At 44.1% G+C, this 144,179-nt stretch overlaps 2 protein-coding genes across 5 annotated transcripts; both read right to left on the bottom strand.

Moving 5' to 3' along the window:
* Positions 1 to 61,096: 61,096 nt before the first annotated feature.
* CDC5L (cell division cycle 5 like) lies at positions 61,097 to 108,118 on the bottom strand. 2 transcript variants are annotated; one of them, XM_043591568.1, is made up of 16 exons: positions 107,781 to 108,118; positions 105,383 to 105,486; positions 103,729 to 103,890; positions 103,008 to 103,135; positions 101,530 to 101,629; positions 93,268 to 93,486; positions 91,746 to 91,890; positions 89,955 to 90,143; positions 85,298 to 85,446; positions 83,120 to 83,282; positions 81,163 to 81,327; positions 78,302 to 78,382; positions 77,770 to 78,012; positions 74,541 to 74,738; positions 62,286 to 62,498; positions 61,097 to 61,524 (listed from the first exon to the last, which is right to left on the bottom strand). In XM_043591568.1, exons 1-16 carry the CDS (start codon positions 107,823 to 107,825, stop codon positions 61,420 to 61,422), a joined length of 2,409 nt encoding a protein of 802 aa, XP_043447503.1. In that variant the 5' UTR covers positions 107,826 to 108,118; the 3' UTR covers positions 61,097 to 61,419. The 2 variants fall into 2 exon arrangements, 1 of the variants encoding a protein (XP_043447503.1); XR_006298942.1 differs by lacking the exon at positions 61,097 to 61,524 and adding an exon at positions 72,130 to 72,277 and having other exon boundaries at positions 62,446 to 62,498; positions 107,781 to 108,109.
* A 6,934-nt stretch (positions 108,119 to 115,052) lies between these two features.
* Positions 115,053 to 143,396, bottom strand: SPATS1 (spermatogenesis associated serine rich 1). Of its 3 annotated transcripts, XM_043591567.1 has the most exons (9): positions 143,105 to 143,396; positions 142,642 to 142,776; positions 134,368 to 134,503; positions 131,419 to 131,543; positions 129,152 to 129,313; positions 123,048 to 123,168; positions 122,160 to 122,222; positions 115,659 to 115,774; positions 115,053 to 115,408 (listed from the first exon to the last, which is right to left on the bottom strand). In XM_043591567.1, the coding sequence occupies exons 2-9, from the start codon at positions 142,766 to 142,768 to the stop codon at positions 115,380 to 115,382; spliced, it is 879 nt and encodes a 292-aa protein (XP_043447502.1). In that variant the 5' UTR covers positions 142,769 to 142,776; positions 143,105 to 143,396; the 3' UTR covers positions 115,053 to 115,379. The 3 variants fall into 3 exon arrangements, with proteins under 3 accessions (XP_043447502.1, XP_043447501.1, XP_043447500.1); XM_043591566.1 differs by lacking the exon at positions 129,152 to 129,313; XM_043591565.1 differs by lacking the exon at positions 129,152 to 129,313 and having other exon boundaries at positions 115,053 to 115,774.
* Positions 143,397 to 144,179: the final 783 nt, after the last annotated feature.

Genomic DNA, 144,179 nt, shown 5'->3' with positions numbered 1-144,179 from the left:
CCCACAGCCCCTACCCCAAACCCACTTACCTCTTCCCATCCCCCATTTATTGCTGCAATCCCTATCAGTCAAACCCTTGAAGAAATTCTAATTCCAGTTCTTGCCTAAATTACACGAACAATTATAGATTGTAAGCAGAGACACAGAGCCCTTGAATTTCTTGCTAGGAAAATGTACCAATTCATCCAGATGATTTTGCCTTATCACGTGATCAGCTCGGTCCAGAGCTGGTACATTCTCATTAAGAGAATATGCGCCAGTGTATTTCAGAAAATACCTGACTACACAGGTGTAGGTGACACCCTTTTAGAGACAGAATTCACACACATGGATTGGTACCTATTCACCTGCGCAGCGTGAGGCCCAGCCAGGAAATCTTCAACAGCAGGGCAGGAGAAGAGGGGCTACTGAACTGCACAGCCATCAGGTTATATTAGAACTTGAAGGGACTGAGGTGAATCCAGGTGGCTCAGTCGGGTAAGCATCCGACTTCGACCCAGGTCATGATCTCACAGTTCGTGGGTTTGAACCCCACATCAGGCTCTGTGCTGACAGCTCAGAGCCTGGAGCCTGCTTCAGATTCTGAGTCTCCTTCCTGTCCCTCCCCCACTCACGTTCTCCCTCTGTCTCAAAAATAAATAAATAAATAAATAAATAAATAAATGTTAAAAAATTAATTTAAGAACTTAAAGGCACAAACCCCTCACTACACAGATGTAAAACTAAATCCCAAGAAGGAAAGGGTATTGGCTTGAGTCCCAAAGCTCCAAGCTAAAGTAAAAAACAAGTGAATTAATAGTGGTGTTAAAATGGGTGGTTTCCTACAGAGCAAAGTGGTAAGAATGACTTTGTCCACTATTCAAGGTTAAGCCCTGCTGGTGTGGTGGAATTTTGCAGAGTACCACAGACCCCTCTTGGGTAGCCCCCAGGGACTCCCCCCTCGGTGGTGGACACAGCCAGGCATTTCCACGTGGGCCCCAAAGGCCATGTCTATGCTACCTGATCCTGGCCACTGGCCACAGCCGACTGATCATCGGAGGATATATAACCCCAGGGTGGGAGGCAGTCAGAGACCTTCTGCTTCCCAGGACTTTGACATCCATATCAGCACACGTGGACTGGAAATCACTGGGGCTGGATTGTGTTGATGGGAAACCACCAAGAAGAGGATCTGGGAACTCTTGCTGCTGAGCCATCAGGGGCAGCCCCGCTTTGTTCCAAATCTTAAGTTGTTCAAGCCTTCCTTTGATTTGTCAGGTACCCCATAGTCCCTCTAACACATTGCCTTTGCTAGTCAGTGTGTTTTCTGTTGCATGCAACTAAAAAACAAAACAAACAAAAAAGCTTAACAGAACCACAAATCTGCTGTTCCATGGGTATCCAAATTTGCTGCTTCATGGACAGCATGTCTGAGAGGTCCATGAAGCTAACTAAATAGTTACATGGCTTTAAATTCCCCAACACTGTTCACTGGGGCAAAAGAAATTAAATGAATAAGGCTATACAAAGCATCACCAACCCAACGTGTTTAAAGAGCCTGTTGAGTTTTATTGAGAATATTTAACACTGTCCGTAAACATTGTCCCAAAAGGATGACATTTTTGTTTAGACAATGATCAAGCTTGGGGAGCAGAGGCTAGGCAAGGGGTCACCCATGCTGAGACCTTGGGAGAGACGTCTGGACCCCAAATCTAAGGTTCTTTCATTGCCTCAAGCACTGCAGATCCATGAGTTAAGAGACTGGCTCTTTAATCTTCACCCAGCCACAAACTCACCTCATTTTGTCTCTCTGGAAATGATTTCCTCCTCTGTAAAATGGGAGGGTAGAAATACATAACTTCTAAGTTCCCTCATAACTACAAAATCGCCCAATTCTATCTGGCCAATCATCAGAAATCTTTGTTGATTCATATTTAGGCAGTGATTCCAAAACCGGTCCTTCTAGAGATCATTGAATAGATTACGTCTGAAAGAGAGCCTTGGAATGAACTTAGCTTAGGCCCCTGTGGTCACCAGCCTCCAAGATGGCACACAGTGGTCTTTGCCTCCTACTGTGCATGCCCTTCTGTAATCCCGCTCCTTCACTGAACCAGGGTGACACGTGAGTACAGCATACTGTTGGAGGTGATGGTGTGTGACTTCTGAAGCTAGGTTATAAAGGCACTGTGGTTTTCTCCTTGGCCTCTTGGATCGCTCACTCTGAAGAAAGCCAACTGCCATCTTGTAAAGGTACTGAAGCCTCCCTGTGGAAAGGCTTGTGTGAAAAACCAAGACCTACACCAACAGCTAGCGCAGCTCGTCAACTATGTGAGCGAACCATCTAGAAGCAGGACGGTAGTCCTGATCAGCATCTGAAATACCCTTATGAGACACTCAAAGTCAGAAACCATGAGAGACGATAAATGTTTATTGTCGATTTAAGCCGCTTAGCTCTGAGGTAATTTGTCACACAGCAAAGACAGCTGATTCCGCCTTTAAAATTTTATATCTGATTCATTTGATATAAAAATTGGAAGTTCTGATAAAGGTAGCGATAATGATAGGATCATTATGGTATTTTTTTTGTCTTCGAAAGGTCCACAATGCCTTCAAACATCTGTCAGAATTTTCCCTGAGAGATCGTGTGAGGTAAGTAGGAGACTGTGAGGGACTCACCCCTCTTCTTGGCACCTGAGAAATTGGTATACTGTTTTTCAATTAGGATAGGTTTGGCCAAACATTGATTGATAAGCTGATGGGTACCTGGGGGTTCATTAGGTGATTCTCTTCACTTTTGTCTACACTGGGAGAATGCGATGTTCAAAAAGATCACAATTGTGAAACCTTCACTAAAGTGAGCAGGGGAGGGAAAACACGCTGGCAGCAGGCTTTGCCTGCCTTTCCATCTTTATCTGCTACCCCGTCTCCTCGAACCTCACTACTCCAGTCACTTGGGCTTCCCCACTCTTCCTTGAACACACCACACTCACTCCCTGATCTGAGCCTTTGCACTTGCTGTATCCCCTGCCTCTGGCAGAGAGCACTGCCTGTCTCCCCAAATCCATCTTCTCCTTGTTCCTGGCCACGTGGCTGGACTACATTTCCCAGGCTCCCTTGCACTAGGGGCTGATCACGTGACCAAATTTGCTCCAGGGGTACACGAGCAAAAGTAACGCCCGTCACATTCAGACTGACCCATCGAAAACTCCCAACACACTTCCCCAAGCTCTTTGACCTTCCATCCAAATGGGATGGTGATGCCAGGAAGACCTTGGCAGTCAAAATTTGAAGACAATAGAGCAGCCATCACCCTGAGTCCCCAAATGGCTACAGAGAGGAAAGCCATCCCTTCGGCCTGAATTCCAACAGTGAAGGATTCTGTGAGAAATAACGGTCTCACTCTTTAAATTGTTTGATTTTGAGACCCTGTTTGCTACGTCAGCTCAGCTTATAACTAACATTATATAATTATGCTTATATAGTTGTCATTATAACATTATATAAGTAACATGATACCTATCCAGAGTGCTCACGCCTTCACATCATTCAGACCTGCTCAAATGGCACTTGCTTAGAGAAGCCTTCACTCTTAGCTTATCTAAATTGGCTCCTCCCTGCCCTCTACCACATTACCCTGTTTTCTTCTGCTTCCTAGCAGATACCCCTACTTGAATATATACTTGTGTGTGTTTAGCTGTCTCCCATACGAGGAGGTGAACAAAATGATAGTGCCCAGCATATAATAGGAATTTGCTCTGTAAATACTTGCTGAATAAATACAGTGGGCCAGGCCATGTTGGGAACTCAGGCTAGGAGGTCCGGAAGCATAAATAAACCTAATCAGTCGGTTTTCAAATCTTCCAAATCAAAAGCACGGTTTCTGGATCTCATGCCCCAAATTTCTGACCTGTCAGGTGTGGGCATGGGATAGGAACCGAACCTCTGTGTGTTCATGCGTGACCAGATTTGAGAGTCACTGCTCTGGATCTGCCTAGGATCTGGATGTGCCTCTCAGATACAAACTCAGAGTGTCCACACAGTGGAGAGGAGGAAGCCTTCATCTAAGGGAGAATTGAAGAAGACCGGCTCCCAGGGAAAAACACTGCTCCTCTGGACAAGTGGGCATACCATTTAGGATGTAGACTTAGAGATTTCACCTGGCCGTGAAAGCCTAAACTTCAAGCTAGATGTCTATTTCTCTCTGAAGGAGAAGTCTGAGTTGGGATGGCAGCTGTGCTCACCAAGGCCCTGCCCCTCGCATCCATTGTTCTGCCGTCCGTAGAGTGTGGCCAGCACTCACATGGCCAAGAAGGCTCCCCGTCATGTCCATGATGCAGCCAGCGTGGAGGAGGAGGGGCATGCCCTCCATTCCCTCTAGGAAATGACATTAAAGAGCCCAGAGGGTGCACAAATCCTCACCAAAAATTGCCACTGAGTGCCAGCTCCAGCACTTTCCAGAAAGACCTCCAGCTTGCTCCAGGGTGGGCAAGGGCGCAGCCCCCTGAATGACTCATAACCACCCTGTTGCACTCCATTACCAAGTTTTATGGAGAGCCAGGGAACAGGCCTTCCACGTGTATGCTCTCCCCAGTGAGCAGTAAAAAAACGCCCAAACACGAGAGTCAGATGTGCTGTATGTTAAGAGTTTTCTGTCCTCCCTCAGCCTCTGAGTGTCTGCCAAGTCCCATAAATTAGGCAAACGTCTCCAGGCTCTAGAGCTGCAGAAGTTAGAACCACCAGCAGCCAGAGCAGCAAATCCAGAGGAGGAAAGATCAGGACACAGGACAAACAGATCAACACGAGCCTGGCCTTGGGGAAGGAAGTTCCTCATCCCTGAATTTCCCGAGCAGCCTTTAAGAGAGTTTTGTGCCACTTTGCAATTCCCTAGGGTAGGGATTCTCAAAGTGTGGTCCCTGAACCAGCAGCATCGGTATCACCTGGGAACTTGCTAGAAATGCAGATTCTGAGGCCTCACGACAGACCTTCTGCATCAGTAACTCTGGGGCTTGGACTGGTGATTTATGCTTTAACAAAGCCCTTTTAACCAGCCCTCCAGGTGGCTTGAGGGCTCACTGAAGTTTGAGCACCCTGGCATGAGAGGCTTTCTTGTCTAACCCAAATCAGCCCCACGTTGGCTGGACAGGCCAGGCGGAGGGTGAGGCCGGAGGGACACAGAGTGTAAGGAGGTGGTCCTTTCTCAGGCTGTGCATTTGCATGACCCCGAGAGCGAGCACCTCACAGTCCCAACTGTGCGTGGCAATGATATATGGAGGGTGGGGGTGGTAGGGGGTGGTAGCTGGAACCATGTTGGGGTGTTTGGAGCCTAGGAGAAGTGGTGGTCTACAGGAACCAAACCCCACAGAGGCCACCCTCGGGAGGGCAGCGACCCGGCAGGGTGTGGACTCATCACTGGTGAGTGCCCGTGGGCCAGTACACCTGGGCCAGACACATTGTGCCCACTCTTGGCTCCATTTAGCCAAGAAGGACCCTCAGGCCCTCAGAGCCCATCATTTACTCAAACTCATCCAGTGAGTGAGCCCTGGTGGCTTGGGCGAAGGGGAGTGGGCTCAGTGCCAGTGAAGGGGTAAGAGGAGGTGAAGGAAAAGAGAGAGCTTCCTCGCTTGTCACTTGGCAAAAACTCCACTCAGGACCCCCCTTGAGGATTTTCAAGAGCTTTCAATTATCTCCACAAAACCCAGCCAGCAAATCTCTGGCTATGGCTTTTGCAATTATTATTTTGGAAGTCAACAGCCTGAACATCAACGCTTTCCTTCCCTTCGCTTCCTGCTCAATCAGGTTTCATCCCCATGAGGGAACATGGACCCCAATGACTCACAAGGAGAAGGTCCAGAGCCAGTTATGGGGAGGAAGCACAGACCAAGATGTCAGGAGAGCGAGTCACTCGATCTGTTCTAAAATACAGAATTTTAGGGGCGCCTGGGTGGCTCAGTTGGCTAAGCGACCGACTTCGGCTCAGGTCATGATCTCGCAGTTTGTGGGTTCAAGCCCCGCATCAGGCTCTGTGCTGACAGCTCAGAGCTGGAGCCTGCTTCTGTTCTGTGTTTCCCCCCCTCTCTCTACCCCTCCCCTGTTCACGTTCCGTGCCTCTCCGTCTCTCAATAATAAACAAACGTTAAAAAAATTTTTTTCATAATAAAAGACAGAATTTTAGAGCTGGAAAGAACCTCAGAGGTGATCTAACCCCATCACTTTATACACAAGGCACAGAGAGGGAAAGTGACTTGTAGGGGTCACTGAGCAGATTAGTGGTTGAGCTAAGGCTACAGTCCGGACAGAGCATAGTCCTGCTCATGAGAAACACATCTGACCTGGCCTTGCCGCCCAGGTCTGCTCCGTGGAGTGGGTGGGACCCATCACTCCTGCCTTGGTGTTCCCATTATTCTATTGCCCCATAATTCAACCGCATTATCAGAAACATCTCCCTCTCTTCTTCCAAAACATGGGCTGTGTATTCGTCGATGTGGCTTATTCCGTGGTACCCGCAGCCCCACAATCTCAGCTTGAACATATACAAGCTTGCTCCTCCCTTCTAGATCCCTCCTCGGTGAGAAGTGAGTCTTCCACGAGCCCAGAAGGAGAAGAGAACCAGATACGTTTGGGTACTGGCACTGTCACCACAATCTGTGACTGGGCCGGTGTGTGACCCACAGCAATGACCCACTAACTCCTAGAGAGTGTGAAGGAACAAACAAGTGAGTCAAAACAAGGGAGGAACACAGATAACGAGGGAACGAGGGGCCTGCCTGCCCTCTGCCTATCTGATGGCATTTAATCCCTAGGCAACAGGGGAACGTAGCAAGAGAAACGGACACGGGGTCGGGGGGGCTGCGGTAAAGCCCTAGCTCTGCCACCAGGCTGTGTCACTTTGCACAGGTGTGAAATAATAGCCCAAATGGAATCAGTCTCCCCCCCAGTCCCCGGCACAGAGCTCCTAAAACCCTTGGAACTCCCTGAGTGATGGGAACGTCTTTGGTTCTTGGCGGGCCCCTGGGTGGCGGCTGGTCACCAGAGACACCAAACCACGATCAGAAGGTTGACGCTTTCAGAGCTGCCCCTCACTCTCTAGGGTGCAGAGAGGAGCTAGAAACGGAGTGAATCATCAGTCGGGCCTACGTGATGAAGCCTCCATAAAAATCCCAAAAGAACAGGGTCCAGAATGCTTCCAGGTCGCTGCACGCATGTGGTGCTGGGAGGATGGAGGACCTGGAGGGAGCATGGAAACTCTGGGCCCCCTCGCCAGACCTCTCACACTTTGTATCTCTTCATCTGGCTGTTCGTCCGGATCCTTTATCGTATCCTTTATGATATAACAAAGTGACAAACGTAAGTGTTTCCCTGAGTTCCATGAGCTGTTGTGGCAAATTATTTTTTTTCTAATGTTTACTTTATTATTTTTGAGAGAGAGAGAGAGAGAGACAGAATCTGAAACAGGCTCCAGGCTCTGAGCTGGCAGCACAGAGCACGACATGGGGCTCGAACTCGGGAACGGCGAGATCATGACCTGAGCCAAAGTCGGACGCTGAACCGACCGAGCCACCCAGGCGCCCCTGCTGTGGCAAATTAATGACGCCAAGGAGGGGAGCACGGGATCCCTGATCTAGAGCCAGTCGGTCAGAGGCACAGGTGACAGCCTGGGACTTGCGAGGGGGCATGTGAGGGGGGGGGGGGCAGTCTTGTGGGACGCAGCCCTTGTGGGATCCGATGCTAACGCCGAGTAGGCAGTGTCAGAACTGAATGGGATCATAGCACACCCGGCGGGTGGCAGAGAGTCGATGGGCGTGGGGGAGACATCCACACACCTGGTGACCGGCAACGTGAGTGTGGTTGTAGCAGGTTTTCCTGACCACGGGTCGCCTTCCTTCTCTGGGCTCCGGTTTTCTTACCAGGAGAACGATACAGTTGGACTACCAAGAAATCCGTTCTAAGACCTCTGCCAGCAACAACATTCCATCAGCCCACATTCCGCAGAAGGGGTCCTGCTAACTGAGTGGGTAGCTGGAGTTCTAGCGGAGCAAGTGTAAGGATACGCTTAGGGGAAAATGACCCGCATTCTATGCTTTGTAGATTGAATTAATCATCAGTTACGACTCAAGGATTCCTAAAGATAATAGCAAATGTGTTCCTAGTCCCAAAGGGTGGACATGATCTGAAAGGAGTACTGAAGACTGTATCTCTCCTGACCCAGACCCCTGGGCAGTCAGGCCTGCAACACTGGGTACAGGGCAGGACTTGTGCTTGGAGAGAGCTGGAGAAAGTGCAGAGGGAAGTGGCCGGGCCTCCCTTTACCAACCACTTTCCACCCTTCGCCTTGCTCTAGGCCCCGGGGAACCAACCCTGGGCTACCTCCATGACCCACTTGTCCCCTGGCTCCAACCGATGAGAGGCCCTGGCAGGAGCCAGAGGATGGGAGAGAATGAGGCCTGGGCGCCCGGGCACCTCTTTCCCTCCCTGCATCCCCCCCCCCCCCCCCCCCGCCGCTCCCACTCAGGCTGGCTGTGTCCCTCTGCTTCCCTAGATGGCTCCCCTTCCAGGTGCCAGTAACCACCCCTCCCTCTTCCCTTGGGCCTAAGAGTGGTAACAGCTCGGTTATATCAGCCCCAGCCGGGCACAATCCCTTATGGCTCCCCTACACCCCCACCTTTGTCCACAAGCTCTCCTCTAAATGCTCTGTCATTAGTGAGGCGCCAGTCTCCAGTAGGAATATAGGGCAAGGCCACGGATGGGAAAGGCAGACCAAAGAGATGAGCCTCCCAGACTTGGCGGGGAAAGGGTAGGGAGACAGCATGTGGTCTACAAAGGGCAGATCTTGGGGGACACAGACTCACTCCCATACCCTCGAATATGAGACCCGGGTGGGGCACCTGGGTGGCTCAGTCAGTTTAGCGTCAACTTCTCACAGTTATGATCGCACAGTTCATGAGTTCGAGCCCCGCATCAAGTTCTGCACTGACAGCACGGAGCCTGTTCAGATCCTCTGTCTCCCTCTCTCTCTCTCAGAAATAAACACACACACACACACACACACACACAAAAGAATACGAGATCAGAGGAAATGCCTCCACCAGCAGAGCACAGGCCTATGACAACTATGGGCAAGTGTTGTGTAGGTAACACATCATAAGGTCTCTGCCCCACCTAGGCCCCCTTCTCTGGTCATTGCCTGTGCCCATAACATCTGCTGAAGATGGGCCTGAGTGGGAACATCTGTGTGTGAGTCCTGGTTTCCCACCCCCTCCCAATGCCCCAGTTGGACCAGCCGCAGACAACTGACACAAGCTGGACCAATCATGTTTTCGCCATCTAGAACCACAAACAAGAGACCCAGGCCAAAAACATAATGCAAGACAAGACAAGTGAAATATACCCATGGGCCATTTACTATAAATGGATTTGGATTTTGTTCATGTCTTTTTAGATATATAATATGTATCTTAAATATATTTTAATATATTAACATTTTATAAATTAATATATTTTTATTCATGTATATAATTTTACACATATAGCATTTCTTCCCAGCCTTTTTAGAATAGATTCTCTTTTTTTATTTTTATTTTATTTTATTTTTTTAATTTTTTTTCAACGTTTTTATTTATTTTTGGGACAGAGAGAGACAGAGCATGAACGGGGGAGGGGCAGAGAGAGAGGGAGACACAGAATCGGAAACAGGCTCCAGGCTCTGAGCCATCACCCCAGAGCCCGACGCGGGGCTCGAACTCACGGACCGCGAGATCGTGACCTGGCTGAAGTCGGACGCTTAACCGACTGCGCCACCCAGGCGCCCCTAGATTCTCTTTTTTTAATGTGTATTCATTTATTTTGAGAAAGAGAGAGAGAGAGAGAGAGCAATTGGGGGAGGGGCAGAGAGATCGGGGGAGAGAATCCCAAGCAGGCTCCACGTTCAGTGTGGAGCCTGACACGGGGCTCAGTATCACAACAGTGAGATCGTGACCTGAGCCGAAACCAAGAATCAGACGTTTAACCGACTGAGCCACCCAGGCGCCCCTAGAATAGATTCTTAGAGCAGCTGGTTATGGGGAATAAGTAGGAATGTAGGAAAAAGACCTAAGGTTTACTGAGCACTGTTCTGTACCAGGCTCAATGCCATACGCTCTACATAAACCTTACTTGTCCTCACAACCCCCTCATTTTGTAGTTAAGAAACTCAGGTTCAGAAAAGTTAGGCTCATGTATTGGGCAAATGGCTTTTGAGCACCTGCTATGTGCGCAGCCTGGTTCTAGGCTCTAGGGAAGCATGTCTGTGAACAAAACGGACCAAAGATCTGCCCCCGTGGAGCGACACCTGACACCCCATAGAGAAGAGAGACAAGAACTAAATATCTAGAGTGTGCGGCCATCAGATGACCAAATGCCATAGAGAAAAGAGCAGCAGGGAAGGGGCAGGGAGTGTACGGGGAGGAATGGGGGGGACAGAGAAGGGCATTCACTAAGTGGCAGCTGGTGCAGGCTTTACAGAGGTGACAGCGTGTGCCGCACAGCCATCTCGGCAAGACTGTTCCAGTAGAAAGGAGTAGCGAATGCAGGCTTGAGGCTGGCGGAGAAGCAACCGGGAAACCAGTGTTCCTGGAACAGAGTGAGCAACGGGGAAGGAAACAGGAAATGATGTTACAGAGGTAGCAGGGGGCCGGGGGGGAGGGGGCAGCACCTGAGTGCAGCGGGAGCCTTTGGAGGATCCTGAGCAGAGGAGCGATGTGGTCTAACTCGGGTCTTACAGGCTCTGTCCAGGTTGCAAGAGAGGAGACTGAAGAGGGTGTTAGGAGGCTGCCCGTGACTTTGTGGGTCAGGACTAGGCTGGCTGGGTAGTTTGTTTCTGCTCCGTGCGGCCGCAGCTGGGGAGGCCCGGGTAGCACATCGACCTCCAAGGTGGCTTCTCCACTCATGCTTAGTGCTCAGTGTCCCTTAGCATCTCTCTCTTCTCACAGCATGGTGGTCCCCGGACAGGTGCACTTCTTACATGGCGGCTGCCTTCCAAGAGGCAGGAAGTGGAGGCTGCCAGGCTACTGAAGGGCTATGCCCCAAACTGGCCCAGCATCATTTCTACCATATTCTATTATTATTCAAAACAGTCCAAGGGTGGCTGGGTGGCTCAGCCAGTTGAGCATCCGACTCTCGGTTTCATCTCAAGTCACGGTTTCACAGTTTCATGAGTTCAAGCCCCACATTGGGTTTCATGCTGATAGTGCAGAGCCTGCTTGGGATCCTCTCTCCCTCTCTCGCTCTCTGCCCCTCCTCCACTCTGTCTCTCTCAAAATAAGTAAACTTAAAAAAAAAAAAAAAAAACAGTCCAGAACCTAGCTTATTTCTTTTTCTTTCTTCTTTCTTTCTTTTTTTTTTTTTTTTTTTGAAAAAGAGAGAGAGAAGGACTGAGAGCAAGTAGGGGAGAGGGACAGAGTGAGAGAGGGAGAGAGAGAAAGGGAGAGAGAATCTTAAGGACGCTCCACACTCAGAGTGCAGCCCAATGCAGGTCTCGATCGCATGACCCTGAGATCATGACCTGAGCTGAAATCAAGAGTTGGACGCTCAACCGACTGAGCTACCCAGCCACCCCCAGAACCTGGCCTATTTCAAGGGGGTGGAAAAATTAACTCTACCTCTTGATGAAGGAGTAGCCTGTCACATTGCAGAAGAGCATGGCGGGGACACCGGGGATATTTGCAAAGCCATCTTTGGAAAACATGATCTGGCCCGGAGGAAGTTCACATTTCCTAAGATGGAGAAGACAGCAGGGGTTGGAGGGCGATCAGCGTTCCATTTGAAGCATGTTAAGTTTGAGCTCTTCATTGATTGTCTAGGCAGAGGTGGAGAATAAGGCCCCAAATCTGCCTTCAGCCATCCAGTCACCCACCTATCCATCTGCCGGGCCTTTACGGAGTAAGAAGGAGCTCTCTGGTTGGCTTTTTGGTGTCTGAACCGTTTCAGGGAACTTTTATAGCTTTCTGTTGGGGAGGATAGGAAAGTGGAGATAAGAAGAGAGATCAACACAGCCTCCTCCCAGGCAACATCAGGCCATTTGTAGTTATAATAAACCCTTCTGCTGGCTCCATCCAAGGCCCCAGCACCAAGGTGTTGTAAAAAAAAAAAAAAAGGCTCTGAGTCAATGAGAGGCAGCTGGTTGAAGCATTTCCCAGTTTTTCATATGACTCATAAATTTGTTACATGGTGAGGAAATTCCCTGAAAGCTTTTTGGCAGTCTCATCCAGTCTGACCAGTAGCTAAGAAACACATAACCTTCCAGTTAAGAAAAGGAAAGAAAACACACAGGCTTTGACTCAGGGCTTAAACGAAGGGTCACTTTAAAAGCTTTCCTTACACTGAGCTCACAACAGCTTTCCGGGAGAGATCAGAAATTTATCTGGAAGGTTTGCCGTTGCAAGCAGACTCTAAGCTGCAGATAGGTCACAGGGAAGTGTGTGCGTGCACACACGTGTGTGTGTGTGCACACGCACACGCACGTGCCTCAAAGACAAGCCCCTGGTTGGGGTAGATAAAAAGAGGTCGCTCCCTTGACGGGTCTTTCTCTGTTGAGAAATGCATGGCCTTCTCTCCAGATACACAGACGCCTGTACCTACATGTAGCAAAGTCAAGGCCAGGACAGAGCAGAGCCATGAGTCAAGCCTAGGTCTCCTGTCACTGCCCTCACAGGAATGCCATGCACTTTGGGGGCTCATGTTATAGGCAGTAGAAAGACACTGGTCCCTTTCCTCAGGGAGGAACTTCAAGCAAACTCCCTCACCTATTTGTTAGAAGTCAGATGATGGTTATCTTTGGGAAGGAGAGAAAGGGGGGGGGGGTATTGCTGGGGCACTGGTGGCATTCTATGCCTTGTTCTGAGCAGTGGTCAATGGATGTGTTCACTTTGTGCTAATCTATCAAGGTTTCAATCACCAGACCGAATTATTTTTTTAGGCAACTTACCTGATACTTGACATCTTGGCAACATATGATTCTTCAACCATTCTCTTCTCTCAGCTTCTATGACACGGCTTTCTCTGTATAGGATGTGGGTACTTCCTACGGAAATATATCTATTTCCATTAAAAGTTTATTTTCAAAAATTACCTTGTCAAATCATTATACTGTACACGTTAAATTTATACAGTGCTGTTTGTCAATATATCTCAGTAAAATGGAGGGGGGGGATTACCTTTTCCATCTGAGCCTCAACTTCTTCATCTGTAAGATGGTAATAGGAATTAACACCTCATGCCTCAGGGAGAGTGTAGTAAGGTTAGAGATATTGACACAAAGTGCTCAGCAAGATACCATCACATAGTAGACATTCGGCACCTGCTGACGCTACACATGACAAAATGTATTTGTATGTTGACCTCTTATGATAGGACATGATTGTCACGATAAACCATGACTTATTTTTCCCTTCTTTCTCACTGACTCCCAACCGTCAACCCCAAGGCATCTGTTAGTTGTTTGGTACTGGCATTATTTTCATAGGTTAAATTTTCAGAATTAAAATTCTAGATAAGGGGCACCTGTTGTGGCTCAGTTGGTTGAGCATCCAACTCTTGATTTCAGTTCAAGTCACGATCTCACTCATGAGATTGAGTGCTGTGTCAGGATTCTCTCTCCTCTCTCTCTGCCTCTCCCGCCCCCCTATCTTTCTCAAAATAAATAAATAAATAATAATTTTAAAAAAATAAAATACTAGGGGCACCTGGGTGGCTCAGTCAGTTAAGCATCTGACTCTTGATTTCGGCTCAGGTCATGATCTCACAGTTCGTGGGTTTGAGCCCCACGTTGGGCTCTGTGCTGATAGCTCGAAGCCTGAATCCTGCTTCAGATTCTGTCTCTCCCTCTCTCTGCTCTTCCCCAGCTCATGCTCACTTGCTCTCTCTCAAAAATAAATTTAATTAATTAAAAAATATATTAACAAAAAAACAGGACACTTCAAAGACCCAAAGGATGTTGTTAATGTTGAATAAAAACCACTGAGGTCATGCTAGTGGATGGAATTTCTTGAGGAAAGCTTGGAGGTATAGAGGCAAGGAAAGTCCTGGAACAAACCCAGACAGTAGGAGGATGTTAATGAGAGCAGAAGTTAATGGACATGAGGGCAGACAGGGAACCTTACATTTCCTGGTGCAGGTTTGGATTTTACCCTGAAGGCAGAGGGGGAGACTGAGTTTTAAAGTGTCAGGGGCACCTGGGTGGCTCAGTCAGCTAAGCATCTGACTTTGGCTCAGGTCATGATCTCACCGTTCGTGAGTTTGAGTCCCGCATAAGGGTGAGCTCGATCCCCGCTTCAGGTGAACATGAGCCCCACTTAGGTGAGCTCCATTTCTATCTCTCTCTCCTCTCTCTCTCTCTCTCTCTCTCTCTCCTCCTTGTGGGATTCCTTTCCTCTCTGCCCCTTGCTAACTTGCTCCCTTTCTGAAAGAAAAGAAAAGAAAAGAAAAGAAAAGAAAAGAAAAGAAAAGAAAACTATCAGGACTGGAGCCACATCTCAGGAAGAAAGCAGCATGGAGGGTGGAGATTGAGAAGAGGGGCAGACCAGAAGATGCTTAAATCACTTTTTAAAATTGCAGTAAAACACACACAAAAAGTTTACTAGCTTTTTAAGTGTATAGTTACACTTACTGTTAAAAGTAACACTTTTAAATGTACAGTTCAAAAGGAGTAAGTATATTCACATAGTTCTGCAAGCCACCTCTAAAACTTGTTCATCTTGCAAAACTGAAACTCTGTGCCCATTGAACAACAACTCCCACCCCCACTCCAGCTCGCTTTCATACAGCTTACTAACAAACTGGATGTGGAATCGAGGAAGACGGAGGTGACTGGGTAACTCTCAGGTTTTGAGGTTAGAAGGCTGGTTAGGTGGCCGTGCCACTAACCAACTTAAGGGATGTAGGATATTTCAGTTATCTGTTGCTCACAACAAACACTCCAAAACTTAGGGACTTGAAATGACAGATAATTACGATTGCTCATGATTTAGGGGTTAGCTGGATGCTTCCTCTGCTGGCTTCATCTGGGCTCACTCATTCAGCTGTAATGAGCTGGAAGATGCACTGGGCTGGAAGGTCAAAACTGGCCTCACACACCAGTCTGGTGGTTGGCACTGGCTGTCAGCTGGGACACTTCCATTCTCCCCCACCCCTCACCCTCCAACAGGCTAGACTGGCTTCCTTACATGGCAGCTGGCTTCTCCCAGGCCTAGGCTTCAGACTCTCGCAAAGTTACAAGACCATCCCAGAGTCAAGAGGAGGAGAAATAGATTCCACTTCTGGACAGGAGGACAGGAGGAAGAAGGTGCGGCCATATTTAATCTGCCACATGAGAGGTGGACCGGGTTTAGCAGGGAAAATGAGTTCACAGTCATAGACATAGAAGACGACATTGAAATCAACTCAAAGGAAGAGACTTCCCAACTCAAAGGGAACATAACACTAAAAAGAATGTAAAAAAGAGGGGAAAGATGGGCCCAGAGAGACAGAGATGAGGTGGAGGTGACCAGAGACTGGAAAGAACCAGGAGAAAACTCAGTCTAGAAGCTGAGAGAAGAGAGGTTGACAGAATCATATGTTGCCAGCATGCAATTTGCCTTTGAAAAAGAAAAAAGATGGGGCGTCTGGGTGGCTCAGTCAGTTGACTGTCCGACTTCAGTTTCAGGTCATGATTTCATGGTTCGTGGGTTCAAGCCCCATGTCGGGCTCTGTGCTGGCAGCCCAGAGCCTGGAGCCTGCTTCAGATTCTGTGTCTCCCTCTCTCTCTGCCCCTCCCTCACTTGCGCTCTGTCTCTGTCTCTCTCAAAAATAAACATTAAAAAAGCCTTTAAATTAAAAAAAAAAAAGAAAAAAGAATCACTACCTGTGACAACTAAAAAGACTCTAACGATCATGGTGAGGGAATTTGGGAAGAATGCCAAGAATAGACACAAAACTACTCTAGATACTATGCCCGAGGGTACTGAATTTTTCCTGGCATACCCAGGAAGATGCTTGTGCTGGCACTCCCTGGTGAAAGGATTCTTCCTTCCCATCCCACTGACTTCAGGCGTGGTCAAGTGGCCTGCTTTGGCCAATAGGAGGTAAACAGAAGTCAGGTGTGCCGCATGCGAGCGTAAGTTTTAAGATCCATACGTGGTTCCATCGTTGCTGTCTTATTCCCTCTCGGTGCTGCTCCTTCAACCTGGATCCTAGAATGAATCACTGAGAAGTTGTGGTGTTGGTTAACACAGTATAACCCCGCAAAAGCTAACTCATACAGTACTCGGTAAATACTCATTGAGTTCTATCAACTAACGACAAAACAATGAGAGCCCAGAATTAGGAGTGCTCCATTGTGACTGAGGTGACAGTCAGAGAGGGACTCCAGAGAACAGAACACTTGTGCCAGACGTTGAAATCTGGCCAGGATTTAAAGAGGAGGCAACTGGGGAAGTGGTATGCTAATGTCCTAATAACCAAGACCACATATGCTCTTGGGAGAATTTTTTATGTTATAAACTCTGCATAAAAACTTTCTAGTTCCTATGAATACTTATTTAATAGTATGCTTTGGTTCCCTTTTGAAATATGCTTCGAAAACCTGTAACAGCAAACGGGGGCTGCATGTTAATGGCTTGGCCCAGCTTATGCATAGGAAGGAGGTCCAAATAAAATTGGAGTTTCAGAGGAGAGAAAATAAAGAGGGATTTGAAAAGAGCCCCAGATTCTTGCCTGAAGAAAATTATTCTCTTTTTAAGAGACAGACATCTGACACCCAGGAGACGCTCACCCACAGAAACTGACCCCCTTCAGAATGTGGGCAACTGGGGCCTTGCAGCAATATGGCCCCACCAATGCTCCCCTTTCCCTCCCCAGGACCTAGCTGTCTTCAAAATGTAGCAGGAGAAGGCAGGCTGTGAATAGGCTGGGAGTGGAAACTCTCTGGAATTCAGAGACTGTACCTACCCCTCCAGACGGTGCCTTCCAAGGCTTTGGGTGAACAGATCTGACAGGGGTGACTCTGTGTGTGTGTGTGTGTGTGTGTGTGCACTCATGCACGTTCAATTTAGCAGAGGAAGTCAAGGCAAATAGTTTAATCACGACCATCCCTTGAGGCAATTTGGAATAATTTTCTCATTAGAGAATGTAACGTGCAGCATGACTAATGTTCAATCAGACGGTAGCTCTCGCAGTCCCCCTGCTCACCGCCATTACGCGGGCTTCAGCTCTGATTAATGGGGGTGGGCTTCCGTCCTTCCTTTTTGGGCCTGGGATGGTGGCTGGAGAAAGGGAGGGGGGGCAAAATCTTTTTCCAAACATAAACAAGAGGAATAAAGTAATGGGACCCCTCGGGGCTTGAAGCTGCAGTGATTAGAGCTGGAGGTGTCTTCACCCCCTGGGAGACCAGGAAGTTGGGGAAGCACACTCCGGCCCTGGAGGGGGCAGAGCCGGGGGCCTCTACTTCTCCCCATGCCCCCACAATTCCCTCCACTCTCCACCTGTACTCTCCCCGGCTGCTTTCCTCCTTCTGTGTGTTTCTCTGCCTCTCTCTCAGGGCACAAACCTCTCCTCCTGTGTTCGTACTATTCTCTGCATCCCTCACTGTACCTGCTCCCTGCCACATGGCACCCACTGCCTTTTTTCCCCATTCTTCTTCTGCCTCTGTCTTTCCCCCTGTGAAGTGTGTGTGTGTGTGTGTGTGTGTGTGTGTGTGATCTCTGGGTCCAGAGCTGTGTGCTTGAGAAATCCCTGGAATGTGAGAACCCCAGCTCTGCTTGCCCACTTCAAAACCATAGTTCAGCTCTGAGTTCACATTGAAAGGACTCTTGGCGATTTTCTAGAGCCTTCCCAGTCCAAGCACAGCCAGTGGACCAGCAGCCTTGGCTTTTCCTGGCACTGGTTAGAAAAGCTCTCAAGCCCCTCCTCAGATCTACTGAATCAGAGCCTGCCTTTTATCAAGATCCCCAGGGGGTTGATGCTCATGGTAAAATCTGGGTTGCCCCAGCTTCACTGCCTCATTTCAGAGGATGTGCCCCAGCCCCAAGGCCCAGAGTGACAGCACTCACCCTAAGTTAAAGATTGTCACAACCCCCAACCCAGGACGCCTGCCTCACCATAGTCCACGCCCCACCCCTAATGATAAGAAGCCCTGTTATTGTCAAGACACCTCTCATTTTAAGATGTCTGGTTTCCAGGTGTTTCCTTCAGGGATCACTTTAGAGAAAGTTTACCCCTCAATACAAAAAAAGATCCTTCTCTTCACAGGGGTAGCAGCCCCATCCCTTCTCTCCAAGTGCACTAGGTTATGGGTATTCAGAAAACTAATAATACACAGGTGCTTTAGACGCACCTGTGAGGTATGGCAAATGCACCCATTTTGGGGCCATGACGGGAGCCATAGACAACTCAGAGCTCAGTTCTTGCCCCCAAGAAACATTCACTCCCAAGATTTCCCACCTGTTCCAAGATACATCAATAGCTCAAGTCAGGGTGGCTGATTCCCCAGGTGCCATAGACACTTGTATGCTAATTACACCCATGTCAACACACACACACACACACACACACACACACACACACACACAGGTTAAATAAATCAACTAACTGAGCCAGCGTGGAATGATCGGGGCCAGAAACACAGTTTACCAAGCCAGACTCCCCTGGAGTTAGAACTTCTCAAAACTCTCCCAAAAGTTGCTTTGGGGCAAACCACCCCCACCCATGCCCCGGTTTTCCCAGTGTAATCAAGCAACAGCACCCGAGCTGCAGGAAAGAGTCGCCCATGGTGGTGTCCTCTTTTCTCACTCTCAGAAGCCTGAGGCTCAGTGGAGAGACAGGAGGGGATGCAGAGCCAGACGACCCCAAATTCCCATTTCCCTTCCCCCATCCCCGCCCCAGAGACAGTGAGTTAACGGGTCATGGAATCCCAATTTACACCAAACAGTACGTTGCCAAGGCCAGCACGTACCAGGCACATCACAGTGAGGACATTCTCCTGCCGTCTAACCTAAATGCTAGAAGCCCCATCAAAATGGAAGAGGCGTGGCCTGTGGGCTCAGGCAGACCTGCAGAATCCCCAGCTGCCTCTTCCGGTCCTACGGACCGACTGTGACCCGTGGCCTCCCTCCGCTTCGCCTTCCTCTTCTGTGAAATAGGGAGCATCCAACGAGGGGAGGTACGCGAATGCCTTAGCACGTGCACGTGTGCACGGCCAGCAGACAATGCTCCCAGGGGTTGTCGGCAAAATGTAAATATTTCAGAGACCCTCCAGCAACTCCAGACCCCCGAGGCGCGAGGACAGAGGCACGGGGTAAACACCGGGATCTGCTGAGTGGTGGTTTTCATTACACGGTGCGTGAATACTCAAAGATCCGCCGGGCCTCCCCTGACCCCGAGCCCCACCTGGCAGCCCACAGAGTCAGGGGCACCGGAGCACAGCTGGAACCCATCGGCACCACACGTGGGGGCCCCTTTCAGCACCACAACCCGCCCAGCCCCCACAGGTCAGAGTGGGAGGTGGGGTGTCAACACCGACAGACACACTTCACCCCCTCCTGACTCCCACTGAGGCGGCTGGACGGGCCCCCCACCCCACCCCGTACAAGCCTGAATGCAAAGGTTGTGGGGAGCACCCGTGAGGAGAGCAAGATTTGCTGTGGTGCTCCCCACTCTCTTCACCACCCCCACGTCTTTGCAGCAAGCACCCCTCGCTGCCAGCACCTCACGCCCACCGTTGAAGCAGCTGCCTTCCCCTCAACATCCCCATCCGGCATCTTCAAGACCCCCAACTGCCCAGACCCCACGTGGATGTTAATGGGGCATTCAGTAGCCATCCCCCTCCCCCTACACACACACACACACACACACACACACACACAAAAGCCCCTCTGTGACTTTACTGGAATAGCTACCGGCTTAGTGAGGGACTGGCTGATCTTGGACCTGACTCATTCAAGATTATTAACCCAAAGTCATGGCTTTTAAAAAAGCAATTTGGGGGCGCCTGGGTGGCTCGGTCGGTTAAGCATCCGCCTTCGGCTCAGGTCGTGATCTCGCGGGTGGTGATTTCCAGCCCCGCATAGGGCTCTGGGCTGTCAGCTCAGAGCCCGCTTCGGATCCTCTGTCTCCCTCTCTCTCTGCCCCTCCCCTGCTCACGTTCTCTCTCTCTCTCTCTCTCTCTCTCTCTCTCTCTCTCTCTCAAAAATAAATAAGCACTTAAAAACTAAATAAAAATAAAAAGGCAATTTAGCCATAAACGGAGAGGGGGAGGTGCAGGAGGACACCAGCCAGGAGAGGCAGGCAGAGGTACCAGAGTCTAGCAGGGACCCTCCGGCTCCACGGCTGGAGGAACTGGACAGAGACAGGGGCAGGAAAAAAGCCCTGGGGGAGAAATGGGTCTGCAGCCTGACCGAGGGCAAATGTCTTCCCCGATCCTACTCGCCCAGGGAGGGAGAAACAGAGCGCCGCGTTCCTGGAATCCTGAATCACCTAGGCTGCGAGCCTCTTCCCATGTTGAGCCTGAAGCGCTCCACAGGAGTTCTGACATCAACTGCCATTGTCCCATCATCCTTCCTCCCTCTGAGGTCCCTGATCACTCAGTGCCTTCAGCACCTCCCCGCCCAGAACCAACTCCCAGGAGGTGATGGGGGGGGGGGGGGGGGTGACCTCCATCCTTCCTGAGGGCCCAATCTCTGATTTTAAAGACTAAATGAACTGAGAGTGTGAGTATGACTTGGAAACTGGGCCAGTTAGAACAATGTTCTTAGTGTTATTTGTGTCTCTCCCTCCCTTGAGGGCAAGGACCTGACTCATTCATCTTTGAATCCCACCTACAGCACCCCCTACACCCCCTACAGCACTCAGGATAGGAGAGCAAAAGACATTTTGTGTTTTTTTTTTTTTTGACATTTTTGTCAACTTTATTTCACCTCTCCTATTTCTAACTTTCCCCAACACTATTATAAAATTTTCTTTTTTTTTTTTTATGAAATTTATTGACAACTTGGTTTCCATACAACACCCAGTGCTCATCCCAAAAGGTGCCCTCCTCAGTACCCATCACCCACCCTCCCCTCCCTCCCACCCTCCATCAACCCTCAGTTCTCGGTTTTTAACAGTCTCTTATGCTTTGGCTGTCTCCCACTCTAACCTCTTTTTTTTTTTTTCCTTCCCCTCCCCCATGGGTTCCTGGTAAGTTTCTCAGGATCCACATAAGAGTGAAACCATATGGTATCTGTCTTTCTCTGTATGGCTTATTTCACTTAGCATCACACTCTCCAGTTCCATCCACGTTGCTACAAAAGGCCATATTTCATTTTTTCTCATTGCCACGTAATATTCCATTGTGTATATAAACCACAGTTTCTTTATCCATTCATCAGTTGATGGACATTTAGGCTCTTTCCATAATTTGGCTATTGTTGAGAGTGCTGCTATGAACATTGGGGTACAAGTGGCCCTATGCATCAGTACTCCTGTATCCCTTGGATAAATTCCTAGCAGTGCTATTGCTGGGTCATAGGGTAGGTCTATTTTTAATTTTCTGAGGAACCTCCACACTGCTTTCCAGAGCGGCTGCACCAATTTGCATTCCCACCAACAGTGCAAGAGGGTTCCCGTTTCTCCACATCCTCTCCAGCATCTATAGTCTCCTGATTTGTTCATTTTGGCCACTCTGACTGGCGTGAGGTGATACCTGAGTGTGGTTTTGATTTGTATTTCCCTGATAAGGAGCGACGCTGAACATCTTTTCATGTGCCTGTTGGCCATCCGGATGTCTTCTTTAGAGAAGTGTCTATTCATGTTTTCTGCCCATTTCTTCACTGGGTTATTTGTTTTTCGGGTGTGGAGTTTGGTGAGCTCTTTATAGATTTTGGATACTAGCCCTTTGTCCGATATGTCATTTGCGAATATCTTTTCCCATTCCGTTGGTTGCCTTTTAGTTTTGTTGGTTGTTTCCTTTGCTGTGCAGAAGCTTTTTATCTTCATAAGGTCCCAGTAATTCACTTTTGCTTTTAATTCCCTTGCCTTTGGGGATGTGTCGAGTAAGAGATTGCTACGGCTGAGGTCAGAGAGGTCTTTTCCTGCTTTCTCCTCTAAGGTTTTGATGGTTTCTTGTCTCACATTTAGGTCCTTTATCCATTTTGAGTTTATTTTTGTGAATGGTGTGAGAAAGTGGTCTAGTTTCAACCTTCTGCATGTTGCTGTCCAATTCTCCCAGCACCATTTGTTAAAGAGGCTGTCTTTTTTCCATTGGATGTTCTTTCCTGCTTTGTCAAAGATGAGTTGGCCATACGTTTGTGGGTCTAGTTCTGGGGTTTCTATTCTATTCCATTGGTCTATGTGTCTGTTTTGGTGCCAATACCATGCTGTCTTGATGATGACAGCTTTGTAGTAGAGGCAAAAGACATTTTGGATAGACGGATGGATGGATAGATGGGTGGTTCAGTGGCTGGGAGGGTACAGCAAGCATCCTGGCAGACAGAAGACGAAGTAGCATTGACTGCCAAACCCAGTGAGTGGCCAGCCCTCCTGTAGACAAGGCCTGGAAGTTGGGCCCAATTAAAGGCACCAGACAGCATTCTTGTGTTCAGCAGTCAATACGGAATATTTGTCAATCTTTAAAAATTCAAATCGGGGCGCCTGGGTGGCGCAATCGGCTAAGCGTCCAACTTCAGCTCAGGTCACGATCTCGCGGTCCGTGAGTTCGAGCCCCGCGTCGGGCTCTGGGCTGATGGCTCAGAGCCTGGAGCCTGTTTCCGATTCTGTGTCTCCCTCTCTCTCTCTCTCTGCCCCTCCCCCGTTCATGCTCTGTCTCTCTCTGTCCCCAAAATAAATAAAAAACGTTGAAAAAAAAATTAAAAATTCAAATCAATCTTTAAAAAAAACAAAGGCCCAGTAGAGACCTCTGCACTTAGAAGGGGAATGCCCAACACCTTCAGTGTCTAAGGCTCAAACCACCTTCCCTCATCACCTCTTCAAACCAAGCTATGCCACGTGGTGAGACATAGGAAGAAGGAGCTTGGACAGGAGACGGGGACCCGGATCCAGCAGCCGCCAGCCTCCTGTGGTAGCCAGTCCCCGGCATCCCGTGTGGAAAAGACCCAAGTGATCCAGAGTTGTGGCATCTGGCTCAGCCCTGGCTCCCTGACCTGAGCCTCAGTCAGGACAAGCCAGTCTCCTTCCCGCACTGACACTGTGTGTGCGGTGGGGACTTCTGATCTTTGGCACTTACCGTGACGGTGGTCAAAGTGCCCACCAGACTGGAGGCCAGTGAAAGCCCACACCCCGCAAATGTCTTCTGAATCTAGTGATGCCACATACGCTAAAGCCTAGTTGCTCAAAGCATGGTCTAGACCGATGGCGTGAGCACCACCTGGGAGCTTATTAGAAAGGTGCCCACCCCAGGAGGCACCTGGGTGGCTCAGTCAGTTAAGCATCTGACTTTGGCTCAGTCATAGTCTCACAGTTCATGGGCTGGAGCCCCGCATCGGGCTCTGTGCTGACAGCTTAGAGCCTGGAGCCTGCTTCGGATTCTGTGTCTCCCTCTCTCTCTGTCCCTCCTCTGCTTGTGCTCTGTCTCTCTCAAAAAAGAAAGAAAGAAGAAAGAAAGAAAGAAAGAAAGAAAGAAAGAAAGAAAGAAAAAGAAAAAAGAAAAGAAAAGAAAAAGAAAAAGAATAAACGTTAAAAAAAATTTTTTTTATGTTTATTTATTTTTGAAGGAGAGAGGGGCAAAGCATGAGCAGGGAAGGGACAGAGAGAGAGAGAGGGAGACACAGAATTGGAAGCAGGCTCCAGGCTCTGAACTGTCAGCACAGAGCCTGATGCAGGGCTCGAACTCCCAAGTCTTGAAATCATGACCTGAGCCAAAGTCAGAGCTCAACAGATTGAGCCACCCAGGCGCCCCCATTAAAAGTAATTTTTTTTTAATTTTTTTTTCAACGTTTATTTCTTTATTTTTGGGACAGAGAGAGACAGAGCATGAACGGGGGAGGGGCAGAGAGAGAGGGAGACACAGAATCAGAAACAGGCTCCAGGCTCCAAGCCATCAGCCCAGAGCCTGACGCGGGGCTCGAACTCCCGGACCGCGAGATCTTGACCTGGCTGAAGTCGGACGCTTAACCGACTGCGCCACCCAGGCGCCCCTAAAAGTAATTTTTAAAAGAAAGGTGCCCATCCCAGACCAAGTGGGTCAGAATCCGCATTTTAGCACCAGTCCTAGGGCGTGCGTGTGCACGCTAAAGTGTGAGAAGCGGGTTCTGAAGCACTCTGAGCCTCGGAGGAGACAGCCTTGAGGCCTGGGGCAGGGACTCAAAAGCCAGCTGGCTCTGCACCTTACTAACCGCGTGGCCACAGGACTTTGGCCCATCTCTATGCTCCGGGTTTGCATTTGTAAAGAAGAGGGGATACTGTTTGGCCTACACACATCAAATAGCAGGTGGGAATGCACTTCTGTAAGTCGGTTAGGTGCCCGGCTAACACAGGGGTGTTTGCGGCGGCTTCATGAGAGCCGCCGAACTCGGCACAGTGTAAATGTCAGTCACAAGGGACCTGCGGCAAGAACTGAAGTAGGACCATACGATGCGGGACGGCACAGCGAAGAAGGATAAACAAGGACTGTGTGTCCTTGATCTACTTGCTAAGTGAAAAAAGTAGCATTACAATATGTGTAGTGTGCTACCAGCCATGTGAAACACACACACACTCACATACATGTTTATGTACAGATGGAAAAGTCTAGAAGATTATAACCCAAACTGTTAATAGTGGACACATGAGAAATAGAGGGACCTGAATCAGGGGCAGAGAAGAGGCTTTTGCTGTCTCGCTGTTGTTTCAAATATTCAAATTGACCAGAAAAAAATACCACGTTGTATAAATCTGGGGCGCCTGGGTGGCTCGGTCGGTTAAGCGTCCGACTTGGGCTCGGGTCATGATCTCGCGGTCCGTGAGTTCGAGCCCCGCGTCGGGCTCTGTGCTGACAGCTCAGAGCCTGGAGCCTGTTTCAGATTCTGTGTCTCCCTCTCTCTCTGCCCCTCCCCTGTTCATGCTCTCTCTCTGTCTCAAAAATAAATAAACGTTAAAAAAAAATAAAATAAAATAAATCTGAGATATCATTACCATCATTACTGATGGGACGGAAATAACGTAGTGACTTTATCCAGGAGAGAGAACACATCCAAAAAGTTGTGCTTCTCTCATTGGCATTACTACCCTCCGCGGGATGGAGACACAGGGGCCATGGGGACAGTTGTGAGGCTCCAGGAGGTCCTCAGTCTCAGCTCCTGCGATTAAGTGCGTTGCTGCTTTAGTGAAATAACTCTCAGAGGGTAACGTTTCCAAGATAAGTGCTCCCCTCCCTGTATGTTTGTTCCTCCTAAAATACCTATTGTTTATAATAGAATACAGGTTAAAATGGCATCCAATTTAGAGCAGAGTTATATCGCACTCAGTCATTTTGACTTGAATATGTCTGTATCTCATGGGGTTCCACAAAGTCCTGTGTTCCACAGCTGTAGATAGCAGGTGGGGGAGGTCTGTGGGGTGTTCAGGGGATGCCAGGAAGGCTACTGAGGGGTCAGAAGACACTGAATGAGAGCACCATGCCCATGCAGCCCGGAGGTGGCCTCAGGAGAAGGGCACCCTGACAGACCACCACCTCTGCCCAGAGGTGCGGGAAAGTCAGCTGTAAGGGATTCACCCAAGAAGGGGAGATAGCAAAGCAAAGGAAACAATCAACAAAACTAAAAGGCAACCAACAGAATGGGAGAAGTTATTTGCAAACAACATATCAGATAAAGGGTTAGTATCCAACATCTATAAAGAACTTATCAAACTCAACACCCAAAAAACAAATAATTCCGTGAAGAAATGGGCAAAAGACACGAATAGACACTTCTCCAAAGAAGACATCCAGAGGGCCAACTGACACATGAAAAAATGCTCAACATCACTCATCATCAGGGAAATACAAATCAAACCACAATGAGATACCACCTCACACCTGTCAGAGTGGCAAACGTTAACAATTCAGGAAACAAGAGATGTTGACGAGGATGCGGAGAAAGAGGAACCCTGCTTCCTTGTTGGTGGGAATGCAAACTGGTGCAGCCACTCTGGAGAACAGTATGGAGGTTCCTCAAAAAATTACAAATAGAACTACCCTTCGACCCAGCAACTGCACTCCTAGGTATTTATCCAAGGGACACAGGTGTGCTGTTTCGAAGGGACACATGCACCCCAATGTTTATAGAAGCACTATCAACAATAGCCAAAGTATGGAAAGAGCCCAAATGTCCACTGATGGGTGAATGGATAAAGAAGATGTGGTATATATATACAATGGAGTATTACTCGGCAATCAAAAAGAATGACATCTTGCCATATGCAACTACGTGGATGGAACTGGAGGGTATTATGCTAAGTGACATTAGTCAGTCAAAGACAAATATCATATGACTTCACTCATATGAGAAATTTAAGATACAAAACAGATGGACACAAGGGAAGGGAAGCAAAAATAATATAAAAAAAGGGAAGGGGCCAAAACATAAGAGACTCTTAAGTATAGAGAACAGAGGGTTGCTGGAGAGGTTGTGGGGGGGGGGAGTGGGCTAAATGGGTAAGGGCCTTAATGAATCTACTCCTGAAATCATTGTTGAACTATATGCTAACTAACTTGGAGGTAAATTTAAAAATTAATTTATTGATTAATTAATTTTTAAAAATAGGGGTGCCTGGGTGGCTCAGTTGGTTAAGCATCCGATTTCAGCTCAGGTCATGATCTCGCGGTCCATGAGTTCCAGCCCCATGTCTGTCTCTGTGTTGACAGCTCGGAGCCTAGAGCCTGCTTCAGATTCTGTGTCTTCCTCTTTCTCTGCCCTCCCCCGTCTCACACTCTACCTCTCTCTCTCTCTCAAAACTAAATAAACATTTAAAAAAATTAAAAATAGAACTACTCTATGACCCAGCAATAGCACTACTAGGAATTTATCCAAAGGATACAGGAGCGCTGATTCAAAGGGGCACATTCACCCCAATGTTTATAGCAGCACAATCAACAACAGCCAAATTATGGAAAGAGCCCACATGTCCATCAACTGATGAATGAAGAAGATGTGGTATATGTATACAACGGAATACTGCTCGGCAGTGAAAAAGAATGAAATCTTGCCATTCGCAACGTGGATGGAACTGGAGGGTATTACGCTAAGCAAAGTAAATCAGTCAGAGAAAAACAGATACCATATGATTTCTCTCATGTGGAACTTGAGAAACCTAATGATGAACATAGGGGAAAGGAAGGGAAAATGAGATCAAAACAGAGAGCGAGGCAAGCCATAAGTGACTCTTAAATACAGAGAACAGGGGTGCCTGGGTGGCTCAGTTGGTTGAGAGACCGACTTCGGCTCAGGTCATGATCTCATGGTTTGTGAGTTTGAGCCCCGCGTCGGGCTCTGTGCCGACGGCTCAGAGCCTGGAGCCTGCTTCTGATTCTGCGTCTCCCTCTCTCTCTGCCCCTCCTTCACTCATGCTCTGTCTCTCTCTGTCTCAGAAATAAATAAACATTAAAAAAAAAATTTAAATACAGAGAACAACTGAGGGTTGCTGGAGGGGGGTGAGGTGGGGTGCGTTAAATGGGTGATGGGCATCAAGGAAGGCATTTTTCGGGATGAGCACTGGGTGTCATATGTTAAGAGATGAATCACTGGGTTCTCCTCCTGAAGCCAAGTCTACACCGTATGTTAACTAACTTGAAAACTGATTAATTAAAGGAGATAAAGAAAGAGGCCCAGGAGATTCTCGAATAGCTGCCTCAATGCCATCCATTCACACCTGCATAAAAGATTGGGATCCAAGGAGACCGAGGGGAGACCAGAGAGGTAGGATCTTTGGGGGAAATCTCTCCTGACCCAGCACCTACCTGGAGACATGTATAGAAAGCCAAGGGCTGAAGCCCCAGAATTATTTCCAAATACACTGCCTGACAAGGCAGGAATCGGGCCTGGGTGCAGAGAAGTGAGGTGAGGTCTGGGAGGGCAAGGGAGTCAGGAAGAGGGTTAGCGCTTACGAGTAGGGGGTAAACATGGACACTGGAGTGTTTACCAACTGCCTGGCACACAGTAGGTGCTCAGTAAATAGCAGTGCACTGTCCTCCTCACCCCTGCTGCTCCAGGGCCTTAGCCCTCCTGCACTTGTCAGTGCTTGAGGAGCTGTCTCAAGTCCAAGGACGGAGGAGCCCTAACCTCCCCTAGAGAAAAGAGCCCTCCCTCCAAAGGGACAAGACCAGCTGGGGTCCTGGGGAGTCATCTTGCCAGGTCCCATCTCCCAATCACTTCCCCGTGTTTCATCTCATGTAGGGTTGCCAAGTAAAATACAAATGAAATATGCCATGGGACATATTTATACTAAATAATTACCCTTGGTTTATTTGATTTTTTAAATGTATTTGTTTATTTTGAGAGACAGGGTGTGTGTGCGTGCACCCAAACAGGGGAAGGACAGAGAGAGAAGGAGAGAGAGAATCCCAAGCAGCCTCCACGCTGTCAGCACAGAGCCCAAAGTAGGGCTCGATCCCATGAAGGTCAATCTCACAAACCTGAGGCATAATCAAGAGTTGGATGCTCAACCAACTGAGATCCCCCACCCCCACCGGCCCCGGGCGCCCCCCCCCCAAGATGTATTTGAAATTCAAATTTAAGTAGGCATCTTGTTTGGTCTTACATTGTTGTATTGTTTTGTTTGTTTGCTTGCTTGCTAAATCTAATCCCAGAACAATCTACAGGCAGACAGGCATCAAGGATGTCATTGTCCCTACACTGCAAAGAAGAAAGTAAGGTCCAGAATGTCTTACAATGCTCACATTCCCAGTGCCGGTGAGTGGGGGAGCTGGGACAAGACCTCAGATTTCCAGTTCCCGGCCTACGCTGCCCCCCACAACAACAGTTCCCCATCTTCTCATGCGGCAAAAGCAGCTGAGAAACTTAGTACAAATAAAAATGAGACTAAAGAGGTACGTCCCTAACCAATGGGTCCTCAGGGTGGTGGGGGTGGGAGGGTGGGGGTGGGAAGTGCTTGGCTGGAGAAACCCAAGGACTGTGTGTTTTGTTTCACACACCTTCACGTCGCTTGACTGGCCTCCTCGAGCATGTGCTGCTTTTGTGATTTTTTTTTAAGTTTATTTACCTGTTTTGAGAGAGAGAGAAAGCATGCACATGAGCATGAGTGGGGTAGAGACAGAGAGAAAGGGAGAGAGAATCCCAAGCAGGCTCCATGATGTCAGCACGGAGCCCAACACAGGGTTCGGACTCATGAACCGTGAGATCATGACCTGAACCGAAATCAAGAGTAGGATGCTTAACCAATGGAGCCACCTGGGCACCCCTGCTTTTATGATTTTAAAAGTAAGACCATAGGGGCGCCTGGGTGGCTCAGTCGGTTGGGCAGCCGACTCCGGCTCAGGTCACGATCTCACGGTCCGTGAGTTCGAGCCCCGCGTCGGGCTCTGTGCTGACAGCTCGGAGCCTGGAGCCTGTTTCCGATTCTGTGTCTCCCTCTCTCTCTGACCCTCCCCCGTTCATGCTCTGTCTCTCTCTGTCTCAAAAATAAATAAACGTTAAAAAAAAATTTTTTTTAATAAATAAATAAAACTAAGACCATAAATGAGGCTCCACATTGGAAGGGAGCAAAAGCTGGGTGTATCAGGGGAGTGGAACCCAGCACAAGGGAATGAACAAAGCTAAGTATTTCAAAGTCTACTCTAGAGCTTTCTCACACACCCAAGAACCCAGCTCGCGGAAGTAATCGGACAAAGATTCCCTTATGTGCGACCCGTACAAAACATGCTTTCAGAAAATATCGAATGTCACGGGAAAATACTCATGATGCTCAAAGGAAAAGGACACCAAAGTGAGTGTGTAGTACTTCTCCAGATATAAATGTCTGTACAATAATAAAGACCGGAAAGAAGTTTGCAAAAACGCTCAGTGTGACTGTTGGAGGGCAGAAAACATTATGGTTCATATTTTCTTAATTCTCAGAAGGTTTCAAACGAACACGCATGCTTAAATACTCTCTTTAAATAAAAATAAAGATGCTTGAGTCCTGCATCAGACAGACTGCACCTGAATCTCTAAAGGCCATGAATTCTAGAAATCTGTACTTGTGAAGCGTTTGGGACTCCTCTGTGCCTTCGCCAATTCCTTACAACTTGCCACCAAGAATCAAAGGCCAGGAGAGGGTTTGCTAGCACAAGTCTCTGCCCACCTGATTCATTCTGCCCCACCAGGTGGTTCTAGGGGAAGAATGGCTGCAGGGGAGAGGGGGCCCTGCGGGGGAGGAAGGGCGCCTCCCAGGCAAATGCTCCCCAACATGTGACCTCCTCGAACTTGAAGGAAACAGAGCTCTGCGGCTCTATGGAAATGGCTTTGCAAACCAAATGGAAAGCAGGGCCTTTGAGACAGCCAGCCCCACAGCACACACCCAGAGTCCCTCCCGCGGACACACAGTTATAGTCAAACAGGTGGCACCACCCAGTGTAATCCAATCAGAGTCTTATCTATGAGTTGACATCACTCTGCCAAGGGGCTGCCATCTTGGACTCTGGAGCCCAGGAGGCCCATGTGCTTCGCGAGAAGAAATCTGTGCGCGATCAAACCACAGCAATAAGTGGTCTGTAATCACCTTAGCCAGGGGTCTGGTGGCGTCGGGACAGAACAGGAGACAGAACACGTCAGCTTGGATACAGCTGAGAGTGGGTGGACCGGTGGACCCTTGAGGTCTCCCCCCACCCTTGGCATGTCTTCCTCCCCAAAACACCAAAGTGCCCAACATGTCCTCCTACAGGTGCCACGGCCTGAGCGCCCATAAAGGAGCTCAGCTGTTTAGCTGAGATTCCCTCTCTCTCAATCCATTCTTTCTCCCAAACTTTCAGCCCCTCGAGGGGCAGGGCTTGACTACATATTAAGCAGAAAGAAAATGACCGAATTAATGCACAAGAAGGTGTGATGGACCCATAAACTGACCCCTGTGAGCCACAGGAAATGGGCAGGCCATGAAGAACATCTTGGTTCCTGCCCCCCTTCTGGGCTTGGGGCTCCCGCCTCCCCCTGAGAGGTTCGGAAGAGAGGGTCTCTTGGATAACTGCCACCATCTAGAAAGGAGGCTTCTTCCTGGGCTGCCTCGGTGCCCATCAGCAGGCCTGGAGCCCCGAGGAGAGACTCACGGGGCAATTACATCAGCACAGGACGCCTTTGTTTTGAGCTGAGGCTGGTTTTCCCACAAGCGACTGAAATAAATTAGAGCATTTTCAACGAGGGCGGTTGAAAGCAGCACTCTTGGAAAAATCACAGCAGCTGCTCTTTATTGGATTATAACTAGGAGCAAAACACCCCAAACCACACAATCGCCTGCAAAGGGGGGAAAAAATCAAATCAAATGCAACATTGTTGTAGGCTCTGGAAAATGTTTCCCCAGGAAAACCAGCCTGGGAACCTGGTCAATGTTCTCTAGCTCGACTGCTCCGGGAGACAGACACTGCTCCTCGGGGGTCAGATACAGTTTGTCTACACACGGGCGGCCAGAGACACCGACAGACAGCCACACACAGGCAGGCTGGAGACAGGGAACAGGCACCCCAGTGCAGGCTGCCGCCACGGGGGTCTGTGGGGGCCCCACGAGAAGGTCCTATCTGCAAGGCGGCCCAGCCCAGGACCGAGCCACGCCGGGCCCTCTTTGCAAGAGATCTTTAAAAGTCGGTGGAACCACCCTGTTTGTGGGGCAAGCAATCCCCACCGCGCCCTGAAAGCCAGAGGTGGGACACCTTCCCTAGGGAGCCCAAGGAGGCATTAAATCCACTGTTCAGTTCAGCAGCTGGCTTGAAATGGAGAGAACACTTGGCTGGCAGACCAGAAACCTGGGTCATTCTAACCCTGCCACCACCGAGCTCTGTGAGCATAAGCAAGCTACTTGTACTCCTTTGAGCCTCATCCTTCTTATCCATAAAATGGGTATTATCTTGTTTTCCCTCTTTCCAGGGTGGTGTGGGAGGTGGGGGACAGTTGTTCATTAGCCTCCAATGAGAAGCAAAAGGAGACAGAAATGAGAACAGTGGTTGTTTGCTGGGGGTGGAATGGACCTGGAAGGGGCAGAGGGATCTCTCTGGGTGGATGCAGATGTTCTAGATCTTGACCCGGGGGCCAGGTCCTCGAGTATGTGCGTCTGTCAGAATCGATCGAACTACGCATTTAAGATCTATGCATCGCACTGTGTTTAAAGATGAGAAATAAAGTGGGCTGCCTGGGTGGCTCAGTTGGTTAAGCATCTGATTCTTTATTTTGGCTCAGGTCATGATCCCAGGGTTGTAGGATCGAGCCCCCAGTAGGGCTCTGCACTGAGCATGGAATCTGCTGAAGATTCTCTCTCTCTCTCTCTCTCTCTCTCTCTCTCTCTCTCTCCCGGGGCACCTGTGTGGCTCAGTCAGTTAAGCACCCAACTTTTAATTTCGGCTCAAGTCATGATCTCACAGTTCGTGAGATCAAGCCCCGCATCAGGTGGGGAGCCTGCTTGGGATTCTCTCTCTCTCTCTCTCTCTCTCTCTCTCTCTCTCCTCCCATGCTCATGCTCTCTTTCTCTCTCTCAAAATAAACAAATAAACTTAAAAAAAACCTCTCTCTCTACCCCTCCCCTGCTCACGTGCACACACTCTGTCTCTTTAAAAAAATTAAAATTTAAAAAAAGATGAGAAATAAAGTTACAGTGCCGAACAAATGAAATAAAGGAAACTCGGCTGGCCTGCTGGGAACAGGACACTCTGAAGCAAATAAAGTCTCACTTCGCCCTCGGATAGGAGATTATTTTGAAGTTCAGGTTCAATAGTTTCAGAAAACACATATGTTTGTGTCTAGTTCAAACTGGCTTGGTAGGTATTTAAGAAAAAAACAGTTCAATTCAGAGTTCGGTTGAAAAATAATAATATTTGGATTCGGTTTTGGGTTCAGTGAATTGGGGCAGTGTTTTCCAATGTGGGGGTCATGGTGGCTTACCCGGTGCCCTTGTCAGGGGTGAAGACTGTGCCCACGGCCAGGTCTACACAGGCAGTGGGCAGGTCTGAGAAGCCCTTGCCGACCACCCCAAGCACAGGACGGATTCCTTCGCCCCGCACTCTCTGTGCCCGGTCGGTCCCAGCAGGCACACGTGTGGTATCCGAACTCTCTTCTACAGACTTGTCATTTCTGTTGAGAGTAAGGTTCCCAACTTTTATTTCTAAGACTCCCAGCAGGATCAGGCCCGATGGGAGAAGACAGAGCTCCGAACTACCAATGGAGGTTTCTGGACGTAGCATTTATACGGTATGGGAATAAAAATCAGGGGAGCCTACAAAAAGAAGTGTTACCTCCCCGCTCTTCCCTCCTTGCAGCCCCCTTCTCTCCAAGTCCGATTCCTCCCATCCTCAACCACAGAACAACGCACAGAAGCCCAGACCTCTACCCTCTGGCCCCTGCCCACCTCGTCCCCCACTGTCCCCTCCTTGCACCCCACCCTCCAAGCAGCCTGGAGATTTTAGGCCTCTGCGCATCTGCACATGTTATTCCTTTGCCCACGAGGCCCCTCCTCCTCCTTGTCTTCCTGAATAACTCCTTGTGGGTACTTCCCAGGCAGAGGCGGCCACTCCAAGCACACTCCGGCCTCACTCCTGAACCCATTCATGCATGCCTGGCACTCCTCCTTCCTGACAAAGTCCCTCCCAAAGGGTTCCTCGGCCCCTGACACAAACAGGCTTCTGTCGGCAGGACCACCATGTGCAGTCGCACAGTTTACGCACTGCACAAAGGCACCCAGCTGAGGGGGTTAGTGGGACCTGAACTTGCAAAGCTGTGCTGCCAAGAGCCGTACACATCCAGAGGGGGCACTTGTCCTTAACTCTCGCCTGTGAAGGCAGCAGCCCTGCTCGGCAGACACACGCAGATCCCAGGAGTGGACAGGTGACACCCTGAGCTCTGTCTCAATGAGCTCGTCACTCGTCCTGGTTGCAGTGACTTGCTGAGGAGTCTCTCTGCTGGGGGCCCAGGAGCTCTCACAGGCAGAGACGGGAAAGCTGGGGCTTCTCTCTGTAACACTGGCCCTGAGCTCGGCAACCAGCCTGGGGGGACAAGAGTTGCTTTTACCGGGTGGATCAAGGACCATGTGGATCATTTCCTTGGGTTTTCACACTCGTTTTGAGTGTTTCCCCAGCTCCCCTGTCAGAACCCAACACCACTCCATGACAAGCTGTGGAGGTAGCTGATGCTGTCCCTGCCCGCCCCACAAGGGGGATGACCGTGAACTTCCTTCAGGATCTGCTTCTTCCTGCTCACCCGGTCCTGCTCGGCTCAGCAAGACAAACCCACAAGTCCTGAGCTCACCAGGCGTTTGTTCTTGTACCAAAAGACATTTAAAAGAAAGACAATTTTTTTAATGTTTATTTATTTTTGAGACAGAGAGAGACAGAGCATGGACGGGGGAGGGTCAGAGAGAGAGGGAGACACAGAATCCGAAGCAGGCGCCGGGCTCGGAACTGTCAGCACAGAGCCCGACGCGGGGGTCGAACTCACGGACCGCGAGATCGTGACCTGAGCCGGAGTCGGACGCTTAACCGACTGAGCCACCCAGGTGCCCCAAAAGATACTTTTCTTTAAATGTCTGGGCTATCGAGGGGGTACATGAAATTGTCAGCGCCTCCTTGGTGGTGTGGTCTGTCCCCCCTCCGGCTGACGTAACCTGTGTTGTCCCCCCGCAAGCCCTGTCGGCCCCAGCAGTGCCCCCTTGGCCTGGCCCGTTGCACATCTTCCTTCTGCCTGTGCCCTCGCCGACATGTCCTCATCTCCCCCCAGTTCCCAACACGCTGCTTCCCTCAGAACTGCAAGCTCTTGAGGGGCTCCCGGGCCGCTGCCCCAGTTCAGGCAGCGGCCGCAGCACACGTTATAATTATCTATGCCCACGACCCACAGCTGCCTACTGTTTGGGCCTCCCAGATTTGCCTCCGAAAGTCACTTCTCAACCCCCAACTTCGGAGGAATCCAGGAGGCTGTGGAGTGTAATGGAAAGAACACCGGCGAAATGGACTTTCATTCCAATGTCAGCTCTTTCCTCCCCATTCTGAGACCTCCGGCAGCCCCTTTAAGCTCTCTGGCCCTCAGTTTCTTCTTCGGAACAACGGAGGTGACAATGCTACCGCCGGGGTGGATTACATGAAACAGTGCCCGAAACGTGGCGGCTACCCAGTTAGGATGACCAGGGTGTTCCCAGCTTCCCTGGGCTTTCCGGGGTGTAGCACCAAAGTCTTGTATCCTGGCAACCCCTCAGCCCCTAGCCACCCGTCGCTGGGCAAATGGGACCACTGGTCACCCTCTAAACCCATTCAGGTGAGCTACTTCCTTTTCTCCTATGGTGCAGAGGAATCACTCAAAACCTTAGAACAGGACCCCTCAAGAAAGAAAAACCAGGCTGGGGACTCAGCTTGCCAGACCCAGGCTGGGCCCCTCTTTGTTACACTTACACATTCCCCTTCAAGTTGTCCCATCCCCCCTGCCGGATTATGAAGTCCAAAACGCCTCTTCATCGGAGCACCCCGACAGCTCCGGGGAGAGCCTGGCAGGCAGTGGTGCCCTGGAGCCCCACGTGACCAGGAGGCCAGGGAGGACGCTGCGCAGCCAACCTGCATGGAGTTCTCTTCCGCCCCCAGCCTCCCGGCCTCTTTGGGGGAAGGAGGAAGGGGGGGTGTCACCCCTTGTCTTAGGCAGAAGTGGGGACGTGGGGGAGAACAGGCTTCTAACCCTGTTATGGCCCAGGGTAAACCCTGCCGGGCGGGCGGGAACAGAGCTGTTTGGTCCGTGCGCGGGGCCGTCTGCTGGGGTAGCAGCGACACCTGCTGGTCCGGGCCGCCACCGCCACGCTCGGGATGGGCCGGGACCTGTTTGCCGCCGCGCGGGAGCCTCTCTGCGCGCTCGGGGGGCCGCCTGCTCGAGACCCTGCTCCCGCCTCCCGCAGCCCAGAAGGAGCACCTGGGGTCTGGACGGAGCTGCGAGGGCGTGTAGCCGCCCACACCATGTCCCCGATTTCCCCATCTCCCCTCGTAGTTCCCCAGATGCCCAAGAACACATCGTTTCTCCTGTAAAACTATTTTCAACGTGTATTTATTTTGAGAGAGAGAGAGAGTGCAAGCGAGCAGGGGTGGGGCAGAGAGAGAGGGAGAGAGAAAATCCCAAACAGGCTCCCCACTTGTCAGTTCAGAGCCGGACATGGGGCTCGATCCCTCTAACGTCAGGTCATAACTTGAGCCAAAATCAAGAACTGGAGGCTTCGTTGACTGAGCCACCCAGGCGCCCCTCTCCCATAACACTTCTTAGTTGTAAGAATCGTCCGTCTCTCTGAAACTTCTAGCCCTCATAGCTGGTTTTCGCTTCAGGGCTTTTTCCAGAAGTTAGCGTTTTCGCAATGAGTGAGCATGACGAGGAATTGCCTCTGCCTGCACTCCAGCCTCACAACAGCAGCTTCGGGAAGATGAGGGCTCAGCAAAGTCACAGGCCATCACGTGCCTCTGGGGCCAATGATCTATACATTATACATCTAATTTTTTTTTTCAACGTTTATTTATTTTTGGGACAGAGAGAGACAGAGCATGAACGGGGGAGGGGCAGAGAGAGAGGGAGACACAGAATCGGAAACAGGCTCCAGGCTCTGAGCCATCAGCCAGCCCAGAGCCTGACGCGGGGCTCGAACTCCCGGACCGCGAGATCGTGACCTGGCTGAAGTCGGACGCTTAACCGACTGAGCCACCCAGGCGCCCCTATACATTATACATCTATACATATCTATGCTAACTCCCATCGGACAGATGGGGAAACTGAGGCTCAGAGAGGTGGAGTGCCTTGCCCAGGCTCTCACAGGTACCTTCCACCGCCGTAGGCCACGCGTTCGGCTCCCGGAAGAAGCCATATACATATTTGGGAAGGTCATGATACCAACAGGAAGAACTGAACACAGCCTTAAATGTTTAGCAGTAGGGGGACTGATATAAACAATGCCTACCCACTCAATGGAATACTATGGAATACTACGCTCACCTTAAAAAGTAGGCGATAGATACACACATATAGAACTATATGAATGCATTGCTACTTTTGGTACACACACACACACACACACACACACATCTGCATACGCAGAGTACAAAACAATGTATGTGCTCACCATCAGTCAAGGTCCTACAAAACCTGAGGTGGGGTGATTTGGGGAGAGTTTAATAAAAAGGCTTCAGAAAGGAAGGTGGGAAGGAGGGAAGAGGGTGCCTGGATGGCTCAGTTGGCTACACTCCAACTCTTGATTTCGACTCAGGTCATGAGCTCACCATTCATGGGATTGAGCCCACATTGGGCTCCGAGCTGGGTGTTGAGCCTGCTTAGGATTCTCTCTCTCCCTCTGCCCCTCCCACCCTGCTCATGCACACATGCTCGCTCTGACTCTCTCCTAAAAAAATAAAATAAAACAAACAAACAAAAACACCTAAAAATAAATAAGAAATAAATTTTTTAAAAGGGTTCTTTACAGGGGTAAGGGAATGGGCAAGGCGTGATGAAGGACCCAGGGGCCAGCAGCACCCCCTCCCCAGCCCCCCACGCGCTAGAGTAAAGGGAGGAGGTGGCTGTGGGGATGGGCAGGAGGGAAGGAATGCACTTGACAGATGCTCTGACCCAGAACAGACACACCTGGCAGAGAGGAAGGAAAAAAACACCACGACACTGTCCCTGCAGGGGCAGAGAGAGGCAGAGCAGGCTGGAGGAGTGAGAATGGGCCTGGAGGTGTGTCCAGGGAGGAAACCACGCAGGTTGTACACAGATGAAAATGTCCAAAGGGACACACGCCAACATGCGAACGTGTGCGGACTGTTAATCTTGGGGGCGGGGGGCCAGAACTGCAGGCAGTAGGGGAAATGACATGTGACCTTTCACTGTCTGTGCCTCTGCCTTTGAGCTGATGACAAGTAGCATATATGAAACGTACCATGGCCACTAAGAATGAAATACTCAATCCTGGGCACCGTACCTGGACTTCAGGGAGCTGTGATGGCAAGAGCCCTGTGGGGGAGGGAGGGTGGCCTCCTTCACAAGGTCCTGCCAGTCTCCCTACTCCGACCACCCTCAGCCCTCCCTTCTCAGAGCGCCACGTGGGCTCCAGCTCACCTCGGGCTGTTCTGGACTGTTCCACTTAAACAAGGCGTGTGTCTCCACGGCTAGACAGCAGCCACCTCAACGTCCTTGCCAGCAGCCCAGCGTGGGGCACAAAGGAGGTGGCTGCGGCAAATACGCGGTCACGACAGACGGACGGAATGCACAGGGCGACCCGCGCTGTGAGTCAGTAACGTGGTGTCCTCGTCTCTCAGGTGCACGGATCAATGGGGGCCCTGCTCGCTGCCCGGGGTTGCTGTGAATGGGGAGCCTTCTGAGAAGGCAAAAGCACACGCAAACCCAACGTGTCAGGAGTAACACGCTTGGATTCATGCACCTTTGCGAACAATTTTCTTTTCGTTGCACATTTTTTTTTTTTTAAGTGTGTTTAAGAAGAGTGATCATTTCTCTTCATTTCCTGCCCTCTCCCCTTCTCGGGGGCATGAGACGTTTCATTCAGGGTCGCAGATTCTGTTTCCGTCTGGGGGAGGCGGGCCTCGGGGGAATGGCCCCCTTTAGGAATTTATACCGGCTGGGAAATATAATCCAGTGTTTTCCAGCCATCATTTAGCAGAGAGTTGTCATCAGAGTGGTTTCCTCCCGCCCGACTTTGCCTCCCACCGCACCCCCTCCCAGCCCCCGATGGACCGACTTGGTGACTCTCTTCGTAGTTATGAACAAATCTGCGAAAACTCAGGAGGCCTCGGCTGAACCAAAACGTTTTTCAAAGAAACACTTTCCAGCCCAAGAAAGGTAATATCCTGGAGGGCTGCCCGCCTTCCTGCAATTAACTAGAATACCACCCAACGGCGCTTTTGTTGGCTACCATTTCCCGTGGAAATACCTCAAATGCTTTTCCTCCTGGTGGTTCAGCAACTAGAGACATGGAAACAGACAGCAGCCCTAAAATGGGACCTTTGTCTCTTTCCTGTTCAAGCCGCAGATGGGCAGCCGGGACCAGCGAGCCCTTCCTCTGCCACCCACCGCAGCCCAGGCGCCGTGGGCAAGGGACAAGGGGCCTGGCTCCCAGGTGGGCTCTGGGGGCCAGGGGCCCGAGGGAGGGAGAGGAGGGGAGAGGAAGGGGCACTGTCTTGAAGACGGGCCAGGGGTTGGGATTGTACCAAATGTGCGTGTAAGTGCGGCCCCGCCAGAGAGCCGCCAGCTCTGTGACCTTAACCGAGTAACTGTACCTTCTCAAGCCTCCAAACCTCCACTTCCCTATCTGTTGAATAGGAAAGTAAACCCATCTGTTGTGGGGATGAAATGAGATGATGCTTTGTGCAAAGCTCCTGGCATCCAGTGGGTGCTCATGACACCCAAGTCTTTTCTTAACTTTTTTTTTTCTTTTGAGAGAGAGAGAGAAAGAGAGAGTGCACGCATGCGTGCCTGAACTGAAATGGGGGAAGGGCAGAGGGAGGGAGAGAGAGAGAGAGAGAGACAGAGTCCTAAGCAGGCTCCATGCTTAGCAAGGAACCCGACTTGGGGCTCAATCCCACGACTCTGAGATCCAGACCTGAGTTGAAATCAAGAGGCAGACGCTCAACCGACTGAGCCACCCAGGTGCCCCTCCACCCTAGTCTTCATTGTGTTCTTTGAGTTGGAGCATTGCCCTCTCTGGTTGCCCCACTGTCTCCTTTTATAATATAAAAAGGGAGGGAGACCCTTAGAGGGTTTCCAGGAGCCTATCAGGAAGAGAAAAGGAGGCAGGTGATGGTGTCAGGCGGAGGGGCCCAGAGCAGGCACGTCGGACAAACCGAGCCGCAAGGCAGCCATTCTACCAAATTGGGGCCGGTAGCAGAGAGGTCCCCCCAGGCAAGCATCGGGGTACCTGAGTCCCAGGGACACCGAGAAAATGCCCATCAGACGCAAGGACTACAAGAGCCACCTCCTGTCCCCCCCCCCCCAACACCACCAGAGTTTCACCGCTGGCAGGGTGCCCAGGGGAGCTGGCACGCAGGCCACCCCTCCAGTTTCCCGCCTGCCCTGCACCCAACTCCAGGGCCCGCTCTCCGGGTCCGCCGTCTCCCTCCTCCACCCCGTGCAGCCTGCCTAGCCTCGGGAGGATCTCCTACCCCAAGCGACCTGTCCCAGCTGCAGTGTCTGTACCTGAAATCACACCGCTGGCTGTCGACCTGTTCCAACCGGAAATGTCCAGATCTTGAACACGTTCAGACCATGGGGGAGGAGGGGAAGGGGGGAAAAAAAAGTTAGAGAGGGAGGGAGGCAGACCCTAAGAGACTCTTAAAACCTGAGAACAGGGGCGCCTGGGTGGCTCAGTCGGTTAAGCGTCTGACTTCGGCTCAGGTCATGATCTCACGGTCCGTGAGTGAGTTCGAGCCCCGTGTCGGGCTCTGTGCTGACAGCTCAGAGCCTGGGGCCTGCTTCAGATTCTGTGTCTCCCTCTCTCTGACCCTCCCCCGTTCATGCTCTGTCTCTCTCTGTCTCAAAAATAAATAAACATTAAAAAAAAATTTTTTTTAAAACCTGAGAACAAACTGAGGGCTGATGGGGGGCGGGGGAGGGGCATGGAGGAGGGCACCTGTTGGGATGAGCACTGGGTGTTGTATGGAAACCAATTGGACAATAAATTTCATATTTCAAATAAAATAAAATCAGGAAAAAAATAAAGAAATAAACAAACAAACATTAAAAAAAATTTTTTTTAACTACTTAAGCACCAGCCCCTCATTGGGATGAATAATCTCAATAGCAATGAGAGCTGACACTTACAAAGGGCTTGTTCAATGCCACACACCTTTTTAAATGTATTAAAATGTATAAATGCCACACACCTTTTTAAATGTATTATGTATTAAAATGTATTAAATGTATTTTAAAGGAGGCACCTGGGTGGCTCCGTTGGTCAAGCATCTGACTCGATTTCAGCTCAGGTCGTGATCTCATGGTTTTTAGGTTCAAGCGCTCACAGCTCAAAGCCTGCTTGGGATTTTTTTCCCTCTCCTCTGTCTTCCTCTCCCCCTTCCCTGCGCACGGTCATACATTTGCGCTGGCTCGCTCTCTCTCCCTCCCTCTCTCTCTCTCAAAATAAATAAACATTAAAAAAAAGTAAATGTACTATATACCTCACTAAGTACTATCATCACCACCATTCCCATTTTTACAGGTGAGGAATCAGAGGGCAGAGATATTTAAAACTTCAATGGCAGAGTGAGTCCAGGCTTCAAAACAGGCCATCTGGCAACGGAGAGCCCACCCACTCAGCCAAGTAGGCTGCCCTCCCTCCAACCGCCTGAAACTTTGCACTTGACCCAACTACACATGACATTTCAAAGAACGATTCCCGGTGATTTTGTCAATAATTAGAGCTATGGAATATAGAAAGCTCAGCTAAGTTTATAAGGCCTAGAAAATGTTTAATTTAATTGCTGTTAGTTTAGCAGAATCGAAGATAAGCATCATTTATAGTATCACTGACATTCAGAATAATTTTCCACTTACGGAGGCTACACGTTACCCAATGACTATAATTTAAGTAGGGAAATTGCCAGAAGAGCTTGGTGCCATGTCCTGCATCAAATCATCGCCCAGACAGGTTGCATCACTTCAGAAGGGTCAGCCACAGCAACCAGGAGCCCACACCAACGGTTGTTAAACGTGAACAAGTAATGTGGAAATTATCAGATGTGTTTGATGAACCATTTGTGCTATGACTTGGAGACTAAAAGAGAATATGTTTTTTTAATTTATTCTGTCATGCTGAAGAAAGACAGACTTAAAGTCACTCAAGTTCTGTTTGTCTTTATTAATCACTGCACTGTCATTGTCCATTTCAAATCCGTTGTTTAAACCCAGAAGTACTCACCCGGGGGCTGGAGACACGGGCTGCTCACCAAGCCTGAATGCTTTTGAATAGCTGTGAACTTCTTCTCCAAGTGAATGTACACACAGTGAGTTCCCATGGGTCAGGGGCCACCTGTAGAACTGAGTATTCTCCAAATGTACTTCCAGGTAAAATAGTAACCTTCCTTCCTTCCTTTCTTTCTTTTTTTTTAAGTAGGCTTCACGCCCAGCGTGAAGCCCAACACGGGGCTTGAACCCACGACCCCAAGATCAAGACCTGAACTGAGATCAAGAGTTGGGCGTTCAACCGGCTGAGCCACCCAGGTGCCCCAAATATTTATTGCTTAAAAGATAAAGGAGGCGCCTGGGTGGCTCAGTCGGTTAAGCGTCCGACTTCAGCTCAGGTCACGATCTCGCGGTCCGTGAGTTCGAGCCCCGCGTCGGGCTCTGTGCTGAGAGCTCAGAGCCTGGAGCCCGCTTCGGATTCTGTGTCTCCCTCTCTCTCTGCCCCTCCCCTGCTCGTGCTCTGTCTCTGTCTCAAAACCACATAACAAAACCATTAAAAAAAATTATTTTAAAGATAGATTAAAACAAGCTAATTTAAAGCTTATGTATATGTTACAACAATTGTTTATGACTTAAGCCAACAAAACATTTTTTCAAGGAGTCATGTTATCACTGCCATGGTTCAGAACTGCTGGCTTTATTGCTGATGCACGGTGATCGTGAAAAGCCGGTTTTTGTTGCTGTTGTTGCTTTCATTCTTCAGTCAATGTGCCCCCTTGCCAACTGCTCCCCCCATTCACACCACTGCCATGCTCAGAAGTGTTCCAGTTTAGATGATACATTATTTGGTTAATAATTTATTGGCATCTTTGTTTTTGCTTACATAGGGACCGGAGGGGGAATGGGGAGACAATGGCCATTGGACACAAGTGGGAGAGGAGAGAAACAGCCAGAAGCACAGAAGCTTTGAGACACAGCCCTGCACCTTCTTACCAGGCTGTCCTCCGTCTCTGTGGAACTGCCCCCCGCCCCCAGCCCTGCCTCTCTCCCTTGAGGTCCTGTAGAAGAAAATTAAGCCTCTTTCCCAGGGCAACCCTCCAAGTATTAGAAGAGGGCTTGTTATGGCTTGAATGGTCTTCCCTCCAAAAAGGTGCTGAAGCCCTAAGCCCCCAGTACCTGTCAATATCTTATTTGGGAACAGGGTCTTAGCTGATAAGTACAATGAGGTCATTATAGAATAAGCCTAACTTAATATGACTGTGTTTGGACACAGAGACATGCACACAGTGAGAAAACCCCGTGAAGATAAAGAGATAGGGCTCACGGGTCTACAAGCCAGGGAATGCCGAAGATTGACGGGAAATCACCAGAAGCTAGGAGAGAGGCACAGAAGAAGGAACCAACCCTACCAACGCCTTGATCTTGGCTTTCTAGCCTCCAGAACCATGAGACCACACATTTCTATCGTGTTGGAACTTGGTTTGGGCAGCCCAAGGAAACTAAAGGGGCTCTTACCTCATTTCACCCCATCCCACCAGCTCTTTCCTCAACCGGATCTCCCATAACACATGTCTGAGTCTCTTCACACTGATGGCCAGTTGCCCCCAAATTCAGAGCTCGACACAATTCCCGCAGTGGGAATTCTACTGAGGCTTCTTGGTGTGTGGTTCCCACATCAGGCAGATTCTTCCATTCAGCCTCATCTCGTGGACCATATTGTTACATTCAGCTCATAAGGCTGTTGGATCAAAGTATGCTTTGCATCTTTCTAATATTTTTCAAAATAGCAGCTCTCCCAGCTCGTTTCAAATCATCGCCAAATGTTCTAAGTATGCTCTTTAGGGCTTCAGCCAAGTTACTGCGTTATCTATAGGGTCAAGGTCAGAGCCTGGGGAACACCACCAGGTACCACCCTTGGGAGCAGCACTATTCCCGGCACTGGCCGGGGTATTTCCTCTTCCCGTTTCTCTCGCTTACCCACAGCTGAGCTAAGCTCACCAGGCACCACCGCAAGCCTGCTTACTCCTGCTGAAATTTTAAGTAGTGCATTGGGAGAGATAATCAGCTTCTTTAGGTATATCTTTGCATGTTCAGAAGTCCAGAGATGGTCCAACTGGGGCTAGTGTGTCCCTCCCTGGTGTCGGGGACCTAAGCACCTTTTATGTTCTTCTCTCCTAAGCCCGGTTTCCCTTCTCAGCATGTCCCTGTGGGACGGTCCGTGGCTACTGTGTCCTATCCCCAGTTCCTGGCACAGGGCTCCTAATCTGTTTGGAATGTCCTTGAGTGGTAGGGGTGGGGGGAATGTCTTTTGTTATTCGTAACAAGTCCTTTTAGACCATAAGGTGACTCTAATCCAATAAGGTGACTCTTGGTGGTCCCCTAGATGGTGGTAAGGAGGGAGGCTGGTCGCCAGAGGAACGGACCATGTGACTGATTAGAGGGTTGGAACTTTCAGCCCATCCCCCACGCCCCAGGGAGGGGAAGGGACTGGAGGTTGAGTGCAGTCACTAGTTGATTATGACTTTTTTAATGTTTATTTTTGAGAAAGGGGGGGGGCGAGTAGCAGAGAGAAGGGGGACAGAAGAGGCTCTGCACTGACAGCAGTGAACCTGACACGGGGCTCGAACTCATGAACCATCTGATCATGACCTCCGCCGAAGTTGGACGCTCAACCAACTGAGCCATCCAGGTGCCCCATGATTTAGTCAACCGTGCCAACATAATGGAACCTCCATAAAAACCTGCAAACGACAGGATTCAGAGAGCTTCCAGATGGCAAATGCATCCGTCTGCTGGGAGGGTGGTGCACCCCAACTCCATGGGGCCAGAAGTACCTGTGCTTGGGACCCATCCAGACCTCATCATACATGTCTCTTCTTATGGCTGTTCACTAGTACTCTTTATCATATCCTTTATATCCCCAACCAGTAATAGTTGGGGCACCTGGGTGGCTCAGTCAGTTGAGCATCCGACTTCTGCTCGGCTCGTGGTCTCACGGTTCGTGGGTTCGAGCCCCGCGTCGGGCTCTGTGCCGACAGCTCAGAGCCTGGAGCCTGCTTCAAATCCTGTGTCTCCCTCTCTCTCTGCCTCTCCCCCACTTGTGCTCTCTCTCTCTCTCAAAAATAAATAACATGTAAAAAAAAATTTTTTTTTAAATAAACCAGTAATAGTTAAGTCGAGTGCTTTCTTGTGTTCTGTGAGCCATTCTAGCAAATTGTCAAAACTGAAGGGGTCATAGGAACCCCCGATTTGTAGCCGGTTGGTCAGAAGTGCAGGCACCGGGGTGCCTGGGTGGCTCAGTCGGTAAGCGTCTGACTCTTGATCTTGGCTCTGGTCGTGATCTCAGGATTCTTGAGTTTGAGCCCTGCGTGGGGCTCTCTGCACGATTAGCACAGAGCCTGCTTGGCATTCTCTCTCTCACTCTCTCTCTTCCCCCTACCTCAAAATAAACAAACAAACAAACAAACTTAAAAAAAAAAAAAACAGGAAGTGCAGGTGACAGCCCAGGACTTGTGATTGGACATCTGAAGCGGGGCAGTCTTGTGGGACGGAGCCCTTAACCTGTGGGATCTGACACTGACTCCAGGTCAGTAGTGTTGGAACTGAACTGAATCATAGGACCCCCGCGTGGTGTGCAGAGAACTGGGAGAATTGGTTGGTGTGGGAAACAAAACCCACACGGTTGGTGTCATAAGTGTTGGGCGTAAACGTGCAGAAAGAGGGACGAAGGGCACCCGGCCTCTTTTTAAGAACACATCTCTCACCTACATTTCTGCTTCCGTCTCACTGGCCAAACCTTAGACACATAGGTCTTTCTTTTCTTTTTTTTAACGTTTATTTTTTATGTTTGAGACAGAGAGAGACAGAGCATGAGCAGGGGAGGGGCAGAGAGAGAGGGAGACACAGAATCGGAAGCAGGCTCCAGGCTCTGAGCCATCAGCCCAGAGCCCGAGCGGGGCTCGAACTCACGGACCGCGAGATTGTGACCTGAGCCGAAGTCAGATGCTTAACCGACTGAGCCACCCAGGCTCCCCAGACACATAGGTCTTTTATATGGCCTTGAAAACTTACCGCCAAGCCGTGCCGAGAATGTTAACTGAGAAAGTAGTAGTTATTTTAGAAAAATACAAAACAGGCTTAAAGGCTAGGCCGTGTGTAGGAAGTCTGGGGCTCGTAACTTTGGGTTCCTCTCCTAAGAGACGTGCGGAGTTTATTTGTAAAGTGAGTGTATTAGTCAGGATTAAGTTCAGCTGTAACACAAAACCCCAAAGTAACAATGGTTTGGTTCCGTTTCCCGCTTCTGGGCGTTTTAAGTGACGGTAATACCTACAATTGACTGGAGGCCTGCTGCGTGCTGGGCACAGTCCGAGGCACTTTACATTTCATCATCACAAGAGCCTGGAAAGGAGGATCTGCTTTACAGGTGAAGAAACAAGAAACCAAAGCTCAGAGTAGGTAGGTCACTCGCCCAAGGTCACACAGCTCCTTCGTGGTAGAGGCTGCATGAATCCAAAGCTCTTTCCACTCTCCTGTCTGGCCTTCTGGGGACAAATGCCCCCCCCACCCCGCCCACTTCTCCCCCATCAGCCTAAGGGAGGAAGGACATCACCCAGCTCACCGTACAGTTGACAGAAGCATGTTTTTCCAGACCGGCTTTCAGAACATGTGTGTTAATGGTTGAAAAGGCAAACCGAAATGTGCTTCCACACTCATCACCCCCACACTGCTCTTCCTGTTAATTTGTTTAAATCCCACAAAGGAACATATTTGGGTTGTGCTTCTGGTTCACCAAGTACAACTAATCAGCACATCCACTCACTCAGATACAAACCAATGCCAAGGACTTCTGAGTCAGGACACTGTGGAATGAGGAGTCTGCAGGCACTCCCAGCCTTCCTGGCCAAGTCCCCTTTTCCTCCGCAGTCCCGTGTTTGGGCTCGGAACCTGATAGGGGGCTCGCGCTAGTATCTTTCTCCATGAACGATGGGTCAGGAAGTCGTGAAGAGCTTGGGTGGTAAGGAAGCTTTGCAGGCGTGAGCGCTCGGCAGCTCACAAACCCACCCTAACCGGACTCTCGGGACAATCCACGAGAGCAGAACAGCCGCATCGCGCACAGAGAAGTTCAGAGACATCAAGTAACCTGCCCCAAGTCACACAGCCTGAAAATAAACAGAGGCAAGACTCACACCCAGGACTTGAGACTCTGAGAACAGTGGTTTCTCCTTCCCGGGACATTTCTCCTCGACGACTCCCTCTTCCCTTTCCCTTCTGTCCAGCCAGCAAAAGTAATTGTTATTTTCCAGATTGAAGGAGCATCTGCTGGCATGGGGGTCAGGGGTGGGGACTGACAAGGGGATCTGTTTATGGGCCAGAAGTGCCAGGACACAAGAGGTAGACGGGGAAGAGACACAAAGAGACAGAGACAGAGACAGAGAATGAGCAAGATACTTAGATACCCAAGTATCTTTCTGAGGGGATGCTTGGAAGACATGGTTCGAAGAAGCTCTGGTCCAGCTAAGGAGTCAAGAGGAGACACAGGAAGAAATGAAGCCTAAAATACATGAGGCCAAGGAGCACCTGTGCGGCGCAGTCGGTTAAGCATCCAACTCTCGATTTTGGCTCAGGTCATGATCCCACAGTTTGGGAGATTGAGCCCCGAGTCCGGCTCGGCACTGACAGTGCAGAGCCTGCTTAGGATTCTCTCTCGCTCCCTCTCTTTCAAAACAAACAAACATTTTTTAAACAAATAATAATAATAAAATTCCTTTTTTTATTCACATTTATTCGTATGGGGGCGCCTGGGGTGGCTCAGTCGGTTGAGCGTCCGGCTTCGGCTCAGGTCATGATCTTGCGGTTTGTGAGTTCGAGCCCCACGTCGGGCTCTGTGCTGACAGTGCAGAGCCTGTCTCAGATCCTCTGCTTCCATCTCTCTCTCTCGGCCCTTCCTCCTCTCTCTCTCTCTCTCTCTCAAAAATAAATAAAACATAAAAGAATTTAATAAAACAAAATGTGTGAGACCAGATATGCGTCAGCACCACAGGTGACAGAGGAGGGCTGAGTGGGGGAGGGTGGGCTGGGGCTGGCCTTGCTGGACTTGAACAGGGCCGAGAGGGAAGACAAAGACAAGACTGGCCTGAAGCAGGGGTGAGCAGGGGCGGGGGGTGCCCCAGCCCCAGGGCACAGGACTGCATAGCGTTCCATGGCGCAGGTGTTGCCGTGAAGAATTGGATCCGTTTACGGGCATCTGGGCTGTTCCCAGTACTCAGTGCTGCAACAGAGTACCCTTTCGTCGCCTCGGTCTCTGCAGGTGGCTATTCCCAGACGGGCCACTGTGCTAAGACGGCCCCAGAACCGCCCTCCTGCTTCTTTCCAGCTCAGTGACATGGAAATCGGTGCTCCGATCGTGCATTGGAAGAAATGTAGAGAAATGAAGGTTTACAGGCTTATTCTGACCTCTTCAAATGTCCGAGGGGGCTAGGCAGGTCTGTAAACCCCACCCCGACTCCCACCTACAGCGACCACCCTCTCTTTTATGTGCTGTGCGAAAATGTGTGGGGAGGACACCGTCCTCTGGCAGTGACCTCCGTAACCCCAGGCCCGAGAGGGCCACGCCGGACATGAGACGGAGAACTGGGCTGAACCGCGAATGCCTCCCGACCTTCGCCCTCATCCCAACCTTATCTGAAGCCGGGGATCCTGACTTGGGCATTCCCTCCCTCGCGCCCACTTCCGTGCTGCTGAGTAAGCAAGCTTCCCCCTGTGATCACCCCGTGTCCACGGGATCTCAACGGAGTGCGAAATATTTTGAAATAGGCTTCAAAGACCAAGGCACAGAGAGGAAAGCCTTCGAGACACCGTTTTCCTTGTGTATGAGGAGAACCAATCACCAGGGCTAATAACTAAACGCGCCGAAAGAAAAGAACCTTCTTATTCACAGAGGAAACAACTGCTAGGACAAGGTGCTTTGAGCTTGAGGCCGGAAATGTACAGACACATTTCATACGTGCAAACCCTCACGCTTAACCGTTAGCCGTAGGAGAACGCGAACCCGCGAACACCTTTGTGTTTGAAAAGTACCATTCTGAGGAGCTGCCCACCGAGGTTTTGTTCTGTAAAACAGCCTGCATCGGGGTTAGTTTCGAACCCGTTCAAATCAAATCTCTCAAGCAACACGAAACTGGTACAGCTTCCTTGTCTAATACAGTTTCAAGAGCTCCCTTCTGCCATGTTCGCCGTGCCTGGTTTCCTTCCAGAGAGAATAATACGCACATTGCTGGAAGTGCAGGGAGCCAGGAGTGTCTTTTTTGTTATTGTTGTCACTTGCTTTTATTGTGGCCGTTTTACTTAACTGAATGAGGATCCGTGAGTTGTTGTTTTGGGGGGGGGGGGGTGTTTTTATTTAGAGACAGAGCATGAGCAGGGGAGGGGCAGAGAGAGAGAGGGAGACACAGAATCCAAAACAGGCTCCAGGTTCTGAGCTGTCAGCGCAGAGCCCAATGCGGGGTTCGAACTCATGAACCGTGAGATCGTGACCTGAGCTGAAGTCGGACCCCCAACCGACTGAGCCACCCAAGGCGCCCCATCCAGGAGTTTTCTTCTGATAAGCCTTGTGGGCAATTCAGAACGACGCCATCTCTCTCCTCTCACCCCGCGCCCCACCCCCCACCCCGTCTGTCTCTCTCTCTCTCTCTCTGGCACCCAAGCACACTTCCCAGTTAGTGACACACACTATCCTTAGAGACCACTACTGTCCCCTAGTGTCCAGTGTGACACAAGGCAATGAAACATGGCCCACAGTTCCTTATCACCTGGGCAAAATGAGGACGGGTGCCCTGTTTTACTTGGTCTTCAAAGCATTACGGAACTGAAAGGCACACTTATCCCACCACGCCTAGGGAAGACCAGGCAGATCTTCGGGTCCCCTCTTGTAAATTTACTCTTGTGAGTTAATACTGCATGCCCGCAACCGACATGTCAACCCTCTACGGCTTTCCCAAATAGCAATGCCCAACAGAACTTTCTTGGTGGAAATGTGGCCGTTGAGCACCCGAAATGTAGCTGAGATCACTGAACGTAACTTTATTACACTTAATTAAAATGTTCATTTCAATAGCTACATGTAGCTAACGTCCATATTGGACGGCGTAGTTCTAGAACCCGCGCTTTTTTTTTTTTTTAATTTTTTAATGTTTTATTTTTTTATGAATAGAACTTGTCAAATTGGCTTCCATACAACACCCAGTGCTCATCGCAACAAGTGCCCTCCTCAATGCCCATCACGCATTTTCCCCTCTCCCCCACCCCCCTCCATCCACCCTCGGTTTGTTCTCTGTATTTAAGGGTCTCTTGTGGTTTGCCTCCCTCCCTCTCTGTAACTTGTGTCCCCCCATCCTCTCCCCCATGGTCTTCTGTTAAGTTTCTCAAGATCCACAAACGAGTGAAAACATGTACCTGTCCTTCTCGGACTGACTTATTTCACTCAGCATACCTTCCAGTTCCATCCACGTTGCTGCAAATGGCCAGATCATATTCTTTCTCATTGCCAAGTAGTATTCCATTGTATATATAAACCACAGCTTCTTTATCCATTCGTCGGTCGATGGACATTTGGGCTCTGTCCATAATTTGGCTGCTGTTGAGAGCGCTGCCCTAAACATTGGGGTACACGTGCCCCTACACATCAGCACTCCTGTATCCCTTGAACCAGCACCTTTTTGAACTTTTTTCCTTGGATTTCCCGGCCTCTTTGTCAAAGTACAAAAATGGGAATTTACGGATACAGCACGAGTCCTTGTTCTCCCCATCCTCACCCCCTAACCGCCCCTGCCCTTTCTACCTTCCCCCCTTCCACCCAAGTTCTCTAGAGCTTTCTAGGACCAAATATTATTTCTAATAACAGAGCTTTCTCACTCCAGTTATAATCACAAATCCCTCTGGGGAAAAAGTCTTATAGAGAAACAAATGGCCTATCCAAAGGTTTCCGAAAATTGCTTTTTAAAAACTCTTTGGAGTAGACTATGCAGGGAAATGAAATAAGTATCAGGTTGGTTTGAGTAAGTTATCACATAAGCCCCACGAGCTCCAGGGCATGTTTTGAGAAGGCTTTTTTCATGGCTCCCAAATAACGGACAAATTGTTGATATAATGAGTGATCGAAGGAAGGGCTGGTCGGCAGCCTTCAGAGCAGAAAGGCCTCTGCAGGGAGGAGAATATTAATGCAGGCTTCCCGAGAGCAGGGGCAACCGGGAGAGAAACAAGCTTCTCCTTCACGCACAAGGCCGCTCCTGGGTATGTTTCCAGCAGTGTTTCCCGAACTTTAACGTGCATGCACACCAGTTGGGAATAGCATTAAAATGCAGATTCCCATCCAGTGGGACCGGTGCTCTGAGGCCGCTGGTGCAGAAACCACACTTTGTGTAGTGAGGCTTAAGGTCTCAGTGCTGCTGGCGTCCACGGAGAGAGCGCACTGACGACAGCCGGCAGCTGGTTCCAGCGCCCTGACTCCCGGCCCACTCCTGCCTGCCGAGGGCTAGGTTCTCTTGCAAGGATCACCTCGAAGCCTGTCTCGCAGAAAATCGGCCCCGCTTTGTAAACTCACCTGCTGCCATCAGCAATCAACAGAACTCTGCGAAGTTGCCAGAACCCATCCGAACACAGAGGACCGACGCCCCGAGAGCCCAGGGTCTCTGGGAGAGCCAGCAGTCTGAGTGAACACATCTGCGCCACAAACTCACCGGCTCACAAGGGGGCTGTGCTGAGGCTTGGGAGTGGGGGAAAGACTCCGGAAGCCACTGTCAGCACAAATCTCAGCCCCACCTTCCAGCCTTGTTCCATCGGTAATAATGTTGATATTTTCGCTGATTTCTTCTCGGTTCCTACTCCCTCACACTTAATTCCGTCTAAACTGGGGGGTGAAACACTTGGCCCGTTCAAACCACTTTACCTCCATCTGGAAAAGGAGGGTATGAGAGCACCTACGCTTCTCGGTTTTGTGAGGATTAAATTAGTGCACAGGGGTCTAGCACTGTCCGTCGTATGACAGGGACTTACTACACGCAAGCCATTACTATAGGCACTTTACAATGTTCGTTCCATGAATAAATACAGATCAGTCTGCAGTAACAACTGCCCTCTGGGCCTCTACAGCCAATGCCTGCTCGGTATTTCGCTAGAAGCAAACATTTCACCTTTTCTCCAAAATCTGGTCCCCTCAGCATCTTCTGTCAGAAATGACTAACCCGTAGCTTTGTTTGTTTGTTTGTTTGTTTGTTTGTTTGTTTTGCCTCCATATCCAAATGCCAACACTTTTCAATCCTGCCTTCACCTCTTGAATTCTTCTGCCTTCACTGCCCCCCGCCCTTGTCACCTCGGGCTCTTTGGGCAACTTCTCACCAGCACTCCTGCCTCCACCTCTCCTTCCCAACCCCATTACAGAAACAGCCTCCAGGTCAGTCTTTCCCGAGCACCGCTGAAGAAATTCCAAACAATTCCAATAAGCAGTTCCAAAGATTTTTATTTTTAAGCAGTGGAGGCACTGTTGAAGTAAGCGCATGGCTTCCTAGGGGACTGCTTGGGAAAAGGCCACACAAATACACCCTGGCGCTTACAAAATTAGTCCACAATCAGTCATGGTACTTTAGAGCCACATCGCAGGTACTGTGTGACAGAGACGCAGACAGACCTTCGCTGCCTCTCGTCCACACTCAGGGAGCCCCCGCTGCCTCGTCCACACTCAGGGAGCCCCCGCTAGGGCTAGACGGTGAGGCATTAACAGCTCAGTCTAGTGAAGGACAGACGTAAGTCTCGGGTTGGAGGAACCCGTTTCTCAGACAGCACTGGTTTTGTTTAGGTTTTTTCCCTTACATATTGGCTGTGATTTTGTCATCAAGAAATCACTGCTTCTATTTCTTCATTACCTGCTAGGGATGTTAGGGCCTAGAATTATTTTGGAATTCACCTGGTTCAAAAATCAGGATTTCCAAAGAAGCAAGTTCCCTTGAAAATAGCAGTGACACTGGAGAATGAACATGTTCTGTTTCTCAGATTTGAAGGTCAAAAAGTCTTAACCCAGTTGTTGGTTCCTTGGTTGAAAAACAATTCCTCCACTTAACCACTAGATGGCACTTGAGCCGTGGTTCGCGGAGACAGCTGGGTGGAGTTTAGGGCCAAACCCCGAGGGGGCTGACAAGAGACTTGGAATTCTTGGAATTCGGAAGGTATGCCGTTACTTCCTTAACCCAAACATAACAAGCATGTCGCTCAGAACTGATTCTTATTAAAGGCAAGAACAAAATATTTGACCATCAGCAAAGAAATAGCAGAAAAGCAAAGAGATGACTTGGAAAATAATTCCACATAGGAGTCTAGGTCATGATTCTTCCTATCCCCACCCTCTAGTTTCAGCTCCTCACCCGGTGAAAACGACAGCTTTTGCAGGTTAACTACTTCCAAATCCCTCTGGCTTAGCACCAGGTCCCTATCTGCAGGCTCATCGCGGCTAAGATCCCCACCTTCCCTCTGAGCCCAATTCTCCAAGATGCTATCCTGTAAGTATTCAGAAACCATTCGTTCACACGGGCTCTTAACTCATCAACCAGAAAAGTGGCTCATTGCCAAGCCTCAGTTCCCTTAGCCAAATACCAAATTAAAACATGGCTGTCATCCTCTTTCTTCTTCCATTACTAGATTTTATGAACCCATTCTGAACTTTGAGGGCAGACACTGGACACTTCCACGGTTGTCAAAAACTTCTACATTTCTCAAGCAAGCAAATCCTGAATCTGGGCAGGTTTTCCGGACATCTCCTTCCTCCAGTAAAGAATTTTAAACACAAAACTAATTGTTGGCAGACCTGATGCTTTTTGTTGGGGAGTAGGGAGTTCTCCTTGGCAGAAATCAAGTAACCATCACCTACATATTTTGAACAGCTCTCTTCTCCATCAGATACTAAATTTCCCTGCAAGGGCTCTTCTGGAAGCAGAGAGTAAATTACACATTTGATCTTCCAATTAATCCATAACATACCTCCTCGAGGCAAGCCATATGCATCACTTCTAAAATCTGGTCCAGCTTCTGTCTTTTGGCTACCTCACTATACCAGGACAATCTTCAAGTACATTCTGTCAGAAACTCTTGGCAAGAAGGGGCACAGGGACAGAACATCAAGTGATGCTCGGTGGGAAAGGGTGACAATTGCTCTTCCCTGAATCAGTTTCAAGGGTAATCAGTACAAGATAATACTCCTAAGATATAGAAGGAAAGTCCGTAATTATTCATTATTCATTAAAGAGGGATTATTCAAAAAGGTGGGTTTCTTTAAACTGAAAGGTGGGGCGCCTGGGTGGCTCAGTCGGTTAAGCGTCCAACTTTGACTCAGGTCATGATCTCACAGTCGTGGGTTCGAGCCCTGTGTCGGGCTCTGTGCTGACAGCTAAGTGCCTGGAGCCTGCTTTGGATTCTGCGTCTCCCTCTTTCTCTGCCCCTTCCCTGCTCATGCTCTCTGTCTCAAAAATAAATAAAACATCTTAAAAAAATTAAAAAATAACCTGAAGGGTGATGAGTCAGTCCCAAGTTTATTAGATTATAGGAACGTACAGTGTTATTTCATTTAAAAACAAGTGTCCCTGGATGCATCTTCTTTGAGATTTCACATCCCATGGTGCCTGCCTACAGTAGAAAAACCAGGCCTACACTCTGGACGTGGCTTGAACATCAATTTCACTATTTAGGCAAATCCCTTCCCCTCATGAGATTTCAGTCACCCCATCTGCAAAGGAAATTATACTGCATTAACCACTTCAGGTTTCCTCATGACTATATTTTGCACACCTAATATCAAGAAAGAAAAAATAACAATAAAAACAACAAAATCTAACTAGTCACTTCTGCTACTTAAGTTGAAAAGCCCCAGAATCCAAGAATGAGTGTAAGGACAGGACAGTGACACAGTGCACACACAGGACACAGCCACCACCAGCCTCTCTCAGGCACATATATGTGGGGTGAGAGGCCCAGGAGGGCAGGGCACACCACATTTGTTTTGTTTTGTTTTTTAATTTTTTTATTTATTTTTGAAGGAGAGAGAGACAGAGCATGAGCAGGTGAGGAACAGAGGAAGAGGGAAATAGAATCTGAAGCAGACTCCAGGCTCTGAGCTATTAGCACAGAGCCCAACCCAAGGATCAAACCCATGGACCATGAGATCATGACCTAAGTTGAAGTCGGATGCTTAATGGACTGAGGCAGCCAGGCGCCCCATCTGCATTTTTTTTGTGTAATTTTTTTTTTGACATTTATTTTTGAGAAACAGAACAAGACAGAGCATGAGTGGGGGAGGGGCAGAGAGAGGCAGAGACACAGAACCTAAAGCAGGCTCCACGCTCTGAACTGTCAGCACAGAGCCCGATGCAGGGCTCGAACTCATGGACCATAAGATCATGACATCAGTCGAAGTCAGACACTAAACCGACTAAGCCACCCAGGCGCCCCACCCCATCTGCACTTGTGATCAAAGAGCAGAGAAAGCTGTGGATTCTCTGAGTAGATGTTCCTTATTTCCAGCCAGCTTAATTTAAATTAGCAGTTATCAACTGGGGGGGGGGGGGGGTCTCAGGATCCCTTTATAAAACTTTTTAAAAAATTGAGGACCCCATCTTTTTTGTGAGTCACATCTGTTGATATTTACTGAAAACATCACACTTCCTGATTTCTAACTATATTACAAAGCTACAGTAAGTAACACAGTATGGTGTTGGCATAAAAACAGACACACAGATCAATGGAACAGATTATAGAGCCTAGAAATAAACCCATGCATATATGGAAAATTAATTTACAACAAAGGAGCCAAAAACATACACTGGGGAAAGAACAGTCTCTTCAATAAATGGTGCTGGGCAATGGGACAGCCACATGCAAAAGAATGAAAGTGGACCCCTGTCTTATACCATACATAAAAATTAACTCAAAATGGATTAAAGACTTAAATGTAAGCCCTGAAACCATACACCCTCTACAAGAAACATAGGCAGTAAACTCCCTGCCTTGGTAATGATTTTTTGAACCTGCCAAAAGCAACAAAAGGAAAAATAAACAAGTGGGGCTACATCAGACTTAAAGCCTTCTGCACAGCAAAGGAAACCATCAACAAAATTAAAAGGCAAGCTATTGGGTGGGAGAAAATATTTGCAAATCATGTATCTGGTGAGGGACTAATATCCAAAATATATAAAGAATTCATACAACTCAATAACCAAAAAAACAATCAATTAAAACATGGGCAGACATTTTTCCAAAGACATACAGATGGCCGATGAGTACATGAAAAGATGCTCATCATCATTAACCATCAGAGAAATGCAAGTCAAAACTACAATGACACATTACCTCACACCTGTCAGAATGACTAGTGTCAGAATGACTAGTATCAAAATGACAAGAAATAATAAGAGTTGGCAAGGATGTAGAGAAAAGGGAGCCCTCGTGTACTGTGCTCAGGAATGCAAACTGGTGCAGCAACTATAAAAAACAGTATGGAGCTTCCTCAAAAAAATTAAAAACAGAACTACCCTATGATTCAGCTGTTCCACTTCTGGGTATTTATCCAAAGAAAATGAAAACACTAACTCCAAAAGATATCTGCACCCCCGTGTTCATTGAACCCTTTACAATAGCCGAGATGTGGAAACAACACAGGTATCCATCAGTGGGTGAATAGGTAACAAAAACATCATACACACACACACACACACACACACACACACACACACACAAGAATATTATTCAGCCCTAAAAAAGAATGTTCCCTACTTAGGTACTCTCTGTCTACAAGTAGTAGTTCCTCTCTACATCTGCTAGTCCTACATTCTTTAAGGTTGCCTTTGTCCCTCTTAGTGATTGATCTCCTGTTACTAGCAAATAATTCTTCGTATTAAATTTCCCTGTTCAAATTACTGGTATGGTTTCTTTGTCCTGAATGGATCCTGAACCCTAAATGATACCATCATCATCTGTAAAACTTAAAAGAGAATGCGTATTTCCTAAATCACTAAGAAAATTAAAGCCCAGGGCATTATAGCCCATTTAGGAAATGAGAGGAATCAGTGAGAAAGCATAAAACATGATCACAAAGACCAAAGTCAGTAATTAACATAAAAGCAAATGGATTAGTCTCCCCTATTAAATTGCAAAACCTCTCCAAATGGGTTGAAGTATAAAATCCAACAAGACATGCTCTTTAGAGAAAACAAAAAATTATATAAAAGTTAAAAAAAAAAATAGACAACTTATCAAGCAAGTATAAACAAACAAACAAAAAGAATATTCCAATCTCAAAGAGATAACACATAAAGGACAAAAAGAACAACTTTATAGATTGCTTGTCTTATGAATGATCCCCAATAGACACAAGTATTTACATACTAAACAACCGTATCAAAATATACAAAGAAAAAGCTCCAAACAAGATAAAACTGAGAGAAAGAACGATCTAGAAGCCTTTAAGACAACACTACTAGTCTATGGTAGTTTACACCCAAAAATAAGAAGATAAAATTTCAATCATATAATTAAAGTGGTTCAGTACATGTTCAGCTGTCCCACATACACTGAATAAACCTTCATTTATCCATAGCATGCTTTTTTAAAATGCTGGGCCCCAAAACCTCAATCAATTCTAAAAAGCAGAAACTACATAAGCCATTTTTCCTTGCTACAAGTAACAATTATTTAAAACAAACAAAAAAAAGCCAACCACACAGAAAATTTTAAATATTCTTAATTATTTAACCAAAAGTTTAAACACAATGATAAACTACTTAGAAAAAAAAGACACATCAATGTAGCTGGGATAGGAACATATTTGAAATTAAAGATAACTAAAACCCTTCATTTGTATACATATAAAAACAAAAAATAAACATCAGACTCAAAAAGTTACAGGGAAAAATTCTACAGAAAACAAAAGAAATACACATGAGAAATTAAAATATTTTAAAATAAATCACACGTGATAAATCCAAACAGCAGGGATTTTTTTTTAAGGGAAAAAAGATTACCTTTATCAAGTCTAATCAAGGAAAAAAAGGAATGGTCAAACTAAGAAAAGGTCATTTCTTATAACTTAAAAGTAACAAACTTAATATAGAAAATTTCTTACCCTATTCAAATTCTCTGCTAATAAATGTGTTAAATTTCAACAAAATTCAGTTTTCTGGAAAAACATAAATCACTTAAATTTAACAAATAACAAACACAGAAGGAGAAATACATTTGAAGCAAAATTTTAAAATCAGGTATGAAAATACTTAAGTTTAAAAATAGGTAACAGTCACAGAAGAAACTTGACAGTTATCAAGAAATGACTTCCAAACAGGGCTCTCAATTCAAAAGTTTTATAAGCACAATCCTTCCACGTTTAGTGGAACAAGTCACCCCAACGATATACGTGCTTGATGCAAATACCCATATTTATCCTATTCACCTCATACAGCTAGCAAAATCTCTACGCCAAAAATTGGACATGAGCCCAAAAGACTAAATTCACTCACATAAAAGTGCCATTTTCCTAAATATTAGCAAATCAAATTGTGTAAGACCAATAGGGCGGCCACATTTGAGGAGAAATGCACTGCATGACATCACAAATTGCACAACGGATTTTCCCAGAAAAATAAATGTAAAAATCAGGAGAATAAAACGGTTGGACAGCAGAAGTCTACAATTGATGGTAGCAGAGACGCGGCATCATTTCTAATATTTCAGAGAGGAGATCCCACTCATGCTGGCGGGTTTGAGGGCTCTTTATCACATTTAATGTCTGTCCCAAAGTTACTGCCACTTGAACGTGATTTTCAACACTAATGTTACCACGACCATTCAATGAATGCCTGTTAAGAGAATACGATAAATGTGAAAGTGAAAACAGTCACCAAAATCACTCTCAGAGTGGTACTGGTGAAGAACCCTGGGCTTTACAGGATGCTCACAGAGGAGGATGGCAGAACTCTTTACCAGTTAAAGCTTCACTGCTACAAAGCAAAAGCATGAGCCATCCACGATGCAGACTGCCAGTTATGAAATTACACAAACCGTGGTCATTCTTTAGGCTGGAAGTATGTGTGTACTACTTCAGATTTTGAAAACAAAGGGAGTCTTGAATATGAGAGCAACTATTTTAAATCCATATAATTCAAGTCTACACAAGACGCAAGTAAAATGTAAATCTTAAAAAAAAATTTTTTTTTTTTAATTATCTACCTGATTCCAGGAGTTCAAAGATTGGTTTAATGTTGGAAAAAAATCGACTGATGATGTCATCACCAAACTAAATGGAAAAAACCCATATGACTATCTTACAAGATACCCAAAAAGTGTATGTGACAAAATTCCAGAGCCAATCCTAATTCAGATTCTTTAAAAACTAAAAATAGACGGGTATTTCCTTTCTAGATAAAGAAGAACTCAAAACAGCCAACCTCAAACGAAAGTATTACGGACATTCCCATGAAAATCAAAAACAAGAATGTCTGCCATCATCGTCATTTAAAACTGTTCTAAACATTTGTGCCAACAAAATATGCAACAAAAATGAAACTACTAGAAGAAACATTACTGCCATTCACAGATGATAAAGTGTTTCCTAGAAAACCCATGTGAAATTATTGAAAAAAGTTCTAGCATTAAAGTGACTAGGTAACTAGAAAAATATATAGTCTGAGGAGACCGCATACTGATTACTGCTCAAGTCCCTGCACCTGCCCCACCAGGACTGCCTCTATCCTGGTTGGAGTCAGTATTATTGTTCGTCTGCCATTACCTTCATGCTCAACTAAGTGGCTTCCCCACCCCCCGTCAGCCTGGTGAGACGTTATGCACTATGACCTCAGGATGTTTCTAAACCAAATCTGATGCCATTCCTTTGCTCAGAATCTTCTCACAGCTTCCCATAATAGAATAAAAACCAAATTTCTTACCAAGGCCTTCTACATATGCCCCTATACGCCCAGGCCTTACTCAAATGCCATTCTTGACACCCTAGCCACCTTGTCTTCCTTCCTCTTCCTCAAATACCCCAAAGGCGCTTTGCCGGCATTGCTCTTCCCCACATCCTATCTTAAATGTTACCCCTTCAAAGACCTCTTCTGATCACCCAAAGTCGCCATCCAGTCACTGTCTCCCATCACCCGATTTTAATTCCCTCCATAGAATCAAAGCTCATGATCTGATACTTTTCCCTGTATGTTGAGTATCTCCTCCCACTAATGTCACCTCCATGAGAGCAAGAAGTTTGTCTTAACTCTTTATCTCCAGCACTTAAATAAGTGTCTGGCACTTAAGAAGAGTCACTCAAAAAACATCTGAATTTCAGTCGCCTATCATCATTCCCAATGGACTGCAAGCTCCACAAACTAGGAGTCATACCTACTTTACTCACTGTTCTATCTCCATGACTCTGACACTGGGCGGTTAATAAATTACCCGATAACTGAATAAATCCTTCCTTCCCTCCTTTTAATCCCTAGGATTAAGATGGGGAAATATTCCTGGTATGTCCAACATACTGTTGGTCTATACTGAACTTGTAGCCAACTAATAACTATCCCAAACGATTTCATGTGAATTATAAAGTCTGGTCTTCCCACTTCTACCAATTCCCAAAATTCTACACTTGTGTAATTAGGATAAACACAAAGCTTTAATAAAGTGTGATAGCCTTACTGAAATTAATCTTCAACACACCTTTGCAGAAAAGACATTTAAAAGAACCTAACAGGTCAATAAAAATGAAATCTTTTGAGTCCTAATCCATAAACTGTGTGAGTAGCTGGGCAAAGAAGAGAACTTCTTAAAATTATACTTGAAAAAAATCCAAAAAACAAAAAAACAAACCCTGAGGTATTAAAATGTTAATCCATCTTGTCAGTGTATAGAGAAATGAGTGCCCTGTGCTAAAACTAGCGAGGCCACAAAAGGACTGCCTCTGAAGGAATTAAGATACCGGATCACCATTCTGATCACCCAAGAGTTACTCATTAAATATGACACAGAGTACACGCTTGCTGGTTTGTGGGCACTCTAAGTATCTAATTACTTCAAACAAAAGGCTACACTCACAATTCTTTTATTTTGTTTTTATTCAAGAGTTTACTCACAGGCAGCACTTTAAAACCAGGCTTTTAAAATTAAAGGCCAAAACTAAAAAAATTTTTGCAAATATGACACTGCTAAAAGAATGATCATCTTAATAATTTAAACCCTAAAACATTTTGTGGAGTTAAAGTCTTTATACATAGACTATGTAAGATCAATATCATTTAAAGTAAACAACTGAAAAACCACAGATCGTGGGCAAATTTGTCAACGAAGATAATCATCAGTTTCAGCCTTCCAGAGTATGAAAACCAGCAATTAATTCATCCTGTGACAGAGTATAAACTATGCTTCAGAATTTGGACTTTAAAGTCTCTTTCTCCAGCAGCAGATCAGCATATCTATGCTGAAGTTCTTTTTCTCTTTCCTGTTGTCGCTGAACATCTTCTTTTAGACACTTGAAGAGACAAAAATATTAAATCATTATTTCGTATGTAAGCACGCAATGAAAATTAAAAATATCTTATGGCACTTTATCATCTTACGAACAGAAGGGTTAAGTCATGACTCTTAAGAGAGACGTATTCCCCAGAGAAACAAGGAAGAACAACTACTTATGCTCTAAAGCCAGTACTACAACCGTTCTTTGGTCATACGACTACCACCTTGTTGGGAAAATCTCTGCTAGCTCAAATACACAAGCCACTGCTGCCCTATCAGTACCCACAAATGCACCTCGATAAGCCCTCACGGCCCTTTATCTGCGAAGGGACTATCATGCACACTTTGGAAATAAAAGTCAAACCAGATCTGGCCAGAGGAATTTCATGCTGTACAATGACCAGCTATATTCCCAGCATTCTAAATTACAAAACAGACAACGGTTTAATGTACCTCAGAGAGCTGTAAAAATGGGATGCAATTAGGTTGCAGGGGGACAAATCACAAGGGTTACTTATTCTATTTCACCGTGTATCTATATGCAAACCAGAAAACCAGTAAAGGAAAAGCCATTGTATCCACCACTGGCCTGGTCTATCCACCTATACACAGACAATTCTAGATAAGAAAGTCAAAAACTTCAGGCTCTCACTGAAAAAAGCCAGACAGTATCAACTCCAGAGATAAATCTGCACAGGAGAAAGAAAAAAAACAGGAAAGCCCTGGTAATTTTTTGCAGTTCTCTTTTTAAGCAATGCTGCAAGGCAATGATGTTACCTCTAGCCTCCGGGGAATAGCAGAATCTTCGTGTTTCTTGAGTTCTTCAAAAGTGCGTAACTCCAAGTAAGCCTGCTCGATTTGGTCCCATAAGTCATTCAACTGTTTCATAAGCCCCATAGCACGAGACTGGTAACCCCCAAGCAAAATTTTCATCTTCTTTTCCATCTTTGCAGCTCTCTTGGCTTCCGTTGTCATGTGACCCCTGTTTATCTGGGGGAGCAGGGGAAGATCACATCAGCAGACATGAGAAAAGCAGGCTAAATAACAGAAAAGGCCCTTGTTGGTTCATCTACCTCCTCAAAGCCAAGACGCATTAGAATTCCTCATACTTGAGCTACCATAACACAAAATGTGGCCTAAGAAGGATTTGTCTTGCACTGGAAGGGTTGTACAGTGTAGTCCCAAATAATCGATTTGTAATAATCTCACCCATAATTCAATTTCAAAGCAGGCTTGAATTTCACAGTGTAAGAAAAACTAACCTGCGCTTCTGAAAATAACTTCTGCTATCATTAATCTGCATGGATTTGGGGACTGGCAGAGACCCGTCTTCACCAGCTTCATCCCCAAAACGCGTTGCTATACAATATGACAACTACAGCTAAGACTCCTGTATGACGTACCGGGAAGTTGTTACAAGAGTAAATCTGAAGATCACAAGAGAAAATGTTTTTCTTTCTCTGTTTTCTTCTTCCTTTTCTTTACATTTTATCTATGTGAGATGACAGATTTTTAACTGAGACGAGACTGTGATAATCATTTCACAATATATGTAAGTCAAACCATCATGCTGAATGTCCTAAGTTTATACAAGGATGGATGCCAATTATTTCTCAGTAAAAGTGGAGAAAATGCACTTCTATATTATACATCCAGTACATTTTTAATAACTGAATAACAACCAATTACTGCACCACAGTTGTAATCAAAATGTAACCCCCTCAAACGATAAAACTACTGGTTATTTTTATAATGTTATAATTCTAAATTTGGCATAAAACCCATAAAGGAAAAACAATGCCACATTTGGCAAAGAAAAAAATACTTAGTTTTGGTACAGTGAAAAGACACCATAAAATTGAGAGATGGCAGTTTTCCTATTAAATATGTATACTGGGCACCGATGGGCTGCCTCCTCGGCTCACTCTAAAATTAGGGGAAAAGAGTTCAAAATATACAAACTCACAAAAGAACAGGAGAAGGACAATGAACAGGAGCAAGATATCAACAAAATTCTAGAGCTGAAGCAGGACAGAGAAGGCCCCAGTTGAGAGAGAACGAGAGTCCAAGGAGAGATGGATGAGAAGGGTTTGAAAAGGTATGTAATGCAGAATCCCATCCACATGGCACCTACGCCAGGTATCTAGTCTACGTCCCACAGTATAACCACATCATATTTTAAAGTGATCTGCAAATGCACATACGACACTTACAACTGTGAGGTCAAAGCCTTAAGAGTAACTATTAAATCTGTTAGCTTCTTATATTCAATCTGTGTTAATTTATTATCTATGTCTGTCCGTTCCTTTCCTCTCTCCCTCCCTCCCCTTACTTCACCTCTCTCCACTCTCTTCCACTCCCCCTCAAACTGATTTCATCAAGTGACTCCAAAACTAAGTAGTTTCAAGGTAACATACACCCAAATGATAACCCATAATTCATAACAATGTAACTATAAACAAGGAAGACCATGTGACAATGTAAATACTCTTTTTTTTCTAAGATACCAAATGTGGAATAAATAGGATAGGGATAAGTAAACAGAAATGGTACCACGGATAAATGTCAAATGCAAAATAACTGATAGGAAAAACTATACAGAGGATGTTTTATTAAAATATTTAGAAACCATATAATCACCAAAACAAATATATAGCTTTCCAAAATAACAACTTTGAAACATCCACTTCAATGCCTAATATCCGATTTAAAAATAAACACATCAATTACAATGCTTTATGGTTAGAATATATAAGAACACCAAAAAATTAAAATGTTCCTCAAGGGCACCTGGGTGGCTCAGTCAGGTAAGCATCCAACTCTTGGTTTCGGCTCAGGTCATGATCTCATGGTTCCATGAGTTCAAGCCCCCTCATCGATCTCTGCACTGACAGTGCAAAGCCTGCTTGGGACTCTCTCGCTCTCCCTCTCTCTCTGCCGCTCGCTCCCTCCCCCCCCCTCGCTCTCGCTCTCAAAATAAATAAATAGATAATAAATAAAGTAAAATAAAACATAATAAAATATTCCTCAAAATACAAAGTATAGTTGAGCCTTGAACAACATAGGTTTGAACTGCACAGGTCCTCTCACATGGACTTTTTATAATACTGTAAATGTATTTTCTCTTATAATTTTAATAACATATTCTTTTCTCTAGCTTACTTCACTACAGGAACACAGGGCATAATACATACACAATAGAAAATATGCGTAAATTGACTTTATGTTATCAGTAAGGTGCCCCAGTCAACAGCAGGCTGTAAGTTTTGGGGGAGCCAAGCCATGCATGAATTTTGAACTGGGGGGCAGGGGGCGGTCAGCGGCCATAAACCCCGTGTTGTTCAAGGGTCAAGTGTATACTTTTACCGGAAAAGTAACACTTCATACCTATCCACCTCCAGCTTCGTTTATTAAAAGTCAAAGTCAAATAAGCCTGTGGGGTGGAAAGAACGAACATGTTGCATGTCCACGCCTTGCCTTAAAAATGTGAGATGGATCTAAAATTAAAATACAGCTTTTTAACAACCATTTATATCTTCGGCATTTTATACAAGTTAATAAGCTTTTATTCCTCTGCAATTCACTTGAAGAATAAATCCAAGAACAAACAATGTCCTTTATAAAGGGGCCACTTTCCTCTAATAGATAGCAAATCAAAGTAAGTTCCATGGCAGCTGTATGTCTTCTAAGGAAATACTGTGTGAAGTCAAGGCAGCACAGTATAGTGGGAGAGTGAGCCGTTCTTTCCTCGCAGCACAGCCACCCAACTGTTGTGAATCGATACAAGTTATTTAACCTGTCTCCATTTCTCCATCAGTAAAATGGCAGTCACTACTAAGTTATTATGAAGCTTAAATAAGATAATGTACGTAAAAGCTCTTAGCCACCCAGTGACTGGCACAGAGTATGCAGTTAACAAATGTCAGCTCTGATTACAATTATTTCATATATACTAAGAGTTTAACCATTTTGATCTCCTCTCTAATGGACCAAGGGACTAATGATGAGGCTTTCAAACGACTTCTTTAAAATTCCAACCTTAATTAAAAAATGACCTGGAATCCTTGCTGGAAATAAAACAAGGAAAAATAGCTGTTCCTTCTTTAAGAGAGCAGTTTGCCTCATGAGGACAACCATACCAAGTAACACGTACTCAAACACATTTCTCAAGCCAGTGGTTTTCAATCCCAGCTAAACTTTAGAATTACCTGTAGAGAAACCCAGAGATGCTTATTTAAATGGTCTCAGACTTTGGTATTTTTAAAGCCCCCAAATGATTCTCCTGGACAATCAGGATAGAGAATCTGTTTCAACCACTGTCATTACAGAAGCTGGACATCAATCAGCTGTTTTCTCTGAACTAGACCCACCAAAAAGCTCTCACTCCCAATAATAAGTGAACTAAATCAATGAGTTGCATGCAGTTCCTTAAATATAATACAGAATGTTCTAAGATACTCTAATCACATGTGGATTCAAATAAGCATTCCAAAAACCTTACCAGTACAGAATTTCAAATACACATAGCACATTTTTTAAAAAATAGACATACAAATTTTCATTTTCATTGGTCAAGATAATCCAGTTAACTGTACGCTGCACTCCATGGATATTCAATTTCCAATTTGGTGCAATAGCTTAATACTTATGTTCCAAAAGTGTTTAATTAGTCATCAAGGCACATTTACTATGACTGGTACCTTGAATCCGGGGAATACCTTGCCTCCTACAGTTGAGTCATTTATGCTTCCCAAACTATCAAGGATTTTAAAACTACTAAGCTGCTAGGTTCCACTTCACGCCAACAATTTAATTTAGCTCAAGTTTTACATAAAATCTTCTGGCTCGAACGCTGTGCTAAGATTTCAAGCAAATATGGAAATAAATGATACCCCAAAAAATTAAGTACAGGAAAAAATTTAGTCGAGTAACTATATAAATTTAATCACTAAAAGTATAAGAAGAAATTAAATGCAGCTTTTAATATTCAATTTAAGCTCAGTTACTTTAACACTTATCATCTTATCATCTGATCATTAAAATGTGAAGGAAGAGATCTGTACACTTTGTAAAATGTTCTATGACTGCTCAATGTGCTTTAGGAGGGAAAAAACTAACCTATAAGGCTGGCATTTTTCTAGCAACAAGAAATCACAAGCATGAAATAAATGCATATGCAAATTAGTCCACCCCCCCCCCCCCATACACTACAGAAACATTAAAGTCCAACAGGATATAAGACCTTATTGTTTAAAATACAAAAAATCAGGGATGCCTGCTTGGCTCAGTCAGTTGACCACCCAACTTTTGATTTAGGCTCAGGTCATGATCCAAAAGTTGTGGGATCAAGCCCTGCATCTGGCTCCACTGCTTAATATTCTCTCTCCCCCTCTGCCCCTCTCCCACACTTGCTCACTCTTTCTAAAATAAAGAAAATTTTTAAAGATTTTAAAATACAAAAAAAACAAAACAAAAAAAACAGGGAAAAAAAAAGACTCTGATTTAATCATATTCGTGTTTCTAAACCTTTTTTTTAAAAATTAAGTATTCACAGGGCGCCTGGAGGGCTCAGTTGGTTGAGCATCTGACTTTAGCTCAGACCATGATCTCACAGTTTGTGGATTCAAGCCCTGCATTGGGCTCTGTGCTGACAGCTCAGAGCCTGGAGCCTGCTTTGGATTCTGTGTCTCCCTCTCTCTCGGCTCTTCCCCCACTCGCTGTGTCTCCCTCTCAAAAATAAATAAATGTAAAAAAAAAAATTTTTAATAAAAAAATATATATTAAGTATTAGCAACTGCCCTTCCTGAAGGACAACTTATTTTAAATTTTTTTTTTTTAATTTTTTTTTTCAACGTTTATTTTTATTTTGGGGACAGAGAGAGACAGAGCATGAACAGGGGAGGGGAAGAGAGAGAGGGAGACACAGAATCAGAAACAGGCTCCAGGCTCTGAGCCATCAGCCCAGAGCCCGATGCGGGGCTCGAACTCACGGACCGCGAGATCGTGACCTGGCTGAAGTCGGACGCTTAACCGACTGCGCCACCCAGGCGCCCCAAGGACAACTTATTTTAAACAAAACGATATTGGCTTAAGGAGCTTGGATGGTACATTAGAGCTGACTTACAAAAAGTTCTCAAAATTTTTTTTCAAATCCTTATCTGCACTATAGATATGCACTTCAAATTCCTCTTCAAACATCTAACAGAGGGGTACAGAGGGGTAGCTGGGTGGCTCAGTCACTTGAGCATCCAGCTGGCGCAGGTCCTGATCTCACAGTTGGTGAGTTTGTGCCCCACATGGGGCTCGCTCCTGTCAGCACAGAGCCCACTCCAGATCCTCTGTCCCCCCCTCCATCTGCCCCTCTCCCACTCGTGCGCGAGCTCTCTTTCTCTCTCACAAATACTAACAGAGACGATAGTGGAGACAGGATTAAATATTTTGTTAACTTGTCACTAGACAAACCTACCAAATATGGTTATAATGGAAGTCTATGCTTTAAATACATATCTATATTTCTAACATCTATGAGGAAATTAAAGTAGGCAACACTTGATATAATTAAAGCTGACTACGCCCAAAATAAAAGAGTAAAATTCAATCCAAGAGATGAATGAGAATATATCTACATATAAGTGTGTAGGGACACCAAGACGACAAATTTCATGTACCATAACTGTTTTACAATACAATGTCTGGAATTTGGTTCAAAATAGTGGGGAAGGGAGAATGCCATATGAAAACAAAAGTGGCGGTGAGTTGATACAGCTGGATGATAACACTGGAGGACTCATTAAACTAATCCACTTCGGGATGTATTTGAAAACTCCCATAATAAAAGGTTTTATAAAATTCAAATTCAAGATCTACTGCAGAGGCTATTTAAGACTGTACACCACAAACCATGAAACACCAATACAATGAAATATAAGAGACATCAAAATTTACATGTCAACGATTTTAGCACACCAGATGTATATATGAAATGTTAAATTAAAATCCACAATTACGTTAAGATCCATTTATACTAACCAAGATCTGAGCCTTCAGTTCTTACTCAATCTCTGCGAAAATCAACCCATATCTCCAATTTCAGACAGTCATCAAAACTTCTAGAATAAAAACTCAGCCACCCTGCTGTTCAAGGTAACAAGGTTACTTCATGACACCTAAAAGTATCAAACCAAGTTTAATCCAATTTAGACAACACTAACGGTGGTTAACAGACCTGAAGAGACATGGGAATTCCCATTTGCTAAAACTTGCTATTTGCTAGGCACACAGTATCTCACTTAATCTTACATTATCTCAAACTCTCACTTCCGTGAGATAAGAACTACTACCCACCCTAATTTTACAGGTAAGTATGAGGAAATACGAGGCTCAGAGACGGTAAGTAACTTGCCCTAGGCCACATGGCCACTAAGTGATGAAGCTATGAAGTATGTCCTACTTGAAAGTTCAACACACCACTACTAATAAACCGAATGTCCCCTCTGCCTCAGCCCGTGAAATGCAAACATGCCTGAAGAAATTCAAGCTGTGGGACTGAATGGCTTAATGCCATCAGACAGTTCCCTGAAAAAACAAGTTATTCTAGACACATGTAAACAAGATCTTAATTAATGGATCTGCCCATCACTCTTTCCCTGATTGAGACATTAACCTACAAGAGTTTTATTTGCCACTTGAGAAAAGCTTTGACTTTCCTCAGCTTATCCTTTTAAATTCCTAACTCTTCTATTCTTAACAAGCTATAAAATTATAAGAACACAAACATTTCTCAGAAAAAATTTACAGGGAAAAAAAATGTTATTTAACAACTTCTCAAGAAGTTGGGCAGAATATAGCATAATTGGGGATTTCACCAAACCAGATCTTTGCCACAACTCTATAAATGAGAGCAAGTGATCAGGTCTTTTTAAAATGGTATTTGTAATATGTTATTAAATCTACAAAGTAGTATATGATGATTCCAATTCAGTTTTAAACATCTTCCTCCTTTCATCCACACACAGATGCATACAGTAATTTTTTTCTACATTTAATTATACACACACACATATATATTAATAGATATACACACACATACATATCCCTCAAAATGTATAAGGCGATTATGTTTGGATGGTAGGCTTCTTTTCAAATTGTTTTTTAATTTCTTTTTAAATTTTCTACAAAGTACAGGTATTATTTTTAGAAAAACGTCCACAAATGTTATTTTTTAAATGCATAGAAGAGAAACTGTCTAAAAAAGGCTGGCCAGAGACCAATGGAAAACTGATGGTCCCCAGGAGATGAATCAGTGGAACCATAAGTGTTTCCTCGGGTCATTACAAAAGGGGGCTGTATGGGACTTATAAAAGTGTAATTGTTACTCTCAAACTCACTAAGTTTGTTAAGGTTACTAAGCTTAAGTAATTCCAAAATAAACACATTATCCTTGGGTCTCCAATACTGTCTTCAGTTAAAGTCTGTTACAGTGAGGTTCAGAAACATTAAGAGCATCCCTCAGTGAAACTCTTGCTTGGAGGCCCAGAATATAACTTTACACCACTGGAAAAACAGGTTTAAGGATACCCAAAATAAATACATAGTTGATGGCAGCTCCACTTCCTAGTCCATCGTTTAGCAATATGATCCTATGGTAGTAACGATGTGGTTCAACCACCAAAATGTTTGCAAACAACAAGAGCCCAGCAGTGCCTTTCCTTTCATCTCTATACTACTCGCTAGCATTAAATCGTATCAGTGAACCTTCTCCACACTGACGAGATGCAGGTCCAAGCATGTGATTATTGCTTGCATCTACCAGAGTTAGCATCCACCAGACTGCATCCCGGCAAAGCAAGCTAAACAGTAAGGCAAAAAACCTTACCAAAAACCTTTCCGAGAACAGTAATGTACCAACAAAGCAATACCAAGAGCACCTGACATCTGCATGAGCTAGGAAATGAAACACATAAACTGCATGAAAGAAATTCAACTCAACGTTGAGGCATAACAGAAGCAACACGACTGTACCAAGGAGATCTCTGGTCCAGCTCTTCTTGATAGAAAAAGCAAGAAATCTGCCAGTGCCCTTAAGGGTCAAAGCACAGAGCAGAATTTGAGAAAGGGAGCATTCCAGAGTACCAGAAACTTCTCTCCTGTGCCCCATGTCACCCCTCCCCCACACGCACAAGAGAACATAAACCTGCCGAGTTACTTCAACATACAGTCCTCCATCCAGATTTGCCCAACAACTTGATCCTTACCCTAAATTTTCACTCTTTAAAGTATTAAGGGAATTTTTTCCTATGTAAAAATATCTGACTTTATAAATAAAGTCACTGAGAAAATATGATCCATTGTACAGCCAATTTTGCTGAAATATAACCATTCAGTAAAGTCAGGGGTGCTGCTAAGAGTTCTACAAGTACACTGAGAAAGACGTGTTATCTGTGTTTTTCAAGTTACTTTATTTCCAAGAAGTCGATGTTACATAATATTTCTTGACTAAGTTGACTGTGCCAGTAAAATACAGAGAGAAGTATTACTTCTGGACCTAGTTTCCACCTCTAAGGAAAGCCTTTCCATTTTTATAGCTAACATGACAAAATCTACTTTTCAGCCAAACTTCCTCAACGCAGTTTAGATACTATTTCAAATACTATTAAATTTAATAGCAGGCCTAAATTCAGACTTCTCTTTTCACTTTTGCACCTCCTGGAAATTATTTCACTCAAAATAATTATGTCTTCAGACGATTTCCTATTTCCACTTAAAGTGGAAACAAATTAGAACACTTCAAATTCTATTTGCACTTCCCAAATACAGTAATGACTCATTTATCTGGCATCATCAGAAAATGAGGTTCTCCTCCACATGAAGCATTTTCCAGATAACTGATGCCCACAAGAGCATAGAGCTTGTCCGCGTTGTTCCTGCTACGCTCCCAGGTGCTAGAACAACGGCTGGCACATATTAGATGCTCAGTAATAGTCACTGAACATACGATCACATCAAGGACTATAAAGTCCCTTCATTTTTTACCATTTGATACAAAATTTTCCTACTATTTTAGGCATCCTTCTTTAAAAATATACATATAACAGTGAGCAGAAATTAACCATTTTTTTTAAATATCTGGGGCATCACTACAGATAGCGATCACTCTGCTCTCCCACCACACACCCATAATGCCCTCAGAAGCTAATAAAATACTGTATCTAAATGGCCTCGACATGCTATGCTTTCTAACTTTTCCTTTTCTGATATTAGTTATCATTTCTGTTTGCTGCTGCTGCTGCCTTGTTTGACACACAAATGTATGGCACAGTTCTAAAATTAATTCTGCCTCCAAAGCAGAATAAAACACATGAACTTGGTTACAACTCAGAAGTCTTTCCCACTTACTTCTGACCTGTGACTACTTTCTGATTCCATTTATTTAACAGACTCCTTACACCACCCACCACATTCTACATAAAATCTGAGATGGTTCCATTAGTTTTAAGTGAGTATCCTAAGGATTTTCATTTAAATTCTGCATTTCAAATACTAATCATGAGTAATGGCTCAAAGACCCAGCTCCAATATAAACCTCAGGGCATATTTTTTAATCCATTTAGGAGACACCAACCACGACAAAGCTGGATTTCATCTTGCTTGATACACTGTGATAGGGCCATAATTTAGATTCGCTGTTCCAAAGTTCATGACAGCAAAAATCAAACACACTGGCAGCCATGGTGTATTGTGCTTGCACAGAAAGGCATATCTCCCTGAACCTAAGAGTGGAAAGAATAATTTAAGTATAGCATTTAGTTTATATAATACAACTGGAGTTCCTTCCCCACAACAAACTTTGAATAGTGTTTATAATTTAGCAATCAACTGAAATGATGAAAGAATTACCACAATTGAAATAAAATATTTATGTATTTCAAACCAGGAGAATTGTGTCTTCAAAAACTAAAATAAGCTAACACAAGCCTAGTTCTGAATTAGGGACGGATACAAATAAAATGGGGGAGTTGTTTATTTGGGTTTTTGAGTCTCTTTTCTTCTTTTTAAAGATTTAATGAACTTTCATTTGAAATAAGTGTAGTTTACTAAATTAAAGGATTTGATTACATATTCTTTAAAAGTAACTAGCTGGGTAAACAATAAAGTAAGTTATCCAGAAGTCAAGAAAAGAAAAATTACTTCAGACTGTTTTATGAATATTCTTCCAAAATCACCAATCCTTCAACAAAAATAGTTCAACGGAAGATTTCAGTTCCTGGTACTGAACTGAACAAAGAGAGCCACATGTTTTTAATGGTTGCTCATAAACGACCCAAATAAATCTCCAAAAGAACGGCAGTGGTTCTTTCTGTATTTTTCCCTTCAAAACTCACAAGACCAATTCAACATAAAAATAAAAATTACTGTACTTTATGGCACCACTCACTTCGTGACACATTTATTTGCTGTCACGAAAGTTAGTGCCTCAGCAAAGTAAATGAGATTTAGGGAAAAACTCTTTTTATATTTTAAAGAGCACAAAATGTCCTTACCACGTGGGGCAGAAAACGTTTACCCACCTCAAATGAGAAGATTTTCAAACTAAGTGAGAGACCAAAGTATTTATATATAAAGGTTACAAGAAAGCTTTCCAAATAGCTTTCTAATCAATTACAATGCTGACCTTAGATCAGGATTACACTGCTAACTACCACTTATAAATAAACGAAGCCAACACAACAGAAAATGTAACTCAAAATGTGCCCACTGATGTTCTACTTTCCCTGACTTTAAAGCCCAAATTAAAACACAGAACAACAGCACACCCTGCTGGAAGTTAGCGGTACAACGGAATAACAAGCAGCAACTGGGCTGCAAAGATTTCACCCACGATGAGAATTACTTCAAAGAGAAACTAATTTCCCACTAAGAGATAAAAGAGGCTCAAAGGCATTAACCACCAGATGCCTGTATGTGTAGTCTTCAAAGTAAAATTAAGACTTAGAATAATTTCATATTACAAGAACTCTTTTTCCTGTTCATTTCCCTAGCCCCACATGATACCAACCACTCCAAGTGGTACTACTATTTTTAACTCTAAATAAAAATATTTTCCAATTTGCTTTCTGTAAAGAGAAATTAGTAATCACAAAGGAGGAAATTGAGGCCATTTCTGCATGTGACTGCCTGAAGCACCCTTTTCTCCCCACCCTACCCTAGCCTCAGAAACATCCCTGAAGACCACCTTGAAAAATCCACAAGACAGCCCAGTGGTCCATGAACCACAATTTACATGCCATTGGCCAAATCCCTACACAGATTCTGGAATTCAAAACCTGCAGACTATATTAAGAAACCATGTGCCATGAAACTCCCATCTAGTACATTTCAACATTTCCTCAGATGTGAAAAAAATCACAGAAGCCATTATCTAAGATAATCCAGCTCGGTGCTCTCTCTCTAACAAACCCAAAGGAATCAGAGAATGAACAGAAAGGAACCAAAGTTACATGAATGTGCTCTCTTGGCTCCAGAAAAAAAAGCTCCTTGGTACCACTGAGATCCTTCTTTACAGAAAACAAGCTATTCTAGCATTGATGGACATTGTTCTGGGTGACCAGTGCTAACTTCTTGTCTTCCTTGCTCCCACATTTAAAAGGTCCTGTTTGACCTGTGATCAACCTGGAGGGCACCATTCTTTATCATAAAGGCCAGCAATTCTGAAAAATTAATGAAAGCCAAACAAGACCAAACACTTTAGTACAGTTTTCCCTCCAGAGCTGCAAAAGCAAGGGGCACTCGGCTGGCTCAGTCAGAAGAGCATGCAACTGTTGATCATGGGGTCATGAGTTTGAGCCCCATACTGAGTGTAGACATCACTAAACAAAAGAAATAGGCTTTAAAAAAAAAAAAAAAAAAAGGCAAGAATTGCAAAACCAGTAACTACCTCAGGTCTATTTTTCTGTAATTGTCTCCAGTGGTTATTACTTGGTCCATTGTCTCAATCAGGGCACATTTAAATTAGAATTTTAAAAGGATACCAACCTCAAGCCTCTTTTCAAGTGACTCGATTCTGTCCTTTTTGCTAGCTAAGTTGGCCCGTGTGTAGCGGCTCTGCCCAGGAAGATACAAAACTTGACTGTAGCATTCTTCCCACACCTGGTTATAAGCTTCACTTGAGAGTTCTCCGTGGCTCATACCTTGTTTCACCACTTCCATCTCCTGTACCAAAACATCCTGGGCCTGTGTACAGTAATAATTTCAGTAAGCTTGGGTACCAGAATTACTTGCTATCAAGAGAGAACTTTAAAAAACTAATTTTTCCTCTTTCTTTGGGTAAAGGCAAGGTGTTGTGGTTGACTGTTTTTTTTTTTGTTTTTCGTTTTGGAAGGGGGGGAACAATATCTAAACAAAATGAATTAAGAAGCCAGTAAGTTGACGCAGACTGATTTGAAAGTCAAGCTTCCATATATTACCAATAAACATCTTTGCCTTCACTCTATTATTAACAGTAGCTACCATTTCTTGGACATCTACTCTATGCCGAGAACTCAATTTAAAAATTTTATCTACATTACCTCCAAACACCATTAACACATTACAAAGTAGCTGGTATTACTCTCTTATTAAAGATGATGAAACTAAGGCTCAGAAAGATTAAGCAATTTTTCAAAAACACATCACACTAGTAAAGGCAAGACAGGATCATGCCCCAAGCTGAATGGTACCTTCGCTTGGGTGTGCTCCTTCCACTCTACCAATTCCTCCATACACTTCAGACTTCACAGAATTATGAAGGGGAGCCAGGCATTTATTGCTTCTGATACATGCCTTTTTTCTCATCTGAAGAGATGCCCCTGACATTGCCAAAGAATGAGATGGGGGCACAGATCAAATAATAATGGCTCACACACCAGCTTTTACTTTACTAAAGAGAGTTTAAGATGACAGAATGAGGAGAGATAAAGTTGGACAGGCCTGGGTACATATCATACCTTTACCATTTAAGTAGCTGTCTGAACTTGCTTAACATCCCTGAGCCCATTTCTCATCTGTAAAATGAGGGTAATACCCACCTGACATGTTTGTTATCAGAATTAAATGATAAAACATACACACAGAGTGTGGCCCAACTCGAGACCCAAGGACTCCACAAGCATACCACATCAACTTTTTCCAGCCCTTTGCATCCTGGCTCAAAACTGACAGCTATCGTTTTGTGCCTTAAAGAAAGCTTTCGATCATTCCAGTACATCAAAGACCAAAATATATAATAAAATCAAATACAAAAACTTAAAACAACGGAAAATCATGTCTATAGAAGATAAAGAACGGATACTTTTAAACAACATCTCTGAGAAAATAACAAAAACAAACCAATTTTAACACACTTAATGAAAACCCAACATTTCATAGTAACAGAAATGGTGTTTCACTCCAAAACTGTACACAGTAAAAATTTACAAATTCAGCTCTTATGATTATTAGAAGACAGTAGTACTAAGTTATCTTTAAATTTTTTTTTTATGTTTATTTATTTTTGATAGAGAGACAGAACACGAACAGAGGGACGGGCAGAGAGAGAGGGAAACACAGAATCTGAAACAGGCTCCAGGCTCTGAGCTGTCAGCACAGAGCCCGACGCGGGGCTCGAACTCACAGACGCAAAATCATGACCTGAGGTGAAGTCGGACGCTCAACCAACTGAGCCACCCAGGCGCCCTACTAATTTATCTTTAAACTGCCCATAGAGAATCTGCTCGCTAAGTAAATGCTGTTTCAAATTCATTTTGGAACAGAGAAGAATATAAATACATACAATAAAATATGAAAGAATATTTAAACTAAAAAAAAAAAAAAAAAAAAAAAACAAACTAGGGCTGCACGGGTGGCTCAGTCAGTTAAGCACCCAACTCTTGATTTCAGCTCAGGTCATGATCTCACTCATGGTTCATGGGTTTGAGCCCTGCATAGGGCTGCACACTGACAGCAGAGGCTGCCTGGGATTCTCTCTCTCTTTCTCTCCTCTCTGCCCCTCCCCTACTCACCCTCTCTCTCAAAATAAACTTAAAAAGAAAAAATTCAAACTACTTTGTAATGGTTTCCAATAATTCTAAAGCACTACCTACAACTATTATTTTTAAAAGTTTTATTAGAATCGATTCCCCACAGAACCTTCTGTCACGTAACAATGTGATCCTTATTTCAGGTGTCCATACACACAGTAAATTTCTCAAATCCCATCTTCCCCTATTTTCACTTTAAAAAGAGGAGACTGTTCAAGTATGGAGTTCAGGGTGTAATTCTCAACCCCAGTCCAATGGTAAAATGTGCCTGCCACAAGCATAAGCATTCAACAGATGTCAGTTTCCTATCATACTTACTAAGAGTAATTCAAGGTTACTCAGAAATCAGGGGCAAACTGTCCTTCCTTTCTCTAATTTCTAAAAATCCTTCAATAAACACGTATTACTTTTGCAAAAAGGAAAATAGAAAGCAAGAAAAAAATACAGGTAAAGAGCAGGAGAGAAGACAGAAAAAAAAATATATATATATTGTAGGGATTCTCTCCCCAAGTATTCAATAACCCATTCCAATCAACAAGTCTATAACTGCCCCTCAGGGCTAAGGACTAAAGAAATAAGACTAAAGCTAATGACCACTCTGCTTCCAACCATGACACCAACTGTATTCTCATACCATGGAACAGATTTCTATTTGCAATCACAGCTGTTTGCTCTGTCAGAACAGAAAAATCAATGCATACGGAGGAGGAGGCAGGACAGACTTTATACAAGAAAATGTTCCTGCATTTCCTTATCTTTTTAAAAGATAGTGGGAAATGATTTAAGGGAAAAAGATTCAGTAAACCGTATTTCTTTTCTTTGAATAGGTGAAAAAAACGTTTTTTACGCATGCCTGCTTTTTCATATTAATCTAAATAAATGAGGTTTAGGTATTAAAGGTATTCAATTCAACTCAGAAGTAGCAGAGTTAAACACAGAAAATAGCAATTTGCAGCAACTGTCCATGAGGCATACACCCATGAAACAAAACACCTTGCCACCTAAGCCAGTGTTTACCTGGAAAAGGTCTGTCACTGAATGAAAGGGGGGGGGGGGGGGGGTGATTAAGTAGGTCTTCTTCATAACACTTACTATGAACATTTATCTCCTAATCATGAAATTCACTTGTTTATAAATATCAGAATGAGAAAAGACAGCATTTGTCCATGATACACAGTATTTAATGAATACTTTATAATCAATGATACCTTTTTCAGCTCTTCTTTGGAGAATTTTTCGTAAGGGTTATGCTCCAGATAGGCAATGTGCTCTGAATTATTAGTACCAAATCCTACAGTTTTTCCTTTTTTATTTCCAGATGGTTCATAAGGGTGATGTAGAAGGTCATAATGAAGCATTGTGATCATTTCTTTTTTGATTAGTTCTTCACTTTTTTGTAAATCTGTTAGAGGTGGTTCTACATTTAAGGGTCTTAGAATAGTTTCATTTACCTAAAATTTTAAGACAAGTACAATTACCAAACATTATCACTCCAATGCTGATGTTATTACTTGTTCTAGCATGAATTAAATAGTAGTTTTACATTTTCAAAAGAATTTTGCTTTCCTTCTAAGGTCTTATTTGTACCAGCAAAACATTTTACATTATATCTGGGAAGTGCTTTACTATATTCCAGAAAGAATATAATATTTTGTTTCACAAACTTTATGAATGATATAAAAGCATCAATCACATAAGAAGAAACTCAAAACTTCCTAAGCCAGAAATTCTAATACTTACTTCTGATGGTCTTGGCAGATCTTTCTGGACAGCTTTGTGCATTCGCTTCATTTCCTTTACACGCTCTGCCTCTCGGATAGCCTAAAAAAATTATTTTTATATCCATTATTACAGCTATATGGTATTTGCCACATTTCAATAAAGTTGAAAACATGTATAAGAACATGTATGTTCAAGAGTTAAAGCTGTCGAAGTCTGTGTAAGTTTGTAGAAAGGTAATATAAGGCAACAGAAATCAGTCTATTCTCTCATTACAATACAAACTAAGAACTGCCAACAGCTACTAGAGCATTCTCCAAGTTTATGTGGCTCCATCCATCAGATAATCATTCTTTTCTTGTTTAATTTGGAATTCTAATAAAAATCCTAGAAGAGAGCATAGGCAGGAATGTCCCTGACACCAGCTGTAGCAACATTTTTCTAGATATGTCTCCAGAGGCAAGGGATATAAAAGCAAAAATAAACTATGGGAATTACATCAAAATAAAAAGCACAATGAAGAAAATAATCAACAAAAGACAACCTGTTGAATGAGAAAAGATATTTGTATACAACATATCCAAGAAAAGGTTAGTATCCCAAATATATAAAGAACTTATACATCCCAACACGAGAAAACAAATACTCAGTTACAAAGTGGGCAAAAGACATGAACAGACACTCTCCAAGAAGACATCAAGATGGCTACTGGACACATGAAAAGATGCTCAACATCTCTCATCATCAGGGAAATACGAATCAAAACTACAATGAGATATCACTTCATACCTGTCAGAATGGCTAAAATCAAAAACACAAGAAAGAACAAGTATTGGCGAGGATGTGAAGAAAAAGGAACCCTTGAGCACCGGTGGTAGGCATGCAAACTGATACAGTCACTGAGAAAAACAGTATGGAGGTTCCTCAAAAAGTTAAAAATAGAACTACCCTACAATCCAGAATCACACTATGGGGCATTTACCCAAAAAATACAAAAACACTAATTCAAAGGGACATGCACCTTTATGTTTAGAGCAACATGATTTATAAGAGCCAAACTACAGAAGCAGCCCAAATGTCAATGGATTGATGAATAGATAAAGAAGTTGTGGTGTGTATATGTGCGTATATGTATATACCTATAAAGATAATGAAGATGTAATACATACACACACACACACACACACACACACACACACACACACACACACACACACACACACACATATATATACATGGAATATTACTCCACCATGAAAAGGAATGAAATCTTGCCATTTGCAACGACATGGACGGAGCTAGAGAGTGCAATGCTAAGTGAAATAGTCAGAGAAAGACAAATACCATAAAATTTCACTCATATGTAGAATGTAAGAAACAAAACAAACCAGCAAAAGAAAAAAAAAAAGAGAGACAAACCAAGAAACAGACTCTTAACTATAGAGAACTGATGGTTACCACAGAGGAGGTGGGTGGGGGGGGATGGGTGAAATAGGTGATGGGGATTAAAGAATGTACTAGTCGTGATGAGCACTGGGTGAAGTATGGAATTGTTGAAACGCTATACTGTACACCTGAAACTAATATCACATTGTATATTAACTAAATTGGAATTAAAATAAAATTTAAAAATTTAAATAATCAATTGGAATCCTAAACTTAGAAGGGACTCTTATTTGTTCCTCCTGCAACACAACCCTCACTTCCACCCCCAAAGCTACTGATTTTTAATTTAAAAAACTAGCCAATCTGTTGTTTCCTGATTCTTAAATCACGAATAATGTAAGTTAACATATTAGAATTTCAAGGCATTTCTGAGAGTAAATGTAAGGCAAAGTAACTAAGAAAACTAAACATAAAAAGTAATATCCTGGGGGCACGTGGGTGGTTCAGTGTGTTAAGTATCCAACTCTTGATTTCACTTCAGGTCATGATCTCATGGTTCATGAGTTCAAGCCCTGCACTGGGCTCTGTGCTCACAGTGCAGAGCTTCCTTTGAGGTTCTCTCTCCCCATCTCTCTCTCTCTGTCTCAAAATAAATTAACTTAAAAAATAAAGTATTATCCTGTACTACCAACTAAAAAGCACATTCAGGGGCACCTGGGTGGCTCAGTCAGTTAAGCGTCCGACTTCAGCTCAGGTCATAATCTCATGGTCCGTGAGTTCAAGCCCCGCGTCGGGCTCTGTGCTGACAGCTCAGAGCCTGGAGCCTGCTTCGGATTCTGTGTCTCCCTCTCTCTCTGACCCTCCCCTGTTCATGCTCTGTCTCTCTGTCTCAAAAATAAATAAACATTAAAAAAAATTAAAAAATAAATAAAAAATAAAAAGCACATTCATGTTGACTTCTCTCTGAAATACGTTTACATTGATGCTATTCACACCCGAGTCCCATGAAATTCCATTTCTAAAATTATCCTAGGCGTGCCTGGGTAGCTCAATTAAGCATCCGACTCCTGATTTTGGCTCAGGTCACGATCTCACAGTTCACGAGACTGAATCCTAATTTGGGCTCTGTGCACTGAACATGCACTTGTTTTTAAGACTGATCAATAACACCTTTTCCTGGCTAGAGTGAAAAGCAATGTCTAAAAGAACATTTATGTGTATTTTAAAGAAGCATAATAAATTTGACCGGAAGTATTTAAATTATGTACATACACATATACATACACACATTTTAAGACTGCCTATCAAGATATTCTTGTATATTATTAATTACATGAGTACATATTATTAACTATGTTAAGCAATTTAGGGTAATTTCCTTTTTCAGATATTGAAAAAACTTTTAAATATGGACACATTTAATGACCATTCTTCATTCTTTCAGCCTACTGACACAGTCAGCGACTTCACACTTCTTTTCTAGCACAATTACCCACCTGCTTTCGTGCATCCACATCAGCAGCATCTTCAATGTAAGTATCATCTATTTCACGGTCTTCCAGCTCCTTCTCAGCATTTTCTGGCAGAACAATCTCAAAGTCATTCTTAGGGGCAGGGAGGCCCAACAATCCTAAACGGAGATGCTCACGAGATTCTCTTTCCTGTAGAAAAAAAATTGATCTTCTCAATTCATACATCTTAAGTATTCAACCTCCATTCTTAAGAGTTTCTAGGGGTGCCTGGGTGGCGCAGTCGGTTAAGTGTCCGACTTCAGCCAGGTCACGATCTCGCGGTCCATGAGTTCGAGCCCCGCGTCAGGCTCTGGGCTGATGGCTCAGAGCCTGGAGCCTGTTTCCGATTCTGTGTCTCCCTCTATCTCTGCCCCTCCCCCGTTCATGCTCTGTCTCTCTCTGTCCCAAAAATAAATAAAAACGTTAAAAAAAAAAAAAAATTAAAAAAAAAAAAAAAAGAGTTTCTAAACAATAATTAGCCTAATTTTAATTCTAGAAAAATGATCCCTAATTTCAGAGCTGAGACAAGTTTGTTTGATTTCTATCTCAGTTTCTTCTCTAAATTAAGATCAAAAACTCTGATTTGTGATCCGTAAAGTTACTCTCGGATATTCTAATAGAAGGTTTGGGAATTATCTCTGCAGGGCAGAAAAAAATCCTTTAGAATTTCCATTTAAGGAATACATTTCTGACCATGAAATTTAATAGCAAATGAAAGAACAAATTCAGAAGTCAATTTGTTCTTGGACTAATAAAATCTAATTTGAAAAGATGCCTGAGTTTTTGTGTGTGTTTATTTTTAACAGAAATTACCAAATCATGGGGTGCCTGGTTGGCTCAGTCAATAGAGCATGTGATTCTCGATCTTGGGGTTTTGAGTTCAAACCCCACACTGAGGGTAAAATTTACTTAAAAACAAATTAATTAAAAAAAGAATAAGAAAGGAAGAAGTGACTAGATCATATGATGACCAAAGAATACAGTCCACACTTCCCAAAAGAAACTGCCTGGTACCCAAAGTTTTCCCCAGTACATCCTTGGCTTACCTTTTATTCCCCATAGCTCCATTACACGTATGGTAGGTGTGAGGCCCAACCAGATGACCTGCTATGTCCAAAATACACTCCATGCTTATTCATTTTGTGGCCTCTATCTGAGATAGCCCCCACCTCTCCTTCTGAGCATACCTCAACGAAGGTTTTCCTAGTACCCACCCAACAAATGTGATTATTTCCGTCTTTGGCCCCCCCAAGCATGTTGGTTTTACACAGAAAGCTTATTTTGTTCTTACGTTACAATTATTTGTGGACTTGGTTTAGCATTGTCAATCTCTCCAGAGTATAAACTTCCTTAAGACAAAGGACATCTTTACTCAACTTTAGATCCTCTGAAGTCTCCAAATCAGCGCTCTGCACACATTAAATTCATTTGTTTAGCTATTATGTAGCCATTCACAGTTGACATTACTTGATATCAAGCTGGGCATTAAAAAAATTCTAAACTCGGGATACCTGGGTGGCTCAGTCAGTTAAGCGTCCAACTTCAGCTCAGGTCATGATCTCATGGTTCGTGAGTTCAAGCCAGCATCAGGCTCTGTGCAGACAGCTCAGAGCCTGGAGCTTACTTTGGATTCTGTGTCTCCCTCTCTCTCTGCCCCTCCCTTACTCACATGCTCCCTCTCTCTCTGTCAAAAATAAATAAATATATATTTTTTTAATGTTTTAAATTAAAAAAAAAAAAAAAGAGTAAGTAGGCTTAGGAAACCAAAAGGTTCTCCTTCTCAAGTTCTATAAATCATTTTCCTTTTCTGGAATCCATAGGTGTACAGTTATCTTAAAGTATATGTAATATGCACCAACAAGGGAAAATATTTTAATACAACGTCCATGAGATAGAACAGTTTAAAAAAAAAAAAAGAATATTAAAGGGATTTGACATGTACCATCTGCTTCACATAAGAGGGATCACTGTAGTCTGCCATTCCATCCTCGGGATTAATGTTTAACTTGTCTCGAAGAGGAGTTCTACCCGGGGTGGAGTTAATAACTGGTTTGGGAGTTGTCCCACTGCGGGGAGTCAACCCTTCAGATCCATGAGAAGGAGTCCTAGAAAGACAGAAATTCCAATTAATAAAAGTGCCAATTTTATCTGGATCGTGCTTCCAAATATTTTTCACATAAATTATTTTACAAAGAAAGCATGAAAGAAACTAAGATTGCAGAATATCTGTCTTCCTACCTGGTTTTAAGTGAGATCTCTATGCTGGAGTACAAGTTTAGTTCAACTAGCTTAGTATTTACACACAGTATTTTTATTTTAATGACTTCAAGTAAAGTTATTACATTTGACATTTTCTTGCCTTGCTAAACTAGGCCCACCAAACATTATTTCAACCTCTTCTTGATGCATTGTGGGGTGGCTAAGAACATACCATGGGCAGAGGGCAGCCATAATGCTCAAAGACCCCTAGGAAATTGTTTGTAAGTTCACAATAGTGTCTTCATCTTATCATTTGCCCCTCACCACCAGTAGCTGCTGGCTAGAACACCACTATCATAGGTATGCATTCACTTCAGCGGTTCCTCCTTTACGTTCTGTTTGGAAACTGAATACCATGTCTACATATGAACAGTTCTGAGTGAGGGCTGAGACTCTCTTAGCAATAAATAAAATCCACAGACTTTGCAACTGATATCTTAGTTGTTCAAAGCCTGTTTTTGGTTGGTTGCTTGGTTGGGTGGGTGCTTACTTCCTATACCTTAGCTCTGTTCCAGACAAGTGATCTGCCAGGCAGATGTTCCCAAAGGTGAGATGAGGTGTTATCAAAAGACAGGGTCCCTGCCCCCAAGGAGCTTACAATCTAGTTGAGAGACAAGACATACACAGGGAAAGAAGGATTAGGCTCTCTTACAAGCCCTGCAAAAGTGTTAAGTTGTATATTAGGATTTGGCTGCCAATGCTTCTTGATCCTGCTGTCAGGCACAGTTGTAACAGTTTGAGACACTCCTATACTAAATAACCAGTACGAGGATATATCCTAACACTGAAAATTAAAAACGAACCTAAAAGATTTCCAAACTTAAAAGCTCAAATTTCATTTTAATATGACCTGCTTCTACAAGGTTTCTATCTAAAAAATTCCTCTTAAAAAATAGTAACTTAAAAAAAATCATAAAGACTGAACTCTGGACTCTAGTTAATGATAAGCACAAGAAAGTGTTAGAAGTGAAACGGACTGAAACCTGCAACTTATTTTGAAAAGCACTAAATAATTAGATGGACTGACAGATGGATGGATATGTGAAAATGTTAACAACTGTAGAATCTAGATGGTGAAATATGGATGTTTGCTTTCCCATTCTTTTAACCTCTCTCAATGTTAGAAATTTTCAAAATAAAATGTTGGGATATGGGGCATCTGGGTGGCTTAATCGGTTAAGCATCTGACTCTTGTTTTCAGTTCAGGTCATGATCTCACAGTCATGAGATCAAGCCCCACAAAGGGCATGGAGCCTGCTTAAGATTCTCTCTCCTCTCTCTCTCTGCCCCTCTCCCACTTGCTATCTCTCTCTCTTTCTCAAAAAAAAAAAAAAAAAATGTTGGGAGAAAAGCAATAGTAACACATACAAAGGACTACAATTTCTATAAAATTCAACAAATGATCAAACGAACAATGGACTGATTTGTTCTTTTAAAGCAGATAAAATGGGGGTGCCTGGTGGTTCAGTTGGTTAAGCGTCTGACTTTGGCTCAGGTCACAATCCTGCAGTTCATGAATTCAAGCCACATGTTGGGCTTTGTGCTGACAGCTCAGAGCCTGGAGCCTCTTTCAGATTCTTTTTTTTTTAATTAAAAAAAAAAAATTTTAAGTCAATAAATCACATAAAATGTATTCAGAAAAAAGGTGATAGCATCAGAAACTCTGAAAAAAGAAGACAGTTCCATACAGTAATAACCAATTCCTGGGTATTATTATGTTATTTACTACCACGAGTGAGAAGAAATCAAAAAGTCATGTTAAATACTTATTTCCATTCTCTGTCAACATTACTAAAACAAACATGTTGTCCAAATCCTTGAAGTTTTTCTAAAACAATAAAGATGTATTCCTTTACAATACCTGAATGGGGTAGAAAGAACTGTGTTTGGAGTCTGTACAACCTGCCGCTGTGGAGTCACACCTGAGAAGTCACTCTCATGCAAAGGGGTATTAAGTCCACCTTTCAATGGGGTGTCCACATTGGTCAGGGCCATGAGGTTCTGAGCTTCCTGATAAACAAGAAGGTAAAGAAGTGTGTTTTAACAGTTCAACCAGAATAGCCGAATCCTCTCTTCTGGTCCTACTATATAAACCTCAAAGGAGACAGAATTCTTATACATTTTCTTAATGAACACCAACAGATAAAATGAACTCGCCATGACAGAATTCAGTACTTCCATTCCTCTGTCAACCTAACACAGCAGATCAGAAGTTTTGGAATAAAATTTTAAATATCAAAAAATGTTTTAAAATTAAAGTATCATGACTCAAAAGCTTCTATTACCTGTGCCAAATCTCTTTACAATCATAAAGAACTAAAAATGGAAATTTCCCAACGTGAACTTAGGCTAAATGTCAGAATACCCAGATTTTAGTCTGGCTTTATCACGAACTCTCTCCAGTGTTCATTAGCCCCTATGACTCTCAGTTTCCTCTACTGGGAAGTTAAGATACCTCTAACTGGCCAGTCCAATCCACTTCCTGAGAAAACTCATGAAGGCAAATTCCTTTCAGAAGTCTTGTCCTCTTTAGGCAGGCCTGCCAATGTTCTGAAGTCTTTAGTCCCTCTGCCACAACCCTGCAGCACTTACTACTATCACTGCACCCACAATCTCCTAATCCCCAACTCCGGGCCTGTGAAAGACTACATCTTCCAAGATAATGACAGCCATATCTCTCATCTTATGTGCTCTTCTTAGAATCCAACCTTGATACTCCTCCCATCATGAAGTGGAGGTCTATGTCCCCTCCTTTTGAATCCAGGTAGCCTTGTGAATTACCTGTAACTAACAGAATGCAGGAAAAGTGACACAGCTTGACTTCCAAGGCAGGGTGAGCAAACATACAGCTTCCTACCACACTCTTTACAACACCCCTAATGGAGCCTTGAGACACCATGAGAGAAGTTTAACTGTCCTGAGGCCACAGGCTGAAAGAAAGCGCAAGCTTTGGAGAGGCCACATGCAGATGCATTCCCCATTCTCAGGTGAGGACCCAACCCACAACCAGCATCAACCACCAGTCACGGAAAGAAGATGATTCAAGTCCCTATGTGTCAAGACACCCCCCAGTGCTGAGTCTTCTTAGCTGAGGCCCTTGACATCATGGAGCAGAGACAAGCCATTCTTCCTGTGCCCGGTCCGAATTCCTGACCAAGAGAGACCATTATCATCAATGACATGTTTTAAGCCAGTAAGTTTTGGGGCAAAATGAAGATAACCAGGGGCACGTGGATGGCTCAGTTGGTTGAGTGTCCCTTGACTTCAGCTCAGGTCATGATCCTAGGGTCATGGGATTGAGCCCCACATTAGGCTCTGTGCTGAGCATGGAGCCTGTTTAAGATTCTCCCTCTTTCTCTCCCTCTGCCACTCTCCCCCGCCCACTTGTGCACACACTCTCTCTAAAAAAAAATAAATAAAAATTTAAAAAATAAATGAAGATAACCAGAATAAGGCTTATTCCATTATCCATTACTCTGTTCTTAATTCATGGAAAGAACCTTGAATTTCACACTACCAAAGTCCTGTGTGTGTTCTTTTTGCTAGTCCAAATACAAAACACTTTCCCCAACTAGGCTCCTAAAAGTCTGGCCAGCTTTATACCTTTGGGCAGAAAATTGGAAGCTACTTTTCTCAAGAATCTGACTAACCCAAAAGATGTAGAATACTGACATCAAGAATTTGCCAAAGAAACCCAGCAGACAGTTCAGCCTACAGGGAAGCCTGGAGTTGAAGGAGCCTTACCCACACATAAAGAGCTTCTAGTCTACTTTTAACTGCCCTGCCCTTAACCCCTAGATACAGGCAGAGAGCCAAAGATCAAAAGATATTTGAGGAAACATCCAATATGAAAAACAGAGAACAAAAGAAACTTAAATACTATACAGGGAAAAGAAAACATAAAAATAAAACAAAACCATCATTAATAGCTTCAGAGAAATAAGACAAAATATTCACTAAATGAAACATTTAAAAACTGAATACATTTTTTTAAAGAGCTCTTAGAAATTAAAAATGTGATTGTAGAAATTTAAAAACCGAAAAATGATAAAATTCACAGAAAATCTCCTAGCAAGAAGTCAAAAGGTCAATTAAAACAGAAAACCAGAGAGGAATAAATAAGAAAATTCTTATTTTATTTCATAAGAGAAATAGACCAATGAAAGGGAGGAAACAAAATTTTCAAAATAACATCCTAGAACTGAAGGCCAGGAATCTCCAGAATGAAAAGATCACGAAGTTCCTAGCGAGTGATTGAAAACAGACCCACACCAAGAACTATGCATGTGAAAAAGAGATCATATTAGCTTCTAGAGAAAGGAAAAAAACGGCTAAATGGCAGAGATCTCAATAGCTATAATAGAAGCCAGAACACACTGGAGCACTGCCTTCAAAACTGTAAACAAAAACCATTTCAATCTGGGAGCACCTGGCTGGCTCAGCCAGTGGAGCATGCAACTCTTAATCTCAGGGTCATGAGTTCAAGCTCCACGTTGGGTGTAGAGTTTAAAAGACAAAAAAAAAAAAAGATTTCAATCTGGAATTCTATACCCAGTTATACTATAGATAGACCAATAATTCACAGCTATGCAAGGTCTTAAAAATTCCATCTGCCATGAACCCTTCCTCAGAAAGTTATTGAAGGAACTTCCATAGCTTCAGTAACCTTTCACTAACAGACATAAACCAAAAAAACCAAAGACATGGGAGCCAGGAAAGAGGTGATCCAAGAGACTTTCTAGGGTGCCAGTAACAGGAAATCAAGAGAACAAGCTGTAAACAAGATCTAATCGTCCAGGGGTATTTGGGTGGCTCAGCTAGTTAAGCACCGACTTCAGCTCAGGTCACGATCTCATGGTTAGTGGGTTTAAGCCCCAAGTCAGGCTTTGTGCTGACAGCTGGGAGCCTGAAACCTTCTGTGAATTCTGTGTCCTCCTCTCTCTCTGTTCCTCCCCCATTCATTCTCTGCCTCTGTCTCTCTCAAAAAAAAAACATAGTGGCACCTGAGTGGCTCTGCTGGTTAAGCGTCCAACTCTTGGTTTCAGCTTAGGTCATCATCTCATAGTCTGTGAGTTCGAGCCCTGCATCAGGCTCTGTGCTATCAGCACAGAGCCTGCCTGGGATTCTTTCTCTCCCTCTCTCTCTGCCCCTCCTCTGCTCTCTCAAAATAAATAAACTTAAAAAAATAAATAAGTGGGGCGCCTGGGTGGCTCAATTGGTTGAGTGTCCAACTTCGGCTCAGGCCATGATCTCACGGTCCGTGGGTTCGAGCCCCGCGTGGGGCTCCATGCCAACAGCTCAGAGCCTGGAGCCTGCTTCGGATTCTGGGTCTCCCTCTCTCTCTACCCCTCCTCTGCTCACGCTCTGTCTCAAAAATTAACATTAAAAAAAATTTTTTAAAAAGAAAAAATAAGTAAGTAAAAATAAAAATTAAAACATTAAAATAAAAAAGATAAAATAAAAGAGTAATCATCCAGAATAGAACACTCAGAAATTCTGAGAAAGACTTTTTCAAGAAGCTGAGAATATCTAAAATTTGATCAGATTACAAGAGATTTGCACAGACAGTGTCAATCTAGAGTTGAATTTGTGCTAAGTCATCAAAAAATTTAGTATCTGAATAAAACAAGTATTAACTAAAAAAAAAACATAATCATAAGTAATCATAAGGCACTTTGTGGGCTCAGCAATGAATATAGCTTGCACAGTCATAAAGTAAACCATGAATACAGAGCTAATCAAAATTATGATATAACCATAATGGAAAATGAGGGAATAGAAAGAGTGTGCGTGCATGATAGAGGAAGAGGGTGGGAGAGCCAAATGTTCAAATCCCCAGGTGGAGAAGTGGCTAAAACTGAAAATAAAATCAACAAGTAACAAGTGTCCAAGCAAGAAGATGGTAAAAACAGAGTTGTAATTGGTGCCTCTAGAGAGCAAGCAATGAGGAGCACAACTATTTTTCTTACTAAGTTTTAATAGGAACCATGTGACTCCTAATAAAGACCTTAAAATGTACTTCTATTAGAGAAGAGGAAATGAGACGTAAGGATGTTCAATAGTGTTTTGTTAGGTGTGGCTATTCTCTGGCATACAAACCCCCTTCAGAGCTGTATACCCCATGTGTTTAGGAGAGAGAGGGAAACAGTACTGATGGCAGCCTGTGCCAAGCTAAGCACAGAAATGCAAGGAAATTTTAAAAGTTACTGACTATGTACATCTGACTTCTTTCTAGGACTGCTAGGCAATGTGAAATTTTAAAATGCTTTGCTTTACTAATAGGTACTAAAGATTTCGAAGGGCTAGCTTCAAAAAAACAAAACAAAACAAAACAAACCTATGAATAAATGTGGAAATGAAATCACCTCATTATTGAATCTGCTAATTTAGGTTCCTAATAATGAAATCTCTAGGATCTAGTTTACCCCTTTTAAAAGAAACAAACCAAATCACTTACTATGCTCCTTCACTTTCAAGGACAAGAAGTGAAAGGCTCACTCTACTATCCAACAGCTTACCTGCAGAATTCTGTCCTGGGAAGCCGGTGTACGAGGTGTTCTAAGAGCGATGCTGTTGTTGGTGACATTGTACTCAGACAAAAGCGTACTGGAGGCAGAGTTTGTTATGCCAGATTCCTCAGCGGTCTGACGTGCAATTTCACTTGCTTGGCCTACTTTTACAACCTCCTGGAGTTCTGCATCTGAAATCTAAAAATCATCATACAGCAACATTTTAACCAAAGAACAATACAGCCTAAAACTTCCATATTCCAGAAAGACGAATCACTGAAGCTGTGTGATGAGTACACAGGGGTTTGCTGTACTACTTTCTTCACTATTGTGGGTTTGAAAAATTCTACAAAAAAGTTTTTAAGTCTTCCCCATATAATGTGGGGATAAATTCCATATATGATATGCTATCAAGTGGCAAAGTCTTGTATTTCTATAATGAAATGCTTTCAAACCAACTACCACATCAATAAACCAAGAACATAAAATAATCACGCTTGTATACAACCATCAAAGGAGGGGGGCCTAAAAACCAATTAAAACATCAAAGTCCACTGAGCCATAAGATCCCTGAGAAAATCAAAAAGCATTATCTTAGTAATTTTACAAAAATAAGTATCCTAGGGGCATCTGGGTGGCTCAGTCAGTTAAGTGTCTGACTTCAGCTCCAGGTCATGATCTCACAATTTGTGGGTTCAAGCCCCACGTCGGGCTCTGTACTGACAGCTCAGTCAGCTGTTCTCGCTCTCAAAAACAAATAAACATAAAAAAATAATAAATTTTTAAAAAGTAAGTATCCTAAAGAGAACTAAGAAAAAAAAATTACAGGCAAAATCTCAATTTAAGAAATATCACTACTTTAGGGCGCCTGGGTGGCTCAGTTAAGCAATCGACTCTTGATTTCGGCTCAGGTCATGATCTCACAGTTCGTGGGTTTGAGCCCCGTGCTGGGCTCCACACTGCGGAGCCTGCTTGAGATTCTCTCCCTCTCTGCCCCTTCCCCATTCAGGCACATGAGCACTTTCTCTCTCTCTCTCTCTCTCTCTATCAAAAGAAATAAACTTTAAAAAAAAAAAAAGGGAATATCAGTACTTGGATGGCAGCATCTGACAAAATTATGTCATGTTTATGCCCAAGAATTTTGTGTTGACGTTAAGTGCATCATTTGGATAAAGAAAGAAGCTCTTCTGGCCTCCTAAGTCCATCCTTCTGCTCCATTAAACCAAACAGTCCAATTCTACAGAGCTGTACTATTCAAAATAAACCAAGAACTTTTTCAAAATTCCCATGGTTCTGACCAACTATAATTAAGTCAAAGGAAGAGAAGGCTCTTCCTTGATAAGCTGAATGATAAGCTGAACGAGGGTATGTTTCTCTCTTCACATCTCCCACATTAATTTTCACAGCTGTTGTCTCAAAAAGAGAAGTATGACACAACAAAACATTCCCTATAAGAAAGCAGCCTGAAGTCCACACAGCCAAATACCACCTGTATCCTAATCTGCTACAGTAAAAGGCCGGGAGCCCTAACCTGCTCACAAATTGCTAAAAGCTGACAATTACTTACTAAACCATCACGGGGCAATTTAAGGCCAGATATAATAATTTATACAGAGAAGTTGTTACTTATCATAGTAAATCACAAGGACTTATCCTTATGTGGCTCACCTATTACACTGTAAATTTCTTAAGGGCACCCAACACCTAGCAAAAGCCTGGCATGTAGACCCTTCAAACATGTGCTAAATAAATTATAAGCATATGAGTTCACACAATAAAAAACTGTTATTATTAGATTACCTGAGGGGCAGGGAGTACTAGTTTGCTTCTTTTTTTAGTAAATTCAGAAACACCACTAGTCTGAAGAATAGCTGATGGTAAATCAGATTCTTTTTTCCTTTTTAAATGCTGCTTGTCTTTTTTTCTGTCTCTTCCTTCTTTTTCCCTACCATGAATCAAAGCAGAGAGAGATTTTTAAAAGTTACACATAGACAATAACAGTAAAAGCCATATAAATACTCATACACTTCGAACAAAATAATCCCATTCCTAAAAAAATTACTGATAAAAAGACAAAATCCAAATACATTAAGCTGTGCCCTACACCATTACTCACCCACTATACTCAAGAGGAATGCAGGCTGAGAATAGCGATAGAATTAATAAGAAGATATAGTACTAAGTAACTTACATATTAAATATTAAGCCTACATAAAGACTATGATGATAAACAAAATTTTATATATAATTTCAACAAGAAAATTAAACTATTCCTATATCATGATTACATTCTTACAAAAGTATGTGCGTGCACTTACGAAAATGATGGAGACAAGCATACAAAAAAACGGAAAACAGTAATACAAAGGGGATGGGATTAAAACACTGAATTTTTAAATTTCCCTTTAAAACTGTTCTTCAACTGTTCATTATGATTCTTTTAATTCACTTGTTTTTTTAAAGGATATTTCAGTCCTGACAAATGGTTAGTCTAACGCCAGGCTCAAGGCCACCTCTGAAAGCTCCAAGAATGCCTCCTCCCAGTCTGGGTGTCAGCCTCTTCCCCATCCAGCCTGTTCCTTCCAGATGAGCTGCTCCCACTTCCACCTCTTTATTCAAACAGCCTACCTCATACAAGGTCTTAATTTGAGAAACAAATACAATGGAGTACATCAAAGAAAATCCTGTTTCATGGTGCCTGACACCTGTCATTTAGTCCCAATTCATGTCAACAGAGTGGAAGGTCAGTAGGGGAGTAGAAAACTAAAACTCTCTGACAACCATAAAAAGTTCTCCCCACAAAATTCAGATGGAAGAAATAGAGAAAACTCTAAAAATCCCTAGAAATAGGCAAAATCCTCTGCACCTTTAGACAAACATTTTATAAATACACTTACGTATCCCCATAAAAAGACTGAGGTATGCATCGGTAACTTTAATTTCATTCAAAGAAAACAAGATAAAATTTTCACTAGAATAGACAAAAAACCAGACCAGATTTTGAAATTCCTCAGTCCCTTAGTAAAATAACTAACTTGTTCACAAATGCACATCAACGTTAAGACTGTGACTCAGTGAGTAAAGACTACACTAAGAGCCAAGTGCTGACGTGTCAGGAGATGCAAACAGCCTTCTATGCCAAAGACACGACCGCAAGGGTCACTGGTTTTCTCAGAAACGTGAATCCAGTAAATAAATAAAAACACTATGTAGGTCACATTGTCCTAAATAATAAAAATCTGGCTCTGACAAGGATAGCGCATGGCCCTCCATAAAATTCCTACTATACTTTTCCATTTTCAAAATCAGAAAGGCAACTTACGATCTTAGTTCCCCATCAAGATCTTGTTGTCTTAATTTTCTGAAATCTGCATCAAGAGCCTGGTAGTTTTCCTCAGAAGTATCATAGAAACCAAGAGCAGGCTTTTTTTCAAATGGGATTTCAGCATTATAATCAACTCCTCTCTTCTTTTTTCTCTTCTTCTGAATTTCTATGCCAGCTGCTCTAAGTTCTCTTCTCTTCTGGAGGGCTGCAAGACGCCTAAAGAAAAACAACACAAGATCACCCTGAAAATCACATACCATGGGGAAGGGACAGATCATCTAATAGAGTTAAGAAAACTACTTGGATATTTGGGGAAGAAATATTTATTTAAATTTTTTCTTAATGTTTTTATTTATTTTTGAGACAGAGAGAGACAGAGCATGAGCAGGGAGGGGCAGACAGAGAGGGAGACACAGAATCTGAAGCAGGCTCCAAGCTCTGAGCTGTCAGCACAGAGCCTGACGCGGGGCTCAAACTCATGGAGTATGAGATCATGACTTGAGCTGACATCGGACGCTTAACCGACTGAGCCACCCAGGCACCCCAAGAAATATTTATTTAAATCCTCACCTCACAACCATTCACCAAAATAAATTCCCCTTTTGATTTAAAGATACGCACACACAAGCAAAAAGAAAAACCAGAAGGAACTATATAAGTAAGTATGCATCTTAACTGTGGTTGGGAATTACTCACTTAATATAAATTAAATAAAAGGCAAAGGTAAATACCCAACAGCTTTGAATTTTAAATTTTATATCTCTATAGAATTATTTTTTTTAATCATAAAACAAAAGTTAAACAACAGGAAAAAAACATTTGCAATTTATATTGGGAACGGTTAGATATAAACAATCTATTCAGGTTTTTTTGTTTAATATATTCCAAGGGGCGGGTGGGGGAGGAAACAGAAGAAAACAAATAGTTCTCTAAGGAAAAATATGCAAATAGCCAAAATGATAAAAGGTATACTTAGCTAATAATCACAAATTAAATCAAGTACCATTTCTACAGATCTAATTAACAGTGTTCAGTTTTTTGTTTCAATGGCAAGTACACAAAAAGTGGACAGTCACCCTCAGTGGTAATGGAAAACAAAAGGGTGTAGTTTCCCCAAAGAGAATTTGGAAATACACATTAAAACCCTGAAGTTTCTCACATTTTTTAACCCAATAATTTCATTCCTCAGCCTTTAGCCTAAAGAAATAAGTAACATAAACAAGGCCTTGGCTGCAAGACTTCAAGCAGCATTCATAAATAAGCTAATAACTGGACACAATCTAGACATCCAACAAGAAATTAAGAAAACGTATAGCATAGTTATAAGCTAGAATATTAGACAGCCATCTATATAACGTTTAAAAAACCTGTAAATCTACTTTGCCAGGGAAAGATGCTCAAGACATACTGGTGTGTAAAACACGTTACAAAGTTTACACGCTATGGAGCAACATGTAAAAATTACATGCATATATCTATCAGTGAATATACACTTGTAAGATGTGAAGGATATCCAACAAAATATGAACAATAATCACTGGAGGTTAGAATTTCATTTAATCTTTACTTTTTTGTATTTTCCCATGATGCTATAATTCTAATGATATAATGACGAGAAAAGTTATTTATAATATTAAAAGGAGAAATCAGCATATAAGAACACTTTCCAGCATGAGGCTCTGCAGACCTACACCCCCAGTAAAACTGACAAAAATTAGGAAAAAAAAAAAAAAGTTTAAGTCTCTGGAAAGGATCCAAAGGAGATATAGCACATGATGAAACATTTATTCAAGAAAACCTGAGGGGTGCCTGGGTGGCTCAGTCAATTCAACATCCGACTTTGGCTCAGGTCATTATCTCACAGTTCAGGAGTTTGAGCACCACGTCGGGCTCTCTGTTGTCAGTGCAAAGCCCACTTCAGATCCTCTGTCCCCCTCTCTCTGGCCCTCCCCTGCTTGCGCTTTTCTCTCAAAAATAGACATTTAAAAATTTTTTCTTTTAAAAATTTTTAAATGTTTATTTATTTTTGAGACAGAGGGAGACAGAGCACAAGTTGGGGAGGGGCAGAGAGAGAGGGAGACACAATCCGAAACAGGCTCCAGGCTCTGAGCTATCAGCACAGAGCCCAATGCAGGGCTCGTACCCACAACTGTGAGATCATGACCTGAGCCGAAGTCGGACGCTCAACCGACTGAGCCACTCAGGCGTCCCTTATTTTTTTCTTAATGTTTACTTTATTTTTGAGAGAGAGCATGAGTGAGGAGGAGCAGAGAGAGAACCACACACACAGAATCTGAAGCAGGCTCCAGGTTCTGAGCTGTCAGCACAGAGCCCTACTGGGGGCTCAAACTCACAAACCAAGATCATGACCTGAGCCCAAGTCAGATTCTTAACCAACTGAGCCACCCAGGTGCCCCCCAAAAAATATTTTAATTAAAAAAAAAAAAAAAAGAGAAAGAAAGAAAATTTGAAAGACAAGGCACCTGGGTGGCCCATCAGTTAAGCATCCAACTTCTGATTCTGGCTCACGTCATGATCTCAGTTTGTGAGATCAAGCCCCGTGTCAGGCTCCAAGCTGACAGGTCAGAGCCTGCTTGGGATTTTCCTCTCTCCCTATCCAACCCCTCAAAATAAATAAATAAACTTAAAAAAAAAAAAAAAGGGAAAAAAGAAAATCTGAAAGAGGGCTTCAACTACCCCCATTGTGGTATCAGTCTGTACTTTTTAAATTTTTATTTATTTTTTTAATTTACATCCAAGTTAGCATATAGTGCAACAATGATTTCAGGAGTAGATTCCTTAATGCCCCTTACCCATTTAGCCCACCCCCCTTCCACAACCCCACAGTCTGTACTTTCTAATTAAGTTCTTCTTTCCAGCTTACCCCCTCAAGCAATAAGGACTGCCCCAAGCCAGTAAGACCCTGCAGGTAATGAACTCCAAGACCTTGAGTGCCAGACTTTTCCTGCCCACCTGCAAATACCCACTGACCTTTGTCCCACTTTCCTTACATAAACCAGGAAGTATTTTTGGCACTTTGGAGACAGTCTTTGAAACGCCAGTGCAAGTCTTCCCGGCGTTGGCCTCACTGAAATAAATTTCTGTCTTGTTCCACCACCACTCGTCCCTCTGCCTTTGCATTTTGTCAATGGGGAGTGGCCAAATCTGGTGTGTCTGGGACCCCCCAGAGCCAGGTACTCTTGCACCCCTGCACCCCAGCTACAAATCTAGTAAAATTCATTAAAGAAAAGTGAAAGTCTATAGTATCTGAATTAAGACCCACTTCCTCATCTCCTACCCCTGTCAGCACTGGGAGATATAAACTCTACTCCACACTGGTGCAGCCAAAACCACAGGGTTCTCTCTCCCCTCCAGTTCCCAACAGGAAGGCTTTCATTACAAGAGGGGCAGAACATCAGCAATTTTCATCCTGCCTCCAGATACCTGTTGCAGAGGTTACATTCCAACAAGAGTGGCCCAGAACCAGGGCCACTTGTTTCTTGTGCCCAGAGAGAGGCTCTATCTTGGACACAATGCTGCTAAGAATGCTGGGGCTCCAGGAGTCCTTGCCCTAGCTTGCGGGATGAGGCTTCCACACTAGGAGAAGCAAGCGGAGGGGACCTAGGGCTGCTGCCCACACGGAGCACTCAGCTCCTGAAATGGAGATGTCATTCAGAGAGACAAACACACCACAGCCCAAGGGTAGAAGAAAGAATGCCAAATCTCCCCGCAAAAAAATTGACTTCGTTTGCAACAGAGTATGGAGAAAACGTTCAAGCCTAAAAGCACTCTCAAAAACAGTGGAACCTGTGGTAAGAGGTAACTGGGAAGAAACTGGTAGATTCACTGAAGAAAGAGACTAAACTGTTGGCCCACTAGTTTGCCAGAAAAAAATGGGAGGAGACTTCCTGGGGTCAGAGCAAATACCAAGCACTGATCTGAGAAACTATGCCTTCAACTGGGTGTTGTAAGTGACAAATGAATCACTGAATTTTACTCCTGAAACCAATATTGCACTGTATGTTAACTAAAATTTAAATTTAAAAAAGGAGGAGGAGGAGGGAGGAGAAAGAAGGAGGAGGAGGAGGAGGGAGGAGGGAGGAGGAGGAGGAGGAGGAGGGAGGAGGAGGAGGAAGGAGGAGGAGGAGGAAGGAGGAGGAGGAGGAGGAGGGAGGAGGAGGAGGAGGAGGGAGGAGGAGGAGGAGGAGGAGGAGGGAGGAGGAGGAGGAAGAAGGAGGAGGAGGAGGAGGAAGGAGGAGGAGGAGGAGGAGGAGGAGGGAGGAGGAGGAAGAAGGAGGAGGAGGGAGGAGGAGGAGGAAGGAGGAGAAACAACCATCCTTTCAAAGGAGCCCAAATTTAATTGGATAGGTTTGTGGAACACTTTATGTCCCAAGACATTGTTGAAAACAATACACCAATCAGCTGGCAATTAGTAGAGCTTAAAATGTGGGCGTAGCTAGGGAAAAAGATGCCAAAAAGTGTGGTCAAAACCACACCATCCCAGGTGACTGTGGGTATACCCAAGACTGCACCCCCCATGAGGGGCAACATCAGAGGCTTTGCATTCTGAGGGGGCTGCTAGGGGAGAAGAGACTTCACTAACATAACCCACACATAAGCAAATAACAATAAAAAGTCTGGATGGCGAGAACATAGCACACAGAATTGCTACAATGTATGATCTAAAGTGTCCAGTTCCCAACAAAAAAAATTTGAGACCTGCCAAGAAACAGGAAAGCAAGACCCATACGGGAGAAAAAAAAAGCTGGCAACAGAAACTGCCAGTGAGAGCAACTAGATGTCAGATGTAGCAGACAGACTTCAATGGACCCATTATAAATATTTCCAAAAAACAAAAAGAAACCATGATTAAAGCAGCAAAGTATGATGAAAATATTGCATCAAGTAGAGAAAATCACTTAAAGATAGAAATAACTTAAAAGAACCTAGAGAGAGATGGTAAAGATTAGGCAATCCAGGAAAAAAAAAAAAAAAAAGTAAGAACAGAGCCTCACAGAAATGCAGGGCATCATCAGGTGCACCAAAAGGAGAGAGAGAAAGAGTAAAATATTCAAAGAAATAATGGCTGAAAATTCTCCCAAATTTACCGAACCTACACATCCAGAATGCTCAACGAACTACAAGTCAGATAAAGAAATCTGGGGGCGCCTGGGTGGCACAGTCGGTTAAGCGTCCGACTTCAGCCAGGTCACGATCTCGCGGTCCATGAGTTCGAGCCCCGCGTCGGGCTCTGGGCTGATGGCTCAGAGCCTGGAGCCTGTTTCCAATTCTGTGTCTCCCTCTCTCTCTGCCCCTCCCCCGTTCATGCTCTGTCTCTCTCTGTCCCAAAAATAAATAAACGTTGAAAAAAAAAAATTTTTAATAAAAAAAAAAAAAAAAAAGAAAAGAAATCTGCACGCAGGGGGTGCCTGGGTGGCTCAGTCGGTTAAGTGTCTGACTTCAGCCCAGGTCGTGATCTCGTGGTCCGTGAGTTCGAGCCCCGCGTCAGGCTCTGTGCTGACAGCTCAGAGCCTGCAGCCTGTTTCAGATTCTGTGTCTCCCTCTCTCTGACCCTCCCCCGTTCATGCTCTGTCTCTCTCTGTCTCAAAAATAAATAAACGTTAAAAAAAAAAAATTAAAAAAAAAAGAAATCTGCACACAGAAACATCATGCTAAAAATGTTCAAAGCCAAGGGAACTCCAGTAAGATTAACAGCTAACATCTCATCAAAACAACATGTAACAATATCCCATTTTATACAAATATTACTGTGTGTATATGTACACATAAATGTACCTCTGTATTGAAAGAAAGGCTTGCAAAGACACACGTTTCAAAAATAAAGTTATTTCATTCTTTTTTTTTTTAATGTTTATTTATTTGGAGAGAAAGAGCTGGGGAGGGACAGAGAGAGAGGAGAGAGAGAATCCCAAGCAGCCTCTGTGCTGTTAGCACAGAACCAGACATGGGGCTCAATCCCATTAACCGTGAGATCATGATCTGAGCCGAAACCAGGAGTCAGACACTTAACCGACTGAGCCACCCAGGCACACCAATAATTTCATTCTTTAAATAAAGGAAATAAAGACTTCAAATGACATCAGAAATGCTTTCACTAAGTGAATATAACCAAGCTAATAGCATCATATCAACCTCAAAAAGAAAATAGTGCAATACCGGAGGAAAGACGTATTATATTTATAATCAATAAAAAGCTTTAATGGGAATGCAAGCTGGTGCAGCCACTCTGGAAAACAGTATGGAGGTTCCTCAAAAAACTAAAACCTACAACCCAGCAATTGCACTACTAGGTATTTATCCAAGGGATACAGGTGTGCTGTTTCGAAGGGACACATGCACCTCAATGTTTATAGCAGCCTATTGACAATAGCCAAAGTATGGAAAGAGCCCAAATCTCCATCGACATATGAATGCATAAAGAAAATACAGTATATGTATACAATGGAGTTTTACTCAGCAATCAAAAAGAATGAAATCTTGCCATTTGCAACTACATGGATGGAACTGGAGGGTATGATGCTAAGTGAAATTAGTCAGAGAAAGACAAATATCATATGACTTCACTCATATGAGGACTTTAAGAGACAAAACAGATGAACATAAGGGAAGGGAAACAAAAATAATATAAAAACAGGGAGGGGGACAAAACAGAAGAGACTCATAAATATGGAGAACAAACTGAGGTTTACGGGAGGGGTGTGGGAAGGGGGATGGGCTACATGGGTCAGGGGCACTAAGGAATCTACTCCTGAAATCACTGTTGCACTAGATGCTAACTGATTTGGATGTAAATTTTAAAAAATTAAAAATAAAATTTAAAAAAAAAAAGCTTTAAAACACATCTGTAACTTAGCATTAAAGAAATAGTCCTGCAATGTATTTTACATACAGACCAATCTGGTCTATTACAAGATATATGTACAAGTTAAGACACACAGATTCTATAAGAAAATCTACAAGATAGACCAGAGAAAATTTAAATCTGTAAAACAGTATTTAAAGCAAGCAATAACACTTATACTTAGAGAAGCATCCTTAGCCATCCATGGTTAAAAGGCTCAAAATTATTTGGTCTCCAAACAACAATGGACGAAGATGGAGAAGTAATTTTTTTCAACCCTACTCACATTATTTAACCCTAAATAGTGTACAAAACACAAAAATGACTGAAACTGGGCAGAAAACGGAGTATCTCCCCTTGGTTTCTGTTTATTGTTCCAGGCCATTCATACTTCCATTAGGTAACTATTCTGGACTAGTGGCTGGCCATCTTAGCTATGCCAAGAAGCACCCTCAGGTATGAAAGAATCCTCCACCCCAAGATCTGGCACTTCAAAGTCACTACTGGGGAAACCATCAACATAATGCTAGTCATCAGGTCAGGAAGGACTTCCTAGTGTGGGGACCAAAAACGGCAGCTGTGTAGGCTAGGAAGGTCACCCCAGTACCCAAATTCCAAAAGCTAATAAGCTCTTAGACAATTCAGATTTTCCCTTTAACCATTTCATGGTTTCTGGGCCATAGGAAATGAGCTCAATCATAGATCTAACCAAAAGGAAAAAGGAAGGGGAAAGTGGAGAAAACCTCGAGCACACGGCAATGATACCACTCACTTTTTAAACAAAAATTTCTAGAAGGGCCTAAAATTTGGTTCAAGGCTCATTAACTCCCTCTACATTCAGCCAAGTTTCTTATTTCACAGCCAATACCTGCACAATACTAATCAAGGAGAGTAAGTAACAATCACATAGCCTTGTATGTCCTCTAGTCATATGACTCCAAGATGCCTACAACAAATGAAGCTCTCCTATGTTAACAGAACAAATCCAACATAATCAAGCGATCACCTGGGCGTCACTTCTGCCAACATCTTTTACTTCTTACAACATCTCTTTAAAGACGTATTTTTTTCTGTATCTATTCTATGATGGTTAGGGAGAAAAAAATAAGATTTTTCCAAAGTATAAGGGTATCTGGCTGGCTCAGAAGAGAAAGTATGCAACTCTTGATCTCAGGGTTATGGATTCAAGCCCCATGCAAGGTGTACAGATTACTAAAAAAATAAACTTTAAAAAAAAAAAAAAAAAACTTTTCCAAAGTATAAAGGAACTAAAGAGTATTAGCAAAACTGGAATCGGACAATTCTAATTATTACCCAACAGAGTTGACAGATCACAGTTTTATGGGGTCTAAGGATGCACAAACTAATTGTTCAACTACGGATGGAAACAACTATACCTTGCTTCTTCCAACTGTTTCTCTCTTGCTTTCCTCTTGGCTTTCTTTCCCTGAGTATTTGCCAAGCGGGCTCTAGCTTCAGAAAGCATCTCAAGTTCATCTGCAAAAATAGAGAAGAAAAACTAAGTTCTTCAACAGAAGTATGGTATGTGAGAGATATACTGTAGTACTTAAGAAGAGGAAAACCATAAATATAATCATTACATGGTGTTGTATGGGTTTTGAAGTCAGAGAAACCGAAGTTAAAAACCAGGCCCACCACTTGCTAGCTCTGTGACCCTGGATAACTTATTTACCCTCCCTGAGCATGCTGCATCATCTATAAAAAGGGAATAACAAGTCTTATTTCACAGGAATGTTGAGAAGAGCTAAGTAAAATATAATAGGTAAGGCATCCAAAAGTATTCATTAAATAGTAGCTATAATTACCATATCTCTCATTATCATCAATTAACTGGCACAGCACCAATCATAACAAACTACTGTAAAAACTACTATTTAATTATAAGGAAACAGATACTCTATTAAACAAACCTTTTTTTCCTCAGAAAAGGTTTTTTTCTCCCCTCCAATACATTTCCACGGCTCCCAAAATAGAATAAATTTCATTACTGATGCCTTACAGCAATTCCTGTATAAGGTTGTTGAGTGGAATCACAACTTTTTTTTTTTTTTTTTTTTTTTTTAACAAGATAACTTTTTTAAAAACTCAGATCCCAAGATTACCCACTCCATGCTGCAGCTTACTGACTCAGATCTCCCGGGGAGACCCTGGTACTTGTATTTTTAGAAGGTCACCACATAACAGCGATGCAGGTAGGAACCACTACTTTTAAACTTCTAAATTTTAAAATTTCAACAAACATTCACTGAACACTTCACAACATCTCTGTTGAGGTAAGATAGCTATCATTATTCTCTATCTAGCAGGAAAGAGAATCAAATCTCAGAAGGATTATGATCTTGCCTAAGATCAATAGCTAATAAGTGGCAGGCAGGAGACTAAAATCCAGTTCCTCTGATTCTCGATTCAGTGTCTAAAGAAGGCATCATGAGTCTGCCTCCTAGTACCGCACTGCTGCCTTACCACAAAGATTAAATTACCTGCCTGAAGTCAAAATAGTTAACAGGACTGAACTCCAAATCCTGTCGTGGTGCCTCTCTCCACAGAATGGGAAGGAGAAAACAGAACTGTCAAGGGCTTACAACTAGCCTTTAGGGAATCTGTCCAGTAGTATTACGCTGCTTAATTTATTAAATGAAATGAAAAATCAAAAAATAAAGAGACACTGTCCAGAAAGAACAATTACTCTATAATAGAAGACTGGACACAATTAGAAAGAGAGAATAACAACTGCAGACAGAACTGGGGTTCTAAGAAGTCAGAGGAGCTTAGAAAGAAAACTCAAAGAGTTAAAAAGAGGCCTGAGGACTCTATGGTTACCAAAGAAATAAAGTCCTCAGAAGCACGCACTCACCCTCATCCATATCAATCGGATCAGGCCGTGCTGGTTTTGTTTCTGGATTTGGATCTATTTCCCCAGGTTTAAGTTTTCGTGGATCATCTGTCGTTTCCTCTTCATTGTCTCTTTGTGCAGCTTTATCCCTAGAAAAAAGCCCATAAAAGTTAGTCACACTCTCACACCATTCAGTCTTAAGAAATACCAGGTTTCCTAGCACTGGCACTCTTTCCTTTCAAAAACCCAACAGATGGACATTCACAAAATAAAGTGATTCTACTTTAGAGATGGCATTCAAATTCTAATTTCAGTGAGTGTTCCATTCACTATGAAACAGAATCCAAAGAGCTCCTTAATCACAAATGCAATAAAGTCATACAAAAAAACAAAAACAAACTTTTCGTGAAGAACCAAGATGTTCTGGTTCACTCTTAGTGATGTAATTACGGGTGTAATTATGGGTGATTATTAGCTTTTTTACCATTTTTTCCCTAATTTTCTAAAAAAATAGAATATGTATGATTATATAATTTTAAGTTACTCTTTTAAAAAGCATGTAACAAGTATGTAATATTATCAATAACATGAGACTTAAGAGTATATAATCCGATAGCTTTAGCTCCTTTGGCTTTACTCAGATCTGTAACTGAATGTTTAAACACAGAAAATGCTAAACGCTTATTCAGCCTCATTCAGGAGATATACATACATTTTAATACTAATTTGGAAATTCACTTACAAAAGAAATTCATAGTGTTCCAAGCACTGGGCAGCTGTTCTTCCAATGATTGGCGCAATGGTCCTCCACTGAGTTGGCATCAACTTGGCCAAGTGCAATAGTTTTTCCTCTTCTTCTCGGGACCATTCTGTTTTCTTAATGCTTGGATCTAGCCACTCATACCTATTAAAATGATACCATTTGATACATTCATTAGTCACTCGGCAAGAATATCCTATTTACACATTAGATATACTAACTTCTGGTGTCTCAAAAACACAAGCTAACTCTCACCCTTCAATTACAAAAGCTGTTCTTTTTAACACTATTTGGTTAACTTTACCCCATTTACTATTCCCTATCTCACTGACTTCTACTGTTTTTTTTAATTATGCAAGACTAGTAATGCTTGAAAAAGGTACCCTAACTGAAACATGATCATATGCCTTCTTTCTCTACTATCAATTGTTTTCATTTATTTTACACTTTATTAGAGGTTTTGAAATTACCTGAAATAAGACAGTACCACCTCACATTTTTAGTGTTTCTAGTTTTCATAGTACTTTCTCACACTTTTTTTAAATTTTATTTATTTAAGTAATCTCTACACCCAACATGGGGTTCAAACTCCCAACCCCAAGATCATGAGTCACATGCTCTTCCGCCTGAGCCAGCCAGGTGCCCCTCTCCTACTTTGATTCAATTCTCACAATACCTTGGCTTACTTTAAGTATCTGACTTATACTCACTAAATGCTTCCCCATATCATATGATTTTGGAGTTTTTTAATTTAAGTAAAACTACTACTATGCCATCCTCTATCTCTCCTATTGCCCAACCCAACCAACCTTTTCCATCCAGTCTACTTAGCTGCAATTAAGATACAAGCCTTACTAAATATTGGGGCAGGAGCTTAGCTCCACTAAGACAAGCAGAAATCCAAACTTCTTCAGGCTGAGGACAATCTTCCTCTTTGGGATCCAATCTCTACATTCTGATCCTTTCTCCCACCCAGGTGCCTAGGAAATGAAATCACTCTTGTACAATCCAAAATGTGATCTTAGTACCACATGGGTCAAGGCTGGGGCCAGATCACTCATGCCAAGAGCTTAATGTGTCCACTACCCTGTGACTTAAAAGGAGACACCACAGGTGCAGTGTTGAGTTAAGTTATATTTTGGGATAGCAAATACACAATATTTCAACCGTGTTGATGAGGAAAACTCACTACTGTGAGCTAGCCTAAAAAACTAACCATTATTTATCATTAATTTCTTTGAGAAAGTAAGTTCTAAATCAACTTACAAATTTTTGGAACACAATCCACTTACAAGCTGGGGTCCATCAATACTAAAAGTAAATTTATTTTATGTTTAACAAAACACTCTCAAGCACATTAACTCATCTGTACCTCGTATCTCCATCAGTTAGTAAGGATTATTACCCCCAATTGGGAGAAAACAGAGACAGGAAAGAGGGTATAAAAAAAATGCCTTGCCTAAGATCACACAGGAAGCAAGTGACAGCTAAGGCTTAAATCTGAATTCCCATCTCCCACTCCATACTTTCTGTTGTATCACACTGCCTGCTTTCTTTGGCAAGGTTCAAAGAACTGACATTTTCCTCATCATAATTAAGGTCGCTTTCTGTTTTCTACTCATTAAGTGGTACATACCATCTGGCTTTGCACTGCTTTGCTGATTTTCTATGCAGCAGTGAGGCAATCCTAGACCACTGGTTTTTTCCATATTTCATTACTGCTGCTTTCAGAATTTCATCCTAAAAAAATTGTCAAGGAAAAACAATATATTCAATCACAAAATTCCAAGTGAGAACAGACAAAATTTCTCCCTAGGATTGATAGGGAGAAAAGTCATAAACACACACACACACACACACACACACACACACAGACCAAGGTCTGGAAAAAAATACAAAAATTTCATTTACTATAACAAACAACAAGCCAGAATTGGCAAAATGCAAAATATTAAGAAGAGATCCCTCCGAAGGACATCCTGCCCTCCCTAATACACAACCTCCCCACCCTAATAAATTGGGAGTGAGTACAGCCCAATCTGAGAAACACTACCTGGCAGTGATTAACAAAAAGTACTCTCCAACGTTTGGCTGTCATTCTCAAAAGGATACAGCTCCATCATTTATTCATTCACTCAAAAAACATTTCCTATTTCCTGTACCAGGTCTTCCATACTTCAGAAAAGAGAATGAAATAGGTCTCATCCAGCCCTCAAGAAGCAAAGCAAGACTCTGGGAATCCATTCTCCACTCCAGTTTACAAATGTCATTTTCTCTCCAGTCCCATAACCCCTGCTCTGACCCAAAAATCCACAGGTACAACTCAAGAATTAAGTATTTTTCCCCTACTACACCAGTCAGCTCTTCTTCTAGCCTTTAGTTATTGTTTCACCAGGGCACCCATTCTGATTTGGAATTCACTACTCCCAGGGGAGTCCAGAAAGCTAAGCCACAGACAGACACCAAGGATAACAGAGCGACAGATGAACGCACTTGGGGCATCTCACTTTTAGGCTTTTTTCCACATTGAACTTGTGATACATGCCTCATATATGAGCCACTCCACCCCATCCCACCCCCTACCTCATCATCAGAGATTTAAAAAGACTGCAGGGCTTTGGCCACTACACAGGAATCCTGCTGTTACTTGATTTTGTACATCTGTCTCTCCCCCAGAAGTCATCTCTTCTCCAATTTAAACAGCCTGGTTCCCTCTGTACAAACTGTGAGACAAGGTTGTCACTGATTTTACGTGTCACTTTGTTACAATACGCATCTTGAAGTAAAAACAAATAGCAACTGTCCACCCTACTAGACTCATTCTGCAACCATTTGCCAAAAAAACTATTTCATGGTGGTTACTGTCCGAGGTTCTAGGGATTCCGAGACCTGGTTCTCTTGCAGTGCTGTCTGCTGGGGAAAAACAATGTCAACTAGCACTTACTGAAAGACTACTATGTGCCAGACTCTATTCTAAATGTTGATTCATTTAATCTATAAAAGAAGATTACTGTTACTATTATCATCCCCAGTAGAAAACTGAGGCTCTGAAAGGTTAAGAAACTTATCAGCATCACACAGAAGAATATGATGCTTGCAAAAAGATAAAACATGCTATATCAGATGGATGAAAGATGTACCACGGGGCCACTTATTTTTCCAGGATGATAGGGCAAAAATTCAAGAGTTTCTGAACTGGGTTTTGAAGGATGGTCAGAAAGATGTCCAGCAGTAGGGCCTTCTGAGAGGGCACAAGAAGTAAAAAGACACAACATAAAAAGATAAGATGTGCTCCTGAAACTGAAAGTTCAGTGCACTATGAACACAAAATGCATCAAAATCTTACTTGTATTTTACTTTTTCTCTACTGCCCTTTAGCTAGCCATTGGCATTATCCATTGCGTTTCCGAAGCAAAGAGACTACTGCAGGTAGTTTGTCCTATCTGGTTTCTATCCTGGCTGAGGCGGAGGGACAGGAAGAGACAGGCCTTGGGATCCGTCGTGAGGACAAACAAGTTATGCCTTGATAAGAGATAACAAGAGGGATGCGGGCATACACGGGCCCTGAACTTGGCACTCAAGCTGCTTCCCCTCCGCAAGGAAGTCAATGAAGGAACAAAGTTGTGGCCACAGCACTTCTCTATATTTTAGCAGAGAAGCACAATGCCCAGGCTGAGGGACGGGGGTGTGCCAGATAACCAACTCTCCCAGAAGTCCTATCCCGCCCCTTCCACACAGTGAGCTCCTCCATGGCAGGGGCGCGTCCTCAATTCAACAAATATTCACTTAGGGCCTAACAAGTGCCTGGCACGTCAAGTGATTAAATCACGGTCCCTGTCCTTGAGGTGCTCTGATGACTCAAGGCCGGACATCAAGTTAAGACCTCGAGTCCGCCCCGCGCTGCACCCCACCCCCCGCACCGCGCCCACGTAGACCCCGCAGGGTATCCTCCTCGCCTCCCCGACCTCCGCGCGCGTGCGCACAGGCCGCCGGAGGGGGCGGAGGGCAGCGGACGGCGGGAAAGGGGGACTTACCTCGGTATTCCTCCACACGCCCCCCTTGATCATAATTCGAGGCATCTTGGCTGCGGGGTGTCTCGGCAAACGGCCGAGAGGAGCTTCACAGAAGTAGTAACGGCGCTACGGCCACGGGACCTGAAGCCGACACTTCCTCCAAGCGCGACCTTCTGGCTTGAAGAGATGTGCGCAGGCGCAAGGTGGGGGGCGGGGGGAGCAGAGTAGCAAGTCTCGCGAGAACCGAGGCTGCTGAAGGGACTAAGTGTCTTGTTGTTATAGCTCTGGTCTAGGAAGACTGACAGAAACCCATCAAGCCCCTCTGGCTAAAGCGCTCTACGCCCCGCGCATGTCCAGAACAGGTTGGAGGAAACCACGACTCTCGCGAGATACCGCCAGTGGCTCTTAGTAAGTAAGGTTGTGGTGGGATTGATCGTGAGGTCACCTAGTGGCGGAGAAAGGGAACATCACGCGTGCAGAATTAGCCAGCTGGTTTAGGAAGAGCTTTGTTAACTTATTAATTTAGCATTTTATTAGGCATGTAACTAATAGGAATTTACTCGCGGAATACTCAGGAAAAGGAAATAATTTAACCCTAATTTTTTTTTAAGTTTATTTTGAGAGCGTGGGCTCGTGAGCGAGGGAGGGGCAGAGAGAGAGAAAGAGGGAGAGAGAATCCCAGACAGTCTCCGCGCTGTCAGTGCAGAGTCCAGCGCCAGGCTCAAACTGAAGAACAAGGATATCATGACCTGAGCTGAAATCAAGAGTGGGAGGCTTAACCAACTGAGCCACCCAGGCATCCGTAACCCTAAATTTTTTAAGCTGTAAAATAGGCATAATAGTATAGCAACCTCATAGGGTCGTCCTAAGGATTAAATGAGATCATAAACCTAGGCCAGTATCTGATATATATAACTACCCCTAAAGGTGGCAGCTGTTATTACAAAGGCAACTTCAGATGATCGGTGATTGTCCCAGAAACCCACAAAAATATCTCATCAGTTTTTCATATATTTCTATTCAATCTATGTGGATTAATAATAAAGTGTTACCATTGATAGGCACTGGTATTAGACAAACTCAGGTTGGATTGAAATCTTCGCTCTCTCATTAGTTTGGGTAATAACCTTGCTGAATCTCAGTATCCTCATCTAAAAAGTGGAGTTAACAATACCTACCTACATAAATTTGGGTGGCAAATTAATTGATACATACCTAAAAACCCAATGAGGTAGAGCTTGTCAAAATGCCATTCCAGCACCCAGGGACTCACTCAGTGTCTACCATTTCTACGATGTAAATCATGCCCCCTAAGGGCATGCATTATACAACCTGCCCATTGGGACAGAGCAACCCTGTCAAAATGTCCCCCAAGACACCCTTGAACATGCAGACTGCATGTCTCACTTAAGGATTCAGAAAATGCAACATCATGCCACTTCCATAATGTCTAAAACCAAAGCCAATAGCCATGAACACAAGAGACTGTCCTCCAACATCGCGTGCACTGGCCAAACCCCCACAATATCACCCAAGCCTCACCAGCCAGGACTCAAGAGTCCCCACAAAGAGGCCATCACCATCCCAGCTGGCAACACTAGAACTAAGAGAGAGGCATGCTATATCTCCCCGCCTTGAGCACCCGAGAATGAACCAACCTTGCTGACACCTTGATTTCTGATTTCCAGCCTCCTGAACCGTGAGAGATTAAATTTCTCTCACTGTAAACCACCCAGTTTGTGGTTTGTTACAGCATCCCTAGGAAACAAAAAAGCTCCCTTTTTAATATAACATTTCCAAACAAAGTTGACCCTGGAAACATTTTTTCTTATACTATCTATTGGTATTTAGGAAACACAATTTGAGAAACTCTGGCCCAGGAAAAAGAAATTGCCTGCCTCACTCGGTCAGTGGAGCATGTGACACTCGATCACAGGGTGGTGAGTTCAAGCCCCACGTTGGGTGTAGAGAATACTTAAAAATAAAATCTTTCTTAAAGGCCGGGGGTTGGGGGGTGGCACCTGGGTGGCTTAGTTCGTTGAGCATCAGACTTCAGCTCAGGTCGCGGTCTCACGGTTCATGGGTCAAGCCCTGCATCAGGCTTTGCACTGACAGTGTGGAGCCTGCTTCAGATTCTGTGTCTCCCTCTCTCTCTGCTCCTCCCCCCCCCCAATAATAAACATTAAAAGTATTTTTTTTAAGAAGTTGGCAGTCCATCCAGCTTACAAAGGAGTAACAGGGATGTTAGCAGGAGGGTTTGTAGGTTGCAATGTCCCCCATTTCTCCACCTCTCATTCCTTTCTGAGGAACCAGTTCTGACTGGGTTAACTTTGCTTAGCCAAGAAAACAATCGAAATTCTAGTTTCCTCCTTGTCCAGTTTTTACCATCAAATTGTGCAGGAAAAAGGGCTAAAGTTAGGGTCAGAAGCCTGTGACAATACCAAGACATTGGGGGCTGGGGTTATAATCTTTATCATCTCCCCAAATAAGCAGATGGAATTTCAATAGAAACACTGTGCTGCTTTGCAAATACAATTTCAAGACCTCTAGGCCTGCCCTGTCTATTGGATTGCTACCCCTAAGCCTTTCCCTTCCATTTAGAAACCCTTCAGCTAATGTTGGAAAAAGCTAATGTCTGGGTAGACATGAAATTCCACGCACCCTAAGTGCTGGTAATTCATACCGTAATGCTAACCATGGTTAATCATCTAAGTTGGCTTGGGGATACCTGGGTGGCTCAGTCAGTTAACCTTCGGTCTCTTGATTTCTGCTCAGGTCACGATCTCACAATTCGATTCTTTAGTTTGAGCCATGCATCAGGCTCTGTGCCGACAGTGCAAAGCCTGCTTGAGATTCTCTCTCTCCCCTTTTGTCTCTGCCCCTCCCCCACCTCAAAATAAACTTTATTTTTTTTTAATATGAAATTTATTGTCAAATTGGTTTCCGTACAACACCCAGTGCTCATCCCAACAGGTGCCCTCCTCGATGCCCATCACCCATTTTCCCCTCCCTCCTACCCCCCTAAATAAACTTTAAAAAAACAAATAAACTGGTTTGGGTTTCGCCTACTGACGCTTCTGCATGGTGGACCCAGTTGTAGTTTGTAGTCTTTTTCTCAGGTGCTCATATTCATTATTTCTAGGGAGTCCCCTACGCCCTGGTGTTCCCAAAGAGGATTTGGGTTTTTTTCTCAGGCCACAGAGTTTCAGAGCTCTCTTTGAGCGCCTATCTTGGTTTGGGATCAATATTCTGATCAGGTTATTTATTATCTAGACCCTGCATCCACATGGCACAGGCTTGAGATTCATATTTCTCACAGGAGACTTTTTTCTACTTACACATACCAGTCCCCAGATGCATATACCCAACTACATCCCAAACAATTCCACTCTGTGTGTGTCACAGTTTCCTCAAATTCAACTTCCCAAAATTGAGCTCCCCCTAGACGACTTCCCCAGCATTCTCTATTTCACCAAATAGCACAGGGCTGCCGTGTATGGTTGTGTAAGTAGTTCACTGCACAGGGACAGAAGGGGGCTGAAATCTAGCTGGCACACTGCTTACCAGGCAGTGCGTCCACACGACTATCTCCCCCAAGAGGGCATCTTTCCCTAAGTGTATAAAGACACCACATGCTGCCCTGGCAAGGGCACCACCAGCCACCTTGTTGCTACTTGTCCTTTTCCCATACCTTCCCCCTACCCATATCCAAGTCAACTCAGAGTCTTGCACTTTTAGTTAGCCCTCAAATCCATCTCCTTTGTGCCACTTCTGTAAGTTGCCAGATTTAGCAAATAAAAATACAGAACTCCCAGTTAAACCTCAATTTCAAGTAAAAACAAAACAAAACATATTTTTAGTATAATTATGCCTCATGGGTCCATTCCGTCCTCTCTAAGAGGACCCCGCGTGTTACACCAACCCACACTGTACCCAAACAAAAAAACACGTTTCTAACCAGATGATCCTAGCCACGCTCACACCATCACCACTAAAAGCTGCCCCCACACCATTTTTATATTTGGTGGAAACCAACACATTTCCTCAGAAAACAAGTCATGGGGTGGGGAGTGGTTCAGCTGGTTGAGCATCAGACTCTTGATTTTGGCTCAGGTATCGATTTTGGCTCAGGTCATGATGCCAGGGTCGTGGGATCAAGCCCCACATCGGATTCCACACCGAATGTGAAGCCTACTTACGACTCTCTCACTTTCTCCCTCTGTCCCTCGCCCCCACTCAGTCTTTCTCTCTAAATTAAATTAAATTAAATTAAATTAAATTAAATTAAATTAAATTAAATTAAATTAAACAAGTCATTGGTATATTTGGCTTCTCTTCGGATATGAGGCTGGGCCTCCTCCCCCGTGCACATTAAGAAATGTTTACTTTTCATATTAGTATTTCTTACAAGGTCCGGGTTCCAGAGCCTCAGTGTTGGTTCCTCAAGTCGGTAGTGGCGCCCCCCATCTCCAGGGAGGGTTCGGGCCATAACCCTTCCTAGAGTTGCCCAGCATCAGAAAGACACCACATGGGTTCCCACATCCTTTCCCAGAGCCCACAGGGAACTTGGCCAGTAGACCCCCTGCAAGTGCCCCATCTACATCAGGCCCATTGCTCAGTTTCGGGTCAAGGTATCACTGTGTCCTGATTTTCCAGCCGAGAAAGAAAAGCCTCTCCGTCAGTAGCATGATCTGGAGGAGCTCCAGCTCTGATATATTTCAGCAAGAAATCCTATACACAAGGCTTTTATCTGCCCAGCTTTTAAGGGTCAAAGGCCTAAGAGCAAAAGGAAACAGTCTAACCAAATTGGGTAGCTCATACCAGAAATGTGGACAATTAATGAAATTATACAGAATATTCATAACCCGTTTGTGGAACTGTAAAAGTTTAACATCCAAATATCTTAACATTTTGATGACTAGGAGTGCAGAGACTATAGAAACAGTCTTGGAATTGTCTTCATTTAGCTTATTTGGACTTGAATGTCACCAGCTGTATAACATAATATTCCCTCCAGTCCACAGAGGCTAGTTTTCATTCTTCCCAGGATCTGAAATTAGAATACCCTGTGTACAATATGAAGTTGTTACTCTAATGAATCTACTTGGAAATGTCAGGTACAGGTTGCTTCCATTAAGCTTGAGAGTTTCAGTGATTGAAAGTAGGAGGCGAACACACACACACAGGTACACACATGTGCACCTGCACCCACGTGCTTATTTACCAAGGAACCTGAAGTGAGGTGAGGGGGGTTTTCATGCCTTAAAAGGTCCAACATTTTTGTGCCTAGGAAGAAAGGACTGGGACAGCTAGGACACCCACATATTTTTGCCATTTGGCCATTTAGTCTATGCCTTACTCTCCCCATAAGGTTTGTGAGTTTGAGCCCTGCGTCGGGCTCTGTGCTAACAGCCTAGAGCCTGGAGCCTGCTTGGGATTCCATGTCTCCCTCTCTCTCTCTGCCCCTCCTCTACTCGCGCGCGCGCTCTCTCTCTCTCTCTCTCTCTCAAAACTAAACAAACCTGGGGCGCCTGGGTGGCGCAGTTGGTTAAGCGTCCGACTTCAGCCAGGTCACGATCTCGCAGTCCGTGAGTTCGAGCCCCGTGTCAGGCTCTGGGCTGATGGCTCAGAGCCTGGAGCCTGTTTCCGATCCTGTGTCTCCCTCTCTCTCTGCCCCTCCCCCGTTCATGCTCTATCTCTCTCTGTCCCCAAAATAAAATAAACGTTGAAAAAAAAAAAAAAACTAAACAAACCTAAAAAAAAAAAAAAAGGAATAATATAGACCTCTTTGAAATCTTGAGGCCACTATACATCTTCCAAAACTGTACTCTGGGTGTTTTTCTTAATACCTTTATTATATAGGACTCCGTCCCTCCAAAACACCAGGGTCCCCTCTGAGAGCAGTTTCCTGGTCCACCTAGATACTCCCACCTGGAAATTCCTGCAGAATCCTTTTTTGCATCTATATCGTGTTCTCCATTATCCATCCAACACAGGTGGTTGCCACTGAGTTTTTTATATTTTAAATAATAGAAGCACAAAAGTTCTCTTTTACAGGAGTAGGTGTCTTTGAGAAAATTTGTTGGCAGCCTCTTTTTCTTCCTTTTCTAAATTATTTGGTTTTGTTTGTTTATTTATTTATTTATTTATTTATTTATTGTGGATTTTGTCGGGGACAGTGGTGAGCTTTGCGTCCCAGGGGCAAGGGAACCAGCGCAGAGGTATGCTGATGCTAACCCAAAGAGTGGCCAGACACAGTTGCAGGCCGTGGCCACCATGTTGTCTTCTAGTTGATCCAAAGGCGTGTATAAAGACAACAAGGATGTACTCCGTTCTAAACCCACTTCATTTACTTCACTTATTGGCTACCTCTGGAGACAATGTTTTCACAGAGAAAGAAGTCGTGTCTCGTGTCTCGAACAATTTGGAGTCTCAGCATGGGCCCCAGTTCTCTCTTTGCGCTTTAACGTTTCGCGAGACCAGACCCACAGCCCTCATTAGCCAGCCAGTGGGGTCTCCTTAGTAAAGGAGATCGGCTATGAAGATGCTGAGTCACTGGCTTGACTGCCGAGGGTCACAGCCTGAATGTATATGGTTGGCTTTTATTCCTATCTTTTCTTCCAAATATTTGCTTCTCGCCTGATTGATGAAAGGCCCTAAGACTCACGACTGGCACCCACTGAGCTCTCGTCCTGCTTGGCTGTGTGGTCAAACAAATACAGGAGTGAGGGAGGGAGTTACAGGGGCAATGGTATGAGTCGCCTGTGGCGATCCAGCCTTCACATTTTTCTGACATGTACCACGTGAATAGTAGAGAAAATCTCGAATGGTATTAATGAGAATAGTTTTACCAAACTAAAGCTGACGGCTGCATTTTACCATTGATATGAGGGCATTCTTAGAAAACGAAATTTAACTGACTAAAACTGAAGGTGGACCGTCAGAGAATTGTTATCAATGTTAGGTTCCCCGAACTTGTTATTTTGTATTGAAACTGTTGGCGCATATCCTTGACCTTAGGAGATGCATATCGAAGTATATAGTATGTAGGAGCATAGGGTGATGATGTCTGCCACTCCTTTTCAAACAATTCTTCAAAATAATAACAGGAGGGGCACCTGGGTGGCTCAGTCGGTTAAGCGTCCGACTTCAGCTCAGGTCACGATCTCGCGGTCCGTGAGTTCGAGCCCCGCGTCAGGCTCTGGGCTGATGGCTCAGAGCCTGGAGCCTGTTTCCGATTCTGTGTCTCCCTCTCTCTCTGCCCCTCCCCCGTTCCTGCTCTGTCTCTCTCTGTCTCAAAAATAAATAAAACGTTAAAAAAATTTTAAAAATAATAACAGGAATGAAAGAGAGAGAAATAACACACAAATTCTGACAAAGGCTAACCACAGTGAATTCTAAGTGAAGGACATGTAGGTATTTGTTCATTGTATGATCCTCACAACTTTTCTGTAAGTTTGAAGGTTTTCAGAACATAGAGTTAAAAAAAAAAAGGCAACGCACAGTGATTACTTATCAAAGTCAAACATTTGACTTAGAGCAATCACACTGACAGAAGCAACCAATTGGAAGAGGCTCTCCAGAGTACAGTCAGTGCATGCTCTGTGGGCCTGTTTCTGCTTAGGATTGTCTTGGCGAATCCAAAGAACCTGTGGATAGAGGCACGGAGTTGAAGGTTGTGCCCCATTACAAGACTAATGGTGCTCAACCAACACACTCAACCAGTGATGCATGGCCATGATAACAGCAGCCCAAGGGACCACGGTGTGGGGCAAAAGATACCATCCACTCTGGGAGAGGCTTTGCCTTCTCTCCTCTCCACTGCGAAGCCTCTCAAAAGCCTGCTCTTCTGGGCTTGCCTCCAGTTTTATACTATTCTTTGAAGGTTCTTTAACCCACCAGCAGGGAATAAACTGTGCACCAAGGGAACCGCTGGGTGCCAATTGTCAAGCTCCTCCACCTCTCTTATCTCGGTCTTCAGCCTGTTGGCCTTCTCCTTCACCCAGAAAGGCAAGCTGCAGGAAGAAAACAACACCTGAGTTTGAGTTTGTCTAAAGCAAAATGCACAGACACCTTCAGTGGATAAGGTACTACATCCTCCGAAGTATTAAGGCCTCCGATTTAGGAGATCAGTGACAAAACACCATGTGAAGTTGTTCCGCATTTGCCCCTCCCTCCAAACCCAGATCTCTTTTCTGCCCTTCTCTGCCCAGGGAGCTGACCCCTGCAACTTGCATCACCTTGATTCCTCTGTGCCCTCACCTTTGAACTGGGCTTAGCTAATGGGAGGCACCAGTAAGAGACCAGAAAGCCAGAAGAGAGAGAGGTTGGGGTATTTCTCACCTAGCTTCTCTACTCCCACTCATCTCCTGAGGCACCTTGGTTCCGGCAGTGAGTGCACTCTCCACTGCCACAACCCCTTCCAGACAGCCCATCTCCACCTCCCCCCACACAGCGGGGACAAGATCACTCTTCCTGCTGCTCAGACACATGAGTGGTAAGAGCTGCCCACTGGTGGGAGCCCCTGGATGCTTCGCCCTTCCATGTGAGTTCCCTCGACTGGTTCACACATCTGTAAACAGTCCTTTCATTCAGGATTCTTCAGAATCCCACCTGAGCATGCCTTCTGTTTTTCTAACGCTGACAGCCAGCATCCTCCCAAGTCTGTTGGGATTTGAAAGGACGTATGCTGGGCCACACTGTGTATGTTCCAAGAGGTACCAGGAATTGTGACTCCTGGGATGAGTCAGAGAAAGAAGATGAAGAATTTTTTTTTTTTTTTATCTTTTAAGCAGCTTTGATTTCCATCCATTTAGGGAGAAATGCACCATGATTGGGAAAATGGCCGGATACACCTGCTAGGGATGTGGAAGTTCCTGCAGGAAGGAACGGGGTATTACCACGTAGGTAATAGTTGGGAGTCAAGGGCATCATGTAAAGCTGACAAACCAGTATGAGAAGCCCAAATAAGACCAGCAGGATGAAGAGCAGTACAGAACGATTCTAGCATAAAGAATCCCTAGAACAAGGGGCGCCTGGGTGGCTCAGTCGGTTAAGCGTCTGACTCTTGACTTCAGGTCAGGTCATGGTCTCACAGTTTGCGGGTTTGAGCCCCACATCGGGCTCTGCACTGACAGCACAGAGCCTGCTTGGGACTCTCTCTCTCCCTCTCTCGGCACCTCCCCTGCTCGCTCCCTCTCTCTCTCTCTCAAAATAAATAAATAAGCTTTAAAAGAAAAGAATCTCTCGAACAAAACCACCATGGTAAAAATAATATGGTACACATAATAAATGTAACAAAATATTAGGATAGAATTGAAACAAATCTGCCGAATCATTAATGCAAAAGATCTTAATTCACCTATTAAAGACAAAATTTTTCAGATCAGCTCACAAGGCAAAAATCCAACTCTGTGTCTATAAGACAGACCTAAACCAAAGTGCTTTGAAAGTCTAAAAACAAAAGAATGGGAAAGGTATATCAGTCAATGCAAACAAAACAAAGTAAGAGTTGTAATCTTAATATCTGTCAACGTATAATATAAGACAAAAAGCATTAAGTGAGAAAAAGAAGATTTTTTTATTTTAATTCTAATCTAGTTAATATAGGATGTTATATTCATTTCAGGTATGCAATACAGTGATTCAGCACTTCCATATTACTCAATGCTCATCAAGATAAGTATACTCTTGATCCCCTTCACCCATTTCCCCCATCTCCCACCCACCTCCCCTCTGGTAACCATCAATTTGTTCTTTATAGTTTAAAGTCTGGTTTCGGTTTGTCTAATAAGATATTTTTATACTGTTAATGGCTATACTTAACAATATAGATAGAAATACATTAACATTAGCACACAATTAACACACCCATTTTCAGTCCTAGCTAGGTCAAATGGACAATTTTAATCAAAAAGATAAATCTTCTGGGGGCGCCTGGGTGGCTCAGTCGGTTAAGCGTCCAACTTCGGCTCAGGTCATGATCTCACGGTCCGTGAGTTCGAGCCCCGCATTGGGCTCTGGGCTGACAGCTCGGAGCCTGGAGCCTGCTTCACGTTCTGTGTCTCCCTCTCTCTCTGCCCCTCCCCCGTTCATGCTCTGTCTCTCTCTGTCTCAAAAATAAACAAACATTACAAAAAAAATTTTGTTAGAAAAAAGATAAATCTTCTGGGTATGTATCTAACTTTGCAGCCTGATGAAATAGATACACCTTCAAATGCATAGAGAGACAGTCCCCATGTTGAGCATGTATTCGGTCACAATGAAAAGTTGGCAAGTTCCATAAAATAAAAATAATAAAAACAATATCTTCTGATCATTGGGTGATAAAAGTAAAAATGAACTGCAAAATAAAAATCCAAAAGCTCTTCCACCTGGAAATTTTAAGTCTACTAAGTAATTCTTTAGTCAAAAGGAAAAGGCCAACACAGAATTCTTTTAAAAAGTAAGGATAATCTACACTTCAAAATTTGTAAAATAAAAGGAGAGCAGTGGTCAGAGGTGCTTTCATAGCCTTTAATATATATAGTAAGGAATTTAAAAATGAATTAAACATCCCATTCAAAAAATTTAAAAAGTGGGAGCACCTGGGTGGCTCAGTTGCTTAGGCATCCAACTTCCGCTCAGGTCATGATTTCATAGCTCATGGGTTCGAGCCCTGCATCAGGATCTCTATCAGTGCAGAGCCCACTTTGAATCCTCTGTCCCCCTCTCTCTCTGCCTTCCTCTCTCTGTCTCTCTCTTTCAAAATAAATAAACTTAAATACATAAATAGGGGCGCCTGGGTGGCTCAGTCAGTTAAGCGTCGGACTCCTGGTTTTGACTCAGGTCACGATTTCACAGTTTGTGAGTTTGAGCCCCACGTGACTTTGACCTTTGCCATCAGGCTCTATGCTGATAGTGTGGAGACTGCTTGGGATATTCTCTGTCCTCTCCCTTTCTCTACCCCTCCCTCAGTCATGCTCACTCTCTTTCTCTCTCTCTCTCAAAATAAATAATAAAAATAAATAATATACAAGTGATGAGTTTACTTATGGGGCTCCTAGATGGCTCAGTCAGTAGAGCATGTGACTCTTGACCTCAGAATGAGATCTCAGAGTGAGTTCGAGCCCCACGTAGGGTGTAGAGATTACTTTTTAAAAAAATGGAAAAAGAACAAAAATAAACCAAAAGAGTAGAAAGAAGAAAATAATAACAATAGAAGCAAAGATTGATGCTTTAAAAACAGAGAAAGAGACAGTATAAAAAGAGAATACAATCTTTAAAGCTGCTTTTTAAAAATAACAAATACACAAACCACTATCTAACCTAATGAAGAAAAGGGGGAACAAAGCACCAACACACAAAATTAACGATAAGGGAGAAACAAGTGAAAGAAGACAGGAAATTGTTTGGAGCAATTCTATGCAAACAAATTTGAAAACCTAAAAGAAATGGATAACATTCTGGAAAAATTAAACATTACTCATAAGAAAGATTAAGTTTGAACATATGTTGAGGTATGTTCCCTCTGTACCCAATTCGTTGAGAGTTTTTATATCACGAAACGATGGTGAATTTTACCAAATGCTTTTTCTGCATCTGTTGAGATGATCATGATTGTTTATCCTTCATTCCGTTAATGTGGTAGATCGCATTCATTGATCTGCGGATGTTGGACCATCTTGCATCCCTGGAATAAACCCACTTGCTCATGATGTATGATCTTTTTAATGTAACGTTTAATTTGTTTTGCTGAGAGTTGAGGATTTTTGCACCTATATTCATCAGGGATACTGGCTTGTAATTATGTTTTCTGGCAGTGTCCTTGTCTAGTTTTGGTATCAGGGTAATGCAGACCTCATAAAATGAGTTTGGAAGTATTCCCTCCTCTTCTACTTTTTTGGACGTTTGGGAAGGAACGAAATTAGTTTCTTCTTTAAATGTTTGATAGAATTCACCAGTGAAACCATTTGGTTTTGGGCTTACGTTAACAGATTTCGGATTACTGATTCCATCTCCTTACAAGTCATTGGTTTGTTCAGATTTATTTCTTCAAAGGGGCGCCTGGGTGGCTCAGTCGGTTAGCATCCAGCTTCGGCTCAGGTCATGATCTCATGGTTCATGAGTTTGAGCCCCGCATTGGGCTCTGTGCTGACAACTCAGAGCCTGGAGCCTGCTTCGGATTCTGTGTCTCCCTCTCTCTCTGCCCCTCCCCCACTTGCGCTCTGTCTCTCTCTCTCTCTCAAAAATAAATGAACATTAAAAAAAATAAATAAATAAAAAAGATTTGTTCCTCCATGATTCAGTCTTGTGAAGTTGTATGTTTCTAGGAATGCACCCGGTTTTTATAGGTTGCCCAATTTGTTCGGTGGATAACTGTTCATAGCAGTCTCTTCAATCCTTTATATTTCTGGGATATCAGTTGTAATGTCTCCTTTTTCACTTAATGTTATTTGAGTCCTGTCCCTTTTTTCTTTGGTTAGTGTAAAGTTTTATCTATTTGGTTTATCTTTAAAAAAAAAAAAAAAAAAACAGCTCTTCATTTCATTGATTTTTTTCTATTACCTTTTTAGTCTCTATTTCATTTATTTCCCCTCAGGTTTTTGTTATTTCCTTCCTTCTACTAACCTTGAGCTTAGTTTGTTCTTCTTTTTGTAGTTCCTTGAGGTGTAAAGTTAGGCTGTTCATTTGATATCTTTCTTTTTTCTTAATGTAGGCATTTACTACTCTAAACTTCTCTTTTTGGTCTGTTTTCGCTGCATGCGTGGTTTTGGGGTGCTGTATTTCCACTTTCACTTGTCTCGAAGTGTTGTCGTTTTTTTTTTAATGTTCCTTTTTTGATTTCTCCCTTGACCCATTGGTTACTCAGGAGCATGCTGTTTAATCTTCATATATTTGCACAGTTTCCAGTTTTCCTCTGGCAAACGTTTTCTGTTTTCACACCATGTGGTCACAAAAGATACTTGATAGGATTTCCGTCTTCTTAAGTGTATAGACTTGTTTTGTGCCCTGGCAATTACTTTTATTTTAAATATTTTAGAATAGCATTTACCAAAAGTGTGCAGTACACAAGGTACCTTGGTGGCTTGGTCAGTTAAGCATCCAACTCTTGATCTCAGCTCAAGTCTTGATCTCAGGGTCATGAATTCAAACCCCACATTGGGCTCCACACCCAGCATGGAGCCTAGTTTTAAAAAAGAAAAAAAGTATACAGGGGTGCCTGGGTGGTTCAGTCAGTTAAATGCCCAACTTCGGCTCAGGTCACGGTCTCGGGGTTCATGGGTTCGAGCCCCTCATCGGGCTCTGTGCTGACAGCTCAGAGCCTGGAGCCTGCTTCGGATTCTGTCTCCCTCACTCTCTGCCCGCCCCCCCCCCCCCGACTCACGCTCTGTCTCTCTCAAAAATAAACATTAAAAAAAAAGTTTTTATGTATACAGTACAGATATGAGAGGCCCTAATTATCTGCTTCATGTAATAATGCCGTATAATGAAGGTATTAAGGCTCCCAAGTTTGGAATAAAAGGCTTTTTATTTCCGCTGAGCTCCAGGGTTTGGTTTCTCAGCTGGACTCCAGTGGGTCAGACTGTGGGTCACTTGCCCACTCTATCTATGTTTATATGAAACTGTTTTTGTATTAGAAAGCGAATTTTTTTTATACTGACACATATATTTTTCTAGGTCTAAACCCTCCTTGGGCAACTAGATGAGGTTCAGAAAGGACCTGAACTTAAAGTATGACATCAGAGGAATGATACTTCCCTCTAGTGCGAGAATATTCTGACAGCTTTTTCTCTGCCTCTTCAAACTCTAACCATCCTCCCTGGCTGGACTCATTTAAGCCTGTCCTTCTTTTCTGACAACTCTTAGGTTTTAAAAATCAGGGACCCTGCCTTTTTTGTCCATATAAACGTCCATTAGTGCATACCTACCACAACACATGGCATCCGGCGGGCTGTCCATCATATGGGGTGAAGACGTGGACAGCCCAGCTGATAGACTGCACAGCACTTGCCCTCCAAGTGTCTCACTAAAAACGCTCCATACAAACTGCCCCACCCACCAGCTCAGATTCTAAAGGTCCTTCTGTGTTGGGTGTCTATGAGTTCGTCCATAGGGGAAAATAATAAATAACTGATAACTTGGGGCGCCTGGGTGGCGCAGTCGGTTAAGCGTCCGACTTCAGCCAGGTCACGATCTCACGGTCCGGGAGTTCGAGCCCCGCGTCGGGCTCTGGGCTGATGGCTCGGAGCCTGGAGCCTGTTTCCGATTCTGTGTCTCCCTCTCTCTCTGCCCCTCCCCCGTTCATGCTCTGTCTCTCTCTGTCCCAAAAATAAATAAACGTTGAAAAAAAAATTTTTTTTTAAATAACTGATAACTTAATAAAACTTGGATAATATAAAACACGGTGAGAGAACTCACATAGGAATTTGTGGAAGAGGCTCAAGTGGAATAAATGTATCAAATTTCTTTTCATACGGCACTCTGAAAAACAGAAAAGGCAACCATAAAATTGGTATGGCATCTACAGCAGAGAGATCGATAGAAGCATCTTTGTGTTCAAGAAGATGTCTTGGGACCCCTGGGTGGCCCAGTTGGTTGGGCGTCCGACTTCGGCTCAGGTCATGATCTCGCAGTTTGTGAATTCGAGCCCCGCGTCAGGCTCTGTGCTGACAGCTCGGAGCCTGGAGCCTGCCTCGGATTCTGTGTCTCCTTCTCCCTCTGCCCCTCCCCCCCTTGTGCTCTGTCTCTTCCTATCTATCAAAAATAAATAAATGTAAAAAAAAATTTTTTTTTAAAGAAGACTATGTCTTATTTTCTGGTTTAATGGCCACCTATGGGCTTCACAACTATAAAGGTCATAATTCTTATTATAATTTTTATTAAACATCAGTAAACCAAACATAATTGATTTTTTAAAATATTAATATAATACACCAACTTTTTTTTCTTTTAACTTAATGATCCTCTTCTGAATCGCTTTGGCCTAAGTTTAGTTCCAAGTGTACATCAATCCAAACAGTAAACACTAATAATCTGATTCAGTATGAAACCGAAAAGTCCTCAGATTTGTGGTAACAACAATAGTGACAAAATTAACAACCACCTTTTTGTAGTCAAGATCCTGTGTATAAGTTCAATTGCACACGTACATGTGTGTAGACACTAAGGAACTAGAGATTAACTTTTTAAGGAATTTTCAGCAACCATGTTTTGTTGGAATCTACTCCTTATGAAATATAACATATGTAGTACAGAGAGCTACAATTCCTTTATAATTAACTAACCCTGCTATTCACATACACTTACATTGAGAAATTCACTGGTGGGAGAGTTGAGCCTGCTTTGTGGAAGCCTTTACTCTGTTCTGGGTACATATATGGATTATCTCCTGGAGTTAACTTTGGTATTCCATTCCTAGGATCAATATCTGTGAAATATTTAAAAACAAGATCATAAAAGGGACTGAAGGTGATCTACAGATAATGCTATCCATATGACAATGGAAACAGGATAATTTCATGTTTTATTATGAAGTACATAGAGGCTTCCTAAAGTTCTGTTCGTGATCATCTTGCCTGGAGAATATGAAGATAAAAGTGTGCTTGAGAAACACTGTGTTTGGGACATTGTTCCAGAAAGTGTCCCGATTACCCCCACCCCGGGAAAGAACAGTAGCTTAGGTGCAGGCAGGATGTTTTGGTTTAAAATGAGGGGCACTTGGGTGGTTCAGTTGGTTAAGTGTCCGACTCTTGATTTCAGCTCACGGTTCATGAGAAGGAGCCCCACATTGGGCTCTGTGCTGGGCTTGGAGCCTGCTTGGGATTCCCCTTCTCTCTCTCCTCTCTCTCTCTCTCTCTCTCTCTCTCTCTCAAAATAAATAAATAAACATTAAAAAAATAACTACAGTTGACCCTTAAACAAAAATAAATATATAGATAGATAGCGAGATAGATAATATAAGAAGTGAATCAAAGGTATCTGCAAAGGAAGAGCAAGAACTCTGCTTAAAATTTGAGCATTGGTGTACTTTGAATCCCTGTGCCCTATGAATCTTAAGGAGCAACTATAATTGGGCTCTGCCTCTCTGACTAGATCTCAGAAGGGAATTAGCTAATGAGGAAGAGCTACAGAAGAGAAAAATCAGTTTCAGGTCAGTTTCCCTATAACCATAGACAACATTTTGTTCTTCTTCCATGACAACAAATTAGGCCTTTAAGGAACTCCACCAATGGCCTGATCATAGCTGATCATCAGAGTTACTCTTAATGAAATACATTTTGTTTGGATTTTTTCTATAATAAATGTGTTGAATTTCAGTTCATAATGGAAGCTGACTGGCAGTCATAAACGCTGCCTCTCCGTCTTGTCCAAGAAGTAATGAGGGAGAAGAGAATAACGAAGAAATGTCCAGTGCCAAGCTTAAAAATATTACATGCTGCAAGAGATCAAGGAAGAGAAAAAATGGAAAAGAGACCATTGTATTTGAGGTTTAAGGAAGTCACTGCACATTACCAACGAACTAGTCACACTAAAACGAATCAAGCCTATATATCCAACTATAAGTGTACAAGAAATACACAGGACAGAGAAACCTGTTAAATGGTACCAAGGGATGTAATCAGCAAAATCCTGACTGTGGCAAACTTTATAGGGTAAATAACCTAGTTTCTTCACCAAATAAATTGCAAGAAAAAAAGAGGAGAAAGACCTATATATTAAAAAGAGATTTTTTTATTAAAAATTTTTTTTTCAACGTTTATTTATTTTTGGGACAGAGAGAGACAGAGCATGGACGGGGGAGGGGCAGAGAGAGAGGGAGACACAGAATCGGAAACAGGCTCCAGGCTCTGAGCCATCAGCCCAGAGCCCGACGCGGGCTCAAACTCCCGGACCGCGAGATCGTGACCTGGCTGAAGTCGGACGCTTAACCGACTGCGCCACCCAGGCGCCCCAAAAAGAGATTTTAAAGACATTTTAATTAATTGTTAAGCGTGGACCTTTTTTGGACCCTGATTCAAACTCTAAATATTTTTTTTTTTAATTTTTTTTTTCAACGTTTATTTATTTTTGGGACAGAGAGAGACAGAGCATGGACGGGGGAGGGGCAGAGAGAGAGGGAGACACAGAATCGGAAACAGGCTCCAGGCTCTGAGCCATCAGCCCAGAGCCCGACGCGGGGCTCGAACTCACGGACCGCGAGATCGTGACCTGGCTGAAGTCGGACGCTTAACCGACTGCGCCACCCAGGCGCCCCTAAATATTTTTAAATTGTGGCATTTGTGAGGCAATTGACTATTTGAACACTGACAATATTTGGTGATATTAAGGAATTATTGTTAGTTTTTTTAAGATATGAAAATGGTAGGGGCGCCTGGGTGGCGCAGTCGGTTAAGCGTCCGACTTCAGCCAGGTCACGATCTCGCGGTCCGTGAGTTCGAGCCCCGCGTCGGGCTCTGGGCTGATGGCTCAGAGCCTGGAGCCTGTTTCCGATTCTGTGTCTCCCTCTCTCTCTGCCCCTCCCCCGTTCATGCTCTGTCTCTCTCTGTCCCAAAAATAAATAAACGTTGAAAAAAAAAATTTTTTTAAAAGATATGAAAATGGTATTGTGGCCATTTAATAAAAATAATCCTTGTCTATTAGAGGTATACACAAAAACATATACGGATGTAATTATCTGATGTCTGGAACTTGCTTTAAAATAATCCCTGGGGGAGGGGGATAAAAATTAAATAAGATTAGCCACATGTGATCATTGTCAAAACTAAGTGATGGGTACATCAGGAAACAGTATGGTCTTCTCTCTACTTCGGCAAATGTTTGAAAATGTCCCCCATAAAAAGTTTTTCTTTGTATTAAAGGTGGAATTGGAGTTACCTGTGGAGTTGGGGGAGGAAAGATGTCATATTCAGGGAGGGGCCTATCAGTAGCTTCAAATATAAAGACAGTACTCTATGTCTTAAATGGAGTAAGAAGCATACAAATGATTGTGATACTTAACGGGAGCCCGGGTGGCTCAGTCAGTTAAATGTCCTGCTTGGGCTCAGGTCATGATCTCACAGTTCATGAATTCGAGCCCTACATTGGGCTCTCTGCTGTCAGCACAGAGCCCATTTTGGGTCCTCTGTCTCCCTCTCTCTCTGCCCCTCCCCTGCTTGCTCTCTCTCTCTCTCTCTCTCCCTCTCAAAAATAAATAAACATTAAAAAAAACACAAGTGAGGGGCACCTGGGTGGCTCAGTCGGTTAGGCATCCAGCTTCGGCTCAGGTCATGATCTCACAGTTTGTGTGTTCAAGCCCCGAGTCAGGCTCTGTGTTGATAGCTCAGAGCCTAGAGCCTGCTTCCGATTCTGTGTCTCCCCTCTTTCTCTGCCCCCCCACCCCCGCTCATGCTCTGTCTCTCTCTATCAAAAATAAATTAGAAATTTAAACAAAAACACAAGTGATTGTGATACTCTATTCTATATATTCAATAAATACTTCATAAATATACCTTTGCATGCATTCAGTATGTATAAAAACCATAAAAAGACAGAAGAAACAAATGAAGAAAGGATGGAAGGGAAATAATAATAAACAAAATTCAGGGGTGCCTGGGTGGCTCACCCAGTAGCTCACCAGACTTCAGCTCAGGTCATGATCTCACAGTTCGTGGGTTCGAGCCCCACGTCGGGCTCTGTGCTGACAGCTCAGAGCCTGGAGCCCGCTTCAGATTCTGTGTCCCCCTCTCTCTTGACCCCTGCTCAGCTCACACTCTGTCTCTGTCTGTCTGTCTGTCTGTCTGTCTCTAAAATAAATAAACTTTTAAAAATAATAATAAACAAAATTCAGGATAATGTTTGAGTTAGGAGGGAAGTGATGGATTAGGGTCAGGACTTGAGTCATCACGATAATACCATTTATTTTTGATAAATACTTGTCACTGGCCCAGTTCTAGTCGGTGAGACATGAGTGGAAGGAAGTCTCCTAAGGACCATATGGGAAAATTTTTCCCTCATTCTAAAAAGGGAAGGCAACAAGAGAGATTCCTCTTTTTCATGTTTTGAAATACAGATGTGACGCTTGGAACTGCAACACTTCTCTTGTGACCATAAGATGACAAGTGTGAAGACAAAAATCCAACACAACTAAGAATAGCAGCACATAAACACAAAATGAGCCTATTGTCTTTGGGGCGCCTGGGCGGCTCAGTCCGTCGAGCATCCAACTCTTGATTTCGGCTCAGGCCATGATCTCACGGTTCGTGAGTTCAAGCCCTGCGTCGGACTCTGTGCTGACAATGCAGAGCCTGCTTGGGATTCTCTCTCTCCCTTTCTCTCTGCCCCTCCCCTGCTTGCTCTTTCGCTCTCTCTCAAAATAAATAAATATACTTAATAAAAAAAAAAAAGAGCTATATCTTTGGTGACATCACTGGGCAATCAGACAATATAGACCACCTAGATTCCAAAGCTTCTCATTAAGTATATAATAAATGTCTTATGATTTAAGCCTCTGACAGTTTGGCTTTTGTCTGACCGTGGCTGAGAGCATTCCTAAGTACTATACAGCTAAACTTAGTCCCTTCTTGGTCTTTCTCTGCTCTTTCATGTTTAAACCAGTTAAATAAATCTTTCCTATTCTACCCTATGGCTGCAACTCAGTTGGGGGTGGGGAGTAAGCGTGTACACAACAGGCTTATGTGATATCAAGGCTTCCGTATAAGCCTTTGGGTCCTGGATCACTGTCTGAACCACCCTGGTGTCTGACCCTCATCTTATCTCTGCTACTCTCTGTAAGTTGGTATCTATTTCCGTTGTCTGCTAAAATGTGTCATCTAGTCTGATCCTCAGGAAGTCGGCCCGCTCCACAATGCATCAGGTGAGACATAAAGTCGTTCTTATGACCCCTGGCTTGATGGTCCACAGAGCCTCACACGGTGGCCTCCTGCCGTTTTGGTCGTGAGAGCTATGGAGCTCTCCTGGCTTGCTCTCTTTCTTTCATTCTTTCTATGTGTCCCGACCTCCACAGTCCTCACGGGGCACAAGAATGCAGCTATTACCCACGTCTCCTGGGTGGGTGAGACCCCGCATCTGGCTTTCTGCCCAGACATTGCCCGTAGCTATCACTACGCTGAGGGTTCCCCAACCACAGTCTGAGGCAGAAGCCCCAGCTAGAGTCACATCTGATCACCGACTAGATTTTGGTCCCAGGAACTGAGCAGGATACAGGACTCCTCAAAACACCCACCTCAGTGACAACTCTCCCACCTCCTCTAGTACGGCTTCTTGTATATTCTCTATCCAGACAAAAGCCTTGATCTTTAAAACTTTATCTCTGGGGGCACCTGGGGGGCTCGGTTGCTTAAGCGACTGACTTCCACTCAGGTTCCCGAGTTCGAGCCCCGCATTGAGCTCTCTGCAGTCAGCACAGAGCCCGCTTCAGATACTCTGTCCCCCTCTCTCTGCCCCTTCCCAACTTCCCCACTCACATGTGCTTGCTCTCTCTCTCTCTGTCTCAAAAATAAATAAACACTTAAAACTATTTGCCTGTGCAATGAGTTTAAAAGTCCATTCTAGGGGCACCTGGGTGGCTCAGTCCTACTCTTGATTTCGGTTCAGGTTGTGAGATCGAGCCCTGTGTTCTCCGCGCCGAGCATGGAGCCTGTTTGAGACTCTCTCTCTCCACCCCCACCCCGGCCCTCTCTCCCCCCGCTGGCGTGCTCTCTCTCTCTAAAGCAGAATAAACAAAAAAAAGTCTATTTTAAACCTCAAAAATGAAAACTTTCTATTTCTTCCTCTTTGTATTCCTGCTACAGCAATCCTATTCATCCATGAAGCAAGGGCTGCCTCCTGTATGGGTATTTCTATGGAAGAATGTGCTATAATGATCCATTGGAACTCAGCAACACTAGGATCTTTCCATAAATCTATTATGGGTAGGTTGGGACAGAGAACTCACCAAGTAACAAACTATCTGAGTATATACACACACTCATCTCAAATTACCTTTAATAAGGTATGAAATAACAGAATGCACTTCAGGCTAAGGTTTACGGGCTATTTTCCTTTTGAAGAATATAATGTATAATTTAAATACATATCATGGGCAGCATCTAATTGAAACAAATTATTTTCTTCCGACTTGAATGAAGGTTTCTATTAATAAGTATCTGAGAGAACTTGTCTGATGACTTAAATGTCACATTAGCATTTTACGAAATGCAGAGAAAAACAAAAATGTGGATCAGCATATGTTGTCGGTTCTTTGCCAAAAAGAATTGCCAAACATCCCCTTCACTTTCCTATCTTCCTGGCCGCCCTACAGTAACGTGGTGACCCCCGAGGGCTGACCCCAGCCATGGAATGTTGGCCTGGCAGAACCACAACTCAAGTATTTTCAGACATCGCACAGTCAAGGTCCAGGAGGAAAACATTACCATACTTCTTCCTCCCAAAGCACTTGTCCACCATTCTCTCTGATAGAGACCTCCTGTTGCCGAGGAAGACCCCGTTAAAGAAGCACTGCTTTCCAACGTGGTAGGTGTGGATATTGCTGCTAAACCTCGGGTAAAACGTCCATTCAGGACGGTGCCCGTCCTCTGCAAGACATCAGAAATCCTTCCATCAGCTCCGCTGCCGGCCTCACAATGCAATTAAATGACAGAAAGTTGTCCCAGGCATTCTCTGACTGTACAGCCTTTATCAACATGTTTAATTCCTTGGGTCTACATCAAGGGCAGTGTTAACCTCTGGGGGACTCAGCACGAGAGGAAGGGAACGGGCACCTGGGTGGCTCAGTCGGCTAAGTGTCAGGCTTCAGTCAGGTCATGATCTCACGGTTCATGAGGTCAAGCCCCACATCAGGCTCTGCTTGCAGGGCAGAACCCGCTTCGGATCCTCTGCCCCTCCCCTGCTCGTGCTTGCTCTCTCTCTCTCTCAAAAATAAACATTTAAAAAAAAAAAGAGGGGAGGAGGGGAGATAGGTATCTAAGAGACCTCTTTTTTTTTCCTTTTTACCCTCTCCTCCAAAAATAAAGCCACCTTTATGGTTGGAAGCGATGTCTGGAATGGGAAGCTAAGAGACAGTTGTACAAGCACCTATGATCCAGCCTTTGCTCTGATGAGTGGGTAGGAAGAACAGAATGCCCATCAACCAGGGAAGGGCTGGGCCAACCACGGCAACTTAGTGGATGGACCACAGTGTTGGCAGCAATGATGGGACACGCGTGCACTAGAGTGACTCTGGGAAATGTAGACATGCAACTCTGGCAAATGAGAAAGGCCGTCGCGAGACCTCAGGCAAGTCACCAGACCTCTCAGGGCTTTGTTTCCTCGCTCAATACTTTTCCTACAAAATGGCTAAAGTGATTTTAAACAACGAGAAATCCTCTAACAGCTCTAGGGTTGTTTGAGAAACACTTGGGCTCTGTGGTGGCCAAGAAAGAACACAGGCTCTGGGGGCAGGTGAGCCTGGAGTCTAATCCCGTCACTGTACTTCCTAGCCAGGTGGTCTTGTACGAGTGACTAAGTATCTCCGTGCCTCAGTTGCCTTGGGTGTTAAATGGGTAGACCTATATTAGCCACCTAGATTTATGTGTATTGACACAGAAAGAGGTCCATGATCTATTTTCTCTGAGTGAAAACAGTTTGTATACTATTTTCCACTAGTGAAAATATGGTTGTATACTCCAACCCATCTATAGATAAGTACATACATACCAGCACATACACGCTTCAAAATTCCTCATGGCTACGGGGCCCATGGGGGATACATTGGAGAACACTGGGGAAGGGGTTTCTATACTCTACCTTATATACTCCTTTCTTATTTTAATACTTTGCTATGATACTTTTATGGTTTTTATATAAAGCCATGTCAGTTTGGGAAAACATATCATGACAGCTCCCCAGCAGAGCTGCTGCGAGAATTAGAAAACCTGTCTGGGAATGCAAGCTGGTGCAGCCACTCTGGAAAACAGTATGGAGGTTCCTCAAAAAACTAAAACTAGAACTACCATACGACCCAGCAATTGCACTACTAGGCATTTATCCACGGGCTACAGGTGTGCTGTTTTGAAGGGACACGTGCACCCCATGTTTATAGCAGCACTATCGACAGGAGCCAAAGTATGGAAAGAGCCCAAATGTCCATCGATGGATGCATGGACAAAGAAGATGTGGCATATATATACAATGGAGCATTACTCAGCAATCAAAAAGAATGAAATCTTGCCATTTGCAACTACGTGGATGGAACTGGAGGGTATGATGCTAAGTGAAATTAGTCAGAGAAAGACAAATATCATATGACTTCACTCATATGAGGATTTTAACAGACAAAACAGAGGAACATAAGGGAAGGGAAATGAAAATAATATAAAAACATGGAGGGGAACAAAACAGAAGACACTCATAAATATGGAGAACAAACTGAGGGTTGTGGGAGGGGAGATGGGCTAAATGGGTAAGGGGCACTAAGGAATCTACTCCTGAAATCATTGTTGCACTAGATGCTAACTAATTTGGATGTAAATGTTAAAAAATAAAATTAGAAAGAAAGAAAGAAAGAAAGAAAGAAAGAAAGAAAACGTGTCAAATGCCTGGCACTTCGTGAGTCTTCAGTGAACTGTGCCCAACAGTACAGCAGACTTCTGGAAAGCCCTGGGTATGGAGGCACGCAGAGGGGAGGCTAGGACGTACTCACTTGTCTGCAACTTAAGCAGGCTGAACTCCTTGGGATATTTATCCTTGGGGACATCAGGGAATGAGGTTTCAGAGGACTGATCAGAATGTGCGGAGGAGGATTTCAGATCCAAATCTGTAGCAGAGCTGGAAAGGAGGCAGAAGGATTAGAATCTTCTATGTGTTTAAATTGGTAGTTAGAATCTGATTTTATATATCTTACGCTAGAATTACACTCACGTGCGTCAACTAAGCCTACCCCTCCATAAACGTCCATAACATACCATTTACTTACTTACAATTTGAGGGGGCTGAAACAGAGCCCAAAGGTGCGTCCTTAAAAACAGTGTGGTGGTTCCTCAAAAAGTTAAATATAGAATTACCATATAACCCAGCAACTCCACTCCTAGGCACATACCCCAAAGAATGGAAAACAGGGACTTAGACACTTGTAAACGGATGTTCTTCGCAGTGTGACTCACGTTAGCCATGCAGTGGAAACCACCCAAATGTTCACTGACAGATGAATGGATGAGCAAAATGTAGCGCTGACATACAATGGAATATGATTCAGCCATAGAACGGAAGAAAGTTCTGATACATGCTATGACACGAATGAAACTTGAAATATTGTGTTAAATGAACTAGGCCAAACACAAAAGGACAAGTATTATATGACTCTACTTCCACAAAATATCTAAACAGGTAAATTCAGAGAGACAGAAGGTAGATTAGGTTAGCGGATTAGGGTGGATTAGAGTACCGAGGTCTGGGAGAAATTATCGCCTAACGGGTAGAGCATTTCTGTTTGGGCTGATGAAAATGTTTAAAAAATAGCAGTGATGGTTGCACAACACGGAAAGGTAATTAATGCCAATGGGTAAAAGTGGATAAAATGGCAAATGTTATGTTAATATATATTTCACCCTAATTTTTTTTAAAAAAAGGAATGATGTGGGGCGCCTGGGTGGCTCAGTCGGTTGAGCATCCGACTTCGGCTCAGGTCATGATCTCACGGTCTGTGAGTTCGAGCCCCGCGTCGGGCTCTGTGCTGACAGCTCAGAGCCTGGAGCCTGTTTCAGATTCTGTGTCTCCCTCTCTCTCTGACCCTCCCCCGTTCATGCTCTGTCTCTCCCTGTCTCAAAAATAAATAAACGTTAAAAAAAATTAAAAAAAAAAAAGGAATGATGTGCTGATACATGTTGAAACCTAGATGAAACTTAAAAATACGATGTTAGGGGCTCCTGGGTGGCTCAGTCTATTGAGTGACCAACTTTGGCTCAGGTCATAATCTCACGGTTTGTGGGTTTGAACCTGGTGTTGGGCTCTGTGCTGACAGCTCAGAGCCTGTGCTTCGGATTCTGTGTCTCCCTCTCTCTCTGCCCCTCCTCTGCTTGTGCTCTGTCTCTCAAAAATAAATAAACATTTAAAAAAAATTTTTTTTTATGATTCTAAATGAAAGGAGCCAGACACCGAAGACCACATATTCCTTTTTATATAAAATGTCCAGAGATAAAAAGTAGATTAGTGGCTGTCTAGGGCTGGGGGGGGGGGGGGGGGGGGGGGGGGGGGGGGGGGGGGGGGGGGGAGGGGAGGGGCAGATAGAGTAGGGGCCACGGTGGGGGTGACTGCTCAAGAGCTTCTTTTTGAGGTGATGAAAATGTTCTAAAATTGATTGTGGTAATTAATGGTTGCACAGCTCTGTTGACTACACTAAAAACCACTGAACTGCACACTTTGAAAGGATGAATTACACAGTATGTGAATTACGTTTCCACAAAAACTGCTACCAAAAGATACGCACGTTCAATAAAACCATTAAATGGAAATTAAAAATCAACAAAGATAAAGGGAAGGGGAAGAAGTAACCAAAAAACAAACCTAAGCTGAAATGGTTGTAATAACAGAGCATCGTGTTTCGCGAAGTTCCTGGCCATTAAAAACAAAAAACCAAAACCAAAACCTACAACAAACTATTTTCAGCGGTAAAAGCAATCACTTCTTGTTTACGTAGCTTTACAGTTGACAGATGGCTTTGGTCTTCAGGTATAGTTATCAGTTATCAAATCATGAGATGTTTTTTCACGACATTACATTGCTCTCCCGGTTGAAGGGCTTCAAAGCAACGTCATGACGCTGGTCTTCTTTGCTCCCTTCTAATAATCCTGCGATGTAGGCAGGACCCATATAATCATTTCCATTTGAAAAGGAAATAGCGGGGCGCCTGGGTGGCGCAGTCGTTAAGCGTCCGACTTCAGCCAGGTCACGATCTCGCGGTCCGTGAGTTCGAGCCCCGCGTCGGGCTCTGGGCTGATGGCTCAGAGCCTGGAGCCTGCTTCCGATTCTGTGTCTCCCTCTCTCTCTGCCCCTACCCCGTTCATGCTCTGTCTCTCTCTGTCCCAAAAATAAATAAACGTTGAAAAGGAAATAGGGGGCACCTGAGTGGCTCAGTCCACTGAGTGGCTGACTCTTGATTTCGGCTCAGGTCATGATCCCAGGTGTGGGATCGAGCCCTGCGTCGGGCTTTGTACTAGGCACGAAGCCTGCTTAGGATTCTCTCTCTCCCTTTGCCCCTCTCCCCGCTCGCTGTCTAAAATGAAATTTTAAAACATTAAAAACAAAAACAGCTTAGTTTCGCTTGCTTTTACATTTGATAATGACAACCATGCACATACCATTTATTGTGTGCCAGAGAGTCTTGCGATCACTTTCCATGCATTACCTCCTTTAATCCTCAAAACCATCCTATGAAGTATTATCTCCGTTTTGTACATAAAAAACTGAGTCCCAGGGAGGTAAAGTGATTTTCCCAAGTTCACACAGATGAAGTTGGCAGACCTGGGGTTTAAACCTAGACAGTCTGGCTCCAGAATCTATGCTCTTGCCAAACGTGTCATTCTACCTCTTAGACTGTTGGCTTCCCAGTCAGAATTTATGCCAACAGTATGGACTGTACTGGCCTCTTACTTACTCTAGGTGAACGGACACTTTGCCGGGGACTGCAGGCTCACTCACACTAGGACATGTTTCAGCAGAAGATGAGGGGCTGACCTTTCTTCCAGAGGATGTTGTGCCAGCAAAGCATCCCTTAGATTCCAGAAAATCACCTGCAACACATCACCATTGGAGTTCGTTAATGAAACGAAATATCTACCCCTCCATCGTGTCCCCTGGATTACAAAAATTATTTTAAAAAAGAAAACAAAAAAACTAATGTTTAGGGGCACCTGGGTGGCTTGGTTGAGCATCCGACTTTGGCTCAGGTCATGATATCACGGTTGGTGAGTTTGAACCCCACGTTGGGCTCTCTGCTGTCAGCACAGAGCCAGCTTCAGATCCTATGTCCCCCTCTGTCTCTGCCCCTCTCCCACTCTCTCTTTCTCTCTCTCTCTCTCTCAAAAATAAATAAACATTTTTTAAAAATAATGTTTATTGAGCATTCATTGTGTATTGGGGATGGTGTTAACATCTTACACACATTATCCCATTTAATTCCCATAATACCCCACAGACATAAGCATTGCTTATCCTTCCGTTTTACTGATGAGGAGACCAAAGCACAGATGGTTAAGCAACTTGCCTAAGATCACACAGAAAGCAAACATCTAGATCTAGACTTGATCATGGTTCTTGTGATACCAAAGTCAAAAATCCTAACCACAATGCTACACTACTTGTCCCTCCGGAGTTTGTCTATTTTGAATTAAGTGGTAGAGATAACCTCTGAATCAAGTTATATTGAGCATCTCAATACAATTTTCCAAAGGATTGATTCATAGAAAGACTGATGAATAATCCAAAGAACTGTCATCAGAAACTTCCAAGAGGGGCACCTGGGTGGCTCAGTCGGTTAAGCGGCCGACTTCGGCTCAGGTCATGATCTCACGGGTTCGTGAGGTTGGGCTCTGTGCTGACAGCTCAGAGCCTGGAGCCTGCTTCGGATTCTGTGTCTTCCTCTCTCTCTGCCCCTCCCCTGCTCATGCTCTGTCTCTCTCTGTCTCAAAAATAAATAAAAACATTAAAAAAAAAATCAGATGAATGGATATTGCATTTCTTTATGCATAACTTTAGCCCAATAGACACGTTACCTCTGGTGATTAGAAAATTACAAAAAGGGGGCGCCTGGGTGGCGCAGTCGGTTAAGCGTCCGACTTCAGCCAGGTCACGATCTCGCGGTCCGGGAGTTCGAGCCCCGCGTCGGGCTCTGGGCTGATGGCTCAGAGACTGGAGCCTGTTTCCGATTCTGTGTCTCCCTCTCTCTCTGCCCCTCCCCCGTTCATGCTCTGTCTCTCTCTGTCCCAAAAATAAATAAACGTTGAAAAAAAAATTTAAAAAAAAAAAAGAAAATTACAAAAAGGGGCGCCTGGGTGGTTTAGTCAGTTAAGCATCCGACTCTTGATTTTGGCTCAGGTCATGACCTCACGGTTCGTTGAGCCCTGCATCACGTTCTGTGCTGTCAGTGTGGAGCTTGCTTGGGATTCTCTTTCTTCCTCTCTCTCAAAATAGATAAATAAACTTTTAAAAAATTAAAATAAGAGTCAGACTTCTGTGACTCTTGAGTACATTCCCCTCCCCTCCCAGTATCCCCATTCTCAGGTTGTTCAGGGTATGGCATAAAGACTGCCTGCGTCAGAATGACCTGGGAGGCCTGTTAAAAATACAGATTCTCGGGGCACCTGGGTGGCTCAGTCGGTTAGGCGTCCGACTTCAGCTCAGGTCATGATCTCACGGTTCGTGTTTCGAGCCCCAAGTTGGGTTCTGTGCTGACAGCTCAGAGCCTGCAGCCTGCTTCGGATTCTGGGTCTCCCTCTCTCTGCCCCTCCCCCTCCCAAAATAAATAAAACATTTAAAAAAATACAAATTCTCATATCCCATCACAAATCTCTCTAAGTGAGGCCTGGGAACCCACATTTTTAATTTGCTCGGTCATGAGAATCATCTTGGGACACTTATCCAAAACTCAGATCCCAGAGCTCCAACTCAGACCTACAGGGCAAGAACCGGGTGTCAGAATGTTAAAGAAGCACCTCAGGTGATTCTCAGAGCTGGCCAAGTGTGGGAGGAGCCATTCTGGAATATGCCACAGCACCTAGAACAGCCCTAGGTACAGAAAGGGTCAACTGGTTGCCTGAGGTGTGAACAGCAGGAATGGACTGGAGCCCAGGGGAGGGGAGCTGTGAAGAGGAGAGCACAGGGTCCCAGTAGCCAAAGGCATAACCACCCACCTACAAACCACAAAAGTAGCGTCAACCAATGTAACATAGACCACACTCTCTGACCACAGTGCAACACAATTTTAGGGATCGATAATAAAAAGACAGCCAAAAACATCCATGAGCTTGGAAACTCAAACCACACTTCTAAATATTTCACATAAAAGAAGAAATCGTGAGGGGAATCACGAGGTGCTTAATGGTCAATGACATACGTACTGTAAATCAAACTTGTGGGACTCAAATAAAGCGGTAAGTAGAAACTAGAGCCCGAAATGCACCTACTGTATTCCACCAAATATGAGACACCAGCAACTGTAATAACATTATTATTTTATGTACCACAAAGAACAAAGGTTGCCCATTAAAGTAGGAGAGAATGCTCTACCACTTAGAATGTTTATTATATATTTATTGAAGCATTCTTTCAGACTTACTTAGATGTATATTTTAAATACATATCATTCATGTGCATATTTAAAGAAGGAAAATATAAGCAAAATAAATTGGTTAAGACCTTTTTTTTTAATTTTTTTTTAATGTTTATTTATTTTTGAGACAGAGAGAGACAGAGCATGAACAGGGGAGGGGCAGAGAGAGAGGGAGACACAGAATCAGAAGCAGGCTCCAGGCTCTGAGCCATCAGCCCAGAGCCCAACGTGGGGCTCAAACCCACGGACCACGAGATCGTGACCTGAGCTGAAGTCGGACGCTTAACCGACTGAGCCACCCAGGTGCCCCTCTTTTTTTTTTTAATGTTAATATGTTTTTGCAAGAGAGACAGAGCGTGAGCAGGGGAGCGGCCGAGAGAGAGGGAGACAGAGAATCAGATGCAGGCTTCAGGCTCTGAGCTGTCAGCACAGAGCCCAACGTGGGGCTCAAACTCACAAACCACGAGATCATGACCTGAGCCGAAAAAGAGTTGGATGCTTAAACGACTGAGCCACCCAGGTGCCCGGCCTTCTTTTTTTTTTTTTTTTTTTTTAAAGTTTATTTATTTTGAGAGAGAGAGAGAGAGCGCACGCGCGCACGCAGGGGAGGGGCAGAGAGAGAGAGGGAGAGAGAGAATCCCAAGCAGGCTCCACACTGTCAGTGCAGAGCCCAACGCAGGGCTCAATCCCACAAACCGTGAGATCACAACCTGAGCCGAAACCAAGGGTCAGACAGTCAACCGAGGGGCCCCTGGTTAAGGCCTTCTTAAATCTTACATTCAAAAGCCTGACTACTGAATCACTTTTCAACTCAATCACTGATGTCCACATTTTCCACCCAAATTGACCTCAGTGCAACAAGAACATGGGTGATGCAGCACGTCTTAAATAAGTGCTCCTCGATTGCCTCTGGAATTTTCTTCCAAGACACAGACACACCCTCTATGTTATTCAGGGCTCATTCAGCAAAGCTTATAAAAACGACTTCACACCTGCTGCGGGGCCCACAGCTCTGGTAAGACCAATCCAACCTCAGAGATGTTCACACGCTGAAAAATGTCCATCTTAGAACTGACAGGTGGTTAAAAAACAAAGATTCCAAAATTAATGAGCTAACTTGCAATGCAAAAAAAATAAGGAAAAAAGAATAAACCTCCCAACGTGGTTAAAAAAAAAAAAGGATATTATAAAAATAAAAGCAGAAATGAATGAAATAGAGAAGATTATCAGAACTTTGGTATGGCTTCGTGGAAAGTACCAATAATATAGGTAAGTGAAGTTCAAGAAAAAACAATTTTTAACACAAGTAAACAGTATTAGCAATGAAATACCATAATCACAAATGGAACAGAAATAACTTTACACATAAAGAAATTGAGGGTCAGAAATGTCCAGTAACCTATTCAAGGTGACAGAGCTATAGAGTGTCATTTATAAAATATAGTTTAATGTCACATAATCAAGATGGTACTGACACTGACTCTAACAGATTAATCAAGAGAACAAAATAGAAAATGTAGGGGCGCCTGGGTGGCGCAGTCGGTTAAGCGTCCGACTTCAGCCAGGTCACGATCTCGCGGTCCGTGAGTTCGAGCCCCGCGTCGGGCTCTGGGCTGATGGCTCAGAGCCTGGAGCCTGTTTCCGATTCTGTGTCTCCCTCTCTCTCTGCCCCTCCCCCGTTCATGCTCTGTCTCTCTCTGTCCCAAAAATAAATAAACGTTGAAAAAAAAATTTTTTTTTAAAAAAATAGAAAATGTAGATAGAATAAAACTTTATATAATCGTGGCATTTCATGTCGTGGGGAAAGAATAGATTATTCAAAAATATTGCTGAAACAACTAATCATTTGGAATGAAAATAAAATTAATTAATCCCCAAATAAATCCAGATGAATGATAGATTTGAATATCAGATTTAAAATAAAAGATGTACCTGAGAAAAATGATAATTTAATGTTTACATAATCTTAGACTGGGGAAGTTATTTCTAAGAAAGATATCAAATACAGGCAAAATAAAGGAAAAGATACGTGATTTGAAAACATATCCATTTAAAAGTTCCACAGAAAACTATAAACTGGGGGAAAGTTTATAGCATACAACAAGAAAAAGAGTTAGTAGTCATGCCAAATTGTGAGTTTTTATAAATTTATAAAATGAAAATAAATACCCAAGGAAAAAATGGGCAAAAAACATGATTAGGTAATGAATTAAACACACACAGGGGCACCTGGGTGGCTCAGTTGGTTGAGCGTCCGACTTCGGTTCAGGTCAAGATCTTGCGGTTTGTGGGTTCAAGCCCTGCGTCGGGCTCTGTGCTGACAGCTCAGAGCCTGGAGGCTGCTTTGGATTCTGTCTCCTTCTCTCTCTGTCCCTTCCCCCTTTGCCTCTCAAAAATAAATGAATATTAAAAAAAATTTTAAACACACACACACACACAAATAGCCAATATACATTTGGGGGGAAAAAATCCATCCTTCCTAATAATCAAAGAGCTGAATTTAAGCCACAATACCAGGGGCGCCTGGGTGGCTCAGTTGGTTAAGCATCCAACTTCAGCTCAGGTCATGATGTCACCATTTCTGAGTTCGAGCCCCACGTAGGGCTCTGCGCTGACAGCTCAGAGCCTGGAGCCTGCTTCAGATCTGTGTCTCTGTCTCTCTCTCTCTGCCCCTACCCTGCTTGCACTCTATCTCTCTCTCTCAAAAATAAACAAACATAAAAAACTAAAAAAAAAAAAAAAAAAGACACAATACCAGTGTTTGCTAGGAGTCTGCAAAAACCTAAGATTGGCAGAGGTTAGAGGAATGGCGTTCTTGTACATTGCTGGTAGAAATGTCTGCATCTTACTAAAACGCACTTTGGCCATATGCATCCTCCAAAGTCCGTGAGAAGTGCACATTTGATCCGGTGCTTCTATTTCCAGAAACATAGCTATGAAAAAAGTTTGAAACTTATCTATAAGGAATCAGAAAGGATCCACATATGTAGAGAAGACAAAAGCAATAGCAGATATATCTTCTGGGTTGATAATCATATGTAAGCTCTGAGTTATTACAGCATTTACTGATAATAATTTTTGCCCCTGGATTTTAACAGTGGTTGCCTTTTCATAGCATGTAAACATTCTAATTGTATATTTGCCACTAGAGGACTTACGAGTTCACCAAAGCAAGAACTGGTTGCTATGGATGGCATTACAAAACAAACACTGTTGTTTTGGGGCTTTTTTTAGGGGCAAAATTTAAATATATTATATAACCCTGAGCAGCAAGCAGTGAAATCGCATGTACAAATTTAGCATATTTCCTTGTTTGCTTAAGAAGCTTTGGGTTGGCAACTCTCTAGAAAGTGGCCTGTGGCTGCTTTGAAAGGGAAAGCTTATCTGACAGGCAAGCATAGGAAGAGCGGTCTCTCTTCTAAACAGGCAAAGGGCACATCCTCCAAATCCAGCTTACTACAGGATCTTCCCAGAAGTAACTCAGCCTCTACAGCCTGGAGACACTTAAACGTGGCCTCTGGCTGCCTCTCCACGTGTCCTCCAGTAGAAGAGGCTGGAATTGCAAGTCTGACCCCTTCTGTTCTGACACTGATGCTCGCCTTGTGTAAAGGTAACATCCAGTTACTTCAAGTAAGTCAATTACCTCCCCAGCCCAGCTCCCAACACCTGCCCCCCCCCCCCAGCTCACTAGTTTGAGATGATACAAAGAAGCTAAGGCACATGCTTCTTGAAAATGTCATCATTTAGCATGATAATTGTTATTCAAATTCAATGTCCAGGAAGCCATAAGATGGGAAATTCTAACAAGTTGCCAAAACACAGTGATATAAGAAAAGATGATTCAACAGAAGGGACCGAGAGAAGGTTCTGGCGACTAGAAAGAAATTTAGGGGGAAATGGAGAGTTTAGAAGAAAGTCTGTTTCTTTGGTACCATCTGTGGAATCCACGCTAATTATTTCCATTTCTTTAGGCAGGAATAACACCTTACATAACCAAGGAACTTTCACATACTTGTCATCACAGCTGATTTACACAATAGCATGGTCTGGCAGGGAGAAAATGATACATCAAGCCAAGTTAGCTTAATGTGGTTACCTTTTAACCACTCAGTTTCTCACCCCTGCTTATCTGCTCCACAAACAACCTAAGGGTCTAGGACTGTGGTTTTTAACCCTTCGGATCACAGACTCCCCTGGAAAGTAATGAAAACAACGCCCCCCCCCCCCCGCTGGAAAAATGCATATACACCCACAGTTTTGTATTCATGGTCAACTGGTTTGTGGAGCTCCTTCCTTCCCTGGACTCCATGTGAAGCTGAGTTCAGATATGGTCTCCTGAACGGACACACCTACATAGCAGGAAAGGAAGTCATGACTCTCTGGTTAATGTGGTCTGGGGATCTCAGAGTCTGGTGCTCCTCCAGTACCCCTAACTCAGAAACATGAACCCCCTCTCCCCCACCTTTAAAACAGCAGCTCCCTCTGCTACCTGAGCTCTACATGGGAACTGCAGAAAAGCCTAGAGCTTAAAGTTAGAATCCCCAAACCTTTTTCTCTTGCTGACCTAGCCACATTGGGCACTCTGGGTTCCAACTCCTGCTCTTCTGGTCCCTGCTTACAGATGCATATGGTAAGTCATACCTCCCCGCTCTCTGTGCACTTGTGAAGGAGAACGAGGAGACAGAAGATCTGTAATACAAAGGGCCGAGGACCAAGCTATGATCTGATGGGGCACAGACAGAACATTCTACAACATGCCCTGTTTCCAGCATTCAGGCCACTCACCTATAAAGGCCAACCTAGGCATACACTCATTCCAAGGTTTTCTGAGAGACTGTGGCTGTTCTGCTTCATGATTCTGTTCTCTAGAGGCAGTGTGCCCCCCAAACGTCCTCCTCAGCCTTCAGAACCAATTAAGGAGCCACTATCCATCACTGTAATTTAAGCCTTTCCTTAAAATGTTCATACTTTTTGCCCGAGCTGCCCATCCAATAAATAGTGCCACAAATCTAGTAATATTTGAGCAAAGAAAAAATTGAAGGACACAGGTTTGGGGGGCCAGAAGACTGTGGTTAATCCTCAGATTTACCATTTATTGACCGTAGCACTGGGCAGGTCAAAACTCTGGCTCCCCCGACCCTTTATTTTTTTTATTTATTTATCTTGAGATTGAGAGAGAAAGAGTGAGTACACAAGGGGAGGAGGGGCAGAGAGTGAGGAGAGAATCCGAAGCAGGCCCAAGCCCCATGTGGGACTTGATCCCATAATGGTGAGATCATAAACTGAGCCAAAATCAGGAGTCTGACGTTCAATGGACTGAGCCACCCAGGCGCCCCTGGCTCTCTTTACTCATTAGTAATATTCCTCTGGGCTGTTATGAGATCCAAGAACTTAATTTGTGAGAATCTCTGCTTTGAGCTGCTTTCCCCTTCATCAGATCTTGGGTTAAAAGAGACATAAGCTACTTTTCAAAGACTACTTTTTATATGCCCGCAAACTGGCCTCCCCGTACACTTGAAGTGGTTTGAACTTCCCGGCTCTGGTATACTTGGATCTGGCGACCAAATCCACACCCAGCCCTTCTGATTTCTTCAACTCAACTGTATCTCTTCTCCATCGTGGTCATGCCAGGGTCTCCTTCCTCTTGAACCTTCTCCAGCTCTCTGCTGCAGGTCGCTCTGGAGATGGAGGGGAGAGAACAGTCCCGGGGACCTTTTGCAGGGTACATGGACTCATCTATGCATGTGTTGATTTTAAGTACGAAAAGCAACCCGGAGACAAAGAAAAGACCTTTGTAAGAAAGGCATCAAAGAAAGCCAAGAGAAAGTCCACAAGCCATTGAAAGTCAAAGAGGGCAGGGGTGGCATCTTAATCAGAACTTCCCTCCCGCCCCCTCCTCGGGCTTTTCTCAGGTCGGGATGCCCCCGGGGTTCCCGTGGGTTCTCTCCGCCGCCCACACTCGCTGCCCCGCCCGCCCGAGGTGCTCCTTCCCTTTCCACCTCCGGGTCTTCCACCCCTTCCCCCAGCGGAAGCCTCCTGGGGCGAGGCTGCGAGATCAACGCACCCACTGGCAGCCGAACTGCCACTGCCGGGCGCCGGGCGGGCGAGGAACCGGAGCGGAGGGCCGGAGGGCCGCGGGGCCACCTGCTTCTCCCGCGGAGACGCGTCCGGGGGTTGCCTGGACACCGGCCGCAGCCGCGCGCGCGGCCGCGCTGCGTCCCGCCAGGCGCGCTCCCGGTCCTCCTGCCTCCGCGTCCGGGGCGCTCCCGCCCTCCTCAGGCGCCGGGGTCCCCCGAAGGGCACGGCTACTGGCCCCGGCTAGTGGGGGTGGCGCCATCAAGGGCCGCCGGAAAAGCTGCTCAGTGTTTCTGGATTTTTTTTTTTTTTTTTTTTAATTTTCTTAAGAGTTGTGGGTTTTCTCCAGGCAGATGTCATTATTGGAACCGTAGCCTCTGGTGGCAGTGAAGGATGGGCCGTCCACAAAGCCTGCAGATGCCTGTTCATAATTGGCACTGATTAGGCAGGATCACCTACCACTTTTCTGGGCCAGGCGCCCTGCTGGATGTTATCTTCCCTAAGCAGCTGCATTTTTCAAAATAGAAAGCCGAATTTGAGCAAGGACTTGCTCAAGGTCACCCAAAAAACTAGGATTCATTTCCAAGTTTCCTCACTCCAAATCGACCACTCTTTCCATCATACCAACTCGAATTTATCCCTAATTCTTTCCAGCATCTAACTAATCTTGCATGGAAAATTGTTCTCCAAGTCTGGCTTACGTCCCTCAATTCAAATTCAGACCTAGTTTCTCCCTTGGTGAAGTGGAGGGAAAAATTAGACCATGTTTTTATTTTTGATAACAGTTTTTTTCCGATTATAAAAGAAGTCATTGTAGAAATCTTGGAAAACATAGAAAGGTAGTGTTGATACCCAGGATCCCACAATCCTAAGTCACTTCTTCTGCATATCGATTGCTAGATAGCAAACCATCCCCAAACTCTGTGGCTTTAAACCACCATCATCACGATTGTTAAACCCTGATTCTGGGGGTTGGCTAGGCTAATCCTTCATGTGTGGGGGTGTCTCATGCAGTTGCAGTCAGAAGGTAGCTGGAGCTTTCTCATTCATATGGCCGGTGACTT

This window comes from Prionailurus bengalensis, chromosome B2, assembly GCF_016509475.1.
Source record: "Prionailurus bengalensis isolate Pbe53 chromosome B2, Fcat_Pben_1.1_paternal_pri, whole genome shotgun sequence".
In the NCBI taxonomy this organism is placed as follows: domain Eukaryota; kingdom Metazoa; phylum Chordata; class Mammalia; order Carnivora; family Felidae; genus Prionailurus; species Prionailurus bengalensis.
This window is presented reverse-complemented; position numbering and strand designations above follow the sequence as displayed.

Bases quoted from the DNA above. Each gene is read 5' to 3' on its own strand.
- CDC5L (XM_043591568.1), bottom strand. From the start codon at position 107,825: ATGCCTCGAATTATGATCAAGGGGGGCGTGTGGAGGAATACCGAG. The intron at 85,447-89,954 runs GTAAGCTGTTGG...CTTGTTTATCAG, and splicing joins CCCAGGACAGAATTCTGCAG to GAAGCTCAGAACCTCATGGC. The intron at 83,283-85,297 runs GTATTGTAAAGG...CTGTCTTTCTAG, and splicing joins GTTCTTTCTACCCCATTCAG to GACTCCTTCTCATGGATCTG.
- SPATS1 (XM_043591567.1), bottom strand. From the start codon at position 142,768: ATGTACCCTGCAAAAGGTCCCCGGGACTGTTCTCTCCCCTCCATCTCC. The intron at 131,544-134,367 runs GTAAGTAAGAGG...CCTCCTTTCCAG, and splicing joins AAAGTGTCCGTTCACCTAGA to CTCTGCTACAGATTTGGATC. The intron at 123,169-129,151 runs GTAATGTTTTCC...AATATTTCACAG, and splicing joins CTTTGGGAGGAAGAAGTATG to ATATTGATCCTAGGAATGGA.